General features: G+C 59.4%; 11 protein-coding genes across 19 annotated transcripts; 7 read left to right on the top strand and 4 right to left on the bottom strand.

Annotated features, from left to right (window-relative positions):
• The first annotated feature begins 9,728 nt into the window (after positions 1-9,728).
• On the top strand, positions 9,729-17,977 carry NTN5 (netrin 5). Its single transcript, XM_043534889.1, has 6 exons — positions 9,729-10,665; positions 11,098-11,286; positions 11,391-11,540; positions 13,101-13,154; positions 14,401-14,481; positions 17,642-17,977. The coding sequence occupies exons 1-6, from the start codon at positions 9,729-9,731 to the stop codon at positions 17,968-17,970; spliced, it is 1,740 nt and encodes a 579-aa protein (XP_043390824.1). The 3' UTR covers positions 17,971-17,977.
• A 5,747-nt stretch (positions 17,978-23,724) lies between these two features.
• Positions 23,725-29,349, top strand: LOC102945897 (sulfotransferase 2B1). Of its 3 annotated transcripts, XM_037888662.2 has the most exons (7): positions 23,725-23,808; positions 24,299-24,455; positions 25,457-25,665; positions 25,784-25,910; positions 26,179-26,273; positions 27,173-27,353; positions 27,461-29,346. In XM_037888662.2, exons 2-7 carry the CDS (start codon positions 24,311-24,313, stop codon positions 27,574-27,576), a joined length of 873 nt encoding a protein of 290 aa, XP_037744590.1. In that variant the 5' UTR covers positions 23,725-23,808; positions 24,299-24,310; the 3' UTR covers positions 27,577-29,346. The 3 variants fall into 3 exon arrangements, with proteins under 3 accessions (XP_037744590.1, XP_043390612.1, XP_027685252.1); XM_043534677.1 differs by lacking the exon at positions 27,173-27,353 and having other exon boundaries at positions 27,461-29,349; XM_027829451.3 differs by lacking the exon at positions 23,725-23,808 and having other exon boundaries at positions 24,315-24,514.
• A 2,017-nt stretch (positions 29,350-31,366) lies between these two features.
• LOC102947699 (D-box binding PAR bZIP transcription factor) lies at positions 31,367-42,400 on the top strand. Of its 2 annotated transcripts, XR_006287216.1 has the most exons (5): positions 31,367-32,245; positions 36,403-36,732; positions 38,947-39,167; positions 40,330-40,941; positions 41,940-42,400. XR_006287216.1 is itself a non-coding variant. In XM_037888618.2 (4 exons), the coding sequence occupies exons 1-4, from the start codon at positions 32,083-32,085 to the stop codon at positions 40,543-40,545; spliced, it is 930 nt and encodes a 309-aa protein (XP_037744546.1). In that variant the 5' UTR covers positions 31,367-32,082; the 3' UTR covers positions 40,546-41,439. The 2 variants fall into 2 exon arrangements, 1 of the variants encoding a protein (XP_037744546.1); XM_037888618.2 differs by lacking the exon at positions 41,940-42,400 and having other exon boundaries at positions 40,330-41,439.
• A 1,118-nt stretch (positions 42,401-43,518) lies between these two features.
• Positions 43,519-53,533, bottom strand: SPHK2 (sphingosine kinase 2). 2 transcript variants are annotated; one of them, XM_037888491.2, is made up of 5 exons: positions 52,078-53,533; positions 47,584-47,733; positions 47,115-47,209; positions 46,276-46,391; positions 43,519-45,895 (listed from the first exon to the last, which is right to left on the bottom strand). In XM_037888491.2, exons 1-5 carry the CDS (start codon positions 52,499-52,501, stop codon positions 44,920-44,922), a joined length of 1,761 nt encoding a protein of 586 aa, XP_037744419.1. In that variant the 5' UTR covers positions 52,502-53,533; the 3' UTR covers positions 43,519-44,919. The 2 variants fall into 2 exon arrangements, with proteins under 2 accessions (XP_037744419.1, XP_037744418.1); XM_037888490.2 differs by having other exon boundaries at positions 43,519-45,898; positions 52,078-53,394.
• Positions 53,534-54,828: 1,295 nt separating this feature from the next.
• Positions 54,829-59,759, top strand: RPL18 (ribosomal protein L18). 2 transcript variants are annotated; one of them, XM_037888493.2, is made up of 7 exons: positions 54,835-54,999; positions 56,161-56,247; positions 56,563-56,670; positions 57,035-57,133; positions 57,274-57,397; positions 59,077-59,146; positions 59,635-59,759. In XM_037888493.2, exons 1-7 carry the CDS (start codon positions 54,997-54,999, stop codon positions 59,708-59,710), a joined length of 567 nt encoding a protein of 188 aa, XP_037744421.1. In that variant the 5' UTR covers positions 54,835-54,996; the 3' UTR covers positions 59,711-59,759. The 2 variants fall into 2 exon arrangements, with proteins under 2 accessions (XP_043390611.1, XP_037744421.1); XM_043534676.1 differs by having other exon boundaries at positions 54,829-54,999; positions 56,161-56,670.
• Positions 59,760-60,501: 742 nt separating this feature from the next.
• On the bottom strand, positions 60,502-67,280 carry LOC114021181. Of its 3 annotated transcripts, XM_037888492.2 has the most exons (5): positions 67,166-67,280; positions 63,398-63,563; positions 62,990-63,255; positions 62,073-62,582; positions 60,502-61,703 (listed from the first exon to the last, which is right to left on the bottom strand). In XM_037888492.2, the coding sequence occupies exons 1-5, from the start codon at positions 67,196-67,198 to the stop codon at positions 61,383-61,385; spliced, it is 1,296 nt and encodes a 431-aa protein (XP_037744420.1). In that variant the 5' UTR covers positions 67,199-67,280; the 3' UTR covers positions 60,502-61,382. The 3 variants fall into 3 exon arrangements, with proteins under 3 accessions (XP_037744420.1, XP_043390586.1, XP_043390587.1); XM_043534651.1 differs by having other exon boundaries at positions 60,502-62,582; XM_043534652.1 differs by lacking the exons at positions 62,990-63,255; positions 67,166-67,280 and having other exon boundaries at positions 60,502-62,582; positions 63,398-64,439.
• A 1,381-nt stretch (positions 67,281-68,661) lies between these two features.
• LOC102948381 (sulfotransferase 2B1) lies at positions 68,662-77,915 on the top strand. 2 transcript variants are annotated; one of them, XM_007067204.4, is made up of 7 exons: positions 68,662-68,993; positions 74,338-74,480; positions 74,681-74,889; positions 75,363-75,489; positions 75,569-75,663; positions 76,661-76,841; positions 77,253-77,915. In XM_007067204.4, the coding sequence occupies exons 2-7, from the start codon at positions 74,345-74,347 to the stop codon at positions 77,423-77,425; spliced, it is 921 nt and encodes a 306-aa protein (XP_007067266.1). In that variant the 5' UTR covers positions 68,662-68,993; positions 74,338-74,344; the 3' UTR covers positions 77,426-77,915. The 2 variants fall into 2 exon arrangements, with proteins under 2 accessions (XP_007067266.1, XP_037744541.1); XM_037888613.2 differs by lacking the exon at positions 68,662-68,993 and adding an exon at positions 73,488-73,876.
• A 1,368-nt stretch (positions 77,916-79,283) lies between these two features.
• Positions 79,284-82,333, bottom strand: LOC119564911 (zinc finger protein 771). The gene is made up of 2 exons (XM_037888463.2): positions 82,198-82,333; positions 79,284-80,791 (listed from the first exon to the last, which is right to left on the bottom strand). The coding sequence occupies exon 2, from the start codon at positions 80,778-80,780 to the stop codon at positions 79,449-79,451; it is 1,332 nt and encodes a 443-aa protein (XP_037744391.1). The 5' UTR covers positions 80,781-80,791; positions 82,198-82,333; the 3' UTR covers positions 79,284-79,448.
• An 8,962-nt stretch (positions 82,334-91,295) lies between these two features.
• Positions 91,296-93,853, bottom strand: FIZ1 (FLT3 interacting zinc finger 1). Its single transcript, XM_037888634.2, has 2 exons — positions 93,696-93,853; positions 91,296-92,914 (listed from the first exon to the last, which is right to left on the bottom strand). Exon 2 carries the CDS (start codon positions 92,888-92,890, stop codon positions 91,472-91,474), a length of 1,419 nt encoding a protein of 472 aa, XP_037744562.1. The 5' UTR covers positions 92,891-92,914; positions 93,696-93,853; the 3' UTR covers positions 91,296-91,471.
• A 4,549-nt stretch (positions 93,854-98,402) lies between these two features.
• LOC119564918 (zinc finger protein 696) lies at positions 98,403-102,963 on the top strand. Its single transcript, XM_037888486.2, has 2 exons — positions 98,403-98,618; positions 101,485-102,963. Exons 1-2 carry the CDS (start codon positions 98,418-98,420, stop codon positions 102,487-102,489), a joined length of 1,206 nt encoding a protein of 401 aa, XP_037744414.1. The 5' UTR covers positions 98,403-98,417; the 3' UTR covers positions 102,490-102,963.
• A 6,614-nt stretch (positions 102,964-109,577) lies between these two features.
• On the top strand, positions 109,578-116,940 carry ZNF865 (zinc finger protein 865). Its single transcript, XM_037888570.2, is given in 4 exon segments — positions 109,578-109,718; positions 110,684-111,405; positions 111,407-113,900; positions 114,002-116,940. Coding segments are annotated over 2 exon segments (2,727 nt in total). The 5' UTR covers positions 109,578-109,718; positions 110,684-110,701; the 3' UTR covers positions 113,430-113,900; positions 114,002-116,940.
• The last annotated feature ends 9,408 nt before the right edge of the window (positions 116,941-126,348 follow it).

Raw genomic sequence — 126,348 nt, 5'->3', positions numbered from 1 at the left:
GGTGAAGGTTACGGGAGGAGTGGAAAATCGAATTTGGAAAGTTCCAATCATTAGGGAGGAATCAGAGGGAAAGAGAGCGGGTTTTTTGGGGGAGGGGTTACTTTTATTTTTTTAAGGAGGAGGGTTTTAAGAGAGAAGAAGACAAGACGAATGAAAGATGAAGGGGGAAATCCTAACTGAATGAAGAAAAGTTTAAATAAACTGAAAGAGGTCTTTTCAGGTTGTAAAAGAAACTTCACCAGGGCCTGGTTCTCAGCGAGTGGGAATCCAAGGAAGCGACGTTGGTTAATCCGATGACACCTTCATCAGGCGGTGCAGTTCTGGTTGAGTCCCAGTGGATTTTTTAGAAAGATAGCAGGGCAATATTTTCAAAAGCACTTCAGTTCATTTGGAGCCTTCGATCCCGCCAAAAGTCAGAGGGACCAATTTTCAAAGGTGTTTAGGTGACTTTGGAAAACTTGAATCCCAACTTTGATTTTAAACTCCCCTCACGCGTGTTTTGACATGGTTGTTTCTAGTCTATGCTGGTGTTTGAGTGAGAAGAGTCAGATCTCCCCTCCCTCTGCATCTTTGACGCTCTCTGTTTGGCCCCTACCTCTCTGGACAGTGAAAATAATTGAGTCGGTTTCACCTGGGCATCTTGTCAATTTCACACACACACACACACACACATACACCCCCTTTGTTCTGGTCAGTTTCCCTCTGTGGGTTTTTCTAGGCTAGTTCTCCCCTGGTCTACAGCCCGAGACGGTTTCTGATTTCAGGGAAATAATCTGCCTTGGTTTATTAGTCACTCTGATGGCTCCGTGGCCGCGGATCCTGATGGGGCTAACTCAGAGCTCAGCATGGGAGTTCGTGGGAGTGGGCCTCTGCCCGGGGCCTGATCAGCTGTGCCTGTTTCTCGGCCTTCATCTGAAGCAGTGACGGGCTCACCCTGCATCTCGCGAGCTGGAAGCGCTCTTTAATATGTCTCCTGTGGCTCTCTGCAGCCCACCGTATTAAAACACTCTCTGATTTCATTATTAACCAATCTCAGTTATGTACCCAGCTGGATGCTTTTACTGTGTCCTTAACCAGTGAAGTTACCAACTTGCACTAAGTTATTAACTCATTTGCGGCGAGAATTATAGCTCTCGTTGTATAAACTTACATATTTCCTCCTGTTTAAATATGAATAGTGCTGCAGTAAATGAAACAGTGAGTTCACACTGCTACGGCTCTTTCAGGTAATGCTGATCACTGATTCGGCTCCTGAATCCCTGAGGTCTGAGTGTCACTGACAAGAAGCATCAGCTCTGGCCATGGTCAGGGATGGGACACTGGGCTAGACAGGCCTCGTTTGTGATCCAGACTCAGTTCTGACTCACGCTGCCTATTCCTAGGGTTCCCTTTTGACTCATCCTGTCGTAGACTGTCTGGGGATCGGGTCCCATTGACTCCAGTGGAGCTGTGGCTGATTGACGCTGGCTGGGAATCTCGCCCAGAAGTAGCTGGCTGCTGATCTAGCGGGTCACAGGGTCGGGCCCCTCGTCCCCACCTGCCTCCCGGCTGCAGAGCTGACAGCGCTGGCGAGGAGCGTGCAGAGCGGAGACGTTAGCAGCAGAGACAGGACGCTGAGCAGCTGATCTCAAGGGGAGTCCAGATTTTGCTGTATGTGTCTGTCTGTTTCCTCCTAGGCTTACCTCTTTGTCTGCACCCTGGGAGGGGCGGAATCTGATCACGAGCTGTGGTAATATCCGTCGGTTACTTAGCTGTGTTACCGCAGGGTCCACAAGGCGTGGCCGAGATCGGGGAAGCCTGGGTCCCTGGGCACCTGGCACAAGCATCTCACAGGGCCGCGGCGTGGCATTTCTGCCCTCGCTTGGCCAGCGCTGGCTCTGAGCCACATGGTGTCGGGGGGGGGGAAGTTTCAGGATAGGCAGGTGCTTCAGGTGTTTGGCTCAGGTGGGTGGGTTTCCTCTTTGTTTAAAAGAAAGAGCCCTCCAAAAAAGTTTTTTTTCTTGGGGGGGGGGGGTTGTTTTGTTTTGCTTGGGTGTTGTTGTTGGTGTGCTGGGCGGTTGTTGTGTGTAGGTTTGTGTGTGAGTGTGTTTTTGCTTGGATGTAGGGGTTTTTTTGGGAGGGGGGTGTTGGTTTTAGCTGTCTGTTTGCTTTTTTTTGTGAGGGATGTTTGTCCTGTGTAGGTTTGTGTGTGCGGTATGTGTGGCGTGTTTTGTGTGTACTTTTTTTGGGGGGGAGGGTTGTTTTTTGCTGTCTAGTTGCTTGGGGAGGGTTGTCATGTGTAGGTTTGCAGGGGGCTGTATGGTTCTTTTTGCTTGTGTGTATTTTTTGGTGGGTGGGTGTGTCTGTGTCTTGTTTTTTGCATCTGTGCGTGTGTGCTGATTTGCGTCCTTCCGGAGTAGTGAGATGCCACAACCTCACCAGTGTCTCTGGGCCCGTCCTTTTCTTCCACCTCTCGGGAAGGACAGTGCGGACTGGAAAGATTTATTGAGCAGCTAATCTAACGAGGGCAGCTCCCCTGCGCGGTTCATTAGTGCAGACAACACGCTGCTGGTCATTTATTGGCCAGTCGGCGAACATGGGGGCGCGGATTGAAATGGGGGGCTGGGGGTTGGAGAAAATGCCACCGCTGAACGGAAGAGCAAAAACCCCGTGAGTTCCTGATCCGGAGCCCTCAATGTTCCCTGGCCTCGTTCCGGCACGCTGGATTCAGAGATTCAGACAAAAGTGTTTCAGTGGATAGTTTATAGAGCAGTATAAACAAGTCATTGTATGAAATGTTAGTTTGTACTCACTTTGCTGGTGCTTTTTCTGTCACCTGTTGCAAAACTAGGCAAATATCTGGATGAGTTGATGTTAATGTACCCCCTGGAAGACCTCCGCATGACCCCAGGGATACATGTATCCCCGGTTGAGAACCACTGCTTCATCAGATCCCCCAACCATCTGTATAACCCAGATGATTCAGTGTCACCCACTTCCCCCCTGTGTCTCTCTCTCCCCCACGGTCCCTCGGCGCCACGTTGCAATCTGTAACATTATTATGAAGGGGTTATTAGGCACGCAGGAACAGCTTTTAAAGATTTGTAAGTAAAGAAGAGCAAGGCTAGATTTTCCTAGCGATCCATAATGGCTTCTCTGCACAAAGGATTGCTAAGATGAATAGCGTTTAAAAGTTAGTTATGAGTAAAGATCAGGGCTAACTGACTAATAAAAATAATCGCAGACATGATTACAGATCCTAATAGATTTCAGATATTAGTTATTAACAAACTGCAACGCTAGGTTTTAATAATGAGTCACAATTATTGCTCTACACAAATGATTGCAAATAGGAATAGAATGCACAGATTAGTTAGTAATAAAGATCAGGGATCAATTTGAATAATACTTAATAATTACACACATGATTACAAATCTGAATAGATTTTCAATAGTAGTAATTAATAGAAGGCAAGGATAGGTTCTGATAAGGATTAATAACGGCTGTCACACATGAACAGTTGCTGGCCTCATGAATATCTTTTCAGTATTCACAGTAAAGAGCAATGATAGGTTCTAATAATAAATAATGGCTACTCATTACACACTGATTACTACTGTCAGTAATAGAGTTTGAATATTAGTAAGGTAGATTTTAATAATGATTTTGACATCGGTTATACACAATTATTAATAATATGAATTGCTTTTAAATATTACTAACAGAAGTTAGTAGTTACTAAAAGCAACACCAGGTTTTAATAGCAATTAATAATTACTGTCACTTGTACATTCATTACTGTCAGTAATAGGTGTCACATTTAATAATGACTACTGAATGTGACATTGTTAATAATGTCCGTTTTATGGTGTTAATATTAATTTCCATTATTTTTTGTTTTGTCATTCATAATAATTAGGGCATATGTATTAACAATGGCTAATAGCACCACTTTATTGATATTTGATCATTGACATTTGATGATTTATTTGCTGTCATTCAGTTTATTAATTAATATTATTATAGCTAATCGTAGACAATCAGTAATTGTCTTCAATTATTTGTTAATATTCGTTATTAATCAAAGATTGGTTACTTATAGCTCATTTATAGCATCACAATTTACCATGTGCTATTCATTATTTGTGAATATTTAGTAATAGGACTAATATAACTTCATGTAACTTATAATAAGTAAGTATTATTATATAATTAATTCCCAGTAATTGTGATAGGTTCTTTATTAATAACAATAATTGATTGTTCATTAAACGTCAATATTTATTAACTGTTATTAATTGCAAATTATTTGTTATCAAGTAGCAATTGTCATGAAATATTCATTAGTCATGATAGATTATTGCTAGTAATTATTGATTGCTAATTATTAGACATTAGTTGTCATTATTTATTGGTAAGTATTGTCATTAACTATTAGCAATTGTCTATTGCTAGTTAATTGTAAGTAATTATTAATTATTGCTAATTATTTGTTAGCAAGTATTGTCACATTCATTAGCAATTATGAATTATTACCAGTAATTATTACTGATTGTTTAATTTTTTGTTAGCAGTTAGTTGTAATTATTTATTAGAAAGTATTAATTGCCACTAATTCAATATTTGGCAATTGTCTATTGCTAATTAAGTGTTAGTAATTATTACTGATTGCTAGGTATTGGTGATTATTAATTTTTTTATTTGTTAGCAATTACTACTTGTCACTAAATATTAATTGCCAATTACACATAATTATTAAGTATTAATTAACCATGTTAGTATATATGTCATTATGGATGGCCATGAGTTATCAACACTGATGCATAATTATCAATAAATATGTGTTGGCTGGTAGTATCACTCATGCTTTTAACCATTAACAACTGATGCTAATAATCAATTCATTTTTAATAATCATTAATGATTAGATAGCCATTATTAACTACAGCCTTTTACCCCCCAGGACTAATGAGTGACTTTCCATCCCGACCCGCTTGTTGAATTCAGTAACTTCCCAACCAGGGCTAATGCTGGACCCCAGATCCACCCTCCACCCCCCCCAACAGCTTCCCAAAAAACCAATGCCGACAGCTTCCCCCACACCCGATCTCCCCCAGCCCAGTATAAGCTGCTCGCTGCTGGTGGCCTCCTGCACTTCTCCACTGGCCTCCTCGTCTTTCCCTCCTTCCGTCGGTTTATTCTTCCCTCTTTTCTTCATTTCCTCCCATCTTTCTTTGATTCTTTCAGCTTTATGTCTTTTGTCATTTATTCCTCAGCTCTTACCTCATCCATCCATCCATCCATCCATCCCTTCTTTGTGTCTCCTTCATTCTTCCTTCTCCCGTCAGTTCCCATTTGTTCACCCTCTCTTTAATTCTTTCCTTCCTTCCTTCTTTTCTTTGTTTCTTCCGTTCGTCCGTTCATTCTTTCCTATATGTTTCCCTCACTCTTTTTCCTTCATTCATTCTTTCCTTCAGTCGTCTGCCACGCTTTCGGATGCAGTTTCTTTCCTTCATCCATTGGTTCTGTCCTTTATTTCTTTCCTTCATTCTTGCATTTATTCTTTCACTCACACTTTCCTACATCCAAATCTTTCTTTCTTTCTTTCTTTCTTTGAACCTGAAATCAAATACAGGCAAAAAACTGCAAAAGTTCCAGGACCGCTCCCACCAAGAGGGAGCTGAGAGACCTGTTAAACCCTTTGCTTAGCTCATCCCTCACCCGCTGGGTGCCTCTGTTGGCCACCTGTCACAGCCCATCCGATGCCTAGGTCCACTCGAGTGACGGTGTCTAGGCAGCACCCGGCATCACGGGCGCTGATCTTAGCAACTCTGTGTCTGGGCAGCGTCTGGCGGAACTCAGCCCCGATCTCAGCGACTTTGTGTCTGGGAAGCACCCAGCCCGACGGGGCCCCGATCTCGGTGACTCCATGTCTGGGCAGCGCCCGGCCCGACGGGGCCCCGATCTCGGTGACTCTGTGTCTGAGTAGCGCACGGCCCGATGGGGCCGTGATCTCGGTGACTCTGTGTCTGGGTAGCGCCCAGCCCGACGGGGCCCTGATCTCAGTGACTCTGTGTCTGGGCAGCGCCCGGCACGACGGGGCCCCGATCTCAGTGACTCTGTGTCTGGGCAGCGCCCGGCACGACGGGGCCCCGATCTCAGTGACTCTGTGTCCGGGCAGCGCCCGGCGCGAAGGGGCCCCGATCTCGGTGACTGTGTCTGGGCAGCTCGTAATAATCGTTATCAGTGTGCGGCCAGCATGTCCTAAACTGAGAAACGATTGGGTGATGTTTGTGTTCAGGGTGGTCACTGGGATTTTAGGAGGAAGGTTCAGGGACATGAGGGTGAGTTTAGGGGGAAGGTTCGGGGGGAGGCTGAGAGCGAGTTTCAGCGGGCCAGGGGAGATAGGGTGCTTAGAAAGGGTCCCATCCTTCCCCCTCTGCCCTCCCATGCTCCTGCGCCATGTCCCATTATTATTGTAGGTCCTACCCAATGACAGTATCCACTCCCTGGCAGCCCAGGTGCTCCCGGACCTGGCCTGGCTGAGGCCTCTGATCCAGGGCCAGTAACCCCCAACCCAGAGGGGCTGCGGTCTGGTGCTCGGGGTGGGATGGGCCCAGGGAGAGTGAAGACAGGGACCTCCCAGCCCTGCAGGAATGTTAACAATTAGAGCTGGCCTCAGCAATTAGCAATCAGGGAAATCAGAGCTGGGCACAGACTCACGGCTCCCAGCACGTCTGCCCCACCCGGGGGCCTTCTCAATAGCTCCCACTGCCCTCCCAGTGCAAAGGGAGAGAACCCAGGCGTCCTGACTCCCCACCCCCACATCCTCGCTCTAACCATTGGCCCCCATTCCCCTCCCAGCACTGGGGCTAGAACCCAGGAGTCCTGGCTGTGAACTGACACCTCCCGCTCCAGACGTGGGGGAAGGTGTGGCTGGGAGGTTTTTCCCACACTCCCCCGGTTTGATAAATAGCTGGAAGAAGCAGTGGGATGGGCCCGAGTGTAAAATCCCAGCTGCCATGAATCAAACAGAAGAGCCTGCCAGACATGAGAGGGGCTGTGCTGGGGGGCACGGGGAGCTGGGCCCAGCGCTGGAGGATGCTGGCAGCCGCAAGATCTTGAGAGAGAGAGAGGATCGGACAGGAGGATGTGCAGGGCACTGCTGCGGGGAAGCTCACAGCACTGGAGTCCCTGGCTGGGGCAGTGCTGCGGGGAAGCTCGCAGCTCAGAGAAGAGCGCTCTCGGTTGGGAGCGGTTCCTGGCAGTTTGTATATTTTCTTGCCCTGGAGGGGCGGGAGCTGAGTTGGGGGGTGGGGGGCCCAGATGGGGGTGAAGGTGTTTACTTAACATGGCGCGCAGGAACGCAGCGAAAATCAAGAATTTGCGACGACCTAATCCCAGACTTAGCACCCCTGAGTCATCGATCAGTGTCCAAGAGACACAGGGAGGCAGAGACAGGTGTCTGGCCGGGCTAACGCAGAATAAGAGAATTTCCTTCTGGTCACAATCAGGCACCCGTCGCGCCGAGACCTGCCCAGACACAGAGGCACTGAGATTGGGGCCTCGTCGCGCCGGGCACAGACACAGAGTCGCTGAGATCGGGGCCCCGTCGCACCGGGTGCTGCCCAGACACAGAGTTGCCGAGATCGGGGCCCCGTTGGGCCGGGTGCTGCCCAGACACAGAGTCGCGGAGATCAGGGCCCCGTCAGAGTTCTACACGTGGACACAGAGGATCCAAGTGGGAAACAGAACCCAGGGGTCCTCACTATTTTATCCCTGCAAAATTGTGGCTGCATCAGAACCAGTTCTCTGTGTGGAGTGAAAGGCCCCGTGCCCCATTCGCCACCCCTGAGCCAGCTGGTGCCCTGCCCTGGGGCCAGATCTCAGCCAGCGCCCCCTAGAGGGGAAAGGCCCTGTGTCCCATCCCTGGTCTCCTGAGCCAGCTGTTCCCACTGGGGATCATTTGGGGCTCTCCGTGCGGTGGCTGGCTGGGTGGGTGTCCTTTACCCCTCCTATCTCAACCCAGAGGCCTCCTTAATCCTGGATTGACTCCAGCTGCCAGCGGACCCTCTCTCAGATCCACCCCTTCCCCATCGGCACCCCCAGGGAAGAGGGAAGGGGGCTTGGGTGGGTTGGAGGGGGAGCGGGAATCAGGACAGAAACAAGCCGATGAGCCCTTAATAACCGTGAGAGTCTGGATTTAAAGGGCCTCTTCTCACAGCAGTCACGCACCCGGATTAGCGCCGAGCTGGGGCTGCCGTGGTGGGGGCCTGTTAACCTTTTCCAGGCTGGCCGCAGCCAGGACCGGGGCAGGTTGGAGCAAGCCTGGGGCGTGCAGATGCCTAGATCCTAGGGGGACCAGTGGCAGGTCAGTTCCACCCGGTCCCTTACCCTCAGGGACGCCTGGAGATTGGCGTGAGATCAAAGCGACCTCCTGGGCCAGGGGCCGAAAACAGGTGTGTCCCAGAGTGGCAGAGGCTGGTTCAGGTGAGACCGCCCCAAATTCCGGCTTCCCCAGGCGGGCGAAAGGACCAGTCGGGAGGAACAGCTGAGATGGGTGGGCAGGATTATCCCTGCTGAGGGGGGAAGGGGGATGGATCCCAGCTCAAGGGGGGCCTAAAGAGGTCAGGGATCAGCTGGGCTCCACGTGGGACAGAGACGTGCTGGGGTCTGTTCCCGGCGAGGGAGATCTAGGGTGGATATTAAGAGGGGGCTCACAGGGGCCGGAGCAGGGCACCGGCATTGGGCATGGGGCCCTATTATGATTGTAGGACCAGGTGGGGCAAACCCTCGTTGGGGAGGGCTCACTCACCATGGGTCTGGTTGAGCGCAGGTGGGGATAGACTGGCCGCGCTCCCCAGACCCCTGCCGGCCTGCCGCTGCAGTGAGCCCAGCTGTGTGACCCTTTCCCCCCCAACCCACAGAATTCCTAGCCAAGCTGAGCTGGGGGAGAAATTCATTCCTGCCCTGCTCACCCCAAATCCGCTGATCATTTAGACCCTGCATGTAACACCCCAAGCAGGAAGCTACAAAGATAATTCTCTGAGCACCAGTCCAAGCCCAGCTCTGGGAGAGGAGTGGGGGCTAGTGGTTAGAACTGGGGGGCTGGGAGCCGGGACTCCTGGGTTTTATCCCTGGCTCTGGGAGGGGAGTGGAGTCTAGTGGTTACGGGGAGGGGCTGGGAGTCAGGACTCCTGGGTTCTATGGGAGGCCGCATGGTGGTGTATGTAACACACTGGCTACGTATGTTCTGTAGCCCTTTTGTGTCTGGTTTAGCTCGACGGTAACAGCCTACTACAGCCGACTGGAGCTGGCAAATGGAGCTACTCCACTAGGTCATTGAGCATAAGCTCTGGCTTTGGTGTCCCAGAAGCAGCATTCTGCCCTGGGTGGGGAAGGTGTTAGTTGGAGCAAGTGGGTCAGAGACAGTCCCCTGGGCCCCACCCGCTTCAGGGCAGAACACGTGGGGCACGACAGCGAAGGAGATCCAGCCTGCTGAGCGGTTAGCCTGTGGAACTCACCGCCACTGGATATGGCTGCGGCAGAGTCCTGCTGAGTGACAGCTGTTTCTGTGATCCACCACAGCTATCCCTAGAGTGGGGAAGGAATGAGAAGCCACCTGCTTTCTGGCAAGCGGGTGGGCCTGGGGCTGGCTCCTGCAGGCCGTCTTCTGCCCACCCTGCCCCTCACCCTCTCCTGTCTTTGTCTCTCCAGGTGATGCCGTCCCGGCACTGACCACCTGGCCATGCCTGGCATCTGGCGGGGCCTGGGAGTGCTGCTCTCGCTCCAGCTGGCCCTGCTGGGCCTGACCTCCGACCCCTGCTACGATGCCTCCCGGCGGCCCCGATACTGCCTCCCGGAGCCGGCCGACCTGGCCGCCGGGCGCCCCGTCCAGGCCTCCGCCACCTGCGGCCGCCCCCCGCAGCGCCTGTGTGCCTTCCGCCACCCGGGCGATGCCTCGTCCCGCCGGTGCCGCCTCTGCGACGGGGCCGACCCTGCCGCCGCCCACCCCGCCGCCTACCTGACCGACACGGGTGGCGAGGCCACCTGCTGGCAGTCGGGGCCAGTGGCCAACGCCAGCCTGACCCTGGCCCTGGGGGGCCGCTTCGAGCTGCTCTACGTGGCCCTCCGCTTCTGCTCCCCCCGCCCCCACTCCCTGGCCCTCTACAAATCCACAGACCACGGCCACTCCTGGACCCCTTTCCAGTTCTTCTCCGCCCGCTGCCCCCAGGCCTACGGGCTGCCCCCGGCCTCCGCCGTCAGCAAGGCCTTGGAGCATGAGGCCATCTGCACCGCCGCCCAGACGGACCCCACGCCGCTGGTGGGGGGGCTGGTAGCCTTCATGCCCCTAGCCGGCCGCCCCTTGGCCCGGGCCTTCGAGTACAGCCCAGTGCTCCAGGACTGGGTGACGGCCACTGACCTGCGGGTGGCCTTGGATCGCAGGCACCGGGGGCTGGGGCTGCGGGGCCGGGAAGCCTCCTATGGGGTGTCGGAGCTGCAGGTCGGGGGCCGGTGCCGGTGCAATGGGCACGCTGCCCGGTGCGGGGCCACTGGGCCCAGCGGCGCCCCCCAGTGCCAGTGCCGCCACCACACGGCCGGCCCTGAGTGCGAGACGTGCAGGGCCTTCTACTGCGACCGGCCCTGGCAGCGCGCCACACCCAGCGATGCTCACGAGTGCGTGGGTGAGTGACGGGGGGTGCCTGGCTGCTGAGGGGTGGGCACTAGGGCAGCTCAAGGGTCCTTCTCAGCACAGAGACCCCTAGCGGGGATGGCGGGTAGCACAGGCCGGGGCAGCCCCAGGGTCCCGCTGAGCCCAGAGACCCCACAGGCTGGGATAGCCGGGGAGGGAGGGCATTGCAGGTCAGGACTGAGGGGCACTGGCAGAGTTGGGGGCGAGGTGGAGCGCCCGGGTCTGGGCTGGCAGGAGGCTGTGGCTCAGGACTGAGGGGCCCTGACAGAGGTTGCGGGGTGCCCAGGGCTGGGAGAGCAGTGTCGGGGGAGGCTGCGGGTCGGGATTGGGGGGCACCGAGTAAAGGATGGGCTGGGTTTGCTGGTGTCCGAGGCGCCCCCTGCTGGGTATCCCTGGAATAACGACTCCCCCACTGTCTCCACAGCCTGCGAATGCAACCGCCACTCGCACCGGTGCCGCTTTAACATGGAGCTGTACAAGCTTTCGGGGCGCAAGAGCGGGGGCGTCTGCCTGAGCTGCCGGCACCACACGGCTGGGCGGCACTGCCACTACTGCCAGCCGGGTTTCAAACGCGACCTGGGCCGGCCCATCACCAGCCGCAGGGCCTGCAAGGGTGAGCCACACAGGGCACTGCTGCGGGGAAGCTTGCAGCACGTCCCCACCCCTGGTGAGGCCTGCTGCTGGGATAGACATTAACCCTGCCTGTTTCCTTCCCAGCCTGCCAGTGCCACCCCATCGGAGCAGTTGGCACCATGTGCAACCAGACCACGGGGCAGTGCCAGTGCAAGATGGGTGTCACCGGGCTCACCTGCAACCGCTGCGCCCAGGGCTTTCAGCAGAGCCGCACTGCCCACATCCCCTGCGTCCGTAAGTCGGCCCCTTATACTTACTGGCTGAGTATAATCCCACAGACAGAGCTCATGTAGGCTGCTCAATACGGTAACCAGGCTGGGCCCATATATTCTGCTCAACATGGTAACCAGGCTGGGCCCATATATTCTGCTCAATACGGTAACCAGGCTGGGCCCATATATTCTGCTCAACACGGTAACCAGGCTGGGTCCATATATTCTGCTCAAATACGGTAACCAGGAAGGGCCCATATATTCTGCTCAATACGGTAACCAGTCAGTCCCTTTATACTCTCTTCAGTACAGGGTGACCAGACTGTCCTAATATTAGGGGCTTTGTCTCATATAGGCAACTGAAACACACACAGACACAAAGAAAGTGCCTCTGTTTGTCACACTTGCTATCTGGCCACCCTAGTTAGGTGCAGTAAACAAATTGGGACTTGTATTCTGTTCACTAAAGTAACCAGGAGGGGCTGCATATTCGTTCAATATAGTAATTAGTCAGTGCCCGTATATTCTGTTCAATATGGTAACTAGGCAAGGCTTGGCCACCAGGTGGGTCCTGTATATTGTGTGCTGGACGGTAACCAGTCTGGGCCCATATATTCTGTTCAATTTGGTAACTAAGTTGGGCCCATATATTCCATTCAGTTTGGTAATTGGGTTGGGCCCATATATACTGCTCAGTACGGTAGCCAGGCTGGGCCTGTGTATTCTATTGAATGTGGTAACTGCAAAGCCTTTATTTTCTATTCAATACCGTAAGGAGGTAGGGTCCTTATATTCTGTTCAATAAGGTAACCATTTGTAACATAGAAGCCCCGCCCACCAATTGATCCACGCATCAGATCCTGCCCAGGAAGCCCCGCCTCCTGGGAGTTTTGCTGGGGCGGGGGGGAGAGAGATGCTAATTCAGGAAGTGAGGTCATATCTCTGGATCTGAGCTCTGGTTCAGGGCACTTCAGGAAGTCCCGCCTGTGGGGGAGGAGCTCAGTCAAGAAATGACCTCAGAGCTCTCCAGGGGTGTGGCGTGTGGTGTTATGCACTCCAGGAAGGCCCACCCCGAACTGGGCCTGGGCGGCGGGCATTGTTAATTCTGGAAGTGACATCATGGATCTGGCACTGTGGCCTGGCGTGTGGCACTTTGGGAAGTCTGGCGCTCCAGGATGTCCCACCTCCGACGGTGGAAGGGGGGGAGAGAGAGAGAGAGAGAGAGAGTGTCATTCAGGAAGTGACATCATAACTCTAGAAGTGAGTCATCCATCCATCCAGGAAGTGCAAACACTAATTCAGGAAGTGACATCATAACTCTAGAAGTGAGTCATCCATCCATCCAGGAAGTGCAAACACTAATTCAGGAAGTGATATCATAGCTCATGACTTCAATCTGTCCTGGCAAACAGTCAAGAATCACACCTGGAACACGCTTAGTGGCAGCCTCTCTTGCATGTTGCATGAGCGAACCTTGCTCTCTACACGCATGAGACAGGGAGGGGGTAGCAGGATCATGCTTATTAAATCCACACATCTCTCTCTTTCTCCCTCCCTTCTTCCCTCCATCCCTTTCTCCCAGGCGTTCAAGAAGTGATGACCACCACGGCTGCCTACCCCTTGGAGTGGAACACAGGTGCCTGGGGCAGGATGAGAGGGATCAAAGGTTGGGCATCGTAATCCCCACTCCCATTTCCCAGCCTCAGGATGGAGCAGTCACCCCCACCGGTGTCCTTCCACCCGGTGCAAGGCTCTGTAGGGCGGTGCCAGCTAGGGAAAGCCGCACCTTTAGCGTGACTAACAGAGAGCCATGGCTTTAGGTTGAGGGTTCAAATCTTGCTGGTAAGACACAGTGGAGGCTGTGCTGCAATGCAGTGTGGGTCGCAGAGCCGGCGGGTTCATGGCATGAACCAACCCAATGTGCCGGCTCTGGTGGAGGGGAAGTTGGGAGGGTGCCGAGGAAGGGGGGCACCTGGCAGATGGGGATGGAAGCGGGGCAGGCAGGAGAGGTCAGAAGAAGGAAATGGGGGGAAGAGGACAATGGGAAGAGGAGGAGAATATTAGGAGGGGGCATATGGCTGATCGCATTTGTTGGGATACCTATAAAGAAGACCCTCCCCCAATGGAGTTTCAAGGTTCCAGGGGCTGTAGGCGGGAAGTGATGTTATAGCTAGTGCACCATGATGTACGGCACGCCAGGAAGTGGGAAATGTAATTCATAGACCTGGAACTGTGACACAGTGTAGGACAATCCAGGCAGTCCCGCCTCCAAAGTGGGGGAAATGCTTATTGAGGAAGTGACATCGTAGCCCTGGAGCTGTGCTGTAGGGTAAGACTTTCCAGGGAATCCTTCTCAAATGTGGATGGTGAGCACAAATTCAGGAAGTGACATCATAAGCCCAGAATTATGTCCTCTACCTTGCATTCCAGGAAGTCCTACCTCCAAGGAGGGAGGCATGCTAGTTCAGGAAGTGACATCATAGCTCCAGAACTGTGCAGTACTAGGAAGTGCTGCCTCTGGGGAGGAGGGGGAAACGTTATTTCGGGAAGTGACATCATGCCTCTGGAGCTGTGTTATAGGTCCTGCCTCCAGGGGGGAGGGACACGTAAATTCGGGAAGTGATGTGATAGCCTAACAACTGTACCATGGATTTTGGCACTGCAGGAAATCCCACCTCCAAGGAAGCAGGAATGATCATTCAGGAAGTGACTTCATAACTCCGGAGCTGGAGGTCCCGCCTCCAGGACTGGAGTCGCAGTTGTGGGGATCAAAGGCATGATTTGGGACAGATCCCGGTTCATGAGAAGCAGGAAGGGGTGGGGAGCCAGGGACAGGTTAACCCCACTGTACCCATGTCCCCCCATCTGTGCTTTCCCCTCAGGCACTGAATGCCAGACTCACTGCAACCCCTCACACGGCCGCATCCACATGAACCTGCGAAAATACTGCAAGAAGGATTACGGTAACATTGACCTGACATCATTATCATCTATCTATCTATCCATCTCCATACACTCCCTCTATCTATTCATCTATCTACTGCAGCCACCTATCTGTCTCTCTCTCTGTCTCTCTCTCCCCATACATGTCCATCCTGAAGCTGGGAAATTTTATATTGTTAGTAGAAAGAAAAAGAAAGAAAGAAAGAAAGAAGTGCTATGGGGACAGATAGCTAGATAGATGTGTACGGAGAAGGATGAATATGATTTATTCCCAAGCAATGCTCTGTTCGGGATCTGGTCCCTGCTCATCGCCCTCACTGTGGCAATTGGCCAGCAGGAAATTCTCCCGCACTGCGGGGTTGACCCTGAGCCGGAGGCCGGGGCTCAAGGCACAAAGGGCATTAGGAGTCTACGTGGTTTTTCTCCCAGGGATTAGGAGGGGATTATCAGGATGGGCCGCCCACTGCCCCTTGCCCCAGCTCCTGTGAGCAGCTAAAGGGCACTCTGCACAAAGGACAGTGAGAGACCAGCCTGCCCCACTCTCTGCTTCCACCCCCGACCTATGTGTCCACCCCCCCACAACCACCTCTGTGTCCATTCCCCCTCCTCCACCACCCTTCTTCGCTGGCTGTCTCAGTATCAGGCCCTGAGTGCCAGAGCCAAAATACCTGGGCGAGTCCGGGCGGCCAAGTCCCTGGGCATGATCAGGCACCATTCCTGGGAGAGTGGGGCTTTCTCTGGGGTGGTTACAATTTCTGGGCATGGCAGGGTCTGATTGCTGTCCCTGGGTAGGAGCTGGGGCCACTTGAGGGTTTTATGCCATATATCACTGGGTATTAATCAGCATCAGTTGGTATCTGTGGACATCACTGGGTGTTATTGGGTATCAATAGATATCACCGGCTAGCACTGCATATTGTTTGGGTATCAGTGAGTATTGTTGGGTATCACTGGTTATCATGGTTTGTTGGGTTTCAGTGGGTATCGATGGATATCACTGGGTATTATTGGTTTCAGTGAGTATTGCTGGATATCACTGGGTATTGTTGGGGTTCAATGGGTATTGTCGGGTATCACTGGATATCACTGGGTATTGTTGGTTTCAGTGCGTATTGCTGGATATCACGGGATATCACTGGGTATTATTGGTTTCAGTGAGTATTGCCAGGTACCACTGGATATCACTGGGTATTGTTGGGGTTCAGTGGGTATTGCTGGGTATCACTGGATATTGCTGAGTATTGTTGGTGTTCAATGGCTGTTGTAGGGTATCACTAGATATTGCTGAGTATTGTTGGTGTTCAATGGCTATTGTAGGGTATCACTGGATATTGGGGTCAATGGATATTGTAGGGTATCACTGGATATTGGGGTTCAATGGCTATTATTGGGTATCACTGGGTATTGTTGTTTTCAGTGGATATTGCTAGTTATCACTGGATACAGTTGGGTTTCAGTGGGTATTGCTGGCAGAGTTGGATATTGGTGGGTATCACTGGATATTGGTAGGCACTCTTTGGTATCAGTAGGCATCTTCAGTATCGGTGGGCATTGCTGGGTACTGCTGGATATTGGTGAGCATTGGGCATGATAGGCACTGTTGCGTATTGGTGGGTAAGTTTCACTGGGTACTGAAGTGCACTTCAGTTCATCGATGAGTAACGTTGGGTATTGGTGAGTATCGTTGGTTGTTGGTAGACACTGTTGGGCACCATTTGGGGTCACTGAGTTTTGATGGGTATCACTAAGTATTGGTGGGCATCAATGAGTATTGATGGGCATTGGCATTATTTGGTAATGTTGGGTGTTGATAAGTATCATTGGATATGGGTGAGTGTTGGTATCATTGGGGAACATTTTACATCAATGAATAATGTTGCATATTGGGTCTCATTGGATATTGGTGGGCACTGTTGGGCATCATTGGGTATCGGTGGATATTGGTATCAGCATCATTGCCTAATGTTGGGTAACACTGAGTATTGTAGGGTATTGGTATCATTGTCTATGGTTGAGTATCATTGCGCATCATTAGGTATTGTAGGGTATTAGTATCATTGTCTATTGTTGAATATCATTGGGTATTGTTGGGTATTGATATCATTATCTACTGTTGAGTATCACTGGGTATTCTTGAGTACTGGTATGGTCTAATGCTGAGTATCACTGATTATGGTTGAGTGTTGGTATCATTGGCTAATGGTGAATATTGCTGAGTATCGTTGAGTATTATTGGGAATTGGTATCATTGGCTGAGTATTGTTGAATAACATTGAGTATTGCTGGGTGTTGGTATCATTGGCTAATGTTGATTATCATTGAGTATCAATGGGGAAAGGTGAGGTTTCGTATCACTGGATAATGTTGAGTATTACTGTGTATTGTTGGGTATTGTTATCTATGGCTAATGTCAATTATCATTGAGTATCATTGCGTAATGGTGAGGTTTGGTATCGTTGGCTAACGTTGAGTATCATTACATGTTGTTGGGTATTGCTATAATTGACTAATGTTGAGCATCGTTGAGTATCATTAGGGAATGGTGAGGACTGGTATCGACTAATGCATATTCTTGAATATCATTGGGTATTGTTGGGTATTGGTATCATCGACTAATGGGTATTGTTGAATATCATTGGGTATTGGTATAATTGATTAATGGGTGTTGTTAAATATCATTGGGTATTGTTATCATCGACTAATGGGTATTGTTGAATATCATTGGGTATTGTTGGGTATTGGTATCATCGACTAATGGGTATTGTTGAATATCATTGGGTATTGTTGGGTATTGGTATCATCGACTAATGGGTATTGTTGAATATCATTGGGTATTGTTGGGTATTGGTATAATTGATTAATGGGTGTTGTTGAATATCATTGGGTATTGTTATCATCGACTAATAGGTATTGTTGAATATCATTGGGTATTGTTGGGTATTGGTATCATCGACTAATGGGTATTGTTGAATATCATTGGGTATTGTTGGGTATTGTTATCATCGACTAATGGGTATTGTTGAATATCAGTGGGGATTGGTATCACTGGCTAACGCTGAGCATCGTTGTATATCATTGGCTGATGAGCATTACTGGCTACCATTGGGGACTGGCATCACTGGCTAATGTTGGGGATTGGGGAGTATCCTGCCCCTCCTGACCTCTGACCTCCTCCTGCAGTGCTGCATGCCCAGCTGCTGGCCATGGTGGAGTCGGGCGAGTGGTGGCAATTCACGACCTCGGTGCTGGCAGTCTATCGGCAGCGCCAGGTGCCCATCCGCCGGGGTGAGCAACCGCTCTGGGTGCCCCGGCAGGACCTGGCCTGCGGCTGCCTGCGCCTCCAAATTGGCAAGGCCTACCTGGTGATCGGGAACGACGCGGAGTCGCCCGACCCGGCGCGCCTGGTGCTGGACAGGAACAGCCTGGCGCTGCCCTGGCGCCATGTCTGGGCCCACAAGCTCCGTCGCTTCCAGCAGCAGAACCGGCGGGGCAACTGCCGGAGCCCCTGAAACCCAAGGAGGTGGGATGGAAATGCCGGGGACACTAAGGCCAGGGGAGGGGGTGCGCCAGGCACCCCAAGACCCGGGGCAGGATCTGTAACGCCTGGCGCCACTCCTCCAGGGGCTGAGATCCCCCATTGGCCCCTGAAACTGGGCCCAATCCCCTCCTCAATCCCCTGGATTCCCCCATATTGAGACCCTACCCCCCCCATGCAGGGCCCAATCCTACCTCCCCTCATCCAGCCCTGAGGGAGGGCCCGTCCCCACCCAGCTTCCCACTCCCCCCTCACCCCACATTTTTGCAATCAGGTTGGGGGGGGGGGGACAGAGGAAAGACCAAAGATGACCTTTGACCCCTGACTTATGGCCTGCTCTGCTCTTGCACTTGTAAAAAAAGATAAACGGAATAAAATGAGAAATTATTTTACTCTCAGGAGAGTCTGTTTATTGGGAGGGGAGTGGGGTCCTGGTTACAGTATGCGGCGGGAAGGGAATGGTGGCTAGGGCCTCTCCCCTCTAGGGGGCGCTGGCTCCCATCCAGCCCCCGGGCCAGGACTGGCTGGCTCAGGGGGCAGGAAATGGGGCGCGGGGCCTTTGATGTGCTGGTTCCCAGCTGCCCTTGTCAGCACTGGGAGGGTGTAGGGGGGAACACACGTCCTGCTTGAACCCAGCCTTGTTGCCATTGACCGGAACCAATCGTTGGGCGCGGGCGTGAAATCGGCATCTGTGCCAGAGGGTCCTGTTACTGCGGGGGCGGGCGGGGAGGGGCTGTGCATATCCACCCCCCACCTCCTGCCACTTCACACCTTCCTGCCCATTCACTCCGCCTGCCAGCCCCGCTCAGCCTCTGAGTCTGTGGGGCCCTGCCCCGTGTCCAATTCCCCAGCCCCCTCTCCCCAGAGCCCTGAGCACCCTGGCTCCAGAGGGACCCCCAGGACCCAAAACCCCCACCCCCCCAATCTGAACACCAGAGATGGACACTCACAGCCCCATCTGGCCAGCTGTCTGGGACTGTCTGACCCACTGGGTCTGGTGCAAACACCCTCCTCCAACCCCTCTACCTGTCTGTCCCTCCATCCCCCTCACCCCTGTCTCTCCATCCATCCCCCCACACCTCCCATCTACCCATCCCTCCATCGCCCTCACCCCATCTATCCATCCATCCCCCCACACCTCCCATCTACCCATCCCTCCATCCCCCTCACCCTATCTATCCATCCACCACCCCACAACCTCCATCTATCCATCCCCCTCACACATCCATCCTGCCATCCACCCCAACTATATCTATCCCCATCCACCCCATCTATCTATCTCTCTATCTATCCCCATACAGTCTCTCTCGCTCTATCTTCCCATATATACTGCTCTATCTTTATCCATGCGATTGGCGGTGGGGTACCAGGGTAGATGGGCCCCAGGGGCTGATCCTGGGGTAGGGGCACTAGGATACTATGGTCGGTGGGCCCGGGGCATGATCCGGGGGGCAGGCAGGAGGTGGGATACTGAGGTAGGTGGGCCCGGGGGCTGAAACGGGGGAGGCAGGAGGTGGGATACTGGGGTAGGTGGGCCCGGGGGCTGAAACGGGGGAGGCAGGAGGTGGGATACTGGGGTAGGTGGGCCCGGGGGCTGAAACGGGGGAGGCAGGAGGCGGGATACTGGGGTAGATGGGCCTGGGGCAGGGCCGGACTGCCGCCTCTGGAATTGTGCCACCCCTGGGTGCACGTGCTTCCTTTGCTGGTGCCTAGAGCTGGTGCTGGCCTGCGGGGGCTGAAACAGGGGGAGGCAGGAGGCAGGGTACTAGGGTAGATGGGCCCCGGGGGGCTGATCAGGGGGACAGGCAGGGGGTGGGATACCAGTGTAGATGGGCCCCAGGGGCTAATCCAGAGGCAGGGAGGTAGGAAGGACGTTGGGTTAGTCACCCCCAGCCCCAGCTAATCCCCCCCAACCCCTTACAGCACTGGGAGGGGGAGGGGTGCGGGCAGCTGCTGGGGGCTCAGGCAGGTGGGGAGGGGGGCAGGGCTCTGACCCCAGATGGGGGAGGCAGGAATCGGGGAGGGGGGCTGAGTGGGATGCTCTGTGGGTACCTGGGGGGCACCATGGGGCTGGGGAAGGGGTGCCCCTGGTGAAGCCTGGCACAAACCCTCTGTATGCGGCATAGCGCCCCCGAGGGGCCTCAGAGGCAGCCCGCCCCCCTCCAGCCCCCTAAGCGAGGCCCATCGCCAGGCAGAGCCTGCCCCCGCCCCTTCCATTTCTGGAGCCGCTTCTCCCCCTGGTGGCCGTTCCCCGCACAGCAGCCGCAGGCTCCGGCGCTGGGTTATTTGCTAGTGACAGGCCGCGACTCTGCAGGCGATACGGGGTTAATCCAGGGGAGGGGGGCTGGGCCTGGTTCCACAGAGAGGGAAACTGAGGCACCGACGCTGGTGAACCAAATGGCTGGAGCATGACAGAGGCCAGTAAGGACTCCTGGGTTCTCTCCCCAGCTCTGGGAGGGGAGTGGGGTCCAGTGGTTAGGGCGGAGGGGTGGGGGCTGGGAGCCAGGACTCCTGGGTTCTCTCCCCAGCTTGGGGAGGTCGGTGGGGATCAGGGGACTGGACTGGAACTGGTGCCCCTCACTGCCAACCTGCAGCCCCCTGCTAGCTCAGCTCGGTGTCTGTGCCCCAGCCCCTTAACCTTTGGGTGGTGTCTTTCCAGGGCATCTGTGTTGTCCCTGACCCACGGCCCCGCCCCCCCCCCCCATGTGGGAACCTACCTGCCAGCCACTGGTACAAGGGGTGTGAACCTGGCCGGGACCACAAGGAAAGTCCAAAGCAGACTGAGGCGTTACAAAGGGATCCCACAACACTGGGCGACTGGGCCACAAAATGGCAAATGAAATGCAATGCGGAGAAATGCAAAGCAACGCCCATTGGGAAAACATAATCCCGACTATTCATACCGAATTAGCTGGTACCCCGAGAGAGAGAGATCTTGGCGTCATTGTGGAGAGTTCTCTGAAAACATTCACTCAATGTGCAGCGGCCGTCAAAGAAGCGAACAGAATATTGGGACTCATTAGGAAAGGGATGGATAATAAGACAGAAAATATCCTAATGCCACTACATAAATCCATGGTGCGCCCACATCTTGAATACTGCGTCCAGATCTGGTCACCCCAGCTCCCAAAAGATACAGTGGAATTGGAAAAGCTGCAGAGAAGGGCAACAAAAATGATCAGGGGGCTGGAACAGCTGCTGTACGAGGAGAGATTAATAAAACTGGGACTTTTCAGCTTGGAAAAGAGACGACCAAGAGGGGATATGATGAAGGTCTAATAAATCCTGACTGGTGTGGAGGAACATGAGAACTAGTAGTCACTCAATGAAATTACTAGGCAGCAGGTTTAAAACAAACAGAAGGAAGTATTTCTTCACCCAACGCCCCATCAATCTGTGGAACTCCTTGCCAGGGGATGTTGTAAGGCAAAAAGTATAACAGGGGTCCAAAAAGAACGAGATAAGTTCCTGAAGGACAGGTCCATCAATGGCTCCTAGCCAAGCTGGTCAGGGACGCAACCCCATGCTCTGGGTGTCCCTAAGCCTCTGACTGCCAGGAGCTGGGACTGGACAACAGGGGATGGATCACTCGTTAATTGCCCTGTTCTGTTCATTCCCTCTGAAGCCCCTGGCCCCAGCCACTGTCAGACGACAGGACACTGGGCTAGATGGACCATTGGTGTGACCCAGTGCCGCCATTCTGTACATTCAAGTCATTGCTCACTGTGAGGCAGGAGCGGGAGAGGCCAAGGGGCTGGGTGTGTGGATCCCCCCTCTACCCCACAGTGCAGCCCCAGAACCCTTCGGCCGAGAGTAGACCCCAGGGCTGGGCAGAGCCCTCTCTAGAGGGGATTCTGCATGGAGGCTGCCCCGGCCTGCACCACCCGACGTCCCCACTAGGGGTCTCTGACAAGGGTGTGCAGAGCCAGGGCGCGTGGGGCCATTCAAACACCGCTAGTAGCTCACACAAGAACAGCACCGAGCATCTGCCAATGTTCATTCCAGCCCCTCCATGTGCCCCTGCTGGGCTCGTCCACACCCGACGCAGGGGCTGCTCCCATCCACCTCGCCAAGGGCAGGGATAATTCCCGTTGGCTGAGTGCTGGCTACACGGGCACTGAGGTTGGCTTAACCGTGCCGCTCGGGGCTGGACTTTTCCCACCCTGAGCGAGGTAATTTTCTAGCGTAGCCCCAGGCAAATCCTCTGCTTGGAAGGATTCCATTTTTATTGGGAAAGGTGGTTTCCCTGCACGCCTCTGAGCCCAGGGAGGAAGATTCCCCTGCATAATAATCGACACCTGCTCAAGAAGCTGTTAGGGGCTGATTTATGGCTATTTCCCTGGGGCGGCGGGAGTTTGATCTGCTGACAATTTGTGTTTTAACTTACCTGTTGGAGAGAGACCTTGGAGTCATTGGCCACACCTTGAATACTGGGTGGAGGTGTGGTCCCCCCCATCTCGAAAAAGATACATTGGAATTGGAAAAGGTTCCGAAAAGGGCAACAAAAATTATTAGGGGTCTGGAACGGCTTCTGTATGAGGAGAGATTAATAAGGCGGGGACTTTTCAACTTGGAAAAGAGACAACTAAGGCGGGATACAATAGATGGCTAAAAACTCATGACTGATGCGGAGAAAATAAATAGATAGATAGATAGATAGATAATCTGGGGATGGATACATGGAAATTTAAAAGAACTTCCCATACTCCTATGCAGGCTTGGAAGGTTTAAGTTTTTATGGGTCAATGTCAGTAAATGTCAATTTCACACGGACACAAGGGAAAATTATTTCCATTGATATAAAACCATGACTGGTGTGGAGAAAGTAAATCAGGAAGTGTTGTTTACTCCTTTTCATAATACAAGAACTAAGGGTCACCCAATGAAATGAATAGTCAGCAGGTTTAAACCAAACAAGAGGAAGTATTTCTTCACCCAACGCACAGTCAACCTGGGGAACTCCTTGCCAGAGGATGTTGTGAAGGCCAAGACTATAACAGGGTTCAAAAAAGAACTTGATAAATTCATGGAGGATAGGTCCATCGATGGCTGTTAGCCAGGATGGGCAGGGATGGTGTCCCAAGCCTGTTTGCTGGGAGGACGACAGGGAATGGATCATTCGCTGATTCCCTGGTCTGTCCATTCCCGCTGGGGCACCTGGCACTGGCCACTGTGGGCAGACAGGAGACTGGGCGAGATGGACATTTGGTCCGACCCAGTCTGGCCGTTCTTATGTTCTTAACCTCCTGCATCTCCCCATCTGCTGGCCTCTCATAATTATCATCTGACCCCCCCCCCCCCCCACATTCTGCACATCTCTCAATATTTCAGTGGATAAAAATAGAGAAAAATGCTTAACCCGGGTCATGTTGTGCCCTTCTGGACCTTTCCCTCAACACACCTCTCCTCCCGGGCCTGGAGCCCCTGAGCTGGCCCCTCTCCAGCAGCGCGCCGGGGACAGGCCCCAGATCAACCCAGCTGCGCCCTGGGGGGGTCTGGGGCACGAAGCCAGGCGCTGCCGGCGCCCTGGAAAGGCCCGGCTGGCCACTGAGCGGGCTCCCGGCGGGAGGCACCCGCTGTTCCCACCGGACCCCCGAGTGGGGCAGCCCCTCCGCGGGACCCCCCCGCCACGGCACTGCGCAGCGCGGGGCCCGGCTCCGGCTGCTGGGGGCGGGGATCCCCCCAGCAGTGACCCGGATTCACACAAAGCACTATTGTGCGAGGCTGGCTGTGGGACCCACGTGGATCCTGTGGGGTGGGGCCGTGGGAACCCGGGACACAGACAGAGCCCTAGAGAGACCCCGGCCGGAGGGTAAGGGGGGTGGGGTGCAGCCCTCCAGCCCTGCCGGTGCCCCTCACTCCCGACCCGCGGCCCCCTGCCAGCCCCCCTCACTCCCGACCCGCAGCCCCCTGCCAGCCCAGCCCCCCACCCCCAGCCCTGCCGGTGCCCCTCACTCCCGACCTGCAGCCCCCCGCCAGCCCTGCCCCCGCCCCCCAGCCTTGCCGGTGCCCCTCACTCCCGACCTGCAGCCCCCTGCTAGCCCAGCCCTGCCGATGCCCCTCTCTTCTCCTTAACTTCAACTCTACAACTCCAGACTGTCCAGCCCCTCCCGCGTCCTGCACTGCCCCGTGGGTCCCTAGAGGGCGATCCCTGCCCGGGGTGGCGGTTGGGAATTGGGGGGCTGGAGGGGGAGGGGCTCAGATGTGGGGATGGCGACACAGCAGGGGGGTTAATGGGGGGGGGACCCAATAACACAGGGCTGGTGCTGCCCATTGCTGAAGGTCCCCCCGTGTCCCCGCAGCCCCCCAGCTCCATGGCCGTCCCCGGCCCGCGCTCGCTGCTGTACGAGGGGATGATGCTCCCGGCCCTGGCGCACAGCCCGGAGAGCCTGAGGTACGCTCAGCTCGGCTTCCAGGTGCGAGACAGAGACATCTTCAGTGTCACATACCCCAAATCGGGTGAGAGACCCCCCAGTACCTACTGCTGTACCCCTGCCCCTACGCCTCCCCCACACCAGGTGAGAGACCCCCCATGCCCCTCTCCACCCCATATCCTCCTTACCTGCCCTGCACCCCCGAGCCCCACATGCCCAATATCTCCCCTGTACCCCTTTATATCCCCTGACAGTCTCTGAGCCCCACCCCAGTGCGCCCCTACCCTAAATCACAGGAGAGGCCCCCAGAACCCCCCTCTGCCTGCCATACCTCCCCTGCACCCCCACGCCTACCCACAAAATTATGTTAGATCCCCCTAGACCCCCTGAATACCCTCACCCCCCACTGCACCCTCACACCTAACCCAAAGCAGATGAGACCCCCCCCCAATTCCTGGGATCCTCCTATTCCTCCCCATCCCCTGGTGCCCCCCCCACATTTTCCCCCCATCTTTCCCCCCACATGCCTCCATGTACTGCCGTCCCATCCCTAGCTCCGGCTACTAACCCTCCTCCTGAGTCTGCAGGACCGCCTCCTCCACCCCCAGCCCCTGGGATCCCCCATAGCCTCCCCCAGGATCCCCACTGCACCCCCTGAACCCCAACATCTGCATCTCCCTAAACTCCACTTGCCTCCTCTGAACCCTGGCACAGCCTTTGAGCGCCCGGCCATCCCCCATAACCCCTGGGTCTCCCCACCTCCTCCACCCCCTAACTCCCCCTCCTTTTCCCCTCCCTCCCCTGACCCTCAGGATCCTAGCTTCCTACCCTATCCCCCAGGGCATCCCTCCTTCATACCCCATTCCTCTGACACTCCAGAAGCCACCCTGAACTCCAGGATCCCCCTGCACCCTGACTTCCCCTGACCCCTGTGAACTCTCCTCCACCTCCCTCCCGCAGCCCCATCTTCTCCCCAAATTCCCCCCCATGCTTCCCCCCCCACACCTGGCTCTAACCACCTCCTGGGGCCCGCTCCCCCGATATCTACCCAGCCCCCCAGCTCCATCATTCTCCCCGCACCCCCAGGCACCACCTGGATGCAGGAGCTGCTGACCCTCATCCACAGCGACGGAGACCCCCAGCTGGCGCGGTCGGTGCCCTCCTGGGAGCGGGTGCCCTGGGTTGAGCAGACCACGGGAGCTGGGTTCCTGGAGAACCGGCCCTGTCCGCGGCTCATCTCATCCCATCTGCCCTGCGGCCTCTTTCCGACCTCCCTCCACGGCTCCAACGCCAAGGTGAGGGGCTGCGGGTCGGGAGTGTGGGGCACCGGCAGGGCTGGGGAGAGTCTGGGGCTAGCAGGGGGCCGAGGGTCGGGAGTGAGGGGCACCGTCTCAGTCCCTGTCCCTGTCCCAGGTGATCTATACTGTGAGGAACCCCAAGGACGTCTGTGTCTCTCTCTATTATTGCTCTAAAATGGCCTCGTTCCTGGAGTTCCCGGAAGATTTTGGGGAATTTGTGGAGCTCTTCAGCGCAGGCAAAGGTACCAGGCAGCGCGGTGCAGTGGTTAGAGGGGGGGGGCTGACAGCCAGGACTCCTGGGTTCTCTCCCTGGCTCCGGGAGAGGAGTGGGGGCTAGTGGTTAGAGCAGGGGGGGCAGAGGGGGTGGGAGCCAGGACTCTGGGCTGGGGAGCTGCGTGTGGCCCGGCTTTTATACCAAAAGGATCTTCAAGCCCAGCCTCTGGGTCCCTCTGTTCGTTTGATGCATGAGTTGGCATTTTACCTCCCTCCCTAATCCCGCCTTGCTTCCAGGGCTGTTCGGCTCCTGGTTCCAGCACGTCAAGGGCTGGCTGGGCCTTAGGGACCGGCTCAACTTCCTCCTCCTGACCTATGAGGAAATGCATCAGGTGAGAGACTAGCACCAGACAGAGAAAGGGAAAGACCCCGACCCCACATCCTGGGTCACACCCCTGGGCCCATCTACCCCAGTATCCTGGCCCCTCCCCGCCCCCTGAGTCACAGCCCAGCCGGGCCCATCTACCCCGGTATCCCACCCCCTCCCTGCCCCCAGATCAGCCCCCTGGGCCCATCCACCCCGGTATCCCACCCCCTCCCTGCCCCCAGATCAGCCCCCTGGGCCCATCTACCCCAGTGTCCCGCCCCCTCCCTGCCCCCAGATCAGCCCCCCGGGCCCATCCACCCCGGTATCCCACCCCCCTCCCTGCCCCCAGATCAGCCCCCCGGGCCCATCCACCCCGGTATCCCACCCCCTCCCTGCCCCCAGACCAGCCCCCCGGGCCCATCCACCCTGGTATCCCACCCCCTCCCTGCCCCCAGATCAGCCCCCCGGGCCCATCCACCCTGGTATCCCACCCCCTCCCTGCCCCCAGACCAGCCCCCCGGGCCCATCCACCCTGGTATCCCACCCCCTCCCTGCCCCCAGACCAGCCCCCCGGGCCCATCCACCCTGGTATCCCACCCCCTCCCTGCCCCCAGACCAGCCCCCCGGGCCCATCCACCCTGGTATCCCACCCCCTCCCTGCCCCCAGACCAGCCCCCCGGGCCCATCCACCCTGGTATCCCACCCCCTCCCTGCCCCCAGACCAGCCCCCCGGGCCCATCCACCCTGGTATCCCACCCCCTCCCTGCCCCCAGATCAGCCCCCCGGGCCCATCCACCCTGGTATCCCACCCCCTCCCTGCCCCCAGATCAGCCCCCCGGGCCCATCCACCCTGGTATCCCACCCCCTCCCTGCCCCCAGATCAGGCCCCCGGTCCATCCAGCCCACTGTCCCGCCCTGTGACAGGACCTGCGGGGCAGCGTGGAGCGGATCTGCCAGTTCCTGGGCAAGCCCCTGGCGGCGCGGGCGCTGGACGGGGTGGTGGAGAACGCCTCCTTCCAGGCCATGAAGCAGAACAAGATGTGCAACTACAGCCTGGTGCCGGAGAACATCATGGACCAACGGATCAGCCCCTTCCTGAGGAAAGGTGGGAGAGGGGCTGGGCGGGGGCTCCCAGCTACCCCGGCCTGGCCTCTCCCAGCAGGGGGCCTTGGGGAAGACTCCCTGAACCCCTCCATTCTCTGCTTCCCACAGGGGTCCCGGGCGACTGGAAGGGGCATTTCACGGTGGCACAGAGCCAGGCATTTGACCAGCTCTACCAGGAGCAAATGCAGGACGTGGACGTCCGATTCCCATGGGAAGAGGCCTGAGGGGTCACCGCCCCCCTCCTCCGGACAGCTACAGTCTGTGGGGACCCCTAGATCCATGTGTGTGGGCACTTGAAGAGTGCATCTCCCACCCCCACCCTGCTCTAACCACTAGACCCCATCCCCTCTCCCAGAGCCGGGGATAGAACCCAGGAGTCCTGGATTCTGTTCCTGGCCTCTGTCACTCTACAGCCATTTGGGCTTATCAGCGTCCGTGCCTCAGTTTCCCTCTCTGTGGGACGGGGCTGAACCCCCCTCCCCTGGATTAACCCCATATTGCCTGCAGAGCCATGGCGTGTCACTAACAAACAACCTCAGCAACAGAGGGGTGCGGCCACCGTGCCGGGAACCGGCCACCAGGGGGAGAAGCGGCTCCAGAAATGGAGGGGGCGGGACAAGCCTTCCCTGATACTGAGCCCTGCTTAGGGGACTGGAGTGTGTGGGGGGGGGGGGGGGGGGGGCTGCCTCTGAGGCCCCTTGTGGGTATTGTGCCCCATACAGAGGGTTTGTGCCAGGACTTGCCAGCAGCTCTCCTCCCCCAGCCCCATGGCGCCCCCCCAGGTACCCACAGAGCATCCCACTCAGCCCCCTCCCCCCCCCCCGATTCCTGCCTCCCACATCCGGGATCAGAGCCCTGCCCCCCTCCCGAACTGCCTGAGCCCCCAGCACCTGCCCACACCCCTCCCCCTCCCAGTGCTGTAAGGGGTTGGGGGGTTAGCTGGGGCTTGGGGTGACTAACCCAACGTCCTTCCATCTCCAGCAGGGGCTGCAGCCTGGAGTCCCCTTCCCCCATCCCTGCCCCTGGATCAGCCCCCAGGGCCCATCTACCCAGTATCCCACCTCCTGCCTACCCTGCGGATCAGCCACCCAGGCCCATCTACCCCGGTATCCCACCTCCTGCCCTCCCCCCAGATCAGGCCCAGGGGCCCATCTACCCCGGCATCCCGTCCCTTCCTGCCTGCCTCCCGGATCAGCCCCTGGGGCCCATCTACCCCAGTATCCCCCCTCCTGCCTACCCTGTGGATCAGCCCCCCCAGCCCATCTACCCCAGTATCCCACCCCCTCCCTGTCCCCCAGCTCAGCCCCCACAGCCCATCTATCCCGATACCCCACTGTCACCCTTTCAGGGTTCTCCGGGGGTACAGGGTGAATCAGCAGCACCAGGCCACCTTGTCTGTCCTCACCAGGGAAAACGGGCAAACATTCTGGCTGGTGGCTATGCGAGCGCCCCACTCTGGGCCCCACCAGCCTGTCCCAGCCTGGGGCGTTGGGGTTTGCCTATGCTGGCCCTTAGGGTCCTGGAGCGGGTCCTTGGGGCAGAGCTAATTTGAGGCTAAATCTATGGAGATAATTACCCACCCCCCAACCGCCCTGAGGTCTGCTCTGTCCCTGGGGCACCACCCCCTCCAGCCTGTCTGTGCCCAGCCCCTCAACTGCTGGGGACCCGCTTTGCACTCGGATCGGCTGCCTCCGTGGGAGCCTCCCCTGCCCCCCTTAACCGCTGTCCCCTCAGTCCAGCCCTCTGCTAAGCACCCGGCCCGAGGTCATGTCTGCAGCAAAACCTAGAATCAAACAGGAGCAAGTTTAAGGTTTGGAAACAGATACAAGAAGAATATCAACCATGGGGTAGGGTCTGCGCTTATTCCTAGTTAAACTGGCTAGAACCCATAGATATTACCAGTTAATAACCAGTCGGGAACCTGTAGTAATTATCAGTTAATAAACTGGCTAGAGTCATAAACACAGTCTAGAGCCTGAATTTATTCCCAGTTTCCTTTCCTGGTCCTTTCTCCCCCGTTGGTCCACCCATCCAGCATTTGTCCCATGGGAAAGCCAGGATCCACTTCTCACAAGAGGCTTACCCTGGCAGGCTGTTTTCTCCATAAGAGAGCCCAACTTGGGGCCCACACCACCCCAGGCGGGCCCACACACGGGCCCACACATGGTTCCCCCCCTTTTCTCTCTGGTTGCACAGAGGCGTTTTGTTAATTCACTTTGCCCCAATGGGCCCCCCACTCAAAGCCTTTCTCTCAGGCATCTTGTCTAGGGCGTCCGCACGTGGCTGGGCCGGGCCCCAGGTGTCCTCTCTCCTGGGTGATTTAGCACCCAGAGCCACCGGCCCAGGGCCACATTTCCCCTCCCAGAGCCTGGAGAGAACCCAGGAGTCCTGGCTCCCAGCACCCCCCATCACTAGACCCCACTCCCCTGCCAGAGCCAAGAAAGAACCCAGGAGTCCTGGCTGGAGGGTGGGGGTCCCCAAATGTGTCCAGTGTCTGAATCCCAGCACCAACTCCCCTCCGTCTCCGGCGGGGAGCAGCCCAAGAGGGTTCTGTTACATTGGGGGAGGGTCTTTTCATAACCCGCCCCCTCATTTTCCTCCTCCTCTTACAGTGACTGGCACCTAGGGCCCCCCGGACACCAGTCAGCAGTCCCACAGCTCCAGCCTCCCCACGGACCAAGCTCCAGGACCCCCACCCATGGGGGGCAGGGCTGGGGGCATTACCCCCTCATTCAGGGGAATCCCTCTTCACAGGAAAGTTGCAGCATTCCACATTTCCCATGGATGGATCACTTGGGGTGGGAGTGGAGATAGTTTGGGGTATGCCCTGCAGGCCCCCTCAATCTATCCTCTGAGGGGCTGTACCCCAAGATTCCTGCAGCCCTGCACAGACAGCCCCTCTCTCCAGATTGCTGCACCCCAAGATTGGGGAGAGAGATCCATACCCCAAGAATTCCATCTAGATGGATTTGGGGGACCCCTTAGCTGTCTGCTCCGCACATCCCAAATCCTCCCCTACCTCCTGGAAGAGGGAGCCCCCTTAGTTGGTCCCAGGCCAAAGGATGGGACCCCAAATTTCATTTGGGGATTAGACACAGGGCCTCTAGCCCAAGATCTGTAAATGGGGAGGATGCTGGGAACCCCTAAACTGTACCCAGAGGCCAGTTAATGCCATTAGGAGGTGCCCTGTGCTGCGGATGTAGTGGGGGGGGCTTGGGGTGACAGCAGCCCTACCCCAGTCCAGGATCTGGGCTCCCGCAAACAAGTACCCAGCCCCCTCATTTGTAAATAGCCCCAGCAGAGGTGGGAAGTCCCTGGGGGGGCTGCTGGAATGAGACCCCTGGAGCCCCTGCTCAGAACAGAGCCACAGAGAGGATCAAAAACCCTGAGTTGGTCTCCGTGCTGGGTGAAGGGTCCCCACGCCCCCAGCCCCCTTGCCCACCCCAAAGGGGTCGCATCCCAGAGCAGGGCGAGGGGTCCCCGTATACCCAGCCCCCGCGCCCCACCCCAGAGGCAGCTGGGTAAATAATCCCGGGAGGGGAGGGGGGGCAGAGCAACAGCTGCAAAAACCTACATCCCTGTCTGTGCGGGCGCGCAGGGCCAAAGCCCCGGGGGGCGCTGCGCCCCGCTCTGAGGGAAATCCCCGCACCCTGCAGTCACGGCGCTGGGGCCCGGGAGGGGAAGGGGGCTCCAGTGGTGGGGGTGGGGCTGGGAGTCAGGACTCCTGGGTTCTCTCCCCGGCTCTCGGAGGGGAGCCGGGACTCCTGGGATCAGCAGCGGGCCCTGACGGAGCAGTGAGGTGATAGCGAGTGTCCCGTGGCCAGGTGGGGGGGGGTCCTGCCCCACACACTCTAGTACCCCCCAGCGGGGGCAGAACCCTGCTTCCCCCTCCCGGCGCGGCGCCTTTAAGAACTCAGCCGACCCGCTCTGCCTTCCCCCCCCCCAGCCGACACGTGCCGCCCCATGTGCTGCCAGCCCCCCAGGCCTCTCCCCCTGCCGTCTCCCCGATTGGCTAAAAGTGGGTCAGGCTCCTCCCACCCTCCGGCTTCCTATTGGCCAAATCTAGGTCAGTGCTCCCCTCCCCCCGCCCATCGCCTCCCCCCCCCATGGCCCGGACACATGACCGGGCCGGGCGCACGAGTCTGGGCCTTGGCAAACATTCCCAGCCCGCCGATTGGCTCGGCCGGAGGCAGCTCGGGTTCAGGCCCCGCCCACTTCTGCAAGCCCCGCCCCGTTTTCCCAAAGCGGGGAGTCGGGCAAAAAAAGAGATTAAAAAAAAAAAACCACCCAGCAGCTACCGACAGCTGCGAGGCGCTGGCGGAGATCGGGGGGCCGCTGAGCTGGGATCGGGGGGGCCAAACTTCCCAGCAACGCTGCACCCCAAAACCTTGGGGGTGCCCCCACCAGGAGAGGCCGGGGTGCTGGGGGGAGGAAGGAATCTCTGGCTCCTGCCCTGCGGACCCCCCGCCCCCCGGGCCACTGTGACACTGGCAGGCGTGAGAAGTTTTTTTGCTGCGGCAGAGAAGTGGGTGCCGGGGAGCTGCCTGGCTAAGGGGAGAGCCGGCTGTTTTGGGGAGCTGGGATTTTTTTTCTCAGGGTCTCCACAGCAGGGATCTTCTGGAGCCTGTTGCCAGACCAGATCCTTTCAGCTGCGAGGGATCAGCCGGGAAGCTCTCCTCGCCCTTGGGATCCCCAGCTCCTGTGGGCACAGCGGGGATCCCTGACGGGCCATGGCCAGGCCAGCGGCCCAGCTGGGCGCCACGGAGCGGCTGCCGAACCCTTTGCTCTCCTCCCCGCCGCTGGGGGTGCCCGGGGCCGGCATGGTCAGCCTGAAGAGCCTCCTGCAGGGGCCCATCAAGAGCCCGGAGCGCAGGCCCAAGGACCTGACCACCTGTAAGTGCCCTGGCGGTCGTGCGTCTGTCCGGTCCTGCGCGGGTCCGTCAGGCTGGTGATCGCCATCCCTACGCCACCGGCCAGCCAGCCCTATGTGCACCCCGCCATCTGTCTGTCCCCCCTTCCCCATAGGAACCCCACCATCCATCCAGCTGTCCATTCATCCATCCATCCATCCATCCCCATAGGAACCCTGCCATCCATTCATCCATCTGTCCATCCCCATAGGAACCCTACAATCCATCCATCCCCATAGGAACCCATCCATCCATCCATCCATCCCTCCCCATAGGAACCCTACCAGCCACCCAGCCAGCCACCCATCTATCCCCATAGGAACCCCCCATCCATCCATCCATCCGTCCACCCGTTTGTCCATCCATCTGTCCATCTCCATAGGAACCCCCCATCCATCCATTCAGTTGTCATCCATCCATCATTCTCATAGGAACCCCACCATCGACCCATCCATCCACCTGTTTGTCCATCCATCTGTCCATCCCCATGCAAACCTTGTCATCTCTCCAACCATGAACCGCGCCATCCATCGCTTCCCCTAGCCCCCCTATCTAATCTTGGCAGTCTCTCTCCATACTGCCCTCCCATCCGTCCTGCCCTCCCTGTCGGCAAACTGCCCAGCACGGTCATATTGGTATGGAAATACACCCCGGAAAGGGCCCTTGGTCCCCCTCGGCAGCCCGCCTAGCACGTTCCTTGGCTGCTTTCAGCCCTTATCTGTCTGTCCAGTGGTGCCCACCCTCTCCCCCAGCCGGCTGTCATCTGGGGCAGGATTTGCACTCTGGGCTGGAAAGGGGCAGCCGAGAGGGAGGGAAAAGTGTGAGGAATTGTACCGGGACCCAAGCTCAGGGGGCCCCCAAAAGGTCTGTGTAAATGCAGTGAAATGGGAGGGGTCCCAGCGATAACGAGGTGCCCAGACCCCAAATTCCTCTGGGCTGGCCTGGCCATGGGGACCCCACTGGGCAGCAGCCCTGGCTGCAGCTGCGCCCAGGCATGGACTCCTGGGCCACCAGAAGCACTGACTTGTGAGTGGGAGAGAGACAGAGGCAGAGTGTGTGTGTGTGTGTATTTATGTGGTTTTGTGTACAAGACAGACAGACAGAAGTGGAGCAAGTGTGTGTGTGTATTAATGTGTGTTTGTGACAGACAGAGAGCATACATATTTGTGTGAGAGGACAGACAGAGGCAGTGTGGGTCTATTAGTGTGTATTTGTGTGTGTTTTTCTGTGTGAAAGAGATGGACAGACAGAAGCCGTGTGTGTGTGTATTAATGTGTGGTTGTAAGACAAGCAGAGTGTGTGTGTGTGAGAGAGAGAGAGAGAGAGACAGACTGATAGAGGCAGAGTGTGTGTGTACTGGTGTGGTTTTGTGAGAGAGAGAGACAGATGGACAGAACCCGAGTGTGTGTGTGTATCTGTGTGTTTGTGACAGGCCCGGACCGAGGCAGAGCATGTGTGTGCGTCCTCCTGTATATTTGTGTTTGTGTGTTTGCAGGAATGGCCCTGGTCTTCCACCGGCCCCATCTGCTCCCACTGGGAAGTTCAGAAAAGTCCCGAGGCGCTGGGGAAGGTCTGGGGGGCAGGGTCTGTGCAGGTTCACTGTCTAATTGCGTGACACACACACACACAGAGCTCTAAATCCCCACAGCCAGCACACAGCCGGGACACGGGATGTGACAGGAGGCAGAGAAACGTGCACTGAGGGATGTTTTTTATTTTTTTTATTTTTTGCCTAAGGAAATGTTGGTAAAAAGCTGCCAAGCGCCTGCGCCCATGTGGACCCAGGGCAGGGGGTGGGTTCGGTTTTGACAGATGGGTGAGTCCCACATCAGGCCAGGCTGTGGCCTCCGGGGTCAAGCCAGGGCACCCCCCGGTGGGGAAGCTCTGACAAGGATCTCACTAGCCACGGGGTAGCCCCCTCCCATCCCATCCCGAACTCAGCCCCCCTGGCACATACTCCCTGAAGAAGGCCCCGAGTTGCTCCAGGTCAGGAGTGAGGGGCATTGGCAGAGCTGGGGGGGAGCCCAGGGCTGGGCTAGCAGGGGCTGCGGGTCGGGAGTGAGGGGCACCTGCAGCAGTGGGGATGTGGGGGCTGCGGGCCGAGATTGAGGGGCACTAGCAGGCTTGTGCAGGGGAAGCGCCCCCCCCCCAGGGATGAGCAGCCCCTCCCCCCACATGTGCCGGGGGAGGGGGCCCCTTGGGCAGTGACTCAGCCCTGCTCTCGGGGCGCTGCCCCGCTGGGCATGGGAGAAACTCAGCGCAGGGCGTGACCCGGGGCTGTCACCTGGCTTCCTCCACACATGGGCTGGGGAGTCAGGCCCCAGGAATGGGGTGTTGCCCGGGCATCCCGCCTGCTCCACCTGCTCCAGCCCCGTGCCAGCCAGCAGGCAGGGGGAGGGGCAGCCTGGAGTCGAGGCTGGGCGGGGCTGGGAGATGTGGGGTGCCCACCCGGCCCATAGCCGCTTGTCAGCGCTGTCTTCACAGGGCGTCCCAGCAGCCTTTGCTCCATTCCCCGCTCGTTTCTTCCCAGAACCCTTTGCGCCATTCCTCAGTCTCCTTGGGGCATCCCAGAATCCTTTGCACTGCTCCCCACTCTTCTTGGGGCATCCCAGAATGCTTTGCTCCCTGATCCCTTCCCGCCTTGACACCAGGCGTTGGGGGGACGGAGGTTGCTTTTGAAGCCAGAGGCTAAAGCCAGACACACTGAACCCCAGGTGTTTTGGGGGGACAGGGGAGTCGGGGATCACAGGAGGACTTGTGATGCAGTCAGCTGACCATGAGAAACCAGGACTCCGGGGTTCTCTCCCTGGCTCTGGGAGGGGAGTGGGGTCTAGTGGTTAGAGCCGGAGGGCTAGGAGCCAGGACTCCTGGGTTCTCTCCCTGGCTCTCCCTGGGTGACTTTGAGGCGCTGGTGCAGCAGTGCTGCGTGTGGGAGGCAGGAGAAGAAGGGGGCTCTCCTCCCCTGGGGGACAGGCCACTCCCCCCACCAGGCTGGAACCCGCAGCCGCTGGGCCACGCACCGGGGGGCGGGGGGAGAGCCTGAGCTGCGCACGCTGCAGTGAGCCGAGCCGGGGTCGCCCGAGGTGAGCCAGGCCTCACGTGTGCAGGGAGCGGGCGGGCGGCACGTGCGGGGAGCCAGCCCGGCTGCGGCTGAGGCTGGGGAGCAGCTGGGGCCTGGGGACGGGGCAGTGTCTGGCTGGCGCCGTGCAGGCCCTGACTGTCCATCCACCCCACACATCTGTCCCCACATCCCCACTCTGTCTATCTCAGTCTCACTCGGCTTTCTCTCTCTTCACCATGATATCTCGCTCCTTGAGTTCAATACACCCCCCGCCCGCAGGGTCTCGGTGCTCTGGGGGGCTCTGCCATGCTCAGGGCGGGGGGCCCGGCTGGGCTCCAGTCAGTTTCTCCTCCTGGGTCTCTGGCGAATGCGCCCAGCTGGGGACTCGTGCCCCCTGCCCCCATTTGTGCTCGCAAATCCACGCACTTGTGCACTTCCTGGGGCACGCACCCCCACCCCCGTGTGCACACACTCACTCATGCAGGCCCAACGACAGGCCCGCACTCGTGGACTCCGTTCCCTGGTGCTCCCCTGCGCTCGCTAGGGCATCCTCGCCACGCCCGGCCGCTTGCTCCCGCATTCCTGGGTGTGGTGCCACACCGTGCCTACCGCTCACACCCCCAGCCCACCCCCCACACGTGCGCCTGCTTGTGCTCTCCCCCGTGCGTGCAGCCAGCGAGCTGTGCAGGATTGCACTTCCAGCGCCCCACGTGAGCACAGGCCGGCTGCCACTGGGAGCCGACACTCGGTCGCTTGGGAACGCGCCCGCGAAATCCCGCAGCTCCCACACTCACGCACCACTCACACGGATTTGAACACCCTGTGGACTCTCACAGCAGGGCCTTCGGCAGACACACAAAGTGCAGGACTCATCTCTGCCAGCAGGGGCACACTCCCAGCCCCCCTTCACCCCACCCCCTAGCTCTAACCACTAGACCCCACTCCCCTCTCAGAGCTAGGGAGAGAACCCAGGAGTCCTGGATCCCCCCCTGCCCCGAGCTCTGACCACTAGCCCCCACTCCTCAACCAGAGCCAGGGATGGAACCCAGGCGTCCTGACCCCCCTCTCTCCCCCTCCAGGCCTGGCCAAGGAGAAGGAGCGGAAGATGGAGGAAGAGCTGGGGGGCGCACGGGCGGGACAGTGTGCCTACCTAGGCTCCCTGCTGTGGGAGCGCACCCTGCCCTACAGCGAGATCGAGTATGTGGACCTGGACGAGTTCCTGCTGGAGAACGGGCTCCCCCCCAGCCCGGCCCAGCCACCCTTCTCCCCGGCCAGCCAGGCCACCAGCTCGCCCTCCAGTGGCATCGCCGTCGACCTCAGCCGCCCGGCCTCCTGCACCTCCTCCGCCTGCTCCTCGCCCGCCGAGTGCCCGGGCAGCAGCGACGGGGACCAGTGCTGTGCCCCTGCAGGTAGCCGGGGGGCAGTGGGGCCAGGGGGCACTAGTAGGGAGCAGGGCTGGGAGGGTGGCAAGGAGCACGGGGGGGGGGGCAGCAGGGAGGTGGAGCTGCGGGGGGCAGTGCCCAGGGGAACTAGGGGGCCCAGCAGCCTAGGGGGGCTGTGTCCAGGCGTGGGGTCTCTGCTGAGTCACGGCCTCTCTGTCCCTGACACGTGGAGGGGGCAGACCCCTGGGCCTGCCCCACTTACAGCCCCACAAGCCTCCCAGGGAGCCTGCACATGGCCCCATGCCAGGGAATTGCTCCCATACCAGGGAATCCCCAGCCCCCCTACCCATAACGGGGAATCCCCCCACCACTGAGTTATCCCCCAACCCCCCCATAACGGGGAATCCCCCCACCACTGAGTGATCCCCCAACCCCCCCCCCATAACAGGGAATCCCGCCACCACGGGGTTACCCCCCCCTTGGACTCTGGATGCCGCCGGCCCCTCCCACCCCGCCATGTTCTCCTCTGGGCCCCCCCAGCTGGATCCCCCCTCTCGCCCCCCCTTCACACTCCGGCCCACGTGCGCCCGCCCGGCCCCTCACACGCGGGGGCGGAGGCTGCGGAACGTGACGCGGAGCGGGGGGGTTCCTGCGGGGACACGAGACCGCGGATTAGACACGGGATTCCCCCGCGCGGCGCCCTGCGCCCCCCCCCTCGCCGGGCCTGCAACCTTGCCAGCCCCAGTGCCCCCCCCCCGACCTGCAACCTTCCCCCACCGCGCGGCGCCCCGCGCCCCCCCCCCCCCAGGCCTGCCGCCCGCCGCCCGCGCGCTCCCTCCCCCCCCCCTTGCCTGCAACGTCCCCCCGCCCTGCTCGCTCCTGCCCTGCAACCTCCTCCCCCCCGCCCGCGGCCCTGCTCGCGCTCTACCCCCCTGCCCCGCCCCTCCCCCAGCCTTGCAACCTGCCCCCCCTCGCTCCCTGCTTCCCCCTCCCTCCAGCGTCCTCCCGGCGCTCGCTCCCTGCTCCCCCCGGCCCTGCAATTTCCTACCCCGCGCGGCGCCCCCCCCCCCGCTCTGCGACCACCCCAGTCTTGCAACGCCCCCACAAGCTCCCTGCCCCCACCTGCAATCCCCTTCTCCTCCCCCCCACTCACTCCCTGCTGCTCTGGCCCTGCAACCTCCCACCTGCCCAGGCTGCAACCTGCTCCCCCCGCCCTACACTCCTGCCCCCGAGCCCTGCCCCCCCCGACCTCCTGCCGTGCAACCCTCCTTGCTCACTTCAGGACCCCTCCCTGGTCCTGCAACCCCGACCCCTTGCTCCCTGTCCCCGCCAGCCCCGCAACTCTCCTGCCACATGCTTCCTGCCCCCGTCCCTCTGCCCTCCAAACCACTGTGACCCCGTGCTCTGTCCTCCCCTGCCCAGAGTCCCCACCCTCTGCCCAGCAACCGCCTCTCTGCCCCCTGCTCCCACCTTCATCCCTGACCCCCACACCCTGTCCTGCACCCACTCCCTGCATCTCCCTGCCCCCCCCCCACCTGGCACCGTGCCTCCTGCCTGCTTTCCTTCCCCCGCTTCCCAGCCTGCACCCTGCCTGCAGCCCCCACCCCGTATGCACCCTACACCTGCTGTGCACAAACCCCCCCCCCCCCGATTTGGAAAGGAATACCAGCCCCCTCCCCCCACACACAAGCACACACAGATACAGGGACCGGTCTGGGAGCCAGGACTCCTGGGTTCTATTTCCTGTTTTGTGACTTTGTCCAAGTCCCTTCCCCGCACCTTGCGTGCGGCAGTTTCCTCCCAGGGGAACTGCCCCGGCAGGTGTTTATGGGTCCCGGGCGGTGCTGGGATCTCTCCCAGCCAGGCTGCCCAGTACCTGGCTGATCCCCGCGAGCAGCAAGGTCCTGCTGGCCGTAAACCCGCCTCTAATCCCCTCCTGGCACCACAGCTCCCCGAAGGGTGGCGGTGCCCCCACAGCTGCCCCACACCTGATCCCTGCAGAGCTCCTGCTAAGCAGGGTCACAGCAGGTCAGGGCTTGCATGAGGCACCCGCCTAGGAAATGCCAGCTGCTGGGGGGGGCTCAGCAGGGGGCGCTCTCCCCTGGCTGTCAGCGCTGGCCCCATTACACCAGGGTGGTGCTGTGCTGGGGGGGACAGCTGGATGGCTTGGTGCTGCCATCTGATGGTGTGAAGTGGGAATGCCCCTTGCTCTGACCTTTTCCTGTCCGGTCCCGTCCCCAGGTCCGGTGACCCCCGCCTCCCGGAACACGCCCAGCCCGGTGGACCCCGAGGCAGTGGAGGTGCTGATGAACTTTGACCCTGACCCCGCGGATCTGGCACTATCCAGCGTCCCGGGGCATGAGACCTTCGACCCCCGGAAGCACCGGTTCTCAGATGAGGAGCTCAAACCGCAGCCGATCATGAAAAAGGCGCGGAAAATCCAAGTGCCGGACGAGCAAAAGGTGAGTCCCAGCTCTGGGGGGGGTCATGGGGCAGGGGGCCTGTCCCCTCTAGGGGGCGCCGGCTCCCATCTGCCCCCAGGGCGGGGTCTGGCTGGCTCAGGGGGGCAGGGAATGGGACACGGGGCCTGTCCCCTCTAGGGGGCGCCGGCTCCCATCTGCCCCCAGGGTGGGGTCTGGCTGGCTCAGGGGGGCAGGGAATGGGACATGGGGCCTTTCCCCTCTAGGGGGCGCCGGCTCCCATCTGCCCCCAGGGCGGGGTCTGGCTGGCTCAGGGGGGTGGGGAATGGGACACGGGGCCTTTCCCCTCTAGGGGGCGCCGGCTCCCATCTGCCCCCAGGGCGGGGTCTGGCTGGCTCAGGGGGGTGGGGAATGGGACACGGGGCCTTTCCCCTCTAGGAGGCGCCGGCTCCCATCTGCCCCCAGGGTGGGGTCTGGCTGGCTCAGGGGGGCAGGTAATGGGACACGGGGCCTTTCCCCTCTAGGAGGCGCTGGCTCCCATCTGCCCCCAGGGCAGGGATTGGCTGGCTCAGGGGGGCAGGGAATGGGACATGGGGCCTTTCCCCTCTAGGGGGCGCCGGCTCCCATCTGCCCCCAGGGCGGGGTCTGGCTGGCTCGGGGGGCAGGGAATGGGACATGGGGCCTTTCCCCTCTAGGGGGCGCTGGCTCCCATCTGCCCCCAGGGTGGGGTCTGGCTGGCTCAGGGGGTCAGGGAATGGGACATGGGGCCTTTCCCCTCTAGGGGGCACTGGCTCCCATCTGCCCCCAGGGCGGGGCTGGCTGGCTCAGGGGGGCAGGGAATGGGACATGGGGCCTTTCCCCTCTAGGAGGCGCCGGCTCCCATCTGCCCCCAGGGCGGGGTCTGGCTGGCTCAGGGGGGCAGGGAATGGGACACGGGGCCTTTCCCCTCTAGGGGGCGCCGGCTCCCATCTGCCCCCAAGGCGGGGTCTGGCTGGCTCAGAGGGGCAGGGAATGGGACATGGGGCCTTTCCCCTCTAGGGGGCGCCGGCTCCCATCTGCCCCCAGGGCATGGATTGGCTGGCTCAGGGGGGCAGGGAATGGGACACGGGGCCTGTCCCCTCTGGGGGTGCCGGCTCTTCTCAAGTCTCTTTCTCATTCGTTTTCCCTCTCTCTGCCCCATGGTCCCCCCCCCCGCCCCCCGCAGGATGAGAAGTACTGGAACCGGCGCTACAAGAACAACGAGGCGGCCAAGCGCTCGCGGGACGCCCGGCGCCTCAAGGAGAACCAGATCACGGTGCGGGCCGCCTTCCTGGAGAAGGAGAACGCCGTCCTGCGGCAGGAGGTGGCCAGCATCCGCCAGGAGCTCTCCCGCTACCGCACCATCCTCACCAAGTACGAGTCTCAGCACGGCACCTTGTAGGACGCCGGCCGCCTGCACCGCCACACACCCTGGCCCCCCCGCGGACGGCGGGGGGGGCTGCTTCCCCGCAGCAAGGGGGCGCCCTCTTTCCCCCTTCCCCCGCTCCTGGGCTCTCCCCGTGCGGGGGCGTTTGGGCTCCAGCCAGCTCCAGCGGATGGAGGTGACTATCCAGGACCAGGAGCAAGGAGAGACATTGGCTCGGAACCGGACCCCGCTCCCCGTTCCCGGGCGGAAGTGGGGAGCCCGGCTGACTCTTTCCCGGGGAGCGGGCCGGAGTCGGGGGGGGTCTGAACTGGTGACGTGCCCCCCCCCCCCCCCCCCAGCCCTGCAGCAGGATGAAGCAGGGGTTTGGGCGGGCATGCGCACACACGCGCCCCGCCCCACCGAATGGAAGAGGTGGGTGGGAGGCACAGAGCCAGTCGGTGGCAGGGTTATCTGATGAGGGGGCTGGGAGCCAGGACTCCTGGGTTCTATCCCCCACTCTGGGAGGGGAGTGGGGTCTAGTGGGTTAGAGTGGGGGGGTTGGCAGCCAGGACTCCTGGGTTCTATCGCTGGCTCTGGGAGGGGAGCGGGGGCTAGTGGTTAGAGGAGGGGGCTCTGGCCTCCCAGAGCTGAGGGTAGAACCGAGGAATCCTGACTCCCAACTCTTTACCCCCCCCCCCGCCCCCCCGTGCTGGAAAAGAGACCAAGGGCTGTTACTTTGCCAGCTCTTGTGCGTCACCTAGTGGCGGCGAGTAGTAATAGGAACCTGTGGCTTCTATCAGTCACAGCCAGGGACGGAGTAGGGGGGTGGGCTGGGGCTGGGACAGTCCTCTGGGGCCTGGGGGTCCTTTACCCTAGTGTCCCCCACCCCCGCTCTCCCTTCTTGCTTCAAACTGCTTCTCAACAGTCAGATTTCAGAGCAAGCAAGGCCAGTAACTTCGCTGGGGGGTTGGAATCCCAGGACTCCTGGGTTCTCTCCCCAACTGTGGGAGGGGAGTGGGGTTAAGTGGTGGGGGGGCAGGGGGAAACCTCTGACCTCTCAGGACAGGGATAGAACCCAGGAGTCCTGACTCCCAGCTCTCCACTGTTCCAACTACCGGAGCTCCAGCCCCCGCCGATCCTGGGGATCGAACCCAGGAGCCCTGGCTCCTGAGCTAACCACCAAACCCCACTCCCTGCCCAGAGCCAGGGATGGAACCCAGGAGTCCTGGCTCCCAGCCCTGATCCTTTAACCCTTTGCACTCTGAGCACTTTTGAGGCGCCGGTGTTGCTGGCAGGGGGGACGCGCGGCGCGTCCCCCCTGGAACACTCCACGGGTTTGCACAGGGGCTCAGGGCAGGGTGGGGGGAGGGGAGAGTTCTTCTTAACTATTGTTATTATTATTCTAACGATTCGCTCTATATTTTGTTAAGCGCGGCCAGCCTGTCTGGGCCCTGCGCCTCGTGGCTCCCGCCCGGTCTCCACCCCAGCCCCTTCCGCTCCCTCTCGCCGGCTAGCATTTTCCAGGGAGTTTGTCTTTCCGGGTGTTTTTATGAAGCCGGGGCCCCAGGCGCTGCCCCACGGACCCTGGGCGTTTACCGGCGCGCCAGATCCTCGCCCGCGGGCTGCTTTTCTCGGGGAGCGGGCGAGGCAGCGCGACAGAGCCCCCACGGACGCTAGGCCATTTGGGGGAGAAGACCGCCACCCGGCCCAGCCAGCGCCGCCCGTGGGAGAGCTCCACTTTCAGAGCAGGGCTAGACGGCCGGCCAGAGGCGGCACTTCCAAAGCGGCACGTGGATCTATTTTTCTGGGGAGGGGGGGAGACAGACAGACAGACACAGCTACTGCAGCTCAGCAGAAGAGAGAACTTTTCTGGGGGGGAAGAACTATTCCAGACCAGCGTGGGATCTGCGTGGGGGGGGGCAGCCGGCCGGCCGCAGCGATCCCAGGCCGGCGCACGACACTGTTTTATATTTTTATGGAGGGGAAGGAAACTTATTTCATACAGAAAGAAAAAAAATATATAAGGGGCGGGTCTGAGATGCAGGGCTCCGTTTCAACGCCTGGTCGGGGGGAGGTTCTGGAGGGTTTATTTTTTCCCTTGCCGAATGCTCGAGGAGGAACGCAGAAGGGCAGCCGGCTGTGGCCGCCAGCTGGTGGCGATTGTACCAGGGCAATAAAAGAGCCGAGAAAGCGATGAACAGAGAGCTTGGGGGTGGGAGTGTTTTTTGAATAGAGGGTGGGAGGGTGCACCCCTGCGGGGGCAGGGGGCTACACCCTGCTTCGTGGGGGGAGGATGTATAATGCAGGGCTATGTTGGGGGAGGGTCAGCCCCTGGGTTTAACGCCCCACCCCTGCCTCGTGGGCATGGGTCACCAGCAGGTTTTATTACCGCAGGCCCTAATATATATCAGCACAGTTGCACGTGTCACGGCAGCACGCAGGCACCCCAGCTGGCTCGGGGGCCGGGTCAGAGCCCCCCACAGAGGCCAGCGCCCCCTAGAGGGGAAGACCCCGGACCCCGTTCCCCACCCCCAAGCCAGCCAGACCCCATGCCCCCTAGAGGGGAAAGGTCCTGGGCCCCATTCCCGAGCCAGCCAGTCCCCGCCCTAGGGCCAGCGGCCCCTGGAGGGGAAATGCCCCATTCCCTAGTAGGTGATGGGGCCTTGTTTATTTTCAGCTGACACTTGTGGTGTGCTGCCCCCTAGTGGTCAAACCCAGCACTGCACCTTCATTTCACCTCCAGCTTTGCAACGCATAAGGGTCCCTCCCCCCTTTAACTAATGGGGGATCCAGAGCACTGGGCTCCCCCCTGCCCAGTGCTCCTCATTCCTGACCCACAGCCCCGGCTAACCCGACCCTGGGCTCTCCCCTGCTCCCGCCCCTCACTCCTGACCCACAGCCCCCTCCTAGCCTGGCCCTGGGCTCCCCCCAGCTCCGCCGGTGCCCCTCACTCCCGACCCACAGCCCCCTGCTGGCCCGGCCCAGTGGCTGAATGAAGGGCACGGCCCAGAGGCCTCATGCTCTTGCTTTATTGCATAGGTCTAAATCACTTCAACACAGGGACGAGACGTGGGAACAGCGAGGGCAGCTGCAGCGCACACGGGATTAACAGAGGGCCTGACACCAGCTGCCCCCCCCCTTAGCAAGGCACCCGGGGGGGAGTCAGAGCTGCCCCCACCACACACACACCACTGCTTTGCTGGACAGCAGGGTAAATGAGTTAATGGAGCTGATAGGGAAAAAGGTCAGATACTGGGGTAGATGGGCCCATGGGCATGGGGCAGATAAACAGAGGGTCAGATACTCAGGTAGATGGGCCCACAAGGCTGATCTGGGACAGGGCAGGGGGGATACCAGGGTAGATGGGCCCAAGGATCTGCTCACTTTCAGCTCATTCTAGTTTCCTGCTCACATCAAAGTTATGTGGGGGGTGGAGGGGGAGAGGAGCTGTTAGAAGGACACACAGGACAGACAGACATTGGGCTCCCCCCCAGCGGCACAGGAGGCCTGGCCGTCCCCATTCACAGAACACAGAGGTTTTAGTGCAAAGAAATCTCCAGGCTGCGTCTTGGCAGGGCCCTGCCGGGCTCCAGTGCGCCTGGCCCACCACTGCCCTCACCCTCTAGACTTCACTCCCCTCCCAGCATCAGGGAAAGAACCCAGGAGTCTTGACTCCCCCCACATCCCAAAGTTTTAACTACTGCTCGGGTAGGGGAGTGGGGTCTAGTGGTCAGCTGGGGGGGGGGGGGAAGGGGCTGGGAGCCACAACTCCTGGGTTCTATCCTGGTTTTGCAGCAACTAGTCTGCAAAGCCACTTCCCCCCACTGCCCTGGCTGTAATGGGAGTTTCTTGCCTGCAGCCCCACCTCCAGCCCCCAGGGGGAGACATGGGGTACTGCACACGCTCAGACACCTGCCAGCCCATCCCACTCCCCCCTGGTGGCTGGAAGCACCAGCCCCATGGCTCTCCCCCACAGGCACTGCCTCCCCCCAGTGGCAGGCGGTGGGAACGCACCCCGGTTCTGACTCCCTAGCGCCCCCTGGCTACGTGATGGGATGGGAGTGAAAAAGGACCATGCTCAGCACCTCCCATCCCCCTTCCTTTCTCTCCTGTGACCCCCACACGGTGGGAAACACCCCTGCCCCTGCCACGGGGGGGGGGGGGGGGGGAAGAGGAGGGGAGGGTTACGCCTCTGCGTTACATTCATTCAGTGGGTGATGCCAGGATCAAAGGAATAAATAGGCAGCTTTAGACAGGAGCCAGGAAGGGGCAACACAGCTTGGCCCCCACTGCACCCTCTGGCCCCAGGAGGGAGAGCAGCAACCCCCGCCAGCCATCTCCTGCTACCTCCTGAAACAAGCCGGCCGGAGAGGAGGCTGGGGCCCCTCTCTCCGTGCCCAGCCGGGGGCATTAGCCGCTGGCAATCTTGAGGCGATTGACGCCGGTGATGAGTCTGGCGAGGCCCTGGTGCACTTGGCCCTGGATGGGGCCATACTCCACCCGCTCGCCGTCCACGGTCAGGATGCCCTTGTGGGTGAGGGGCTCCAGGCGGAAGGCCCGGACGGGCACGTGGACGAGGTGGGGACACTCCTGCTCAAAGTGGCTGCCCTTCTCCATGGCCAGGAAGAGGCGGATCAGGGCGGCGCGGGAGATGCCGGCTTTGATGAAGCAGAGGTGGATGAGCCCGTCGTCGAAGCGGGCAAAGGGGGCGGTGAAGAGGTCAGCCCCCAGGTGGCTCTGGTAAATGGCCAGCACCAGCACAAAGTTGTCCTCCACTGTCATCCAGGAGCCGGGCACCGGCTGCCCCAGCGGCACCAGCAGCTCGTCTGGGGGGCCGCCCACCCGGGCCTCGCCTGCCCCGCTGGCCAGCAGTTCCCCTGGCCCGGGCTCGAAGGAGAAGCTGGGCGGGGGCAGGACGGAGGCGGAGGAGGGGGGCGGGGAGCCGGGCGAGGGGCAGGGCACAGGGGCTGGCTCGACCCCCCGGAAGGCGTGGCGCTCCTCGCACAACCCCATGTCGGACAGGGCGCGATGCAGGGGCAGGCGCTGCAGGGGCAGGCGGCCGTTGGGGGCCACGGTGATGCTGCGGGAGATGGGCCGGTGGGCGGTGGCATCGGTGGCAGGCAGGTAGGAGAGGCGCCCGCGGTAGGTGTGCATGGAGGCCAGGCGCACCAGGGTGCCCAGCGTGAACCGGGCGGCACCCATGTGCCGGTACTTCTCGCTCTCGATGTCCACGTCCGAGACGAAGCCCCAGGCCACGCTGAGGCAGGAGAAGCAGCGGGCCCCCGAGGCCATGGTGATGGCCACCAGGTCCAGTGGGGCCACGGCTGCATGGCACAGCAGCAGGGTGCAGTTCAGCAGCAGCTCCAGGCCCAGCACCTGCTCCAGCCTGCTGGGGGGCAGGGTTGGGGGTGAGCCACCCGGCTAGGGGGTGCAGTCCTCCAGCAAAGCACCCCCACACCGCCCCTTGCTAGGGGAGGGAGCCACTCACCCCCAGCCCCCATGGCGAGAGCAGGTTGGGCAGGAAGTGCAGGATAGGAGTCTCCCCCCCACTCTCCACAACCCGCATCTGCTCCCCATGCACCCCCCCATCCCACCCACATACACACACCCCGGCCCCCACTCCCTTTCCTGACCTGGGTATAGAACCCAGGAGTCCTGGCTCTCACCCCCCGACCACTAGACCCCCCCCTCCCAACCCAGAGCCAGGGAGAGAACCCAGGCATCCTGGCTCCCAGTCCCCGTCCCCCCAGCTAGCACTGCCCGTACCCTGCGTTACAGTTGATGGCTCCGGCTAAGGCGTTCCCCGAACCACTCGGTAAAATCCCAACCGGCATCTTGATCGCCTCCTCCCAGTCATGGCGCTCCATCAGCCCGTTGAGAACCTGCCCGGCACAGAGGTGAACTGCTGTGGAGACTAGTGGTGAGAGCAGGGCAGGCTGGGAGCCAGGACTCCTGAGTTCTCCCCCTGGCTCTGGGAGGGGAGCAGGGTCTAGTACAGAGGTGGGCAAACTACGGACTGCGGGCAACATCTGGCCCGTGGGACCGTCCTGCCCAGCCCCTGAGCTCCTGGCCCGGGAGGTTCGCCCCCAGCCCCTCCGCTGCTGTGCCCCCTCCCGTGCGGGCAGCGCTCTGGACGGCTGGGCTGCGCGCTCATGCAGGGTAGTGCATTTGGCTCCAGCCGGGAGGCGCAGCTCTCAGACATGCTGCTCTGACCGGCATGGTAAGGGGGCCAGGGCTGGGGATCTGGATAAGGAGCAGGGGGTCCTGCGGGACAGTCAGGGGATGGGGAGCAAGGGGGGGTTGGATAGGGGGTGGAGGTCCCAGGAGGGGGCGGTCAGGGGGCAGGAATGGGAGGAGGCGGATAGGGGGTGGGGGCCAGGCCATTTCTGGAGGCACGGCCTTCCCTACCCGGCCCTCCATACAGTTTCGCACCCCAATGTGGCCCTCAGGCCAAAAAGTTTGCCCACCCCGGTCTAATAGTTAGAGCAGGGTCCTGGGAGCCAGGACTCCTGGGTTTTCTCCTTGGCTCTGGGAGGGGAGTGGGGTCAGATCTGCGGGAGGGGAGGGTGCCAGGAATGTTGGGGGGGGGGGGGGTGTTGTGTTACCTCATATAGGAGCCCATCCCCCGAGATGGCGACGATCCCATCCCATTCTGCCAGGTTGATGCCCTTCACCAGCTCCCGGGCGTGGTTAGGCCTCTCTGGGAGCAGGGGAGAGACGGGGCACCAGACATGCAGCCCTCCCCCGCCAACCCGTCTCCCTGCCCCTTCCCCCTCCCCCCAGGCCCTTCGCTCTCCTCCCTCCCCCCCATCCCATTGCCCTGCCCCCCCAGGCCCTTCCCCTCCCCCACCCCCATACCATCTCCCTTCCCCCATACCGTCTCCCCTCCCCCCCCCAGCCCTTCCCCTCCCCCCTCCAACTCATCTCCCCTACCCCCCAGGCCACAGGCCCTTCCCCTCCCCCCACCCCAACTCGTCTCCCCTGCCCCCCAGACCGCAGGCCCTTCCCCAACTCGTTGCCCCTGCCCCCCCAGGCTGCAGGCCCTTCTCTCTCCTGCCCCTGGTCTCCCCTCACCTGTCTGGATCAAGTTAAAGCTGATGTCCGCCTCCGTGATCATGGGCAGCACGTGGGTCTGGCACCACTGGAGGGCCAGGCCCCTGCCCCCGAATGGGTTCAGCAGCAGGAGCAGCCGGCGCGGGCGCGGCAGGAGGCTGGGAGCGATCTCTGAAAGGAGAGAGCGGGGACAGCAGGTCAGGGGAACCCTGCCTGGCACTGCCATGCGACTGCCTCTGGGGTGGGGCGCGGGAGCTGGGTATGTCTTATGGACTCCCAGGTCGTGCCCACTCTTGGCCCCATGCAGTCCCTGGGGGGAACCCCCTTCAGTGCGACAGCCCTTCTCAGGGGTCCACTCTCTCGGGGGTTAGGCCCCTCCACCTCCTGGAACCGCACCTCTCCGAGCCTTAGCACGCCTGTCTGACCCCCGGGGCCTCCACTCCCAGAGGGAATAATGCCCCCCGTTCCCTAGCCCGGAGCAACTCTCAGCCAGAGTAACAAGAGGGTTTATTGAGCTTCTGAACCCAGCATAGGAAACTCTCATAGGGGGAGTCCTCACCCGGCGCTGAGATGCGGCTGCCTCTGGGGTGGGGCGCGGGGGCTGGGATTACAGGGCTGGTAATGGAATGCTGAACTGCTGAGCCACCAGATGCCCACGGGCATCACACACCTCGCCGGAACTAACCTCCCCCCCGGCAGCACGTTAAAGGCTGACAGAAGATCCAGCCGGGCGAGGGAAGCCCTGTACTCCGTCCAGATCTGATACGGACGCCTGCCGTGCTAGCAGCCCCGCCGCTTCCTGCACACAGGGTACACGCGCCGGGCTGCCAAGAGCGAGCCAGAGGGGGGACATGGAAACAAAGTAATAAATGCTGCAGCCAGGAAGCGTTTAAAAAAAAAAAAAAAACCACACATACACACAGAGGCCACAGGCTCCAACCACCCGGTCTCGCCTCAAAGCCCCTGAATCTCTCAGCTTCGCTAGCCCACCCATTGGCAAAGCTCCCCAAGGAGAGGGGCAATCTGCAGGGCGCTCCTTCCGTTCCGAGCCAATCAGTACATGCTTTGACTTCCCTGAAGCCTCTTGCTAGGCTGACGAGACAAGGGTGCTGCTGATTTTTGGTTCCTACTTTATGCCGTGGAGAACCGGGCCTTATGGAACAGCAGGGGTCCAGCAGAGAGCTCAGGGAGCAGGGGGAAAGGCTGCCGGCTTCAGAAGAGCTCTGCATGCATAGGCTGGCAGCATGAAAACACCAGAGCCAGACTGGGCGTTGGGTGCATGGCAGTTACAATTAAAGCCAGACTTAACTTTGTTCAAACAGCAAACCCCAGCGATGGGGAGGGTAGCTGGCCAAACCTGAAAAACCAGAAACCAGCTTAGCAGCTGTTTGGACATGGCAGGACAAATCGTTGCCATGAAACCTTGGAGGCAAGGAGAGAAATCTTCCAGGCAAAAAGGTCAAACTCCAAACGCCAAAGCCTGACAGCCTAAACGCACAAGTTGCGGAAAATTCATATCCCAAGAGACGACACACTTCCAGCCCAAGGCACATGCTTTAATAAATGCATAAAATATGGACATTTTGCAGCAGTTTGCCGCACCCACGTGGTCTGAGCGGGGACTCGTATTATAGACGGTCCAGATGAGACATCGTTCTGGGATTGATCACGTGTGATGCCAAAGAGCCTGCCTGGAGAGCAAAACTGAACATTCGTGGCAAGACTTACAATCGCCTTTGACCCCAACCAGAGCCTAAGTCACCTCACGCAGCCATGACTTGCCCTGGAGGGCAGCCCGGGCCGGCTCATCGCAGAACCGACTTACGGAGACGACAGCTTTGCGTTCAGAGCGCACGGGATCAAAGACCAACGACCTTCTCGGTCGCAGCCAAAACAGGAAGAACTTGGAGGATTTGATATTAGATGTTGGAAAGGAGATCCAGTAGAAAACAACAGGCCACAATTCACCGCAGCGGGATTTCAGTCATTTTGATCACATCACCAGTAGCCCACCTTACTTGCAAGCAAATGGAGAGGCTGAGGAAATCAGAGAGCCAAGAAAAATCCCACAGCAGGGAAGACCCATCCTTCGCTCTTCTGAGTTACAGATCAACACCGATAGTGGCTCCCGGCCACAGTCCTGCACAGCTCCGGATGGCACGACAACTCAGAGCTCCGGATCCGGCTCTGGAAAAGAATCTATGAAGGGAGTCGCCAAGTCGGACACAAAGGCTCAAAGAACCTATGGACACTTCTAGGCCAGAAGTCACTCAGTCAGAGAGCCGCCAAGTCTAGAACCGGGCAATCACATTCACAACGGAGAAAAAGGATGGCGAACTCCAGCTGTCGAGCGCCCCGACCACACGCGATCAACATGTCTCCAGTGCGTTCATCGGGAGGAACGAGCCACAGAGCAAACCCCCACAGGTGGTGGACACAAAGTGAGGCACCAACCGCTGAAGGACGCCAGGCCGACCACAGCCAGGCGGTGCGGCAAACGGCCAGCCAGGCAGCCGAGCTGCAACACGGTCGGGTCATGTAATGAGAAACCCAGGACGATTCAGAGACACTTAGACTGATCCGCCCTGAGCTTCCGAGCCAGCGTGACAGTGGCAGGAGGGTGGAATGTGGCAGCTCATTATACAGGGACCCATTGCGCAGCACTGGGATGCGACCCCTCTGGGGTGGGACACAGGGGCTGGTTATACATGGACCCCTCGCCTGGCACAGAGATGCAGCCCCTCTGGCATGGGGCACAGGAAGAGTGCCCTCTACTGAGCCCTCGACCCCACTCCAGGCTGCATAGCTGGGGCCAGCACAGACTACCAAGGGAGAGTGCCCAGCCCTATTCCATGCAGCCAGGGCACCCCTTCCCTTACCACAGGGCCCGGCAGGGTGAGGGAAGTAGATAATGAAGCCCAGAGGATGTGCAGGGAGGAAAGATTAACCCAGAACCACCACCACACATACTGCAGAAGGAATGCTGGAGCATGCAAACACTCATCTATTTCCTAGCATCTGCCAACTGGGGGCTGGGAGCCAGGACTCCTGGGTTCTCTCCCTGGCTCTGGGAGGGGAGTGTGATCTAGTGGTTGGAAGCAGGTGGATGCTTCTCACTCCAAGTCAAAAGTTCCCCGGACAGAGACGGCTGCACTTTACACCCAGGGCTGATAGTGGGGCAGGTTCTGCAAGGTCCCTGGCCCAGAGAGGCAGCGCTGATATCCCCACATACACCCAATGCCCGCATGCCCCACAACCAACCAGCCCCACTCACACACCTCCCCCCTCCGCTGCACCCATGCACACCCCAGGCACACCCATGCCCCAGCCCCCCCACTCCGTCCCTAGGCACCCCCTGGAGCCAACCGCCATGCCAGCAAGCCCCCATCCATGGCATCTGCTCCCCCCAGCCCAGATCTGCCTTCAGGCCTCCCCAATCCCTCAGCAGGTGCAGAGAGGTGGGGAGCCACTGCCCAAGGCAACCCTGAGCCCCCGCAGGAGGGATCCTGACCCCCGGGGTTCGGGAGGCTTCTTGAGGGCCCCTGATGTGGTAGGGGTTTGACCAAAGGGGGGTGGGGAAGAGATTGGGGCCCCAAGGGGAGCCTGTAGGGGGCGGAGAACAAAGAATCCGACAGCTCCACCTTCAAGACAATCCATTGACCTTTGGCCAGGCTGCCGGAGACAAATAAGCCCAGCCTGGCCCTGCCCCTGGATCCTGGCCCAGGACAAGGAAAGGACGGGGCCGCGCCCAGCCTTAGATCCCTGAACCTAGGCATCACAATCCGGGCCCCAAGCACTGGGTCCCCAGCCCCACCTGCGGGCACACACAATCCAGATAGCCTGTCTCCCAGCTGCCCCATACTCTAGGGGCTGGACCCTTCTCCCAGGGCCGGGGAGAGAACCCAGGCATCCTGCTGCCCAGCTCCCCGCCTCTCCCCGCTCTAACCACCAGACCCTCCCTTCCCTCCCAGGGCCAGGGAGAGAACCCAGACGTCTGGGCCCCCATCCTGGTGCCTGTAACACCCCCCCCCCCCCCACGGGCTGTTCCGCAGGCAAAGCCAGAAGGGGCTGGCAGGGCAGGGGGCCCCTCTTCACTGGGTCTGGTTTCAGGGATCTCCAGCAGCTGAGATTACGGAGCCATCGCTTACTGCAGCCTCCTGTCCCGGGCACACATTCAGGGCCGGGGCAGTGAAATATCTAAGGGGGGGCTGACGTCCCATCTCTGGGTCTCCGCAACAGCATCTGTTTTGTTATTGTTACGGCGGGTCAAACTGGAGAGAACTTAGTCTCAGGTTCCGGGACGCCTGGGTTCTCTCCCCAGCTCTGGGAGGGGAGTGGGGTGTAGTGGTTAGAGCAGGGGGGCTGGGAGCCAGGACTCCTGGGTTCTATTTCTAGCTCTGGGAGTGCGGTCTAGTGGGTTAGGGCAACAGGGGTGGGGACTGGGAGCCAGGACGCCTGGGTTCTCACCCCAGCTCTGGGAGAGAAGCAGGGCAGACAGCATAGGGGCAGCCTTACCTGTTTCGCTGGAGACAGGGATGCCCAGCACCAGGCACTTGATGGCAGCCGCCCACTTCTCTGCCACCGCTTGGTTCTTCTCGTAGTCGTCAGCCCCATCCACCTGGAAGGTCCGTGCCGCCCTCTGCCGCCCGCGCCCCAACCCCACTGCCACCTTCCTCTTCTTCAGCGGGTAGGCATAGACCGAGAAGTATGCCGCCCGGTCGGTCGGTGCCCGACTGCGCAGCGTGTGGCAGCCCACCACCTCGGCCAGGGGCACCACGGTGCGCTGGTCCGTCTCTGGCTTGGGCACCAGCCGCTGGATGTGCAGCGCCATCTGGGTCAGGCTGAGGGCGTAGCGGGAGCCCTTGGAGGGGTAAGCCCCAAACTCCCCGTGCAGCAGCGTCTCCGCGCCCTCGCCATACGGGCCCAGGGTGAGGTTCATCTTCCCGGCGGTGTCGTGGCCCACCCGGCCTAACCTGCACCTCAGGTGGGTCCTTCCAGCACCATCAACTCTCCCCTAGGTCCCTACCCCACCCCGTCCCGCCCAAACCCAGACCAAACAGCCACTACGATATGGGTGGGGTGGATTGGCACCAGGCCAGGGAACAACTAACCCACCAGGAGAAATTTCCAGACCCAAACCCCAGTCCGTTCTGCTGCCTCTGGCCCACCTGGACTCCAGCGGGATCTTCACGCCCTGTGACGCCCCATCCCCGAGGGGAGCACCCCGGGGCAGGAATCTTGGGGAATCTCAAGCAGCCAAGGAATGAGAGCCAGCCTGACTAAGCAGCTCAGCAGGGGGAAGGGCCCGCAGGGATCCAGAAGCCGGCTTTAGCCTTTCGCCTCCCCAGGGGCCAAGCGGGGAGGGGGGAGCTGAGTTGGGTCCAGCCCTCTCCCCCCTCCCCGATGTCTGCGTTCACCTGGGGGTGGGGGGCCCGGCTAGGCAGGAGGAAGCTAGGAGTCACCGGGATTTTCAAAGACACTTCAAAAGTTTCTTGCCACCCCCGCCAGGAATGGGGCCTGGGGAAATGGGGGGGTTGGAACCGATCCAGACCCTGCTCGGACCCCCCCGCAAGCTAGGGACGCAGGCAGGGAGCAGCCTGGCCCCGCACCATAGGGCAGGGGGACTGGGAAATGGGCCCCCCGGCAAGGCTGCCACCTGCCACCATCCCCCTGCCCCCGTCAGCAGGTGCTTCCCCTCGCCCTCCTTCCCTCTGTGCGCCCGGACCCTGCTTCCCTCCCTCTCTCCAGGAAGTGCTTCCAGCAGGCGCTAGCCGGCCCCATAAATGGAGGGAGGGGCTGGATCCAGCCAATCACAGAACTGTCCCCTTCCCGTCCCACCAATCAGGGCGTTCGACCCCCACCCCCCACCCCCGGGCCAGGCGGCGGCCACCTTTGTGGTGGGCAGCAACAGCCCCGCAGGTTTCGCCTTCCCTCCGAAAGCTCTTGTGACGGCCATCTTCGTTGTGGGCGGAAAGAACTCGCTCCACCCTCCTCCCTGCGATTCAATGGGATGTGACGGCCATTTTGAGTGTGGGCAAGGAAGAGAGCGTCCCTCTCTGTGTGAACGGACGGAGTGGGGCTGCCATCTTTGTTCTGGGAACTAGGCCCTGCCTTTATTCGCAGCCCTCCCATAGAAATCAGACGGGCATGACGGCCATCTTGAATGTGGGCAAAGGAAATTGCTTCACCCTTCATAACAGCTAACGCATAAGGCGGCCATATTTAGTAGGGGAAATGCAGAGCGGGGCTCCCATTGTGCTAGGCGCTGTACATTATTTATTAGGGGTATTATGGTAACACCTAGGACCCTCTTGCGCGAGGCACAGTACATTATTATTTCTACCAGGTGTTAATAGAGTGCCGCCCAAGAGCTCACAATCTAAGCACCCACAGCGGTTTAAGTTTATTATAAGTAACAAATTAATAATAATTCTATTCTTATTGATTATTTGCATTTGCTAATACTTAAATGCTTCAGTCAGACTCTATTTATTATTTTTAATAATGAGACACACACTCTTCTTCTAGGTTTCAGAGTAGCAGCTGTGTTAGTCTGTATTCTTCCCGTATTGGTAGATAGATTTTTTGTCCCACCTGTGTGGTAACCAATTCCTCCCCTCCTCCTACCCCCCCAGATTCAAATGTACAAGTAACTGCGTATTAATGGCAACTAGAGAGACTTGAAAATGAACAGACGGAAGAAGGTTTCCATTGGAAAATGCTGATCTGGTAACATCAAAACGCAGGCACGTGTCAATGTCTTCAGCAGCAAGCGTTTCCTTTCAATATGGGCCAAAGATTTCCTTTCGGCCGCTTCCTTTGGACTTTGATGCTCTCCGTGATAAGGCAACACAATAGAAAGGTTTAAAGGTGTCCATGAGGCCGAAAGGAAGCAACTTGGGAGGACGAATTATTTCGCCCAAACAGGTGAGATTTCCACTTGAGGGAGGAAACGAAATTGCAACACATCAGAATTCCCCGTGTATCTGAGACGCAGTCACTCTGGTCTAGCCTAGTGTCCAAACTAGTCTAGTCCGGCTAGTCTAGTCTGTCCAGTCACCAAATTCGGATCCGTTCTGCTCTATTCCAGTCCAGTGACCATGTTATATTGTGCTCCAGTTAACTCCAGTAGCCAATTCTGTTCTGCTCCAGTCTCCCCTGCCTAGTCTAGCCCCCATCTCTGTGAGAACTCCTCCTCCTCCCTCACCCCACCCGACCCGACCCGCGGGCTGGGCTCCATAAACTCTATCAGCTGCTCTCTCATAGCTCGGAGTCCTCCAGCACCATCGAGCCCGCCGGCTGGAGCGTCGCACGTCTGGCCGCAGCGAGGCTCTGCCTGCCGCCGCGCTGCCATAGAGTGGAGCGCCCGCTCCCATCAGCCCCCGCGCGGCCCCGCCTCCTTCCTTCCCGGGCCGAGCCGCCGCTGACGCCGTCATGGTAAGACCGGGGGGCGCGGGGGAATCCGCTGCCATCCGCCGGGAGGGGGGCGCCGAGCCCGGGCCTGGGGCTGCGGGGGGCCGAGGCGGGGCCCCAGGGGGGCCGGATCGCCCTGAATGGACGGGGGGGGGGCCTCCGTCGGCGGGGCCTCCCTGCGCACATGCCGGGGGGCAGAGAGCTGGGGGGGCTCCTGGCCGGGGGCAGCTGGGGGGGGGCATGTGAGATGGGGGGGTACCCTGTGCGGGGAGGGAGACGGGGGGCACTCATTGCGGGGAGGGGGAGGGGTAGCTCAGTGGTTTGAGCATTAGCCTGCTAAACCCAGGGTTGTGAGTTCAATCCTTGAGGGGGCTATTTAGGGATCTGGGGAAAAAATTGGGGCTTGGTCCTGCTCTGAGCAGGGGGTTGGACTAGACACCTCCCGAGGTCCCTTCCAAGCCTGATATTCTGTTCTATGATTGGGGGGTGGAGGAGGGTATGTGGGGCACCCAGCACGGGTGGGGGGCTCCCAGTGGGGGGGGGTGGAGGAGGGTATGCGGGGCACCTAGCAGGGGTGGGGGCTACCCTGTGCAGAGGCTGGGAAGGGAGGCACCCTGTAAGGGGAGGTGAGGGACATGGGGCACCAAGTGGGGGTTGGGGGACCTGTGGAGCAGAAAGCATGGGGGTTACTGGGTGTGGGGGGGAGCCCCCAGCCCGGGGGGCACCCAGTGTGGGAGCAGGGCACCCAGTGGGGAAGGATACAGAGGGCACCCAGGGATCGAGGGCAGGGGTGACATGTAATGGTGAGGGCACGCTGGTGTCAGGGCCACCCCGTGTGGGGGGTACTGTGGGGTATGTGGTCTGAGAAGGGGGTGGCACAGGTGGGTGGGCTGTTTGAGGATAACCCCGTAAGGGGCAGGGTGAGGAGGGGAGGACCTGGGGATTGGGGGGGCATGAGGAGCTTGGGGAGATAGGCCATGGGAGGGCTGCTGTGCGCACCCTGGGTGCGGGGGGTTCTAATTTGCCTGGGAGCAGTAGCCGTTGGGGTAGCGGCAGCAGGCGATGGGGTGACTTACGGGGTACTGGGTGTGTGGGAGAGTCGGGGCACGCCTCAGACCCATAGCTTGGGGCGTCCGGCGGGGAGGACACCGAGGCGGGGGCCCTGACAGCGTCTGACCCCCGCAGGGTGTCGATATCCGACACAACAAGGACCGCAAGGTTCGCCGCACGGAGCCCAAGAGTCAGGATATCTACCTGCGCCTGCTGGTCAAGGTAACGCCCCCCTGGGGGTCTGCAGGGGGCCAGGACGCCTGGGTTCTCTCCACAGCTCAGGGAGGGGAGTGGGGGCTAGTGGGGGGAGGAGCTGGGAGCGAGGACTCCTGGGTTCTATCCCCAGTTCTGCAGGGGAGGGGGCTGGGAATGAGGACTCCTGGGAGGCAGGACACCTGGGTTCTAGGACTGGCTCTGCTGCTGTCTAATGTGACCTGTGTAAGCACAGCCAGGAGAGCCTGTCACTGCCTCAGTTTCCCCATGGTGCCCACGGGGGGGGGGCGGCAAGGGCTCCCCCTGATGGCTGTGTCCCCCCAGCTGTACCGCTTCCTGGCGCGCCGCACCAGCTCCCGCTTCAACAAGGTCGTCCTGAAACGCCTCTTCATGAGCCGCACCAACCGCCCGCCGCTCGCCCTCTCCCGCATGGTAAGTGGGGACGGGGGGACCCACGGCCCCCTGCTCGCCCAGCCCTACTTGTGCCCCTCAACCCTACCCACAGCCCCCGCTAGACCAGCCCTACCTGTGCCCCACGGCCACCTGCTCGCCCAGCCCTGGGCTCTCCCCGTGCCCCTCATCCCAGCCCTGGGGCCACACCCCAGCTCTGCCCGACCCGCAGTGCCCCTGTGCTGTTCCATTTGACTTGACATCTGGACTCCTGGGTTCTCCTCCTGCCTGCGTCCCTGTACCCTGGAGATACTGACAGCATGTCCTGGGAGGGCCATGTCCCAGGGGTGCTGCGCTGCCCAGAGTCGGGGGGTCTCACTGATCCTCTGTCCCCTTCCTCCCCCAGATCCGCAAGATGAAGCTCCCAGGGCGGGATAACAAGACGGCCGTGGTGGTGGGAACCATCACCGACGACATCCGCATCCACAACATCCCTAAGCTGAAGGTGAAGCCGGGTGCTGCGGGGTCCCCACCCCAACGGGTTGGGAGCCAGGACTCCTGGGTTCTCTCCTGGCTCTGGAGGGGAATGGGGGCTAGTGGGGGGGGGCAGCACCGGGGCTGTCACTGACCCATCTCTCCTGGCAGGTCTGTGCCCTGCGGGTGACCCAAGGAGCCCGCAGTCGCATCCTGAAGGCGGGGGGTCAGATCATGACCTTTGACCAGCTGGCCATGGCAGCCCCCAAGGGCCAGGGCACTGTGCTGCTCTCAGGTGAGTCCTCCCATGCCCTCTGCTGGGCCGGGCACTGGCCCTGCCCCACACAACCTGCAACAGGCAGCTGGGGCCAGCTGGGCTGCAGGGATGGGGCTCAGCAGGGGGCGCTGTCCCCAGGCAGCCAGTTTGAACAAGAGGGGGCATTGGGGCCAGTGCTGTTAGTGCTGTTGAAATTGACCTGCCCCACCCCAGGGGGGCTGTGTCCCAGCACTGGGCGAGGGGTCCCTGTATACCCAGCACGCGTGTCCCACCCCAGAGGGGCCACGTCCCAGCACTGGGGGAGAGGTCCCTCTATGACCAGCACCCACGCCCCACCCCAGCCAAAGGGCTCTACACAGAATTATAGAACTGGAAGGGACCTCGAGAGGGCGTCTAGTCCAGTCTCCTACATGCATGGCAGGACTAAGGATTAGCTAGACCATCCCTGACAGGGGTTTGTCCGACCTGCTCTTAAAAATCCCCAGTGATAGAGATTCCACAACCTCCTTGGGCAACTTATTCCGGTGCTTAACCACTGACAGGAAGTTTTCCCTACTGTCCAACCTAAACCGCCCCTGCTTCAATTTAAGCCCATTGCTTCTGGTCCTGTCCTCCGAGGTTAACGAGACAATTTCTCTCCCTCTTCCTTGTAACCACCTTTTATGAACTTGAAAACTGTTATCACGTCCCCTCTGTCTTCTCTTCTCCAGACTAAACCCAATTTCTTCAATCTTCCCTCGCAGCTCATGTTTTCTAGACCTTTATTTTTGTTGCTCTTCTCCGGACTTTCTCCAGTTTCTCCACATCTTGCCTGGAATGTGGTGCCCAGAACTGGACACCATGCTCCAGCTGAGACCTAATCAGCGCGGAGCAGAGCGGAAGAATCACTTTTCGTGTCTTGCTCACAACACTCCTGCTAATACAGCCCAGAAAGACGTTCGCTGTTTTTGCAACAGCGTTCGTGTTGACTCATATTTAGCTTGTGATCCACTCTGACTCCCAGATCCCTTTCCGCGGTACTCCTTCCGAGGCCGTCCTTTCCCATTCTGTATGCGTGCCACTGATTGGTCCTTCCTAAGTGGAGCGCTTTGCATTTGTCGTGATTGAATTTCATCCTGTTTACTTCAGACCATTTCTCCCGTTTGTCCAGATCATTTTGAATTTTAATCCTATCCTCCAAAGCAGCTTGGTATTGTCCACAAACTTTAGAAGTTTCCGCTCTAGGCTATTATCTAAATTCTTGATGAAGATAACTGAACAGAACCGGACCCAGAACTGATCCCTGCAGGACCCCACTCGTTAGGCCCTTCCAGCCTGACTGAACCACTGATAACTACTCCCTGGGGAGGGTTTTCCAACCAGTTAGGCCCCCACCTCACAGTAGCTCCATCTAGGTTGGATTTCCCTAGTTTGTTGATGAGAAGGTCTGCGAGACAGTATCAAAAGCCTCACTAAAGTCGAGGTATACCCTGCCCAGCCTCAGGCACAGCTGTGTGGGGGATCCTGGCGCAGAACAGGGCCCTGACCACCTGGCACGTGGAGTTGCTGGCCCTGGAGCTCTGCAAAGGGCCCATGCTGCCCCTGTGGGCTGGTGCCTGGAGAAGCCCTCCCTGCACTGTCTCTGAGCCGGGGTGGGGGGGGGTGTCTGCACCCCTATGCGAGGTTGTCACTGTTGATGTAACACTGTCTCCCCCCAGGGCCCAGGAAGGGACGCGAGGTGTACCGGCACTTTGGCAAGGCCCCCGGCACCCCCCACAGTCACACCAAGTGAGTGCAAACCCCCTCCCACTCCACTGAGCCCCTGCCCTGGGGGTGCCTGGCCCAGCTAGGCTGAGCATGAGCCCTGGGTGGGGAGAAGTTCAGGTAATAGAGGGATATCCCCAGAGTGGATCATGTTCCTGTGTCTTGTGGGGGTCAGGCCTCCTGGGTTCTCTCCCTGGCTATGTGGGTGGGGGTCTGGTGGTTGGGGGCCAGGACTCCCAGAAACACTAGAGCCCTGTGACCAGCCCCACCTAATGTGTTGGGTCGTGTCTCAAAACAACCTGCCCCTGGAGCCGTCACCGGCCGTGTGCCCAGCTCCTGCGGGCACCTCGCTGTGGGGTGCTCCCTGGGCCTTCCGCCCCTGGAGAGCAGGTGGGGGTCAGCCTGTGAACTGGGCCTGAGCAGAGGGGGGGAATCCCTGGCATGGGAGGAAGCTGGGTTGGGGGAGCAGCACCTGTGGGCATCCCGCTAACCCCTCTCTCCCCTCCCCGCAGGCCCTACGTGCGCTCCAAGGGGCGGAAGTTCGAGCGGGCCCGAGGCCGCCGCGCCAGCCGGGGCTACAAGAACTAACTGCGCCGGCCTGCAGCTGCCTGTGTCCAATAAAGGGGTCAGAACCATGGGCTGGCGTCTGCTCTGTTCGCTTCCGGGGCGGTGCCCTTCCCCCCGACTACCCAGAGGGGCCCCCGAATACTCAGTCCCCACGCCCTACCCCACAGGGGCTGCATCTCAGCACCAGGCGAGGGGTCCCTGGGTATGTAGCCCCTGAGCCGCCCCAGGTTGTAATGGGGTCTGTATTAGCTCCTGTCCCTCTCCCACAGACAGCAGCTGTGATGGGGGCAGGGGTAGGTTTTGGGGGCACCTGCCCTTCCAGTGGGGCTCAGGCTCCCTCCAAGGGCTGCCCCCTGACCTGGCTCCTCCTTGGGGCTGTGTAGAGTGGGCCCCATTATCCACATGGAGCAGTAGTGTGCCCCCCCCCCCCCCCCCCGCTGAATAGGGTCTCCCTGAGTCAGTGGGGCAGAGGGGAGCCCAGCAGTTGGGTCACTTATGCTGGGAGTGGCCAGTGCCCTGCCCCTTCAGCCAACCTCCCATCCCAGGGAAGAGCTGGGGACAGGTCATGGAAAGCCTGCCCCACCCCTGCTCTCATCCCCTAGAGCCCACTCCCAGGAGTCCCGTCCCTCCCCGCTAAACCAACAATCCCAGAGTGAGGGGCCCAGGGCTTTCTCCACTGCAGCCTGTGGCTGTGGGGCAGGGCTATGCCCACTGGGAGAGGGGGAGGGCTCACCTTGGGTTGCAATACCCTCTGTCCATGCCCCAGACGGGTTTTGGAGGGTGCCGTGCTCACGGATCTCTCCTCACAGCCGTTACCAGGAACAAAGGGTTTATTTCCAACCAAAAGGGGGGGATTACAAATAATCCAGGAACCCACCCGCATTGAGAACAACAGGGGCCAGGAGCAGCTGGGCAGAAGGGGGAGAAAACAAAGCCGGAAACTGAGGCAGAAAAGGTGATGCTAGAACCCAGCAGTCCTGGCTCCCAGTTTCTCATTCTCCCCAAGCCCCCCCTCCCCCTGACTGGGAGGGGAGTGTGGACTACTGGTTGGGGGCGGGCTGGGAGCCAGGACTCCTGGGTTCTGTCCTTGGCGGAGCATGGTCTTTCTGTGCCTCAGTTTACCCTCACCTGTGTGGAAGGGGGAATGATACAGCTCCAGCTGCTTCCAGCACCCAGTTACCATCCCATCGTCCTGCCTTCAGGGGCTGGAATCAATGGGGGGCTTGGCCCCTCCCAGGGCTCAGGACCACAGAGGCCAAATGTGACCAGTCTCCTTCCTCCTAGGAGCAGGATTTGTCCCTCCCCCAACCATAGCCCCCTTCCTGTGCAGAGGCACCCCCAGGAGGGGGCGCTGTGGGGCCAAATGCTCTATCCAGGCTGCCACACAGATCAGCTACAGCTGTGAGCAGGACCCCCTGCCCATCCCCAATGAGCCTCCTCAGGTGCTGCACCCCCAGATCTCCCCACCAGCCACTGGGTTAGGGGGGAGAATCCAGGCCCCTATCCCAGCCCTACACCTGCCAGCCACTGGGGAAGGGGGGAATCCCCAAAGCCCCACCTCCTCACCTATGCCAGCCCCATGGGCTCATGTAGCAGGCAGGCCAGGTAGCAGCAGATGGCCCAGGCCCGCCCCACCTGGCCCTCCATGGTGGGGGGCTGGACGCCGTGCAGGAAGCGGAAGCGCAGGGCCTTGTCAGCCAGGCTGGCCAGGCTGAGCACCTGCAGGCAGGCCTCCCCCTGCTGGGCGCTGAGGGCCACGGGGCCGTCCCGCAGGAAGGGGGGCAGCCCCGGCCCTGCCCCCCCCCTCCCCGCCCGGTAGGGCAGCACTGCAGCAGAAGGCCAGGAAGCCACTGGGGGCGGCCAGGGCACAGCCCTGCAGGGCATAGAGCTGCCGGCCCCGGCCCTCGAAGCAGAGCTGGGCGCAGTCCAGCACCACCAGCGGGACGCCCCCGACCCGGGACGCCCGCTGCGGCTCGAAGCGCTCCACGTAGCGCGGGCTGCACCGCACCGGCACCTGGGGAGAGGGGGATGGGAGTGTCAGGCCCTGCCCTGCGGGGCGGGGGGCCCTCCGTGCCACCCCCATTCTCATGTGTGGGGACCAGCCCCTCCAGGCCACACCCCCTTCCCAGGTGGGGGGGACCACACCTCCCCCCCATTTGGGCGGCCTACCTATCCCTCCAGGCAACCCCTGTCCCTTGGGGGGGCGGGGCCATGCCTCCTCCCCATGTGAGGGGTGGACCAGTCCCTCCACTATTCCCCTGCTCCCCTCTAGGGGGCGCCAGCTCCCATCCCGTCCCAGGGCAGGGACTGACTGGCTCGGGGGCCGGGAATGAGGTACGGGGCCTTTTCCCTCTGGGGGTGCTGGCCCCGCGGGGGGGCTCACCTGGGCCAGCCGGGTCTCCATGAGCTGGGTCCAGCTGAGCCAGTAGCGGGAGGCGGTGGCCTCGGAGAGCTGGAAGCGAAAGGCCAGATCCTGCAGGAGCAGCCCCAGCCGCAGCCGCACCAGCACCAGGAAGAGCTGGTCCTCGGGGCTCAGGGCGCTGGGGGGGCCCGCTTCGGCCCCCCGCCGCGGCTCCCCCTCAGTCAGGAAGGCCAGGAACGCGGCCAGGCGCTGGGCGCTGCCGAAGCCAGTGTAGAACCGCAGCCACTTGCCGTTGTCCCGGATGCTGGCCAGGCAGAACCGGCCCGGCCTGGCCCGGCCCCCCTGCTCCTTCAGCTTCTGGCCGACGTGCAGCATCGAGCTGCGGCTCCGCTCCAGCTCCTCCCGCAGCCCCCGCGTCCGGCTCTCCAGCTGGTCCCGCTCGCACCGCAGGTTCCGGTTCTCCGCCTCCAGCGCCGCGATCCGCTGGCCCAGCTCCGACGCCAGCGCCCAGCACTCGCTCTCCGACCTCTCCTGCGGCACGCAGAGCCGGAGATGCGGCTGACTCTGGGGAGGGGCTGGGTATCCGGGAACTCCTCGCCCAGCGCTGGGATGCGGCTGACTCTGGGGTGGGGCTGGGTATCCGGGGACACGGCGCTGGGACGCAGCCCATCTTGGGTGGGGCACAAGGACTGGGTATCCAGGGGCCCAGCGCTGGGATGCAGCTGACTCTGGGGTGGGGCACAGGGGCTGGGTATGGGGGACCCCTTGCCCAGTGCTGGGATGCAGCTGACTCTGGGGTGGGGCTGGGTATACGGGGACCTGTCGCCCAGCACTGGGATGCAGCTGACTCTGGGATGGGGTATGGGAAGGGTGCTCCCCGCAATGATCCCCCCGCCCCCTCCTTGCAGCACAGTGCCCCCTAGTGCCTCACCCCTCACCTGCAGCTCCTGGCAGCGCTCCTGGCTGGCAGCCAGGGCCTCCTGCGAGCTCTGCAGCAGCTGGCTCTGCCAGTGCACCATCTCCTGCAGCTCCCGCACCATGCGGCCCAGTGCGGCCGGCTCCTGTGGGATGCCGTAGGCCCCATGGTCGTGCTGCACGGCCGGCTGGGTCCCGCCCCGGTGCTGGGCATAGCAGGGGGATGCCCCCGCCATCTCCATCAGCTCGGCTGCCAGAACCAGGTCCCCAATGCCAGACGGGGCTTCCACTGCAGGGACAGGGCGTGGGGTCACTGGGGGAGAGAACGCAGGAGGCCTGGCTCCCAGCTCCCTGCTCTAACCACCAGACCCCACTCCTCTCGCAGAGCCAGGGAGAGAACCCAGGAGGCCTGCCCCTCTGCGGGATGGTACCTTTGTCCTCAGGTGCCTCTCCTGGCAGCCGGCAGCCCGGACGGATTCTCCTTCTTTGGGGCTCCAGCAGGTTCCTCCGGGCGCCTCGCTGAGCTCTGCCGGGCGCCTCATCCCGCACTTCGTGTTCCGGCCCGTAGTGGGCGCCGGAGAGGCTGTACGGGGAGATCTTGGCAAACCAGTAAAGTGCCTGAATCACTAACGTTTGCTGCTAACAGCAGCCTCGTCAGCCGCCCATAGAGCGGCCACGCAGCGGCCTTCGCTTAACCAAGGCAGGAGGGGAGCGGGTTCCAGGGTCCTGCTACGAACGTGGAAATCGCTGATACGTGTATTTTAGATAAATAGGAATGGATCTATCAGGGCATCGAGGCACGTTCACGCTAAAAACACGTTTGGTTAAATTAATGATCAGAAGGAAACCTCTTGCCTGACCTTTAAAAATTGCTCGCTTAGCAAGTGTTCTTTAAGTGACATGTCATCGTATTACTAACGTGTAAATAAGGGGGGAAAGTCTGAGTTTGTTTGTCATCGTATTACTAACGTGTAAATAAGGGGGGAAAGTTTGTTCGGGGGAGTTTCTTCAGGGACACTCCCTCTGGACGCATCTCAGGGTCCAGACAGAAGTTTGGCCGGCGGAAGCCAGTCACAGTGCCACTCGAGGGCCACACTCAGCTTTGGTAATTATCGAGGGTTGGGGGTGTTTCACTAACCTGTTGTGTAAGTGCCTGAGACTAAGTAAAGTTTAGCTTTAAGTGAAAGCCCTCTTGTGTTGTCCTGTTTGTGCCAGCCATCGATCGGCCGCGTCTCCCCTGACACCACCTTGCACAGAGGAAAAGTTACCAAGAACTTTGGGTTGAAAGAACCCCGGGGACAACGTGGCTGGGTTCATGATACTCCTGGAGAAATTGGGGGCAATGGGGCATAGATTCACCAAGGGCAAGTCATGCCTGACCAACCTGATTGCCTTCTATGCTGAGATAACTGGCTCTGTGGATATGGGAAAGTGGTGGATGTGATACATCTTGACTTTAACAAAGCTTTTGACACGGTCTCCCACAGTATTCTTGCCAGCAAGTTAAAGAAGTATGGGCTGGATGAATGGACGATAAGGTGGATAGAAACCTGGCTGGATCGTCGGGCTCAACAGGTAGTAATCAACGGCTCAATGTCTAGTTGGCAGCCGGTGTCAAGTGGAGTGCCCCAGGGGGTCAGTTTTGCGGCCGGTTTTGTTCAACATCTTTATTAATGATCTGGATGATGGGATGAATTGCAACCTCAGCAAGTTCGCGGGTAATACTGAGGGGAGAGGTAGATACGCTGGAGGGCAGGGATAGGATACAGAGGGACCTAGACAAATTAGAGGATTGGGCCAAAAGAAATCTGATGAGGTTCAGCGAGGACAAGTGCAGATTCCTACACTTAGGACAGAAGAATCCCATCCACCGCTACAGACTAGGGACCGAATGGCTCGGCAGCCGTTCTGCAGAAAAGGACCTAGGGGTTATAGCGGACGAGAAGCTGGATCTGAGTCAGCAGCATGCCCTTGTTGCCAAGAAGGCCAACGGCATATTGGGCTGTATTAGTAGGAGCATTGCCAGCAGATCGAGGGACGTGATTATTCCCCCTATTCAGCATTGGTGAGGCCACGTCCAGTTTTGGGCCCCCCACTACAGAAGGGATGTGGACAAATTGGAGAGAGTCCAGTGGAGGGCAACGAAAATGATCGGGGGTCTGGGGCATATGACTTATGAGGAGAGGCTGAGGGAACTGGGGTTATTTAGTCTGCAGCAGAGAAGAGCGAGGGGGGATTTGCTTGCAGCCTTCAATTCCCTGAAGGGGGGCTCCAAAGAGGATGGAGCTCGGCTGTTCTCAGTGGTGGCAGATGACAGAACAAGGAGCGATGGTCTCAGGTTGCAGTGGGGGAGGTTTAGGTTGGATATTAGGGAAACCTATTTCACTAGGAGGGTGGTGAAGCACTGGAATGGGTTTCCGAGGGAGGTGGTGGAATCTCCTTCCTTCGAGGTTTTTAAGGCCCGGCTTGACAAAGCCCTGGCTGGGATGATTTAGTTGGGGTTGGTCGTGCTTTGAGCAGGGGGTTGGACTAGAACCTCCTGAGGCCTCTTACAACCCTGATCTTCTGTGATTCAATAGACCAGAGATCCCTGTCCCCGGCTGAGGGCGCTGCTATTCCCCATTCCTCCAGCCCTGAATTTACCCACAATCCCTCCTACCTCTCCCCACCTTCCCATTGCAGCCATCCCAGCTGGAGCAGGATAACAACCTACTACTGCTGCCAGCTCACGGAGCCAATTCTTCAGGGGCTCCGGGTGGGTGTTAGTGGGCTCTGGTCCAGGGCCTGAGGAACCCAACTTCTGTTGCCTGCCCTGGAACAGGCCTTGGAAAAGGAGCATCCGCTGGGTTTCTGTGCCTCTGGTTCCCTCTCTGTAGGAGGGGACAATGCGCCCCGGCCTCTCCGCCAGGGGGCGTCGGGAGGGTACAATCACGATGAGACGCTCAGGGGCGAGACAGACCAGGACTCCTGGGTTCCACTCCCAGGTCCATTTTCCTGCCCAGTGTGGAGAGGCGACTGTGGGTCGGGAGTGAGGGGCACCGGCCGGGGGGGCTGCGGGTCGGGAGTGAGGGGCGCCGGTGGAGCCGGGGGGGGCTGCGGGTCGGGAGTGGGGTCGCTGTGGGGGGGGGCTGCGGGTCGGGAGTGAGGGGCGCCAGGGGGGCTGCGGGTCAGGACTGAAGGGCGCCAGCGGAGCCGGGGGGGGGCTGCGGGTCGGGGGGGGTCGGGAGTGGGGTCGCCGGGGGGGGGGGGCTGCAGGTCGGGAGTGAGGGGCACCAGCGGAACCGGGGGGGGCTGCGGGTTTGGAGTGAGGGGCGCCAGCCGGGCGGGCTGTGGGTCGGGAGTGGGGGGGCGCCAGGGGGGCTGCAGGTCGGGAGTGGGGGGCACCAGCAGAGCCGGGGTGGGGGCTGCAGGTCGGGAGTGAGGGGCACCAGCAGAGCCGTGGGGAGGCTGCAGGTCGGGAGTGGGGGGCACCAGCAGAGCCGGGGGGGGCGGCTGCAGGTCGGGAGTGAGGGGCACCAGCAGAGCCGGGGGGGGGGCTGCAGGCGAGCCGGGGGGGGGCTGCAGGTCGGGAGTGGGGGGCACCAGCAGAGCCGGGGGGGGCAGCTGCAGGTCGGGAGTGAGGGGCATCAGCAGAGCCGGGGGGGGGGGGGGGGGGCTGCAGGTCGGGAGTGAGGGGCACCAGCAGAGCCGGGGGGGGGGGGCTGCAGGTCGGGAGTGGGGGGGCGCCAGCAGAGCCGGGGGGGGGGGCTGCAGGTCGGGAGTGAGGGGCACCAGCAGAGCCGGGGGGGGGGGGGCTGCAGGTCGGGAGTGAGGGGCACCAGCAGAGCCGGGGGGGGGGGGGGGGGGCTGCAGGTCGGGAGTGAGGGGCACCAGCAGAGCCGGGGGGGGGGCTGCAGGTCGGGAGTGGGGGGCGCCAGCAGAGCCGGGGGGGGGCAGCTGCAGGTCGGGAGTGAGGGGCACCAGCAGAGCCGGGGGAGGGGCTGCAGCCGAGCCGTGGGGGGGCTGCAGGTCGGGAGTGGGGGGGCGCCAGCAGAGCCGGGGGGGGGGGCTGCAGGTCGGGAGTGGGGGGGCGCCAGCAGAGCCGGGGGGGGCGGCTGCAGGTCGGGAGTGAGGGGCACCAGCAGAGCCGGGGGAGGGGCTGCAGCCGAGCCGTGGGGGGGCTGCAGGTCGGGAGTGAGGGGCACCGCCAAGGCTGGTACCTGCAGCGCTGGAGGGGGGCTGGGCTGCAACATTCTGACCCCTCAGCCTCGCTCTGGATCGAAGATGGCGGCTGATCTGAGCCTGCCCTATTCGGGCCCAGCCGGGGGCGGGCGCATCTGCCAGGGACAAAGATGGCGGAGGCCATGTGTGAAGCCTGGGGCGGAGCTTGGCTTCCGCCAGAAGCTGGATCTTACCGCAGGGAGGGGCGAGAGATGGGACAAAGGGAGCAGGGCTCTTCCCCTGCCAGAGCTGGGGAGAGAACCCAGGAGTCCTGGCTCGCTGCCCCTCCCCCCGCTCTAAGCACTAGCCCCCACTCCCCTCCCAGTCAGGAGAGAACCCAGGAGTCCTGGCTCCCAGCTCTCACTCGCCTGCTCTAACCACTAGACACCACTCCCCTTTGAGACACGGGGCTGGAACCCAGGAGTCCTGGCTGCCCACCCCTCCCCAGCTCTGCCCCTACAGCTGTCAGGAATGCTGCCCTGGGCGATTCATGCCCTGCGGAGCTCAGGCCCGTGTGGGGCAGAGGCCAGGCATCTGCCAGGGAATCGGGAGCTGCTCGCAGTGTCTGGGGCTTTGTCATTAGCCTCTGTGCAGGGAGTATCCTGACATTGCCTGGCTGGGGGCTGGGAGCCGGGACTCCTGGGTTCTCTTCCCAGCTCTGGGAGGGGAGTGGGGTCTGATGGTTAGAGCAGGGAGGCTGGGAGTTATCCAGGCAGCTGTGTCAATGACTCTCTCTGATCCACTCACGCTGTTTACACCACCCTTAGCTTTTTGTGCCTTTGTGGCCAGAATTTGGCGCCGGGCCCCACGAAAGTCCCGGCGGGTTCAACGGGAGCCGACTTTCTCCTGAGTTTTCCCAGAACTGCAGCCGCTCAGGGCTCTATGCAAAACACCCCAAACCCTGCCAATTAGCAAAGCCGCGGATTTGGCTCTAACAGGTGCGCTGGTGGCAGCTTCTCTTCCAAATGGGAACCCAGGCATCCCGGTGGGAGATGCCGCTCGCCCACTTATTACTCTAATCACAGGGCTGCCAGCAGCTGAGCAAGTTCGTTAAGGAGGTGTGTTTTCCTCCCAGCTTTCCTGGCTCTGGGCCAGGCGGCCAGGCCTGGCAGCAGGTGACAGGCGCGGGAGGACAGGAATTGTTAGCAAAGCCAGCGATCTTGAGACGGGCTTGGAGCTCAGCAGCATCGCTCGTTTGGATCTTTATGGGGAGTGAGATTGACCCCAGGGAGCTGAGATCAGAAGCCAGCCCTCCCTACCCCCAGTGCAGTCAGGGGTGACTCCGGATTGACCCCGGGGGAGCTGAGATCAGGGGTGACTCCAGATTGACCCCGGGGAAGCTGAGATCAGGGGTGACTCTGGATTGATCCCGGGGAGCCAAGATCAGAACCCGGCTCTCCCTGCCCCCAGTGCATCAGGGGTGACTCCAGATTGACCCCGGGGGAGCTGAGATCAGGGGTGACTCTGGATTGACCAGGGGGAGCTGAGATCAGGGGTGACGCCGGATTGACCCCGGGGGAGCTGAGATCAGGGGTGACTCTGGACTGATCCCGGGGAGCTGAGATCAGAACCTGGCCCTCTCTGCCCCCAGTGCAGTGAGAGGTGACTCCGGATCCAGCCCAGGGGTGGGTGGCTCTGTCCCATGGTGGAGGGTGTTTCTCATTCATGTGCCATGGGGTGCTCTGAGCCAACCTCCCGCAATTGCTGTGTAGGCGGTTCCCAGCCCCAGGGCTCAGGGCGCTGGCGCGATGGCTTAGACCCAGGGGATCCCTGCATCACTGCGACAGCTGCTGAGCCAGCCAGGTGCTGCCTCCCGCCCTAGGGCAGGTAAGAGAGGGGGCTCCCTCTGCGGGGGGTTCTCCCTGCACACACAGCCCAGCTGGGGATGGAGGGCTGGGGGCCTGGCCTGGGGTGCCCCCGACAGCTCTGTGCTGGCTCCCTCCTTCACTCCGAGCAGCTCGTGTCTGGTTCTTCCTTTGCCCACAGGCCCCTTGCCTGGGGCAGCCCCGGTGCCAGCCAGCAGCGGCACGGCAGAGCCAGCCAGGGGGAGTGCGGCCGGGGGATGACAAAATGTACACAGGTGGGGATGGAGAGAAGTTGTGTGGGAGGGTGGAGAGGGTGTGGGGTTGGAGAGGTTCCCATGGGGCTGGGTAGAGGAATGGGAGGGTGGAGGGGGTGTGGAGTTGGAGGGCTTCCTGTGGGGCTGGGTAGAGGAGTGCGGGGGATGGAGGAGGTGTGGGGGTGGAGGGGTTCCCGTGGGGCTGAGTAGAGGAGTCGGGGGGTTGGGTGGAGGGGTTTCCGTGGGGCTGGGTAGAGGAGTGGGGGGTGTGGTGGAGGGGTTCCCGTGGGACTGGGTAGAGGAGTGGGGGGTGTGATGGAGGGGTTCCTGTGGGGCTGGGTAGAGGAGTGGGGGGTGGGGTGGAGGGGTTCCCGTGGGGCTGGGTAGAGGAGTGGGGGGTTGGGTGGAGGGGTTCCCGTGGGGCTGGGTAGAGGAGTGGGGGGTGTGGTGGAGGGGTTCCCGTGGGGCTGGGTAAAGGAGTGGGGGGTGTGGTGGAGGGGTTCCCGTGGGGCTGGGTAGAGGAGTAGGGGGTGTGATGGAGGGGTTCCCGTGGGGCTGGGTAGAGGAGTGGGGGGTGTGATGGAGGGGTTCCCGTGGAGCTGGGTAGAGGAGTGGGGGCTGGGGTGGAGGGGTTTCCGTGGGGCTGGGTAGAGGAGTAGGGGGGTTGGGTAGAGGAGGGGGGATGGAAGGGGTGTGGGGGTGGAGGGGTTCCCCTGGGGGCCGCCCCACACATCAGGCTCAGGCTGCAGCTGAGGACACGTGGCTCCTGGCTCTGCTTGTGGCCAGCTGCGTGACTCTGGCCACGTCCGTGATCTCACGGGGCCTCAGTTTCCCCATCTTTACAATCTTTCAGCCTGCGAGCTGCACAGGGCAGCACGGTTTCCCTGCATGTGGGCAGCGCCTGGCCCAATGTGGCCTCGCTCTTGGCCCCTGGGCAGCCGTGGGGTCCCACCCTCCATTAGGGTACTGCCAAGAGCCTCTAAGACGCATAAGAATAACGTGAACAATCGGAGGCGAAGAAACGAACCCAGACACTGTGATTTCTCCTGGCGTTTCCCCATCTCTCAGACACAGCTCACTGGGGATACCACGTTTTCAACTACCCCCGGGGCTAGAACAGCAGTAAATAGACTCAGCTTGTTTACTTTGATAGCTGCAGTTGCATTCAAATTGCGTAAGACTTTTCACAAGCTGGGACCAGGGAGCTCTGCCCGGCGTCTCCAACGTTACAATAACACTGATAATCATTCAGAACATCTGTCTGTTTATATTGCAGCATTAAAATACACGCACAGGTGCACATGCGATGTTATGAGGGAGGGCCTTGATGGTTACCATGAATCATGATAAAGCTGAAGGGTGTAATCTGTTGGGTTACCTAGAAGGAGCAATTAAGCTGATGGTATGTAATGAGAGTGGGAAATGACAGAAGCCACCACCCAAGGCATGGAGCCAAAAGGCAAGGCCTGTGCAAAAACAACAAAAAGCTAACCCAGGGAGATGAAGAGGGGTTTTCCCAGGATGCTGGAACTAGTGTAAAGGACATTTGGTTTCTACTCCTGCCTCTGCACCTAGGCAGCTCCAAGTCACATTGATCGCTCTAGGCCTCCTCTTCAACATGAGGATAACGTTCCTGACCCCATCTGTTTACACGTCATGGGGGTGGCTTAGCCAGAGACACAGTGGCCTTGGAAGAAATCAGCGAGACAAAGCTGTTTGGGGCACAGGACTGTCTAAATGCAGGCCTGGATTTCTGAACAAGGAACCACCCTGCTGCTGCTTGATCCTAGTGCATTGAGGGAACTAGGCCTTTGCATCCATTCTTGGTCACCCCAGATCACACAGGACTCCTACCAGCCATTTCTCCTCCAAGCGATCGGACATTGACGGACTGCGCCAGCTGAATTGGGCAGCAACATTATGCATCAGTCAGTAGCTTTGGGCGGTGGAAGAGGATGAGCCACCATCAGTTATTCATCCCACTGTCCCTCCGTGGCTGGATTCCAGCCTTGCCACAGACCTGGGCATGAAACAGCAGCTGGGCAAAACTTTCCAGACGAAAGTTTTCATTTGCTGGGTGTGGCTCCAGGCGTTGGGTGACCGAGACCTTGCACGAACTTGTGGCGATTTTGACACATTTTTTTGGGTCGGGGGAAAAGCGATTTGCGAAAAGTCCAACGGTTTGATTTTTAGGGGCAGGGGATTCATGCTGCTCTGCCGCTAGGAACTTCCACCCATTTTATTTGATCTTTTTAAAGGCAAAAGTGTATTTAAAACCCTGCTTGCCACTGGCCCGAAACGAAAATGTCTGATTTGCCAAAAACTCTAAAACAGAATAAAAAAAATCCATGTTTTGCCCCATGTGTAGGTTCATCAATTCTAAAGCCAGAGGGGACCCTAGTCTGCCCACCTGTCTAGCACTGGCCAGAGAACGGCCCTGCAATAACTGAGCAGATCTTCATTTAAAAATGGGTGAATTGTCCCCCTGGTTTGTTACTCTGACTGTTCCAAATGTAGTCCTCGTTTCCAGGCTGAATGCGTCTTGCTTCGACTTCCCACCATCAGATGGTGTTTAACCTTCTTTTACTAGACTGAAGAGCCCGTTATGAAATCGTTGTTCCCCATGGATAGACTGGGATCAAGTCACCCCGAGCCTCCTCATCAAGCTAAATAGACTGAGTCCCAGAGTCGCTCACTCTCAGGTGGGTTTTCTCACTCTTGAACCATTCTCCTGGCTCTTCTCTGGCCCCTCTCTGATTGATCGCTGTCCTTCCTGAACGGCGCACACCAGAGCTAGACACAGGCTCCCAGCAGTGGTCGCACCAAATCTAGAGGTCAAACAGCCTCTGCTCCATCTTAAGATTCCCCTGTTGACATGCCCCAGGCTCGCACAGGGAGCTCACATTCAGCCGTATACCCGCCACGTCCTCCCAGGTTTCTGCAGGGTCCCGGCTTCCCACGAGAGAGTCCCCCGGCCTGGAAGCACGGCCAGCGTCCTTTATTCCCAGGTGGCTACGGTGATGTTTAGCCGTGGATTTGTGACCTTTCTCTATCGGAAACCTCCTGCACATCCGAGGTTCGTACGTCTCCCCGACAAGCAACTAAGGCCGTCCTCCTCCCCTCGACTTCACACAGAACCGTGGGTCAAGTTCGGGCGCTTTGCCCTTGTCTCCCTGGCCAGGTCAGAGTGGCTCTAAAAGAATCTGTAGCTGCACGCCAGGCCCAGGTGGGACGCTCTATACTAAAGACACCACATCTATACTAAAGACAAGACATCGGCAGGACAGGACTTCATCTGGGGCTGGGTCCCCCAAGCCCCGACCTTCCAGCCTCCCCTCCTCCAGGTGAGTTTCACCATCAACACAGAGCGACCTGCGTGTTCCACATCAGTCCTACAAGAACAAGCCACTCCACCCCTGGGCGAGGCGGAGGGAACAAGCAATTCATGACAGTCTTCATGTTGGGGGCGGCAGACAGGAAGAGCTCGGGGCACCACAGTGAGAGGCGTGGGAATGTCCTAGATTATGGCTGCTGCAAATTGAAAAACCATCGACACCTGGCCACGTGAGGCTGGAAGGGGCCTTGAGGGGGCGTCCGGCCCAGCCCCCTGCGCCGAGGCAGGACCAAATCCACCTAGATCGTCCCTGGCAAGGGTTCGTCCGATGTGGTCTTGCAAATGCCCATGGACAGGGAGCCCACAGCTGTTCTGGGGAGCCAGGTCCATAGTTGAATTCTCCTCCCCATTCGAACATTTCCCCTGATCGCTCACCGGGATCTCCGTCACCAGAAACTCAGCGATCGATCCCCAGCCTCCTTAGACCAGCCTGGTACGCCTCTCTAGGCCGCTATCAGCCCCCCTCAGCCAGCTCGTCTCTGGCTGGACCAGGCCCGGTTCTTCCGCCTTTTCCGCATTGGCTGGGTTTTCTAATCCTCCCACTCATTTGGCTCCTCTCCTCTAGACTCTTTCCAAATGTGGCCAAATCTCTCTGAAAGTGCAGCACCCCAGAATGGAGCTTCCCCCCTACCCGGACAAGCAAGCCCCTCCTGTGGCTCACACTCGACCCTCCTGGATCACAGGGCACAAGTGATCCGGTTTGTGATCCACTAGACACCCCTCCGTGTGCTGTTTTGCGGCACCCCTGCCTAGCCAGCTATTCCCACCCCACTGGGCCACTGATTTTCCATTCCCAGCGCCGTTCTCTGCGCTGGTCTGTTGCGAAGGCCCCATTCGCCAGAAATTCTTGCTGATTTCAGCCCCATTCGCCGATTTCTCAGACCCCTCCCAGTGTGGGCCCATCTGCAGGTATCCCAGGCAGGGCGGGAAGGAGTAGGGTTTGAAGTGCTCAGGGTCGATTTCTCAACCAACCACAGACTATGGCCGTAACCCTGGAAACTCAGTGAGAGGCCGAGTCAGGAAACCGCTGCTCGCGCACAATCAGACTTTCGCTGGGTCTCTTCCTGCGGGCACTGGGGCCCGTTCGGGTTTTAAGGAGGAGCGAGCGTTAACTCTCGGACTCCTGGTGTCTGTCCTCACTGGATAATTAGTGACTAATTGACCAATTTCCCCCTCCCCTCTTCCGCCACCCTAGTTCTGCACCGCTGTGAACATGGAAATCGGCAAATCTCAAGAAAGTGTTAAAGTGAAGGCCAGGTTTGCCATCCGAATCCGCTGGCACGGGGCCTGGCGCTGAGCATTGGCTCCAGTCCGGCAGCCAGTGCAGGCAGCCCCGGGGGGACGGGCGGCCGCGGGGAACAGAGCCAGGATCCCTACACAGGAGAGTCAACCCGGCTCGTGGCCTGAGGCTGGAGCAGCCTCATGAATCGCTGGGTGGCCTGGCCACCACTGTGGGGGAGGGTGTCCTGTGACGCACGCCATGGGCATGACTCAAATGCACACACAGAGCAGAGCCCAGCCCCTCCAGCAGGGGGCAACACACACACACACACACACAGCAGGGCCCAGCCCCTCCAGCAGGGGGCAACACACACACACACACACAGCAGGGCCCAGCCCCTCCAGCAGGGGGCAACACACACACAGAGCAGGGGCTGAGGGGTAACTCTGAGGGCTCCTGCCGTGTCTAATGACCCTCATGCCTCCCCCATTGCCAGCCCCAGGATGTTCAAGGAATATTTCCAGTACAAGGGGATCAGCTTCCCCAGGCTGATCTACTCGGAGCAGGGGCTGCGGGAGGTGGAGAACGAATTCCAAGTCCGGGATGATGACGTCTTTAACGTCACCTACCAGAAATCAGGTACCGTGGGGCCCTGGAGCCAGGGCTAGAGCTCTGGGAGTGGGGTCGAGTGGTTAGAGCAGGGGGGCTGGGAGCCAGGACTCCTGGGTTCTCTCCTCGCTCTGGGTGGGGGCTAGGGATTCTGAGGACCGCACAGCACTGGGGGGAGGGGGTGGTTCCCCGTTGTCCATAGCAACGCTCACCACAGGCTGTCGCCATAGGGACCGTCTGGATGCTGGAGATCCTAAGCCTCATCCACAGCAATGGGGACCCCAGCTGGTGCCGCACGGTCCCTAACTGGGACCGGGGGCCCTGGTATGAGACTGTCGTGGGCCTCCAGAAGGCACGGAGCAACCAGGCACCCCGGCTCATCAGCTCCCACCTGCCCGTCCAGCTCTTCGCCAAGTCCTTCTTCCAGTCCAAGGCCAAGGTGCTGGAGCTGGCTCTGGGGCCGGGGCGGGGTGGTGGTGGGAGGGATGTAAGGCAGAGTCTTGGCTCTGGGGTAAAATAAAATTCAGTTTCTAGCTCCTGTGGGTGGGGAGAAAAGCCCCCAAAATACAACTCTGCCAGAGTCTGCAGAGAGCCTGAGCCCATTGATCTCCCCCAGCACCTTTCCCAGCATGCACCCAGGGGCCCAGTCCCCCAGCCCCTCCTGCAGCATGTACCCCAGGGGCCCAGTCCTCCACTGCAGCCTCTCTTCCAGCATGCACTCCTGGGGCCCAGCCCCTCCCCCAGTATGCACCCCAGGGACCCAAGCCCCCCAGCCCCTTTCCCAGCATGCACCCAGGGGCCCAGTCCCTCAGCCCCTCCTGCAGCATGTACCCCGGGGCCCAGCCCCAGCCCTTCCCCCAGCATGCACCCAGGGGCCCAGTCCCGCCCCCACTCACCCCGTGTCCCCCCCAGGTGCTGTACACATTGCGGAACCCCAAGGACGTCTTCGTCTCCCTCTACCACTTCGCCCAGATCTTCCGCCCCTACAAGGAGCCGGGGCAGCTGGACCAGTTCCTGGAGCAGTTCCTGGAGGGAGACGGTGAGTGCCATGCGGTGGGCGGGAGGCTGCCCCCCCCCACCCGAGATGCCCCCCATGACCGCCTCCTTTGCATTTTCAGTGCCCTTCGGCTCCTGGTTCGACCACGTCAAGGGCTGGATGGGCCTGCGGGACCACGAGAACTTCTTCTGGATCACCTATGAGGAGCTGCAGCAGGTGGGGGAGGGGGCCCTGGGATGGGGGGAGGCGCGGATCCCAGCAGAGGGGAGGGGAGATGGGGGAGGCACGGGGTTGGGGCTGGAGTAGCTCCAGGTGGAGAGGATCTGAGGGGGGATCCCTGAGGGCAGAGGGTTGGGGGCTGGGCTCGCCCAGGCAGGGGGAGATAGAGCTCACTGTTACCCATCCTGCAGTTACCCCACCCCACAAGCTGGGGGCGCTGTCGCCCCCTTCCCCCCCACCCTGTAACCATGGACATGGGGGGCCTGTGGGTCAGCTCCCCCGGAGCAGAAATCAGGGGCTCTAGGTCGGGCCTTAGCTAAGCCACGGTGCCCCCAGCCCCGGACGCAAGGCGACAGGACAGACGCCTCCTTGGCCAGGCAGCGGGCTGAGCCATGCCCCCCGACTGAGCCTGGTGGGGCTGGGAGACGGGGGAGGGACCTGGGAGCTGGTGCCGGCAGAAGGGTCACAAAATGCAGCAGTGACACAGGACCCCGCCCCCCGCAAGAGTGCGAGGGACCAAACCCAGGCACTGCCCCACGTGGGGTCCTGCTTCCTTGCGCCGCCCAGACACGGAGTCACCGAGATCGGGGCCCCGTCGCGCCAGGCACTGTCTCGGAGAACTCCAAGTGTAAACAGACAGAGGGTGAGAGGGTAAACTGAGGCACAGCAGAAGGCCCATGACTTGTCCAGGGTCACCCAGCGGTTCAGTGACAGAGCCGAGCCGAGAGCCCAAGAGTCCCCCAGTCCATCTCCAGCCTCCTCCATCCCAGCCAGGACTCCAGGGACCCATCTCTGAACCGTGCCAGGGGCTCCTGTCCCCACTTCTGTCTCCCCCAGGGCCGACCCGAGGCAGGGTGGGGAGTCCCCCTGAGTTAGATCCGCCCCGTTCTGAGGTTCTCCAGCGCGGCCCGAGGCCTCCCTGCCTCGGTTTCCCCAAGCCCAGTGCGCCCCTGAGGGAGGCCTTGACACTGACCCCCTCCCCTCCTGCCTGCAGGACCTGCGGGGCAGCGTGGAGCGGATCTGCCAGTTCCTGGGCAAGCCCCTGGAGGCGCGGGCGCTGGACGGGGTGGTGGAGAACGCCTCCTTCCAGGCCATGAAGCAGAACAAGATGTGCAACTTCAGCCTGGCCCCCGGGTTCCTCCTGGACCAGACCCAGAGCTCGTTCCTGCGGAAAGGTGGGGCTGGGCGGGGGGGCTATGGGAGGCGAACGAGGCCCCATAAGCTGAGTCCTGGATGAGAAGAGACGTAGACCCTGGCTCAGCTCAGAATGACGGGGCTGCGGGTCAGGATTGAGGGGCACCAGCAGAGCTGGGGGGAGCCCAGGTCCAGGCTAGTAGGGGGCTGTGGGTCGGGAGTGAGGGGCACCGGCAGAGCTTGGGGGGAGCCCAGAGCCGGGCTAGCAGGGGCTGTGGGTCGGGAGTGAGGGGCACCAGCAGAGCTTGGGGGGGAGCCCAGGGCTGGGGTAGCAGGGGCTGCAGGTTGGGAGTGAGGGGCACCGGCAGAGCTGGGGGAGCTCAGGGCTGGGGTAGTTGGGGGGTGATGTGGTGGCCACTCCCATAATGCTCTCTGCTCTCTCTCTGTCACAGGGATTGCCGGGGACTGGAAGAACCAACTCACCAAGGCCCAGAGCGAGAATTTCGACCGGATTTACCAGGAGCAGATGCAGGGGCTGGATCTGAGCTTCCCCTGGGACGAGCCAAGCCCCCAGCCCTCCCCACCCTCCACCAACTGCTCAGGCCCCTCACCGGGTGGCAGCTGAGACAGCAGGGAGTGCGGTGCACTGATTACAGCAGCGGGGCTGGGAGCCAGGACTCCTGGGTTTCGGGTTTAACAATTGAAAACAGGACTCCCAAGGGCAGGGATGGGGGTGTCCTTGAGCAGTGGGGTGCAGGTTGGGTGCTGGGGGTCAGGTGTCCAGGAGGGGTAGGATGGGCCCAGGACTCTGTGTTCCCAGTGGCTCCCCGTGGGGCGGGTGGATCTCAGCAGCTGCGCTAACCACTAGACCCCACTCCCTGCACCCTGTGAGGCCATGTTAGTGGCCCCTCTGGGAGGTCTCTTGGGAGAGGATGGAGCTCCCCCCGCCCCCGGCAGGATCCCTGCCCCATTCAGCCCCCACAAGGTGCAGAGGGAGTGGGAGGGGGGCTAGTTCAGTGTGTGTGTGTGTGTGGGGGTGTCAAGGGTCCCCCAGGATCTGGCCTCCTCTTAACCTGAGATCTGTAGTAAACACAGAACAATAAAACTCATTTCTCGCTGGGTACCTAATGTGGCCACTCGGGGAGGAGGGGGGTTGGTTGTCTGGGGATCCCTCACCCAGTGCTGGGCCAGGGCCCTCTGGGGTGGGGGGTGGGTATACAGGGACGCCTTGCAGCCCCTCGGGGGTGGGGCACGGGACTGATTATCTGAGGACCCCTCGCTTGATCACACTCAGGGCAGGTCCGGCCCCCTCTTGGCGATGGGCTCAGGCTCTCAGCACGCTCAGGCAGGGTCTGTCTCCCTCCAGTCACATTTCCAGACTTTTCTTTGCAGCGTGAGGCCTAGAAACGCCCTGTTCCTTCTGCCTGGCACCAGGCACCATGCCCAGGCTGGCTTTTGCTCCCCCCGCTCCAGCAGCTGAAAGCAGAACTCGAGTCGTGGCCCCAACACTTTTATTGTCGCGGGTCGCTGGACAGAACTGTCAACAGCCAGTCCTAGCACGTCTCCATCCGTGCACAGGGGGCGCGACTGTATCCCCCCCGCCAGCAACCCCCCCCCCCCCGTGCCATACAGTGCCCCTGTCTGACACCTCCCCCCGCCCCCAGACTGCGCCACCCTGACCCGGAGGGTCCCGACCACAGAAACCCAGCGGCTCTGAGTCCAGTATGAACCCCAGGGTCCTTGCAGGAAGCCAGCTGCATGCTGGGGGGTCCTGGCACCCCAATACCCCTGGGAGCTGAGATGCAGAGCACCCCTCCCCCTGTCTCAATGGGAACCAATTTCCCATCCCTCAGGGATCACAGCAGGGTCAGGCAGTGGGGCAGGGATGGGTGGGGCTCTTAGACCCACAGTTCTACATCCTGACATCCCCCCCCCCCCAAAAAAAATGGCATGATCCAGCTAGGGAAACCCCTTCCCCCTGTCCCAGAACATGTCATGACCCATCTAGGGACACCCCTTCCCCCCCATCCCAGAACATGGCATGACCCATCTGGGGTACCCCCTCCCCCCATCCCAGAACGTGGCATGACCCATCTAGGGGTACCCCTTTCCCTCATCCCAGAACATGGTGTGATTCCCCCCCCGCCCCCGCCGCATCAGACCCATAGGCCCATCTAGCCCAGCATCTAACCGTAGAGGGGACGGGCCTCATGCCCTGTCCCGCCCCCACCCAAGGCCAGCGTGTCCCTGCCCTGGGGCCAGCGCCCCCTAGAGGGGAGGGGCCCCGGGTGCCATTCCCCACTTTGTCCTTCCACCTCCAGTGCAGGCTGGACTGCTCCTCAGTTCACCCTTCCCTGGGCCGCTATTCACGAGCCCCCCCCTCCACTGCCCCTCCTCCTCGTCTCACCCTCTCCCAGGATCTGTTCCCTTTGACCCCCCCAGCCCTCTCCTCTGCCCCCCCGCCCCCCCCAATATATCTCCATGCACCCCCCCCTCCAAACTCCCAGGTGTATATTTCAAGGACTGGTTCAGGAGGTTGGTGGGGGGCCTTGGACCCCTTCCCTGCAACTCTGATCCAGGGGTCCCCCCCCACCAGGCCCCAGGGAATTCCCCTCTCTGACCCCCCCAAATCCAGCCTCTTGGGCGGGTCATGAGCCCTCCCCAGAGCCGCCGGCCCCGCCCCCTTCCTCCTCCTCCTCCTCCTCCTCCGGGGGGCAGAAGGCCGAGTGGTCCTGGCTGTCGAAGCAGGAGCTGCTGAGGAAGGCCGCGGGCAGGGTGCTGGCCAGGGGCTCGGGCCGGTGCCCGCGCTGGTGCCGCAGGAGGCTGTAGGCGCGGGAGAAGAACTTGTGGCAGACCCCGCACTGGTGGGGCTTGTCCCCCTGGTGGACCTGCCGGTGGCGGGCCAGGTCGGCCAGCCGCTTGAACTCCTTCTGGCAGAGCACGCACTGGAAGGGCCGGGCGCCCGTGTGGGTGACCTGGTGCTGCTTGAGGTGGGAGAGGCGCCGGAAGCGTTTGCCACACTGGCCGCAGGGGTAGGGCAGCTCGCCCGTGTGGATCAGGAAGTGGGTGGCCAGGTCGTACTTGCTCTTGAAGGCTTTCCCGCAGACGCTGCACTCGGAGCCCTTGGGGGGCTGCTCCGGCCCCGGGGCGGCTGCCCCGTGCGCCCGCCGGTGGCTGGCCAGCTCGCCCGCCTTGCGGAAGCGCTGGCGGCAGAGCGGGCAGGCGAAGGGCAGCCCCGCCCCGGGGCCGTGGCTCCGGCTGTGCTGCTTGAGGTAGGAGGAGAGGCGGAAGGCCATGCCGCAGTCGGGGCAGGCAAAGGGCTTCTCGCCCGTGTGCACCCGGCGGTGGCGCGACAGGGACCAGGGCCGGGCGAAGAATTTGTGGCACACGCTGCACTGGTGCCGCTGGGCGCCGCCCGGCCCGGCCTGGCCCCGGGTCTTGAAGCACTTGTGCGCCTTCAGCTCGCCCTTGGTCTCGAAGGCCTCCTGGCAGGCCAGGCAGAGCAACGTCCAGTCCTCCTGCAGCAGCACCTGCTTCTCCTCGGCTGCCTCGCCCGGGGGCCCGGCCTGCGGGCGCACGGCCGGCTCCGGGAGGCGCTGGCGGGCGTGGGTGCGCTGGTGGCGGGCCAGGTGGGCCGGGCGGCGGAAGGCCTTGCGGCACACCGGGCACTGGAACGGCCTCTGCCCGCCGTGGGTCAGGCCGTGCCGCGCCAGGTAGTAGGGGAATTTGAACTGCTTCCCGCACACCCGGCACTGGTGCCCATGCTTGGCGCCAGAGCGGCACCGGTGGGATTCGCCGCCGGCCGGGCTCTGGGCGGGCGGGTTGCGGGGACGGCACCGGTGCTGCCGGAGGCCGTGGGCCTGGGCGAAGCGGCGCTGGCACGAGCCGCACTGGTGGGGCAGCCGGCGTGGGGGCCTGCCAGGCGGCTCCTCCTGGGGGGAGTCAGGGGTGGGAGAGGACTCGGGCAGCTCAGTCTCCATTGTGGGGAGCCCTGGATGGGAAGGAAAACATGGGGGGTGGGTCAGGCAGGGAACGGGAATGATGGGAAATGTCCCCCAACCTGGCACTGCTGGGGCATCGGGGCTGGCACTGACGCCAGGGAGCACCCCCTACTGACCCCACAGCACTGCCCCCCACAGCACGGTGCCCCCTGGTGACCCCCGAATCACCCTCCGCAGCCCAGCGCCCCCTACTGACCCCCTGCACTGCCCCCCGCAGCACAGCGCCCCCATCTGACCCCCCCACCCAGCTCCCCACAGCCCAGCGCCCCCTACTGACCCCCTGCACTGACCCCCACAGCACAGCGCCCTCGCTGACCTCCCCGCCCAGCTCCCCACAGCCCAGCGCCCCCTACTGACCCCCTGCACTGCCCCCCGCAGCACAGCGCCCCCATCTGACCCCCCCACCCAGCTCCCCACAGCCCAGCGCCCCCTACTGACCCCCTGCACTGACCCCCACAGCACAGTGCCCCCTACTCACCCCCTGCACTGACCCCCACAGCACAGTGCCCCCTACTCACCCCCTGCACTGACTCCCACAGCACAGCGCCTCCTACTGACCCCCTGCACTGACCCCCACAGCACAGTGCCCCCATCTGACCCCCCCACCCAGCTCCCCACAGCCCAGCGCCTCCTACTGACCCCCTGCACTGACCCCCACATCACAGCGCCCTCGCTGACCTCCCCACCCAGCTCCCCACAGCACAGCGCCCCCGCTGACCCCCTACACTGACACCCGCAGCACAGTGCCCCCACTGACCCCCCCACCCAGCTCCCCACAGCCCAGCGCCCTCTACTCACCCCCTGCACTGACTCCCACAGCACAGTGCCCCCACTGACCCCCCCACCCAGCTCCCCGCAGCACAGCGCCCCCGCTGACCCCCTACACTGCCCCCCACAGCACAGTGCCCCCACTGACCCCCCCACCCAGCTCCCCACAGCACAGCGCCCCCGCTGGCCCCCTGCACTGACACCCGCAGCACGGTGCCCCCTGCTGACCCCCTGAATCACCCCCCGCAGCTGCCCCCTACTGACCCCCTGCACTGACACCCCCCCCAGCTCCCCGCAGCACAGCGCCCCCGCTGTCCCCCTGCCCCCGCCTGGCAGCCCAGCGCCCCCTAGCGGCGCCCTGGATCGGGAATGGGGGGGGGCAGACTGGCCCCTAGCCCCGCCCCGTCAGTGTCACTAGTACCCGGCTCACTCCCTACCCACCTCTGTAAGGGTTAACCTGCCCCCCACCCCAAGCTCTCTTCAAACCGGCTGCCCCTCCCATGCGGGGAGGGGGGGGGCTGCACTTCCAGTCCCTCCCCCCCATGCAGCACTGGCTGCCTGCATCGTCCCCCCCATGCAGCATCCCCGGGCCAGGCCCCCACCCCGCTAGGGCTCGCCCGGGTGTTACCTCTGCTGCCAGCTGCAGGCTCCGTGCGGGGGGGGGGGGGGGGCGGGGCGGGCGCAGGGGGGCGATGAGTGTCTGTGTCGCAGCCAATCTCGTCCCCCTCAGAAACGCACACTGGTGCTCGCACCCTTTAGTGCCAATGCAGAGCCAGCAGCCAGAGACCAGGACGCCTGGGTTCTATTCCCGGCTCTGGGAGGGGAGTGGGGGCTAGTGCGTAGAGCAGGGGGGCCGGGAGCCAGGACGCCTGGGTTCTATCCCCAGCTCTGGGAGGGGAGTGGGGGCTAGTGGGTAGAGCAGGGGGGCTGGGAGCCAGGACGCCTGGGTTCTATCCCCAGCTCTGGGAGGGGAGTGGGGGCTAGTGCGTAGAGCAGGGGGACTGGGAGCCAGGACGCCTGGGTTCTATCCCCAGCTCTGGGAGGGGAGTGGGGGCTAGTGGGTAGAGCAGGGGGGGCTGGGAGCCAGGACACCTGGGTCTGTCCCCAGCTCTGGGAGGGGAGTGGGGGTCTGGTAACTTGCAAGAGAAATACGAAAGGCGGGGGGCTTGAAGACATTGTGTTGAAAAAGGGCCCTTGGGCTCGGTGATTTTGTGTCTGGGCAGCGCCTGGCGCGACGGGGTCCCAATCTCAGCTTGATCCTCTATGCGCCACTACAAACCACCTAATGAACAGTAGCTGGTTTCCAAAGGCAGCCTGGGGAATTTAAATCCAACTGCAAAATCTGTCGCTGTGAATTAAGCCCTAGAAACGTTTCAGTTACTAACAGCTTCCTGATCCTATTGACAATGAAGCCACCCGGTCCTGAGCTCGGTTGGTTCAGTGATTCAGTCTCCACCCTGTTAATATTCTGCACCTTATTTCTAGCCTATTTCTAGTATCTCCCTTCGCCACCCGGCCACTCTGTCTTTTGCTGCTCAGTGAAAGCCACCTACACCCAGAAATCTCTTCCCCCACGGAGCCTGTGATCCCATCGCCTCATGGAGAAACTAGGTGGAGGTCATTCGGGGCTGTCTCCCAGCCTGCGTCAGACCTTGGCTTGGAAGTATTTGGGTAAATGCCATCCCGATAAAGGTCAATGTCACCGCCCACGCACAAACCGCTGACAAAAGCTTTTCATCCATAATGATCAAACTGTACAGCCAAGCAAAGGAGGCAAAATGCGTTGGGCCCCGCCAAATTCACCGTCCACTTTGGCCAAAGTCACGGTCATAGGATTTAAAAAATCGTAAATTTCATGATTACAGCTCTTTAAATCTGAAATGTCACGGTGTTGGAACTGCGGGGGTCCAGACCCAAAAAGGAGGGGGGGGAGGTCAAAGTTTATGGGGGGGTATCACCACCCCTACTTCTGCGCCGCTGCTGGCAGGGGGCGCCTCAGAGCTGGGTACCCAGCCAACAACCGCTGCTCTCCGGCCACCAGCCGCTGCTCTCCAGCTGCCCAGCTCTGAAGGCAGCACAGAAGTAAGGGTGGCAATCCTGCGACCCCCTACAATAACCTTGTGACCCCCCTGCAACTCCCATGTGGATCAGGACCCCCAATTTGAGAAACACTGGTTTCCCCCATGAAATCTGTACAGTACAGGGTAAAAGCACACAAAAGACCAGATTTCACAGGACAGAGACCAGATTGCATGGTCCGTGATGCGTGTTTCATGGCCGTGAATTTGGTAGGGCCCTAAATACACGGCTTGATTTAAAGGCTGTTTGGTTTGTATATTTTCTCAGGTGCAGTTGACCATTTGTGTTTTAACGGTTCTAAAGTTTTAACGTGATGACTCTCAACGTCGTCTGGCATTAAGTAATTAGAGCCTGACCCGCCCCCATAAGTTCCTGCAACTGTGAACATGTAGAAATCAGTAAAAATAAAATAAAAACGGCTTCAAAATAGACAGTGATGCTTTCCACCAAAATTATAAAAAAAATAAAAATCAAATTCCACCCAGGCTCATTCTACCAGCAGTCGGACCAGCCCCTCGGTCCTTAGTACCTTTGAATCTAAATAGATTGAGCTCTGTAGGTCATTCTTTCGAAGGCAGGTTTCCCAGACCTTCAATCCTTCTTGAAGCTCATTTCTGAACCCTGTCCAACCCGGGCAGCGTTTGCAGCCTTGTTCAAGCTGGCTGGGTCCCAGGATATTGAGGAGAGAAGGTGGGTGAGTTCAGATCTTGCATTGGACCAACTTCTGTTGGCGAGAGAGACGAGCTTCCGAGCTCTCAGAGCTCGTCTTCTTTGAGATCTATCAGTTAACCAGTTTTTAACCCATTTGGTGTTGATTTCAGACCGCGCCCACTGGTTGTTAAGCAGCGCGGCAGATAGTATTAAACCGGACAGCTGCCTAAGTGTATTATGTCCGCACTGCTACTTTACCAACCAAACCTATATTATTTTGGAATACCTGGGCCTACAGATTTCCCCTCATTGAGAGCTCAGCTGTGAAAAGTCTGTGACGGTTCACTAGATGCCACAATAACCTCTACTAACGAAGGCAGATGGGGAAAGGTAGGAAAGGGAAGGGAAAGACAGAATTAGTTCAAACCAAAAGGCCACCTGCTATAACTCAGGGACTGTGTTAACATCATGCTTGGCAAACGGAAGTGTGGGATGAGAAATCAGTGGTGTGTCAGGAACAAGGCCTAACTGGTGGACAAAATACTATGGGGATGGGCTGTTCCAGCCATCACTCCCATTTGGGGTCCTTATAGAAAGAAATTGGGGATGGGGAAGAAAAATTGGCAACTGGAGCAAGCTTCACCATTATGACTGACCCCACTCAACCCCCCGGACTCCTGGGACCCCAGACCTTCTTCGTCTTGATCCTGAGTGCTGTCCCGACCGAACCAGGCCAGAGAGAGAGAAATCCAGCCGACACCTCCACCAGTTCCAGCTGAACCCCCAACCCCGCCTGGGATGAAACAGGGTTGGACTTTAGCAAGCCCAGCTGAGCTCACTTCTCTTTCCCCGCAAAAGGCCGTTACCACAGTCAGACGAGGCGGCTTCTCCTTCTCCAGGCTCTGTCTGGCCACAAGGAACGAAGGAGGTTGTGCAGATGGAAGCCTCGTTTAACGCTTGACATTTCAATCTGTCTCTTCTTCGTTCCTGGTGCTTTCAATCAAAGGGTAAAAGGATTTTGAACGGGGTGTTGGCCAGGGCTGAGGGCTCTGGCTACCAAACCTCGTTTAACACTTGTGGCTGGGACATGTCAACCCCCATGTAGACAGCGCTACCGCTTCTCGGGGAACTGGATTCACGACTTCCCTAAACCCACTGTGGCTGACATCAGTTAGGGCAGGCAGTGTGGCCTAGCGGACGAGACGCTGGATTGGGACTCAGCAGATCTCGGCTCTGCCACTGGCCGGCTGGGTGACCTTGGCCAGGTCACGATCCCCCTCACTCTGCCTCAGTTTCCCCATCTGTAAAATGGAGATGATAATGCTGACCTCCTTGGTTAAGTGCTTTGAGATCTGCTGATTGGAAAGTGCTCTCCAAGAGCTAGGCTCTTAGCGTCACTCTGCTGACCATGTCCCATATTGGCCTCCCCATGATTTTGCCCAGGATCAATATCAAGCTAACCAGCCTACAAGTACCCGGTTCATTCCATTCACTCCATTTCAAACATTGGCACAACATTTGCTTGTTCCCAGTCCTTAGGGACTTCCGCAGGTTTGTTAATGGTTCAGAGAGCACCTTGGCCAATTCTTTGCACACTCTTGGGTGCAAGTTGTCTGGGCCTGCTAATTGCAAATGGGTTGACTTTACTAGTTGTCATTTAACATCCTAGTTACTGAGGGAATAGCAAACATTTCCCTAGCACGGTCACATGTGAATTTGTCATCCAGCTTCTTTCCAAATGCAGAACAGGAATATGTATAGACAGATGAAGGCAGATAAGAGATTCATAGTTTAAAGCAAGAAGGGACCATCCGTCACACCTCCTGTATAGCACAAAGCATTAAATATCACCCAGCTGGCTTTTGAGACCAATAACTTATGTGTTCTTCCCCAAAACACGCCCCCAGCTCTCTCTGGTTCTTGCAATAATTTCCTCCCTGGCTTGAGAACTGAGAACAAGATCCTCATTTACTGGGTCTTTTACAGAGCTCAAAACTCTTCTTTAGCCCCTCAGTTCTAGCCCTCCTAATGGGGTGTCTTTGGGGTTTTCTGGACTGAGATCAGGAGCCCCCCCCCCCCCCCCCCCCCGGCCTCCTTTTGACACTGCTTCCTTTCCCCCTGTCCTAGACCCTTGCCTATATTGTTACTGTGAGACGGAGAAAGTTGAGATCTCTGGGCAGGTCAATCCCGCTGCAAAATGTTCCCAAGAGACACTGAGCCAAATGGTAGCGTGCGGCACCCCTGTGCCACCTCTCCACAGTGCATTGCACTAGGCTTGGGCTCCTGGTGCACACCCTCAGCATTGACGCCAGCAGCCGAGCGCCCGAGCAGTATTCAACCATTGGCTGTACGCCGCTGGACCGGGAGCGTTGGCCAAAGCCTGTAGCGTAGACGTGGCCACGGACCCTGACAACAGAGAGGCTTTGGAGGCGGAAAAGCGAGACAGCCAAGCAGCTGCCCTTGAGCACGGCGCAGGACGTGGGAAAAGCTAGAGAGCGTGCTGTGGGCTCTGTTGGCGTGGGGCCGCACGCTTAGAAACCACTCTTGTTCGTGGTCCTCCCTGGGTTCAGAGAAGCAGGACTTTGTAAATAAACAAGACGGCAGCAAACTCCATCAATTTCTACTTCCACAAGAATGTGCCCTACGCCCTGAACTTTGACCAGCAGCTCAGGTCCAAAAGGGGTAAGGAATCAAAATTTCTTCAGCCATGCCATGGAACAGGGGTTGGCTGAGCCCCAGATCCCTTTAAAGGGCACACACCACCCCGTTACACGAGTATTTTTTCCTCTCAGAAAGTAACCGTAACCAAATCACCACTCGATCTTCTTTTCGGTAAGCTAACCAGCAAGATGGCTGGTGGACCCACAACTCGATCATAATCAAGGGTAAAAAAACCCGTATATCAAATGTTGTATCTAACCGCTGCGATTTCAGCTGAGGAGCTGCTGTTCCAACTGAAGTTGGGTTTGTTCGGAAAACCCACAAGCTGATCGGGCGACAGGAGAGCTGATCTTAGCAGCAGAGACTGAAAGAGCTCGGCGTGTTTAGCCTAAACTGCTGGACTTCGCCACCGGGCAGGGAGAAGAGCATGCGAAGCTGCAGGACAGCATAGACCCAAAGCAAATGGGCTGTGGGTAAATTTCAAAGACAGTTTTTAACCAGGAACTGAGTGAGGTTCTGGAGCAGCCTTCCCATGGGAGAAGCAGGGGGCAAACAGCCTCTCTGGTTTGAAGATGGGTTTTGATCAGTTTCTGAAGGGTGTGATCTGACAAGGGGTGAGCTGACTGGATTTGCTGACCCGAAGAACAAGGAGCAGACGCCCCAGGGAGTCCTGCCCAATCTCGGGGCCTGTACGTGTCCCCCACACCCTCCCACCCAGTTTTTGGCGTCCGGAAGAAATAAAAGCCAGGACTTTGTCAGGAGGGGGAAAGAGGTTTTTTTATTTCCTGGTTTTTCAGCGTCGAGCTTCTCAGCGGGGAAGTCCGGGGGATTTTTTACAAACAAAGGGAGAGAATAAAACAACGCTAAACTATTTTAAACCAAAAAAAGATTCTTTAAAACGGGGATCTGGCTCTTGGGAACTAGAGTTGGCGCCACGGCAGGATATCACATGCAGGGATTCCCTGTTCATCCACGGGATAGGGGAGGCCCAGTCAATCCAAAATCTGAGATTCACCTCTTCCCACCTCTGGCTCTGGCGTCTGTCTCCCCTCCCCTCAAAACCAGCGCCGTGTTCCTTCTGCAGCTGAGGAAAGCGTCCACAGATCTCCATTCCTGGGAGACCCCATAATAACAAGCTGATGTGTGTGGCCCAGTGTTGAGGAGACCTTACAATAACAAGCCCTAGCGGCTGCAGCCTAGTGTCCAGCAGAGATCTCACAACTGCAAACCAGTGTGGGTAACCATGTGTTTTTGAGAGCCCCTACAATAACAAAGGGGTGTGTGCAGCCCCAGCACTCCTGAGACAATCTATAATAACAAGCGTGACCTTGGGAATTTCTTAGAGACCTTACAATAACCGAAGGGTGTGGAGCACACAACCGAGAGACCCTACAATAACACACCAGCGTGCAATGGGAGAGAAGCATCTTTTCGAGGATGTAGCTGGGTGAGAGGGCATGTGGAAAGTTGGGGGAGGGGTGCCTGAGTGACACCCTCACATCCTGCAGTGGCTTCTGGTTCCATTTCAATTACTAGCGCATCCGCGCTCAAGGCTTAGAAGAGACGAGCAGGGCTAGAGCCAAGCTCACAGGCTTGCTGGTTCTCCAGTCGCCAGCGTGGACCAGGATGTGCATGCATGTGAAGGGATCTTGGCCATCACTCAGGATTTGGGATTAGAGGTGGGATCCAAGCCGATGCCTCCACACAGGCTGGATGGCAGCGTGGCAGCTCAGGCTGCCTGGGTCAGTGTCGCACGGACTGCGGTGCAGGGAAGAATCTGGAGGTTCCTTCTGGTCCAACTGGGTCTGAGTCTGTATTGTAAAGGCCCAGCCTAGTCTCTGGGGCAGCCTTCAGCCACGGCCCTAAAATTCCCCAATATTCTGCTCTCCCTAGACGATAGATTCATAAACTGGAATAAATTGGACGTAGCTCCATTGAGTCAATGGGGCCAGACCCCCAGCTGGGGTCAGTGGGGCATAACTCCATTGAGTCCATGGGGCCAGACCCCCAGCTGGTGTGAACTGATGAGAGATGGTCCCTGACAGAGGGTCACAGGGGAAAGATGGGGGCACACGGGACAAAACCACTGAGCAGAGCAATGCAGGAAGGGATAGTGTCCAGGAGACACTATGGCCCTGGATGTACAGAGACCCCTAGTGGGGATGCCGGGCGGCGCAGGCTGGGGCAGTGCCAGGGTCCCTCTGGGCCTAGAGACCCCTAGTGGGGATGCCAGGCAGTGCAGGCCGGGGGAGTCAGTAGTCTCAGTGCAGAATCCCTAGGTATATTCAGTCTAAGAGACGGCTGGGTCTTCTGTCCCTTGGAGGCGAGGGCAGGGCTGAAGCCAACCCCCTGATAACTAGCCTAGGGCGCACAGCTGGCTGAGCACTTTCAAAAGACCCCGCAATAACAGACTGGCCCGCACAGTCCCAGCACCCTCTAATAGCAATTCTCTGCGCAGTGCCAAGCTTATGAGGGACCGGACAATGACGAGCCGGCATATGTAGTGAGACCCTACAACAACAAACCAGCGTGTACAATGAGACCCTAAAATAACAAACCACTGTGTACAACCCAGCACTAATGAGTGATCCTGCAGTAACAAACTGGCTTGCGCTCATGAGTAACTCTACAGCAATAAGAAAAGGAGGACTTGTGGCACCTTAGAGACTAACAAATTTATCTGAGCATAAGCTTTCGTGAGCTACAGCTCACTTCATCGGATGCATTCAGTGGAAAATACAGTGGGGAGATTTATATCCATAGAGAACATGAAACAATGGGTGTTACCATACACACTGTATGGTCACGCGATTACAGACATGAAAGTTGCGATATTACAACAGAAAAACTTCAAATCCAGACTCCAGCGAGAGACTGCTGAATTGGAATTCATTTGCAAATTGGATACAATTAACTTAGGCTTGAATAGAGACTGGAAGTGGCTAAGTCATTATGCAAGGTAACCTATTTCCCCTTGTTTTCCTAACCCCCTCCCCCCCTTCCTCAGACGTTCTTGTTAAACCCTGGATTTGTGCTGGAAATGGCCCACCTTGATTATCATACACATTGTAAGGAGAGTGATCACTTTAGATAAGCTATTACCAACAGGAGAGTGGGTTTGTTTGGGGGGCGGGGTGTGTGCAAGGGGGGGGAAACCTGGATTTGTGCTGGAAATGGCCCACCTTGATTATCATACACATTGTAAGGAGAGGTTTCAGAGTAACAGCCATGTTAGTCTGTATTCGCAAAAAGAAAAGGAGTACTTTTGGCACCTTAGAGACTAACCAATTTATTTGAGCATAAGCTTTCGTGAGCTACAGCTGTTCTTATTGTAAGGAGAGTGATCACTTTTCTTATTGTAAGGAGAGTGATCACTTTACATAAGCTATTACCAGCAGGAGAGTGGGGTGGGGGGAGAGAAGAACTTTTGTAATGATAAACACCCATTTTTTCATGATTTGTGTGTATAAAAACAAACATCTTCTGTATTTTCCACAGTATGCAGCCGATGAAGTGAGCTGTAGCTCACGAAAGCTTATGCTCAAATAAATTGGTTAGTCTCTAAGGAGCCACAAGTACTCCTTTTCTTTTTGCGAATACAGACTAACATGGCTGTTACTCTGAAAACTGTAATGAGAGTGATCACTTAAGGTGAGCTATTACCAGCAGGAGGGGGGGGGAATCTTTTGTAGTGATAATCAAGGTGGGCCATTTCCAGCAGTTGACAAGAACTTCTGAGGAGCAGTGGGGAGTGGAAGGGGGGAATAAACATGGGGAAATAGTTTACTTCCCCATGTTTGCAAACTGGATACAATTAACTTAGTCTTGAATAGAGACTGGCCGTGGATGGGTCATTACACAAAGTAAACTATTTCCCCATGTTTATTCCCCCCCTCCACCCCCCACTGTTCCTCAGACGTTCTTGTCAACTGCTGGAAATGGCCCACCTTGATTATCACTACAAAAGGTTCCCCCCCCTCCTGCTGGTAATAGCTCACCTTAAGTGATCACTCTCCTTACAGTGTGTATGGTAACACCCATTGTTTCATGTTCTCTATGGATATAAATCTCCCCACTGTATTTTCCACTGAATGCATCCGATGAAGTGAGCTGTAGCTCACAAAAGCTTATGCTCAAATAAATTGGTTAGTCTCTAAGGTGCCACATGTACTCCTTTTCTTTTTACGAATACAGACTAACACGGCTGCTACTCTGAAACCTGTCTACAGCAATAGATTGCCATTTGTAATTAGACCCTACAAAAACAAACTGGCACGTGCTGAGAGACCCTGCAATAACAGACCGATCTGTGCAGCCCAGCGCTCATGAGTGACTCTAAACAACAAACCGACACATTCCAGAGACCCTACAAAAACAAACCGGTGTGCAGAGCCCAGCACCAAGAGGGCACACGAGCAGAACACGCCGGCCCATGGCCAAGCCAGCAGGGAGAGCCGGAGGTGGGAGGCAGGACGCGCAGGCCGGCTGGGGCTGCCAGGGGTCCCACCCGGCTAGTCAATACCGCGGTGCAGTTTGAGGTGGCGGGAGAGGTTGCTGAAGGTGATGAAACCCTTGTGGCAGACGCTGCACTGGAAGGGGCGCTCCCCGCTGTGGAGCAGCCGGTGCCGTTTCAGGTAGCACTCGTGCCGGAAGAACTTGCCACACTCGGTGCACTGGTAGGGTTTCTCGCCCGTGTGCACCAGCACGTGCCGGTCCAGGTCCCGCGGGCTGCGGAAGAACTTCTCGCACTCCGTGCACTTGTAGAGCTTCTTGCCGGGCCGGGCGGGGAAAGCCCGCAGCTCCAGCCGCGGCAGCAGGTGGCGCTCCAGCTCCCCGCCTGTTGGTGGCACAGGCCCTGCCGCCACCGGCTGGGGGGCGCCCTCCGGGGGCAGCAGCATGGCGTGGCTCAGTTGGTGGGCCTCCAGGGGCGGCAGGGCCCCAAAGCTCATGCCACAGATGCCGCAGGCGAAGGAGGCCTCGCCCGTGTGGGCCGCCAGGTGGGCGGCCAGGGCGCCAGCGTTGGCAAAGAAGGTGCCACACTCGCACTGGTACAGGCTGTCCAGGGGGCGGGTGTCCTGGGGCTTGCAGGCCGGGCAGCCCAGCCCCTGCGTCTCCTGCTGCCCCGGGACCCCCTTGCCCGCACAGCCTTGGCATGGCAGGAGCAGCGGCCGGTCCTTGGCATGGGTGAGTTTGTGGCGCTCCAGCAGGGAGGGGGCATTAAAGTCCCGCTCGCAGTCGGGGCACTTGAAGGGCTTGATGTCGGTGTGAGCCAGCCAGTGCTTCCCCAGCTCGGGCGCCAGCCGGAAGCGACGCCCACAGGCCCCGCAGCCATAGGGGGCCGCCCGCCCCTGGCCGCACAGGCGCTCCAGGCAGCGGGTGGTGCCGGGTGGCTCAGGGGCGCCCCCTCCGGGGGGCGGGCGGTGCTGGCGCTTGAGGTGGCGGCCCAGACTGCTGCGGGAGGAGAAGCGGAGCTCGCAGACGTGGCAGCAGTATGGTTTCTCGCCCGTGTGCACCACCTGGTGGTGGAGCAGGCCGGTGGAGTCGCGGAAGCCCTTGGGGCAGACGGTGCAGCGGTAGGGGCGTTCGCCGGTGTGGCTGCGGATGTGGTTGACCAGGTTGAAGGAATGCTTGAAGCTCTTGCTGCAGTGCGGACACTGGAAGGGTTTGAGCTCCGTGTGCCGGGCAAAGTGGCGCCGCAGGTCCGAGCGGTACCGGAAGCTCTTGTCGCACTCGGAGCAGTGGAAGGGCACCCGGGCGCCCGCCCCGTTGTCTGTCAGCGGGGTTGGTGCTGGCCCGTCGGGGCCGTCCTCTGGGTCCGAGCATGGCACCATGCGCTCGATGGTGCCAGGCGCCCGGCCAGGGAGCTGCCCGGGCTCCTCTGCCCAGCCGGTGCCCAGTCCCTCAGGCAGATCAGTGCCATAGCACTCCATCACCGCCGGGTCCCACGGACGCCTCTGGGAATCGCAAACAGGAGCCGAGTCAGTGATACTCCCTCTAGGGGACGCTGGCCCTGATCCAGCCCCAGAGTGAGGACTGGCTGGCTCAAGGGAGCAGGGAATGGGGCACGGGGCTTGTCCCCTCTAGGGGGCGCCGGCTCCCATCCGGCCCAAGGGTGGGGACAGCCTGGCCCAGGGGACTGGTAATTACCCGCAGACCGTTATACACCCACCGGCCTTGTTAATCTCCTGATCCCTGTTGCCCGGTTCTCAGCGCCCTGGGTGGAGGAAGCAGATTAATTCCAAAGCCCTGGCTCTGCCGCTCTATTTATAACCGCTCGGGCCACCAGCCAGTGGAAACCTCCTGTGACTGCCGGGGGCAGGGCAGGACTCCTGGGTTCTCTCCCCAGCTCTGGGAGGGGAGTGGGGGCAAGTGGTTAGAGCAGGGGGCAGGGCAGGACTCCTGGGTTCTCTCCCCAGCTCTGGCAGGGGAGTGGGGGCGAGTGGTTAGAGCAGGGGGCAGGGCAGGACTCCTGGGTTCTCTCCCCAGCTCTGGCAGGGGAGTAGGGGCGAGTGGTTAGAGCAGGGGGCAGGGCAGGACTCCTGGGTTCTCTCCCCAGCTCTGGCAGGGGAGTGGGGGCGAGTGGTTAGAGCAGGGGGCTGGGAGCCACGAGACCCCACACCCCTGCCAGAGGCGGGGGTTTCCCTCCCTCCAGCCCCACTCCTGGTCCTTTGGGCTCCCCCAGTCCTCGGTGGGGGGGGCGCCCCCCAGCGGGGGTCCCCGCCCCCCAGTACTTACAGCTCCCTCTGGGCGCCGACATTTTGGCAGCCGGGGCTCGTCACTTCCGCCCCGGGCGGGGGGTCGCGGCTGCCGGCCCCACGGGAAGATGGGGGCGTAGGCTGTGCCCCTCCTCGTCCCGTCCCCCCAATGCCCGCCCCCAGCTCCCTGATTGGATACAGACGGACCCAATGGGACCCTCGCACTCCCCGACATCTCCACTTCCTGCCGAGGCCCAGCCCCCTACCCCCATCTTGGCTGTGGGCAAAGGGGTGGGTACTGGGACAGACGCCATCTTGACTGTGGGCAGGGAGGAGAACACAGTCAGAGAGGCGCCATCTTGTCTGTGGGCAAGGAGAGGAACACAGTCAGAGAGGCGCCATCTTGTCTGTGGGCAAGGAGGGTTGTAGTCAGAGAGGCGCTATCTTGATTGTGGGCAAGGAGAGGTGTAGTCAGAGAAGAGCCATACTGACTGTGGGCAGGGAAGGGAACACAGTCAGAGAGGCGCCATATTGACTGTGGGCAGGGAGAGGCGTAATCAGAGAGGTGCCATCTTGAGTGTGGGCAACGGGGGGTCGTGGAGGGCAAGGAACCATCTTTACTGTGGGCAAAAGGGGGCAGAGGGGAGGCAACATCTTTACTGCGGGCAGGGAAGTAAAACATTCCAAGAGGCTCCCTCTGGTGGACCACAGAAGGGACAGACAGAGAGAAGCCATCTTGACTGTGGGCAAAGAGGGGCAAGGCCACATGCCCCAGTCTCCGCCCCCCCTGAGCCAGCCAGTCCCTGCCCTGGGGCTGGATGGGAGCCTGAATCCCCTAGAGGGGAAAGGCCCTGATCCCCATTCCCCACCCCCTGAGCCCCATCGTATGAAGAAGACAGGCACAGACATTGTATTCTCATCTCGTTTATCTGGCGAGGGGCTGGGGTGTTTGGGGAGGGGCGGGTCCCCGTCCGTACACAGGCAAGCCACTAAGTTCTGTGCAAAAAGAAAAGGAGTACTTGTGGCACCTTAGAAATTTACAGCTACAGCTCACTTCATCGGATGCATGTAGTGGAAAATACAGCGGGGAGATTTTATATACACAGAGAACATGAAACAATGGGTGTTACCGCCCGACAGGGGCCACCTGGGGTAACCTTTTCAAAATGCAAAAGTGGGACACATGCGGGAACCCCACCCCCTCTGTGGCCTCGCCCCCTGGCCAGGCCGGAAGCCAGAGCCGGGCAGTAGTAAGAGCTGCTTATGGAGCCCAGGCCACCGTGGGGAGCTCCAGACCCTCCACCTGCCCAGGATGAGGAGCCTGGGTGCCCAAGAGCAGCTGCCAGCTTGTGTCCCAGCCCCCCACCCGGGGCGCGCTGCCCTAGGGGTCAGAGGCCACCTCCACCAGGGGCCACAGATAGCCTTCCCCTAGGGGTCAGAGGTCACTCTGGGGGTCAGAGGCCACCTCCCCTTGGGGGCTCGTGGAGTCCGTCCCTCAGGTCTCCCTGGGAGTCTGTGGGGCAGGCAGGGGCCCGGCTTGGGCCCCTGGGTGTGGGGAAGCTGGTGGCTCTGCAGGCAGCACAGCTGGGCGTAGGCCTTGTGGCAGAGCGGGCAGCTGTGCACCTGCGGGAGGCGCAGCGGGTCACTGGGCTGGCAGAAAGTCTTCCCACAGGCCGCGCGGCAGGGGTCCCGCTCCCCGGTGCGGATCCGCTGGTGCCACTCCAGGCGCGCCAGCTGCCAGAAGCTCTTGCTGCACAGGTGGCAGCCGAAGGGCCGGTGCCCGGTGCAGATCAGATGGCAGCGCCATAGGCCCGAGACCCGGGAGAAGGGCTTGGCACAGACACTTCGCTCCAGCACCTCCCAGCGCCCAGCTTTCTGTGGCAGTGCCAGGCAGCAGTGCCCTGCCTGAACTGTGACAGTGTGTGGGGGAGGATTCTCTTCAACCTCCCTAAATACCCCCTGTGCTTTCAACTGGATTCTCTGTCACTTCCTCTCCCAAATACTTGGGGTGTTTCTTTGTGCTGTTAAACAGCCCCCGCGCCCCACCCCAGAGGGACCGTGTCTCAGCGCCAGCCAAGGGGTCCCAGACAGTGACGCTCTGAGCTGGCCACTAATAATCAAAGATCAATAGATAATACAGTGCTATTAATCATTTTTATAATCGACCAGTAAAGGTGTTGATTAGTCACCAAACTGATGAATTGCTAATAATAAACCACTGATAAATATATAGATATTAAACATAATTAATAAACAAAACATTGCTACTGATAAGGACAATAAATGATACATTGCTATTAGTCAATATTATTATTGATTAATAAAGGTATTGATTAGTTGCTAATTACTTACCATCAATTCTATCTTTATTAACCATTATTATAACTTATAGCAAACTGATTAGTTACTAATAATTAACAATTAAGATAGCTTTATTGTTCCCTATCGTAACCAATCAATGAAGGTATACATTAGTGACCAATAATTAACCATTAATACAACTTTTTCAATCACTGTTGCAACTGATCGATGAAGGTATTTCATTATTACAACTCATGTACAGCTTGTGGGCCATTGTCCTAGCGCTACCGTAATACACCTAATAAATAATGTACAGCACCTAGCACTATGGGGCCACGGCTGGGGCGCCCAGGTGCTACCGTAATACACCTAATAAATAACAACAATAATAGATTTGTGCTGAACTTTAAGCCTGAACAGCCTGATTGAGTTTGGTGACTTCACTCACCAGTTTAAAGCTGGGCATCTAGGGAAGGGAAGACAGTATCCGTGCCTTTGGACTGGGTTTCTTTACGCAATCTGTCTCAACTGAGAAATCGTTTCAGGCTCAGTTATTTTTTTCATGAATCCATCGTATTATTGGGCAACATGCCAGCGAGAGAGGCATGAAACCTGCACTTTCCACCCCATGATACGGAAAGAATTGGCGTGAGCGAGGGTTGGTGACTGATTGTTCTGTTTGGGGCAGTGCCGTGTGCCTGGAGCTCAGCTATGTTGTAGCCCAGGTATGTTTCAGAAAGGTGGAAAAAGTGATCCGGTCAGTTGCAGGCCTGTTAGTCTGATGTCAGTTGGAGCCAAGGCTTTAGAACAAAATTTGAAGCCAAGAATGATCAAATTCCTGGAGGTGGACGGAAGAGGGGATGTAAACCCAAGGGGGATCGCGCCAGACTCGCCAGACTTCCTGCTTTGAGACAATAACTGATGCTTTAGAGAAGAGAAGTGCAGTAGATCGGATATCCTTGGACTTCAGGGCTGCAGTTGACACGATGCCGCATGGGGAAATTGTAGTTAAATGAGAGAAGATGGGGAACTGGGAGCCGGGTGAGGAACTGGGGCATGGGGAGATGGCAGCAGGCTGTGCTGGAAGGTGAATTATCAGACTGGAGTTGGCTACAAGTGGAGGTCCTCTTGGGACCAATCTTACTCGAGATCTTCATACCTGGCTTTGGCCCAAAGGCCCCTAGCGGTGTGCTAACAGAATCTACCAGTGAGACAAAGCTGGGAAACATTGGAAGATTAGACAGGAAGATCTGGTTGGCCCTGAAGGCTGGAGTGAGAGAAGAAATGGGATTGCAACCCTGCCCATCCAGGCTAATAGCCATTGGTGGACCGATCCTCCAGGAACTTATCCAGGTCTTTTATGAACCCAGTTATACTTTTGGCCTCCACAACATCCCCTGGCAATGAGTTCCACAGGTTGACTCTGCGGTGGGTGAAGAAATACTTCATTGTGTTTGTTTTAAACCTGATGCCTGTTAATGTCATTGGCTGATCACTAGTTCTTGTGTTATGGGAAGGGGTAAATAACACTTCTCTATTCACTTTATCTGAAACAGTCATGATTTTATAGACCTCGATTATATCCCCCCTCAGTCTGGCTGAGCCCTCACGGTGTACCAGGCTGCTCCCCCATGTCCAAGAAAGATGAATTCAGACAGGACCAGGGGCAGGGAAGAACTCATGGGGATGCCCAGCCAGGGGCACCAGAACAGGGGGGGCAGGGGACCATGGCCCCATCACTTTTTACTGGCCCCGATCTTGGTGACTCTGTGTCTGGGCAGCACCCGGCGCGACGGGGCCCCGATCTCGGTGACTCTGTGTCTGGGCAGTGCCCGGCTCGACGGCCCCGATCTCGGTGACTCTGGGTCTGGGCATCACCCGGCCCGACGGCCCCGATCTCGGTGACTCTGTGTCTGGGCAGCGCCCGGCGCGACGGGGCCCCGATCTCGGTGACTCTGGGTCTGGGCAGCGCCCGGCCCGATGGGGCCCCGATCTCGGTGACTCTGTGTCTGGGCAGCGCCCGGCGCGACGGGGCCCCGATCTCGGTGACTCTGGGTCTGGGCAGCGCCCGGCCCGACGGGGCCCCGATCTCGGTGACTCTGTGTCTGGGCAGCGCCCGGCGCGACGGGGCCCCGATCTCGGTGACTCTGGGTCTGGGCAGCGCCCGGCCCGACGGGGCCCCGATCTCGGTGACTCTGTGTCTGGGCAGCGCCCGGCCCGACGGGGCCCCGATCTCGGTGACTCTGGGTCTGGGCAGCGCCCGGCCCGATGGCCCCGATCTTGGTGACTCTGTGTCTGGGCAGCGCCCGGCGCGACGGGGCCCCGATCTCGGTGACTCTGGGTCTGGGCAGCGCCCGGCTCGACGGCCCCGATCTCGGTGACTCTGTGTCTGGGCAGCGCCCGGCCCGACGGGGCCCCGATCTCGGTGACTCTGTGCCCGGGGCGGGGGACCCTTGGTGCCATGGTCCGGCCGGGCACTGGGACCCAGCAGACTCCGGAGCCGGGGCTGGGCTCCTGCTCTCGGCCGGGGGCTCTGCTGGGTCCCGGTGCCCCGGCCCGGGGCGGCTGTCGGGAGCGGGCCTGGCAGCGCGGTTCCCTGCCGGCCGCAGAGCGCAGCGCGCCCGCCCCTTGCGCCCAGCTGCGGGATGAGAACGAGAAGCAGGTACCGACTCGCCCGCCCCGCGCCGCCGCCCGCGCCCGGGGCAGCAGCCGGCTCCGGCTCCGGCATGGCGAGCCGCACGGGCTAGCGGGCTCCGGGCGCCCCGCACCGCCGGCCGGCACCGCAGCGGCCTGCCCGGGGGGAGGCGAATGTCAGGGGGAGGGTCTGGGGCAGCCTGGGGAGGGGGGTCTGGGCTGTGCCTGAGGACGGAAGGGGGACAGACACCGGGACAGATGGACACAGGGGCGCACACAGAGACAGACGCAGGGCACACAGTCAGACAGACATGACAGGGATGCACAGATAGACACAGGACACACAGACAGACACTGGGATGCACAGACAGATGGACACAGGGACACACAGACAGACAGACACAGGATGCACCGACAGACACCGGGACACACAGACAGACACTGGGATGCACTGACAGACACAGGGACGTACAGACGGACACAGAACACACAGACAGATAGACACAAGGACGCACTGACAGAGAGACACAGGGACGCACAGACAGAGGGACACACAGACAGACGGACACAGGGGCGCGCAGATGGACACAGGGACGCACAGATGGACACAGGGATGCGCAGACGGACAGACACAAGGACGCACAGACAGAGACACAGGCACACACAGACGGACACAGGGATGACACAGACAGACACAGGAACACGCAGACAGACATGGGGACACACAGACAGTCAGACACAGATGCACAGACAGAGGACACAGAGGCAGACAGACACCAAGATGCACAGACAGACACAGGGACGTGCAGATAGACATAGGGACGCACAGGCAGACACAGGGACACTCAGGCAGACACAGGGATGCACAGGCACACGTAGACAGAGGACACACAGGACACACCGACAGACACAGGGATGCACAGACAGACACAGGGACGTGCAGACAGACATAGGGACGCACAGGCAGACACAGGGACACGCAGACAGACACAGGGATGCACAGGCAGACGTAGACAGAGGGCACACAGGACACACCAACAGACACAGGGATGCACAGACAGACACAGGGACACACAGTCAGACACAGGGACGTGCAGACAGACATAGGGACGCACAGGCAGACACAGGGATACGCAGACAGACACAGGGATGCACAGGCAGACACAGGGACACACAGACAGAGGACACAGAGACAGACAGGCACAGGGACGCACAGACAGACACAGGGACTCACAGACAGACATAGAGGGCACACAGGACACACTGACAGACACAGGGATGCACAGGCAGACACAGGGATGCACAGGCAGACGTAGACAGAGGACACACAGGACACACCGACAGACACAGGGACGCACAGACAGACACACCCATGCCCATTCCATCTCCGCCCCCCCCCCCTCTGTCAGGCGGGCAGGGTCCTGGCTCTGATGCCCTACACCCGCTGCTCTCCCTCCGCCTGATACAGCTGTCTCAGAAGCTGCCTGTGTCCAGCCCTGCTGCCAAGGGAGAGGCACCTCTCCTGGCCCCTGGCAGGGTGGCGCGGCATGTCAGGAGGTGCAAGGTGCTGCACATTCCTGATCACCTTCCTAGGCACAGGCAGTGGGCACTGCCTAGGGACAGGGGGCATAGCTGTGCCCTGGAGGGACGGGCACCCAGAGGGAGCAGTCCAGGGAACGGAGAGAGCTGGGGAGTGCAGGTGTGGGGGGCACTGTTAGGGAGAGGGGAGAAGGGGGAATTGGAGGGGGCTGGAGGGGTGAAGGAGGGATTAGAAGGAGGAGAAGGAAGGTGGATTGGGGGACAGGAGCAGGAAGCTGCTGGGAGTGGGACTCAGGACTCCTGGGTTCTCTCCCCTGCTCTGGGAGGGGAGTGGGGTGGGGTCTACTGGTTACAGCAGGGGGGCTGGGAGCCAGGACTCCTGGGTTCTATCTCCAGCTTTGCAAGAGGAGTGGTTGCTAAAGGTAATAATACCAATGTAATATACTTAGAATTCTGCAAGTTATTTGACTTGCCGCACAACATTTTGATTAAGAAACTAGAACGATACCAAATGAACCATATTTGAAAAAGTAGAAAAACACCCACAAATACTTATAATAAATTTCAGTTGGTATTCTATTATTGTTTAACAGTGCGATTAAAACTGCAATTAATTTTTGTAATCGTTTGACAGCCCTACTTTTAATATGGCTAAATGCCAATGTATCCAGCTAGGAATAGAGATGTCGGCTGTGCGTACGGGCTGGGGGACCCTCTCCTGGGGAGCAGCGACTCTGGGGAGCAGCAACTCTGACAAAGATTTGGGGGTGGAGGGGGGATAATCAGCAGAACAGGAGCTCCCGTTGCCACTCTGTGGCCAAAAGACCGAATACGATCATGGAAAATGGGGGAATCTCGAGTAAGCGCAGTGAGGTTATTTTACCCCTGGGATCCCGTGTCCCGTTCTGGTGCCCACCATTCAGGAAGGACAGTGATCAATCGGGGAGGGGTCAGAGAAGAGCCAGGAGAATGGTTGAAGGGTGAGAAAACCCACCTGAGAGGGAGAGACTCCAGGAGCTCGATCTCTTTAGCTTCACAGAGAGAAGGTTCAGGGGTGACTTGTTCCCCGGCTATCAGGACCTCCCTGGGGAACAAATATATAATAACCGTCTCTTCAGTCCAGCACAGGAAGGTCTAACACCATCCAATGGCTGGAAGCTAAAGCTAGACAAATTCCGCCCGGAAACGAGGCATCCCTTTTTAACGGTCAGAGTAATTAACCACTGGTGGAGTCTCCATCACTGACAGTGTCTGTCGGGTGGGGAGTAGATGACAGGATGATCCCGCTCTGGCTCCAGAGTGGATGGGACCCGCTGGGGCGTCTCCGGCTCTCACCCTGTCCCCTTGCCCCGCAGCGATGGCCGGGTAGGCGACCAGAGTGCCGACACAGCCGCCGGATGGAGCCAGCCCAGCGGAGGGAGTGGGACGGCTCACAGCGGGGCAGTCCGCCCTCGAAGACGGCAGAGGGTGGCGAGGGCCATCCGGGCAGCCAGGCCTGGCAGGACCTGGAGGTGACAGGGATCTGGCCAGCCAGCGCCCGCTACGTCCAGCCCATGCCCACGTGGGGTGAGGCTGCAGCCCGGGGCAGGCGGGCAGAGGGCCCGGGGGTGTCGCGGGCCCAGCCGGAGCCCCCCAAGCCAGGCCCGAGGGCAACGTGGGGTCCCAAGCTGCACTCGGCCCTGACGGGGTGGCCCCGGGGTGGGGACCCCCCGCGAACCCCGCCCCCGAAACCACGGGGCCCCTACCGCAGCCGGCTGGCCGGCCCCGGCTGGCTCCTCCCACCGGAAGCGGCGGGAGCGGGCGTCCCACCGTCGCCCCCCGAGGGCTCACTGGAGGACAACCTGCTGCTGATCGATGCCCAGGGCGTGCCCTACACGGTGTCCCGGCGGGACTTGGAGGCGGGGCCGGGCCCAGCCCCCCGGCGGGCGCACTGCTGCCCCGTGTGCCGGCGGGCCTTCCTGTACCTCTCGGACCTGGAGCGGCACCGCATCAGCCACTCGGAGCACAAGCCCCACCTGTGCCGGGCCTGCGGCAAGGCCTTCAAGCGGGCCTCCCACCTGCAGCGGCACCGGCACATCCACACCGGCGAGCGCCCCTTCCGCTGCGCCGTGTGCCAGAAGGGCTTCCGGGAGTCGGGCGAGCTGCTGCGGCACCAGCGGGTGCACACGGGCGAGAAGCCCTACCAGTGCCCGCTCTGCCGCCTGCGCTTCACCGAGCGCAACACCCTCCGGCGGCACGCCAAGCGCAAGCACGCCCGCGAGGCCTGCTGCCAGGGCGCCGGGCTGGGCGCCTGGGCCGGCGGGGGCGAGGGCCGGCCCGGGTGGGCAGGGGAGGGCGGCCAGGAGGTGGGGCCCCCCTGACGGCACCGGCAGCGAGGGGGGATGGAGCGAGGCTGAGGGTCAGCCCCCTCAGCTGCACTGGGAATCCCTGGGGATGGGGGGCATTGGGGACGGAATGAAGCTGGGGGTCTCTGGGAGATGGGGTCACTGGGGATGGAGCGAGACTGGGGGTCAGCCCCCCCGCCCCAGCTGCTCTGGGATCCCAGGGAGACGGGGGCAGGGACCCCTGGATCGTGCCGGGTCCCTGGGGGTGGAGTGAGGCTCGGGGTCAGGGCTGCTGCTGCTACTGACTGCCCTGTGTGATGCCACGACCCCTGGGGATTCAGTGGGTGGGGGAAGGAGCCACCTCCCCCCACCAGGCACTATCCCTCCAGGGATGGGGGGGAGGGAACAGCTGTGTCTGGGGGGAGGCACATGAAGGGAACGATTGTCTGGGGGGGGTGCACACTGTCCAGGCGCTCCCCCAGCAGACTCAATAAAGATGTTGGCTCTGTATGGCTGTCTGCGAACTCCTTGGAGGGGGGGCCCATTTGGCGGGGTGGGCAGGATACCAGGATAGATGGGCCAATGGGTCTGATCCGAGGGGCAGGGAGGGGGCGGGATAACAGGGTAGATGGGCCCATGGGTCTGATCTGAGAGGCAGGGAGGGGGCGGGATACCAGGGTAGATGGGCCCGTGGGTCTGATCAGGGGGGCGGGGAGGGGTAATAAGAGAAGGCAGGAGAATGATGGTTCATTGCGGGGGGGGAGTATGTGGTTGGGGGAGGCGTGCTGTGTGGTTGGGGGTGGTGGGGTGACTCATCCAGCTGTGGCCCCACTTCTGGAAATGCACCGAGGGATCAAGCTGCAGGGAACACAAAGCTGACCATGAAACCGGCCCCCAGTTAGCCCCATTGTGCAATCTGGGGACACTGGGAGCCCCCAGGAAAGACTGGAAGAGACCCTCCCCCTAGGCGGGGCTGAGATCTCACCCAACTCACGGAACATGGTAGATCCCATGGCAAGGACCCAACCCACAGCAAGGCTGAGACCCCTCACCCCAACTCATTACACATGGTACATCCCAGGGAGAGACGCAAGAAGCAAGGAGGGAAATTCTCAAACAAAAAACTTTGTGAAGTTGGATTTGTGGGCATAAACCGTTTAATTAATTAATTAATTAAGGAAATTCCCAGATCAAAAAATACTTCTTTAAGATAGAATTGAGGTTCTAACAAAAGAAAATCTCTTTTAAAACAATGGTTACATCAAAAATAAAATATTTTATAAGTACAGGACAGTAAAATTAAAATTAAAGTAAGATTTAAGATTTAAAATGTTAATATTTTAAAACTAAATTAAACTAGACACAACAAAACATTACAATGAAATATGATTGAAAGTTTAACCTTTTAATAACTGTAAAGTAAATTAAAATTGAATAAAATAAAACCATTAATGTTAAAATAAAATCAGATTTAAAATTTTAATAAATCTAAAGTAAATGATCTAAATTATAAATTAAAATAAGATTTACAGTTTTAATAATTTTAAAAGCAAATGAAAATGAAAAATGGAAATCAAATAAGATTTAAAATTGTAATGTTTAAATTAAAATTAAATAACAAATGAAAATAAAATAAAATTTGAAATTGTAACCATTTTAAATATAACATAAAAGTGAAAATAAAAGATTGAAAATTTAAAATTTTAACATTTTTAAAGTAAATTAAAATAATATGATTTAAAATATTAGTCATTTTAAAATGAATGAAATAAAATTAAAAATATAATTTAAATTGAATATTTTTAATTTAAAAATTGAGATTTAGTTCTCTTTTTTAAAGACAAGGTATTAGAAGCTGGTAGGTCAGACCCCAGAAATCTGAGAATTATTAAACAGAAAAGAAAAGAGAAATAAAGATCTAAGATCCAACCCACAACCCTCATGCTGACCCCTTCAGCTTCATGTCTTACAGTGTACTCTCTTCAGAGCACTCTGGCCTAATGGGTAGAGCACTGGGCAAGGCTGCAGCAAACCTGAGTTCTGTAGTGCCTCAGTTTCTCCCTGTGCCAAATTCTCTTTTGTGAAGTGCTTTGCAATCTACTGGTGCTATACAATAATTATTATTGTTTTCAGCTCGTTGCCACATTATGTTGCTCTGTTGAGTCTCCAAAATGTTCAGATAAATTCTTTTCTGTGTAAAACTGACAATTTTTGCAAATGGAAAAATTGTGGACAAAAAAAAAAAATCTCTTCAGGGCAGGGTTATTTATTCATTTATTCCCTCTCATTGCCAGTTCCGATGGGCCAGTCTGGTCCCAGGGAGGCGCTGGTCCAAAAATGTAAAGATCGTTTTCTAAAAAAAATAAAATAAACATAACATTTTTATTTTCCAAAATTACAACTTTTGGTAAAGAAACATTTTTTTAAAAAAAGAGTTCACAGTGGTTATATTTTCTTCTATTGGCAGTTTGAAGTTGGTCAGTTTAATGTCTCTGTGGCATTTGTTCCATATTTATAATAAAATCACTTGCTATTAGAAAACCCCATTTTGAAAAATTACAATTTTTTGCACTTCCAAAGTTTTTTATTTAAAAGAAATCAGCGCAAGGGTTTTGTTTGTTGTTTTTTGTTGTTTCCTCATTGCCACGTTGGATTGGTCAGTTTTGTCACCTGGTGGCCCATTTCCACCCCCAAAACTCGGTCCAACATTTTTAAATAGCTAATTTTCCAATTTGTGAAATTTACATTTTTGGCAACCACAAGATTTTTGATTTTTAAAAAAATCTCTTCAAGGTTTGTATTGTTTTTTTTCCCCTTTCTTCTCACTGCCACTTTGGATTGCTCAGTTTGGACACATGGGACCTAACTCCATGGATGGCATTTGAATTTGTCCAACATTATAAAAAAAATCATTTTCTACATGAAGATCTCATTTAAAATACAAACAAAAATGTATGTTTGCTTTTTAAAAGAAAATCAGTGGAAAATGGGGGATGTGGGGGGGGCGAATAGGGTCCAGTTCGAAAACCAAAGCAACAAACCGACCTTCTACATTTTTACCATTTACCATTAAACATTTAATTTTCTGTGGGCTCTGGTAATGGGGCCTGCACTCCAGGTTTTTCTGTTAAATCTGGGAGGAGAGCCAACTTCTCTTTCTTTTGACATAGGAAAAGTTTTAAATAAATTTTGTGCTTTATTTTAGATAGTTAGAGGGATGTATCATGTATGGGGATGCATAGATAGATAGATGGATTAGATGGAGTGGATGGGGGGGATAGATAGATAGATAGATAGATAGATAGATAGATAGATAGATAGATAGATGGGGTAGCTGGGAATAGATAGATAGATAGATAGATGGGGTGGATGGGGTGGATGGGGATAGATAGATTAGATGGGGGGGATGTATGGGGATGCATAGGTGGATAGATAAGAACATAAGAACAGCAGCACTGGGTCACACCAATGGTCCACCTAGCCCAGGAGTTCTCAGACTGGGGGTTGGGACCCCTCAGGGGGTGACGAGGTTATTACACGGGGGGTCGTGAGTTATCAGTCTCTACCCCAAACCCCGCTTTGCCTCCAGCATTTAATGGTGTTAAATATATTTTAAAAGTGTTTTAATTGATAAGGCGGGTCACACTCAGAGGCTTGCTATGTGAAAGGGGTCACCAATACAAAACTTTGAGAACCACTGATCTAGCCCAATATCCTGTTGTCTGACAGTGCCTGGGGCCAGGGGCTTCAGAGGGAATGAACAGAACAGGGCAATTAATGAGTGATTCAGCCCCTGACATCCAATCGCAGCTCCTGGCAGTCAGAGATTTAGGGACATCCCGAGCATGGGGTTGCATCGCTGACCGGCTTGGCTAATAGTCACCTGATGAACCTATCCTCCAAGAACTTACCTTGTTCTTTTTGGAACCCTGTTATACTTTTGGCCTCACAACATCCGCTGGCAAGGAGTTCCACAGATTGAAGGGGCGTTGGGTGAAGAAATACTTCCTGTTGTTTGTTTTAAACCTGCTGCCTATTAATTTGATTGGGTGACCCCTAGTTCTTGTGTTATGTGAAGGGGTAAATAACTCTTCCTTATTCAATTATTCAATAATTCAATTATTGTGAGTGGACTACATCCACCCTGATCGAATTGGCTCTGTCAACACTGGTTCTCCACTTGTGAGGTAACTCCCTTCTTCTCTTCATGTGTCAGTATATAATGCCTGCATCTGTAATTTTCATTCCATGCATCTGAAGTGGTTTTTTACCCACAAAAACTTACGCCCAAATAAATCTGTTAGTCTTTAAGGTGGCCTCCTTGTTGTTTTTGTGGATACAGACTAACACGGCCACCCCCTGATACTTGACTTCCTTATTCACTTTCTCCACACCAGTCATGATTTTATAGACCTTCATCATATCCCCCTTTTGTCATTTCTTTTCCAAGCTGAACGGTCCCAGTTTTATTAATTTCTTCTCATATGGAAGCTGTTCTATACCCCTCATCATTTTTGTTGCCCTTCTCTGCAGCTTTCTAATTCTAATGGACCTTTTGGGAGCTGGGGTGACCAGAATTGCACACAATATTCAAGATGTGGATGTACCTTGGATTTATATAGTGGCATTAGGATATTTTCTGTCTTATTATCTGTCCCTTTCTTAATGGTTCCTAACACTCACTTAGCTTTTTTGACTGCCGCTGTACATGGAGTGGTTGTTTTCAGAGAACTCTCCACAGTGACTCCAAGATCTCTTTCAAGTGAGGTAACAGCTAATTTAGACCCCCATTTTGTCTGTAGAGTTGGGATTATGTTTTCCAATGTCCATTACTTTGCATTTATCAACATTGAATTTCATCTGCCATTTTGTTGCCCAGTCACCCAGTTTGGTGAGATCCCTTTGTAGCTCTTTGCAGTCTGCTTTGGACGTAACTGTCTTAAGTAGTTTTGTATTATCAGCACATTTTGCCACCTCACTGTTTACCAGATTATTTATGAATATGCTGAATAGGACTGGGCCCAGTACAGAGCCCTGGGGAACACCACTATTTACCTCTCTCCATTCTGAAAACTGACCATTTATTCCTGACCCTTTATTTCCTGTCTTTTAAGCAGTTACTAATCTATAAGAGGATCTTCCCTCTTATCCCACGACTGCTTAGTTTGCTGAAGAGCCTTTGGTGAGGGACTTTGTTAAAAGCTTTCTGAAAGTCCAACTACTACAGTATATCCATTAGATCCCCCTTGTCCACATGCTTGTTGACCCCTTCAAAGAATTCTAGTAGATTGGTGAGGCACGATTTCCCTTTACAAAACTGTGTTTACTGTTCCCCAACAAATCATGTTTATCTATGTGTCTTGACAATTCTGTTCTTTATTGTAGTTTCAGCTAATTTGCCTAGCACTGAATTTAGGCTTACTGGCCTGCGTTTGCCAAGATCACCTCTGGAGCCTTTTTGGTGTCAAATTAGCTATCCTCCAGTCATCTGGTACAGATGCTGATTTATGTGACAGGTTACGTACCTCAGTTAGTGGTTCTGCAGTTTCCTATTTGAGTTCCTTTAGAACTCTTGGGTGAATACTCTCTGGGTCAGGTGACTTATTACTCTTTAGTTTATCAATTTGTTCCAAAACCGCCTCTGACAACACATCAATCTAGGACAGTTCCTCAGATTTGTCATTTAAAAAGATAGCTAGCTAGCTAGATAGAGGGGGTGGATGGGGATAGAGAGAGGGGGTGGGTGGTTGGGGATAGAGAGAGAGATAGAGGGGGTGGATAGCGATAGATAGAGAGACAGAGATAGATAGAGGGGGTGGATGGGGATGGGGGGTGGATGGGGATAGATAGAGAGATAGATAGAGGGGGTGGATGGGGATAGATAGATAGATAGATAGATGGAGGGGTGTCTGGGTATAGAGGGTGGATGGGGATAGAGAAATATTTAAAAGTCCTTCCCATTCTCTTATGTAGGCTTGGAAGGTTTAGGCTTTTTATGGGTCAGTAAATGTCAGTTTCACCAGGCACACACAGGGAAAATATTTCCATTGATAATAATCGAAATTTACAGCCAGGCAAAGTAGGAAAAACGCTGCTTGAAAACTGCTTAGAGGTTGGCTTAAGGCTCTTTGCTTTGTCTAGTTGGACACGTGATGTTGACAATTTGTGTTTTAGTGGTTATAATACTTTAACTTTTTGCATCTCAGCGGCTGCTGCCGCCAAGTAATTATTGTCTGGCCCTCCCTGTGTCAGAGACCTTCCCCCATCATCCCCCACCGCTGTGAAAGCTGAAATAAATAAAAATGCTTCAAAATAAGTGTCGATATTGCCCGTTGAACAAAATAAAACCCAAATTCTGCCAGGCCTGCACTTCTGCGGGATCTGGGCTGGGTTTGCATTTGGTGTATGGTTTCTAAATGCATTTTGATAGGGTTTTTTTTAATTACTTCAAAAAGTGCGAAATCTCCCTCTCGATTTAAAGTCCTTATTCCTGAGACCCACGCACGATAAAGCAAAGGAGCCATTAAAAAACTCCGATCAAATTTGATTTTTAAAAATTCAATCCCCCCCCCTCAACAAAAAATGGCAAAAAAAACCCCCAACAATCCCAACATGTTTGTCTGGAAAACTTTTGCTGTCAAAAAAGGGCTTTCAATTAAAAAATGGGGGGGGGGCGGTATTAGCCCCCGAAGAACAGACAGCCTGGACCAGGGGCCCCAACTAGCCCAAGATCCCAGCCCCGCAACCCCCCAGGGAGCCTGTTATGGGGGAAGGTGGTGCCTGCAAAGCCCCTTCCATGGGGGGGACCCACAGAACCCCAGGATGGGGGAGGGGAGACTGGGGGTTTTTGGGGGGTGGAAAGAGGGAAATGGGTTCTCCCCCTGGCTCTGGCAGGGGAGTGGGGTCTAGTGGTTAGAGTGGGGGGAGAGCCAGGACTCCTGGGTTCTCTCCCTGGACTGGGGCGGGGAGTGGTGGGTTACACGGGGGGGGGGAGGGGAGTGGGGGAGCCCGGACGCCTGGGTTCTCTCCCCGCTGACGGCGGGGGCGGGAGACGGCCCCCGCTAGGACCCGGCGGTGGCGGAAGTGGGGCGGCCCCAGTGAGGTGGGGCTGGGCCGGGGGGGCCGGTTCCGTCTCCGGTGGGGGCGGCGCTTCCGGCCGGGCCTGTCCGAGCTGGGATCCAGCAGCGGCCCCCCCCCGGCCCGCAGCCCCCCGGCCCCGAGCCCGGCCCCCCCCCGCCCGGAGCCGGTCCCGGGGCCCCCGAGAGGTGAGTGACCCCCCCCGACCCCCCCGTGAGTGCCCCAGAGACCGCCCCTCCCCCACAGCCCCCCTCAGCCCCTCCCCCATAGACCTCCTCCCCCTCCTCCTCCCCCACAGGCACCCCCAAACTCCTCCCCCACAGGCACCCCCAAACTCCTATAGACACCCCCGTGTGTGCCCCAGCCCCCCCAGCCCCTCCCCCACAGGCCCCCTCAGCCCCTCCCCCCATAGACCTCCTCAGCCCCTCCCCTACAGGCACCCCCAAATTCCTATAGACACCCCCGTGTGTGCCCCAGACACCCCCCAGCCCCTCCCCCACAGGCCCCATCAGCCCCTCCCCCATAGGCCTCCTCCCCCTCCCCCCACAGGCACCCCCAAACTCCTATAGACACCCCCGTGTGTGCCCCAGACACCCCCAGCCCCTCCCCCACAGACACCCCCGTGTGTGCCCCAGACACCCCACAGCCCCTCCCCGGAGGTGAGTGATCACCCATAGATACTGGTATCCCCTATACATGCTCCCTGCACCCCATACAGCCCCATACACCCACCCGCACACATCTCCTTCCCCCTCAGCCCCTCCCCACCCCAGTACCCCCTTGTTACCCTTCCCCCCGCCTCAGTCCCTCATAAATCCCCCACTCTTGCGAGAAAGATAAGTGACCCCCCCATGGACCCCAACCTCTATGTACCCGTCTTCCTGGTGGACCCCCAATGCTCCGCCCCTGCTGATAAAATAACAGTGATAAAGCACCGGGCCCTCACTGCGGCGGGCGAGGGGTCCCCGTGTAACCAGTCCCTGCGCCCCACCCCAGAGGGGCTGCATCCCAGTGCCGCGTGAGGGGTCCCCGTATACCCAGCCCCCCCCAGCAGGTTTCACACATTTGGAGTGCACTGCGGGGAGGGGTGCCAGGTGGGGTGGGAGGCTTGACCCTGCTCTAACCCCCCCCCCCCCCGCCCCCCTCCCGGCAGCGTCCCTCCCCGGAGGAGATGGAAGCGAATGCGAGCGACGAGGGCGTCCATTTCCAGAGCTACCCCTTCGACTTCCTGGAGTTCCTGAACCACCAGCGCTTCGAGCCCATGGAGGCCTACAACCAGGAGCACGCCAAGGCCGTGGCCTCGCTGCCCTGCCCCCAGCCCCCCTACGAGTACCCCCCACCGCCCGCCGGCACCCCCCACTTCGACCGCCCTGCCCCTGCCAAGCCCAAGGACTTCAAAGCTGAAGGCCCCGCCCCCTCCGCCTCTGGCGCCGCCCAGCCCAAGAAAGCCGAACCTGGCGCCGGCCCCCCACAGCAGTACAGCGCCGCCGCTGTGCCCGCCACCCCGCCGCTCTTCGATGGGGCGGGGGCTTTCGGCGCCCCCCAGTGGGGCATCGTGGACCTCTCGGGGCACCAGCACCTCTTCGGGAGCCTCAAGCGGGGGGTGGGCGCGGCCCCGGCCCCGGCGGCCCCGGCCGACAGCCCAGCCGGCAAAGACGACAAAAACTATTTCCGGCGGCTGAAGTACTTCATCGACCGGCGCTTCCCCTGTGGCGTGTGCCAGAAATCCTTCAAGCAGTCGTCCCACCTGGTGCAGCACATGCTGGTGCACACCGGCGAGCGGCCGTACGAGTGCTCCACCTGCGGCCGCACCTACAACCACATCTCCAGCCTCATCCGCCACCGGCGCTGCCACAAGGAGCCGCCTGAGGCCGGCGCCACCGCTGCCGCCCCCCCCGCCGCCGCCACCGCCGGCGGCCGCCGCCGGCAGCACCCAGCCAGCCGGGGAAGGCAGCCCCGGCCCGGCCCACCCCGATGGTCCCTTCACCTGTTCCCTGTGCTGGAAGGTCTTCAAGAAGCCAAGCCACCTGCACCAGCACCAGATCATCCACACCGGCGAGCGGCCCTTCAGCTGCTCTGTCTGCGAGAAGAGCTTCAACCGGCGCGAGAGCCTCAAGCGCCACGTCAAGACCCACTCGGCCCTGCTGCGGGTGCCCTGCGGCGTCTGTGGCAAGGAGTTCCGGGACGCCGCCTACCTGCTCAAACACCAGGCCTCCCACGCCGGCCCGCGCCCCGACTACAAGTGCGACGTCTGCGGCAAGGCCTACGCCGCGCCCCAGAGCCTGTTGCGCCATCGCCAGCTCCACGAAGGGGCCGCCGCCCCGCCTAAGGACGCCCCGGCCGCAGACTCGGCCCCGGCTGCCTACCAGGGGCCCTTCCTGCTCCCCAATGAGGCCCCCCACACCGAAGGGGAGGCCAAGGCGGCTTTCGGCAATGCGGCACTGCTGGGGCCCCACCCGCTGCTGCTGGGGGCCGGCAAGAGCTTCTGCTGCGGCATCTGCGGGCGCGGCTTTGGCCGGCGGGAGACGCTGAAGCGGCATGAGCGGATCCACACGGGCGAGAAGCCGCACCAGTGCTCGGTGTGCGGCAAGCGGTTCCGGGAGTCCTTCCACCTCACCAAGCACCACGTGGTGCACACCCGGGAGCGGCCCTACAAGTGCGAGCTGTGCGGCAAGGTCTTCGGCTACCCGCAGAGCCTCACCCGCCACAAGCAGATCCACCGGCTGCAGCTGCCCTGCGCCCTGGGGCCCGCCGGCGCCCTGCCCGCCGAGGGGCTGAGCTACGGCTGCTCCGACTGCGGCGAGCGCTTCCCCGACCTCTTCCACGTCATGAGCCACAAGGAGGCCCACATGGCCGACAAGCCGTACGCCTGCGACGCCTGCGGCAAGTGCTTTGGCTTCATCGAGAACCTCATGTGGCACAAGCTGGTGCACCAGACGGCGCCCGAGCGGCTGCTGCCCGAGGGGGCCTGCGCCGAGGCCGCCCCGCCTCCGGGGCCCGCCGGCTGCCTGGAGAACGGGCTGCCCGGGGAGGCGCCGGCCGGTGCCGCCGGCGCCGGCCTGGCCTCCCTGGTGGCCCCGTCCGAGGAGCACCCCATGATCCCCAGCGGGGAGCGCTTCACCTGCGGCATCTGCGGGCAGAGCTTCAAGCACTTCCTGGCGCTGGTGACCCACAAGTACGTGCACCTGGTGCGGCGCACGCTGGGCTGCGCCGTGTGCGGCCGCAGCTTCGCCGGCGCCTACGACCTGCTGCTCCACCGCCGCACCCACCTGCAGAAGCGCCACTTCAGCTGCTCCGTCTGCGGCAAGCGCTTCTGGGAGGCGGCCCTGCTGATGCGGCACCAGCGCTGCCACACCGAGGAGCGGCCCTACCGCTGCGCCGTCTGCGGGCGCGGCTTCCTGCGCTCCTGGTACCTGCGGCAGCACAAGGTGGTGCACACGGGCGAGCGGGCCTACAAGTGCGCCCTGTGCAACAAGCGCTTCGCCCAGTCCTCCAGCCTGGCCGAGCACCAGCGCCTCCACGTGGTGGCCCGGCCCCAGCGCTGCCCGACCTGCGGCAAGACCTTCCGCTACCGCTCCAACCTGCTGGAGCACCAGCGCGTGCACCTGGGGGAGAAGGTGTACCGCTGCGACCTCTGCGGCAAGAGCTTCTTCTACCTCTCGTCCATCCTGCGGCACCAGCGGGCCCACGGCGCCCGCCGCGACCTGCGCTGCGCCGCCTGCCTCAAGCTCTTCAAGGACCCCAAGTACTTCAGCAAGCACGTGCAGACCCACCAGGGCGGGCACCCCTTCAAGTGCAGCACCTGCGGCGAGGCCTTCGCCAACACCTACGGCCTGAAGAAACACCGGCACCTCCACAAGCTGGAGCGCCTGGCTGCCCTGGGCCACAAGGACCCCTGAGGCGGGAGAGATGGGGGGGGGGGCAGGCTGGGAGGGGAGACCCCTCAGTGCCACGTATCCACCAGGGGTAGGAGGCAGGTGGGGGGCAGGCCCCAAATGCCACATAACCGCCGGGGGAGGGCGGCAGGTTGGGGGGCAGATCCCTTAGTGTCATGTGTCCAGCAGGGGGGCTGGCAGGTTAGGGGGCACGTATCCACTGGGGTGGGGGGCAGGTTGGGAGCAGACCCCTTAGTGCCACGTATCCCCTGGGGTGGGACGAGACCCCCTAGTGCCACGTATCCACCAGGGGTAGGAGGCAGGTAGGGGGCAGACCCCAAATGCCACATAACCACCGGGGGAAGGCGGCAGGTTGGGGGGTAGATCCCTTAGTGTCATGTGTCCAGCAGGGGGGCTGGCAGGTTAGGGGGCACGTATCCACTGGGGTGGGGGGCAGGTTGGGAGCAGACCCCTTAGTGCCACGTATCCCCTGGGGTGGGGGGCAGGTTGGGGGGGGAAGACCCCTTAGTGCCACGTATCCACTGGGGTGGGGGGAGACCCCCTAGTGCCACGTATCCACCAGGGGTAGGAGGCAGGTTGGGGGCAGACCCCTAAGTGCCACATAACCACCGGGGGAGGGCGGCAGGTTGGGGAGCAGATTCCTTAGTGTCATGTGTCCACCAGGCAGGCTGGCAGGTTAGGGGGCAGACCCCTTAGTGCCACGTATCCACCAGGGGTAGGAGGCAGGTTGTGGGCAGACCCTATAGTGCCATGTGTCCACTGGGGTAGGAGGTAGGTTGGGGGCAGACCCCTAAGTGCTACATAACCACTGGGGGAGGGCAGCAGGTTGGGGGGCAGATCCCTTAGTGTCATGTGTCCACCGGGGGGGCTGGCAGGTTAGGGGGCACATATACACTGGGGTGGGGAGCAGGTTGGGGGCAGATCCCTTAGTGCCACATATCCACTGGAGTAGGGGGCAGGTTGGGAGGAGACCTTCTGTCGTGGCCCCCCGTTTCCATGGAGGATCCTAGGACTCGGCGGCCCCTTTGGGTGACTGCGCCCAGCCCCGCTGGAGGACATCTCGGCCCCTCCCGATTTAAGGGAGCTTCCTCCACCTCCACGAACCCAGCCACGGCACCCCCACTGATGGGCCACGGACTCCCCACCGGGCAGAGGCTGCTGGACCTGGTGCTGCCGAGGGGGCGAGACCCTCAGTGCTTTCCTAGACGTGGCCCCTTCCAGCTACCCCCATGGACTGACGGGGGGAGATTGGTGGGTCTCGCCGGCTGACTGTGCCCAGTGGTGCAGACTGGGATCCTGGCGGACTGAGGTGGGTACGGTGTCCACCAAACGGACCCCCCGGTCAGCGTCTGGACAGCAGCACCCAGGCAGGGCTTGACACAGATGGGAGCAAAGGCCGGGGGTGCCCTGGGCTTCTCCCTCCCCACGCAGCCGCCTGGAGCTGGGGCTGGCCAGGACCTGAAATCCCGCTAGAGGGGCCTAAGTCTGCTCTCCCTATCGCTGTCTGAAGGAGACGCTCTCTGCAGGACCCGTCGCTCACGCTGTGGGAACTCCAGCCACCCACGTGCTGCTCCCCGGGGCTGGAGACTAATGCTGGGGGGCTGCTTTACCGCCGGCTGGTGACCCCCCCCCCCAACTCCCCGTTAGCAGGGTGGACGCAGGTCAGGCCCCAAGATGGACCGAGGAGCTGTGCCACGATTTGCTGGCAAAGCCCCCAGGTGGCTCTGCAGTGCCCAGCACAGCTGGATGGGCCCTTGGGTGTCCTGGCCCAGTGTGGAGGTGGTAATCTGGGTGAGGGGGGGAGCTGGCTGTGCAGTGGGGCTGCCTTCCCCCGAGTGGGGCCAGCCCTGGGGCTCAGACTGCCGCGGGGGCGGGGTGTCTGCCACAGCGAACTCTCCAAGGGTCAGACAGGTCCTAGTGGCTGGATCTGGGGGTTAACCCAGCTGGTCGTCAGTGCATGGCCCAGGGTGGGTCTGTTCTAACCTGAACTAGCCAAGTGGAGCAGCCCCATGCGGGCGGGAAGCTCAGAGCCACGGCCAGACGCCAGGAGCTGCAACAAACATCCCCAGTTCTGGCTAGCTAGCTACCCACCCTTCCCTCCCTCCTTCCACCCCCATCCATCCCCATCCATCCCTCTTTCCCTCGCTCCATCCATCCATACCTCCATCCCCATCCATCCATCTGTCCCTCACTCCATCCACCTTCCTCCCCATACCCATCCATCCCCCTGTCCCTCACTCCATCACCATCCATCCATCCCTCTTTCCCTCGCTCCATCCCTCCCTCCCTCCATCCCCATCCATCCCTCCCTCCCCACCCATCCATCTGTCCCTTACTCCATCCATCCATCCCTCTGTCCCTCGCTCCATCCATCCTCATCCCTCCCCATCTATCCATCCTTTCCTCCATCCATCCATCCCTCCTTCCCTCCCTCCCTCCATCCCCATCCATCCATCCCTCCCTCCATCCATCCACCTCCACCCATCTGTCCCTCCATCCATGCATTCCCATCCCTCCCTCCACCTCCTTCCCCATACCCATCCCTCCCTCTGTCCCTTGCTCCATCCATAGCCCCATCCCACCCATCCTCCGTCTGTCTCCGTGGTTTTCTCCCTGGGGCTCCACGGACCATGGCTAGGATTTCCAAAAGGCTCCGCACCTCCAGTCAAAATGTTTAGGGGTCCACAAATGAAGCTGGTCGAGTGTATCCCTCTAACACCCCACTCACTGCTCTTTGTGTCTCTCCCCGTACACACTCCTCTATCTATCTGACTCCTGGGTTCTCGCCCTGGCTCTGGCAGGGGAGTGGGGTCTAGTGGTTGGGGGGGGGACTGGGAGCAGGGACTCCTGGGTTCTATCCTGGCTCTGGGTAGGGAGTGGGGGCAGTGGGAGTCAGGCCTGGCCCAGCGGTGGTGGAGAAGGGCACCCCCAGCTCCTTTGCAGCTCCTTCAATCTCCCCGACACCTCTCCGGGCAGAGACAGCGAACCACCAAGCAGGGCAAACACCCACCCCGGCAGCTGCATCCTGGGAAAAGGGGGGGTCGCGGGGGTCCCTGCGCTTTGGGCCACGGGCCAGGACTCCAGGCAAACCAGGGGATGGCTCCTAACAGAGATTGGCCATGCCCAGCCCCGCCAGCTCCTCCCCTCCCGTTTTATTTTATAACCCCACAGCTCTATAAATAAATATAAATATATAGATATATAATTTTCTAACCCCTGAGAGGCAGAGCCGGGGCTGAGCCACCGCGGTCACACCTGGTGCTGCCCCCCCCCCCCCCCCGCAATGGAATGACTTAAAAATACGTCTCCGTCTCTCTCCCCCATCGGCACAAATTCACCCCTCCCCCGGGCTGGCTATGACCTTGGGGCTGCTCACTCGGGGCTGGCTGGGCCCCGGTTGGAAGGGGAGGGGTGCGTCTGTGTCTGTCAAATTCAACCCCTGTCCCCTGCTGTTGATGTGTAACTTCCCTGGTGTTGTACAGATGAAACTGATATTAAAAACCGTGGATGCGTATTTATTAGGTGTATTATGGTAGCTCTAAGTTCCCAGCCGTGGCCTGGGAGCTCCCTGCGCTAGGCGCTGTACATTAGGTGTATTTCAGTAGTTCTAGGCACCCAGCCATGGCCCAGGAGCCCCCTCCGCTAGGTGCTGTACATTATTAGCTGTATTACGGTAGCTCTGGGCACCCAGCCATGGCCCGGGAGCTGGACAAACCCAAACGAAGAGGAGGTTCTTGCCCCGAAGAGCCGACAGTCTCAATATAAGACGAGACTCCAGCTGGAGACAGACAGGCGGCTGGGGGAGCAGAAGGGAACAATGGGCCAATATTTGTCCCTGTGGACAGGTGCCCCCCCCACGATGCCCCCTTGTGGCCTGAGTGGCACTGCAGGCACCATGCTTCAGTTTCCCTCTGTCTTCCCAGAACATTTCACCCCCAACTAGTCTTTAAAACACCCCTCCGAGGGGCGGGGGGTCTAATTTGTTCTGGTTCATCTGTGCCCCTGTTACATTCAGGGGTGCACAGCTCTCCTTGGGGGGCCATGTGGTCCCACTCCATACCTCCCCAGCTTGTGGGCTCACCCCCAAGGTTCAGGGGCCCACAGCCCTCCTTCCTGCGGGGGCAGTGTCCCGGCTCAGATCTTCCTGCAGGAGCTGTCAGTGAGTGGGGGCACCCCGGGTTGAGCCTAGGACCCTCCCTGGGTAGGTCTGAGATCCCCAAGGCCCTGCCTTGGCAGGCTGGGAGCGGAGGCCACTTGTCCCTGCCCGATCGACAAGGCTTCTGGACCAGGTCCTGCAAGGCTCTGACGCTCCCCTTGCCGGATACTGACTGTCCTGGTTTCCTATCACCCAGGTGCTGGATTTGGTGACCCTGGGCCGGGGTAGCTGATCCCCCCTGCCAAGCCCCGTTACTGGTGGTGCGCTCAGCCTCCCTGCTGCCCGGAGAGGGATGAGGAGGCAGCTTTGGGGCTGTTCGTGGCGGGGCACCGTGCAGTCTGCCCTGAATAGGCTGGGCCTGGTGCGACGAGGCTGGGGAAGGTCGGACAGGTGCCAAAGGGCTGAATCTGCAGCAAGGGGGCGTGAGGTTGGATACCTGGGAACTTTCCGGCTCTGGGGGCAGCTCGGCTCCGGAACAGGCTCCAGGGGGGTCCCCGTCACCGGAGGGGTCGGGCGAGCCCCTGTCCGGGATGGGCTGGGTGCACTTGGGCCTGCCTCTGTGCAGGGTGCGGGAGGGGTGTGATGCCCTCTCGAGGCTCACGCCAAGTGGGGAGACGCAGCAGATGGGCAGTCCCCGTCCCACCAGGAGAGGGAGCCAGCAGTGAAGGGGCTGCGAGCGGATTGCAGGGGAGGCCTGGCTTCCTGCAGCATCTGTCCTGGCTCTGGGTAGGGAGCCCTGGGGTCTGCGCTCTGCTCTTGGCCACCGTGTCTTAGGCGTCCCCCCATTGGAGCCCCCCTGGTGGTTGCGGGGGGGCGGGGGGGCTGCTGCACTGAAGTAGTATTCTTGTATTCTTGTATTCTTGAAGTATACTCCCACAGTATTCTTGTCAGCAAGTTAAGGAAGTATGGGCTGGATGAATGCACTATAAGGTGGGTAGAAAGCTGGCTAGATTGTCAGGCTCAACGGGTAGTGATCAACGGCTCCATGTCTAGTTGGCAGCCAGTGTCAAGTGGAGTGCCCCAGGGGTCGGTCCTGGGGCCGGTTTTGTTCAATATCTTCATAAATGATCTGGAGGATGGTGTGGATTGCACCCTCAGCAAATTTGCGGATGATACTAAACTGGGAGGAGTGGTAGATACGCTGGAGGGTAGGGATAGGATACAGAAGGACCTAGACAAATTGGAGGATTGGGCCAAAAGAAATCTGATGAGGTTCAATAAGGATAAGTGCAGGGTCCTGCACTTAGGATGGAAGAATCCAATGCACCGCTACAGACTAGGGACCGAATGGCTCGGCAGCAGTTCTGCAGAAAAGGACCTAGGGGTTACAGTGGACGAGAAGCTGGATATGAGTCAGCAGTGTGCCCTTGTTGCCAAGAAGGCCAATGGCATTTTGGGATGTATAAGTAGGGGCATAGCGAGCAGATCGAGGGACGTGATAGTTCCCCTCTATTCGACACTGGTGAGGCCTCATCTGGAGTACTGTGTCCAGTTTTGGGCCCCACACTACAAGAAGGATGTGGATAAATTGGAGAGAGTCCAGCGAAGGGCAACAAAAATGATTAGGGGTCTAGAGCACATGACTTATGAGGAGAGGCTGAGGGAGCTGGGATTGTTTAGTCTGCAGAAGAGAAGAATGAGGGGGGATCTGATAGCTGCTTTCAACTACCTGAAAGGGGGTTCCAAAGAGGATGGCTCTAGACTGTTCTCAATGGTAGCAGATGACAGAACGAGGAGTAATGGTCTCAAGTTGCAATGGGGGAGGTTTAGATTGGATATTAGGGAAAACTTTTTCACTAAGAGGGTGGTGAAACACTGGAATGCGTTACCTAGGGAGGTGGTAGAATCTCCTTCCTTAGAGGTTTTTAAGGTCAGGCTTGACAAAGCCCTGGCTGGGATGATTTAACTGGGAATTGGTCCTGCTTCGAGCAGGGGGTTGGACTAGATGACCTTCTGGGGTCCCTTCCAACCCTGATATTCTATGATTCTATGATAAGTGTTGGCTTGTCCCTGCCTCAGTGCAGGGGGCTGGCGTTGAGCGAGATCCCCTCCGGCCCGAGGTGCCTCTGATTCGGTGTCAGCGCCCAGCGCCTGCTCCCCAAACCCAGCTGCCAAAATGAGTCCAAAGGATCCCAGTCCCCTGGAGACCCAGCCATGCTGTGCCCCAGGCTGAGAACCGGAGGCACCCTGGGGCGGCCAAGGCCCGTACCAGAGTAAGACCTGCCCCAGCCGGTAACCCTGCGCCCGCGTAGGCGAGGGAAGGGGGCAGCCAGGAGGGAGCCAAGGGGCGGACGATGCGGTGGCAGCGATGGGCTAGGAGAACCGGCTTTGTGGCAGCCTCCTGGGGCCAGTTGCCGTCAGGGCTGGCTGGGGAGGTCGTGGCCCTCGAGGCGACAGGCGCTGGGGAGAGAGGACGGGCGACGGGGATGTCAGAGACCTCCCGCAGGGAACTCAGTCGATGCAGCCTGGCTGGGAGGCTCCAGAGAGGGGCCTGAGCCGCAGGTTAAGGGTCCCGGGGCAGGGAGGCTGGGGGTGCTGGCCGCAAGGATGGCAACAGGAGCTGGCAGGAGAGCTTGGGGGAAGACAGGTGAGCTGGGGCTGGGGAACGTGGAAATCACAGCAAGGGCCTGTCTACCCTGGTATCCCAGCTTCCAACGGGCATTGGAGGAAGCTGCAAGGGACCCTGTGGTTCTGGCCCGACGGGCCCCATGCTCTGGGCAGGGATGGGGGAGCTGGAGGGTTACAGCAGTGGGGCTGGGAGCCAGGACTCCTGGGTTCTATCCCCGGCCCTGGGAGGGGAGTGGGGTCTAGTGGTGGGACCTGAGGTGGGGAGGAGCCTGGGAGGCTGGACTCCTGGGTTCCCTTCCCCGTCTCCCTGTGGGGCCAGTCCCCTCCCCTGGAGCAGTGCAGAACACGCCTGTGCCCACGGCAGGTTTCTGAGCTCTGCCCCGAGGCCTTGGTTGCCCCTTGTGGTTGCACGAACTGCAGCGCGGCCCTTGGGCCCTGGGGAGAGGGGCAGCCGCCGCCCCCGGCACCGTGCGGGTGACATGGGCCTGGCCCTGTGCCCTGAGCACCGGCCGCTGGCATTGTGGGGATCAGCAGCCCCCCACCGCCAGGGGCCTCCAATGGGGGGCCCCCCAGAGTAGGGTGGCCGAGAGCAGAGCGCGGCCCCCGGGGCTCAGGCTACACGGGGTTCTGCGAGGATCCGGCTCCTCTCGGGCTCCCAAAGGCTCAGGGGGCCCGGGATGCTGCAGGAAGCCAGGCCTTTCTCCCCGCCCCCCCCATCCACTTGCAGCCCTTCGCCACTCCCAAGTGTTGGCATCGCTGGTGGGCCCGGACGCAGCCCCTCCTTGGCTTGAGCCGGGCAATGTGGAGCTGGACGGGGCCTCGAGGGGGCATCACACCCACCCCCCGCACTGGGGCAGGGCCACGTGCACCCATCCCAGACAGGGGCTCGCCTGACCCGTCTAAACCCCTCTGGTGATGGGGACCCCCAGCCCCCCTGGAGCCTGTTCTGGAGCAGAGCCGCCCCCAGAGCTGGACAGTTCCCAAGTATCCAACCTCATGCCCCCTTGCTGTGGATTCAGCCCTTCGCTGCCTGTCCGAGCTTCGTGGAGAACCATCCGTGCCCGGCCTCCTCGCCGGCTGGTCTCAGGGCCCCGCTCGGGCCTCTCAAGACAAAACCTGCCCAGTGGTTTTTCTTTCCAGGTTTCTAACCCTTCGATCGTTTCGGTCACTCGCCTCTGGCCTCTCTCCAGTTTGGCCTCGTCCTTCCCAAAGGGCGGCGCCCAGAACTGGACCCGGGACTCCCTGTCGAGCGCAGTAGGACAGGGACCCCCGTGTCTGACCTACGGTGCTGCTGTTAACCCAGCCCCGACTGAGAGCAGCCTTTTCCGCAGCCGCCTCGTGTGACCCACTCTGCCCCCCGGCTCCTTCCCAGCCGGGCGCCCCCAGCCAGCTAGTCCCCAGTGCGGAGCTGGGTGTCCGCTTTTGCCTTCCCAAGTGACCCACTTTGTGCTGGGCTCTGTTCAATTTCAGCTGGTCGATTTCAGATCTTTTCTCTCCTTTGTCAGGCCTGGCTCCAGGTTCCAGGCCCCCCCAGCGCAGAGCAGGGACGACCCCCCTGCAGCAGGACTGTATCGGGGGGGGCCCACAAATCACCGGCATATGGGACCTACCATGACTATGGTCTACTAGATCCAAAGCTGGACGGGGCGGGCAAATTTCATCCAGAGATTCCCCAACCTGAGCCCACTGAGAGCAAAGCTGGTGATCACGCCCATCCGTGCTCTCCTTAACATCTTAGTTCACGGGAGGCAACAGGCAAAGAACAGGTGAGACACCAAGCTGCCACCCACGCCCAAGGCACCGGCAGTGGCAAGGAATTGATTAGATGAGAGATGCCCAGATGATGCCAGCAGGTGACACGCAGCCCCATGTTGCAGAGGAAGGCGGACCCTCCCCCCAAAAGTGTTCCTTCCCCGCCCCCAAACCTAGCCATCAGCTGAGTGCTTTGTAGCCACGGCCCTGCACCCAAACCCAGCTAGTCAGGCTCAGTGAGCTCGCGGTGCCACCAGCTCTGGGAGCTTGGAGGTGTAGGAGACTCGGGACACCTCGGATGCTCCAGGGCCCATGGCCCATTTGGCTGGCGTGTTGGGACCCCCCCTCCAGTTAGGTGCAATGAGCCTCTTCCGGCCAGCAAACCACTGCTCCAAAGGCAGCTGCTACCCCCCCCCAACCCCCGAGCATCTCACCGCCGACGTCTTTCCCTTGCGCTGCAGGCCACTCCCCCGGCGAGCAGAAACAGCCACGGCGTCTGATCTGCTATCGGGATTTAATAGACGGGCGGGAAATGAGTTTACCCGGCTCCGGGGATGCGGGAGGGACGGATCCATGGGGCTGAAACTACCCAAGGTGCCTGCTACAAGCAGAGAGATCCCCCCCACTGCCAGTGAATTCAGCCCCTGCCTGCCCACAGCCACCGGTAACTCCCCCGGCGGCGTCGGCCTTCCACGGCCCGAGGGGACACCCCATTGGTTCCAGGCCCATGCGCTGCAACGGGACAAGGCCAGGGGCACGTGGCTGTCGGGCTTTGCAGAACCGGGGAGGGACTTCATGGTGGCATGAACAGCTGGTGACATGGGTGACAAACACGATGCTGAGTTCTGCTAAGCCCGGTGTCTCCCCAAGGGAGCGGGAGATGGTGCCTTCAGAAACTCCCAGCCTAGATGTAGGGGCCACTCGGGTCCTCCCAGGCCAGAGAATTTCCACTCTGAGCTCCCTGCAGCCAGCCCTTATCTGATTGTCGAGCTAGCGCCAAGCTTTTAGAAAAATGCCCCATCTTGATTTAAAGCCTCCTTCTGGTGGAGATGCCACCCTCTCCTCTGATGAGCTGCTGCCATGCTTAATTCCCCCGCCCTGTGAAAAATGTGCCCCTTATTTCTAAGCCTGAATTTCTCTGGCTTCAGCCCTGCTGAACCAGGTCCCTCTGTTGCAGAAATCTCGCCCCTGTGTACATTCTTCCATGGTGGTTCTAAGGAGGAGCAGAAAGCTGGGAAACCCAGCACCGGAGGAAGGGAAGCATGGGGGCACTTGGGCAGATCCTTTAAAACTCTTAGGCCCAAATTTTCAAAAGTGGGAGGCTCCTAGAACCTGAATGAGGCTCTCAAGATCCAGTTTATAGGCAGGGTTAATCCGAATGGCGAGGGAGCCAAGCCGCGTCATTGGACTTGTGGAGCACTGAGAAAACTCAAGCCCTAGCAGCTGAATTAAGGATTTGCGCCCAGAGCCGCCAAGGTATTTCAACTGCTCTCGCCCCCTGGCCTCACTTTATGTGTGATCCAGTTTTGAGAACTGGCCAAAATGTGGCAAGTCATTTAAAGCTTGGCTGATGATTTTTTTCTTTCTTTTTTTTGCGGTGGGGGTTGGGGGTGGAAGAAAACCACAGCCACTCACAATGTTCCCCATCCGCGTCCACTGAAACGAAGGGACATTGGTGAGAATTTTTCACCGGCAGGGCAAACGTTTTCCACGCATGTCGCACTTTTTTGTGATTTCCCCCCCACCCCCGGCCCCCTTTTTCTTGGGGAGGTTCTCATAGATTCCAAGGCCAGAACTGACATCTGTGATCAGCGTATCTGACCCCCCCACCCCCGTATAGCCCCAGGCCAGAGACCTGCCCCGAAAGAATCCCTAGAGCAGATCTATTAGAAAACCAGCCAACCTTGATTTAACAATTGTCGGTGATGGAGAATCCACCATGACCCTTGGGAAATTGTTCCGATGGTTAATTACACTCACCGTTAAAAATTTACACCTTATTTTCCAGTCTGAATTTGTCTAGCTTTAGCTTCCAGGCATTGGACGACATTAGACGTTCCTCTGCTAGATTGAAGAGCTGGTATTATATATTTGTTCCCCAGGGAGGTTGATACCTAGGGAACAAGCCACCCTGGACCTTCTCTCTGTGAAGCTAACGAGATCGAGCTCCTGGAGTCTCTCCCTCTCAGGCGGGTTTTCTCACCCTTTAGACGTTCTCCTGGCTCTTCTCTGACCCCTCCCCGATTGATCACCATCCTTCCTGAATGGTGGGCACCAGAACGGGACATGGGATCCCAGCAGCGGTTGCCGCAGGCCCAGCTCCAGGGGTAAAATAACCTTGCTGCGCTTACTTGAGATTCCCTCGTTTTCGCATCCTATGATTGCATTAGGTCTTTTGGCCCCAGCGTGGCACCGGGAGCTCCTGTTCTGCTGATTATCCCCCCTCCACCCCCAAATCGTTGTCAGAGTCGCTGCTCCCCAGGAGAGGGTCCCCCAGCCCGTACGCACGGCCGACATCTCTGTTCCCAGCTGGATACATTGGCAGTTAGCCCTATTATAATGCAGCTTGTTTGCTTGCACCCAGTTTACCAAGCGATCCAGATCGGTGACCTGGATGAGTGACATGGCCTCTTCAGTACTGGCCACTCCTGCCATTTTTGGGTCACCTGCAAACTTGCTGGACGATGATTTTAGGTTTTCTCCCAGGCTGTTGACAGAAATGGTAAATAACGTTGGACCAAGAACGGGTCCTAGAGGGACCCCGCTGGAAACGCACCCACTCGATGATGCTTCCCCAATGACCGTTACCTTTGGAGCTCTATCAGTTAGCTAGTTTTTAAGCCATTTATTGTGGGCCACATTCATTAGGCATCGTTCTAGTTTCTTAATCAAAATTTCATGCGGTACCAAGTCAAAATATTATATTGACACTATGACCTTTATCAACCAAGCTTGTAATCTCCGGAAAATTGGGGGGAAATTGATTTGTTTTGCGGGTTATTTTCCACCTTGTGGAGGGGAAATGTCCTCACAATGTTTTATATTGGGTGGGGGACATTCCGGTTACTTCTGAGGTTTCGGGCTGGAAAAAATTCATACCACAAAGGTGAAAAACACTGTGGTGAGAACTGGGTGGGTGAGCATTTCCCCCGACAGTGGTCCGTAGCATTCCACAGCAGGACGTACGCGTGTGTGTGATGGGGGAGATCTCTGTCAGCCGAGGATTTGGCTGAGGCATTGTCACTCTCAGCCCAGCGCCCATCGTCCGGCCAGGCCACGGCCTCCCCGGCAGCGCCCACATGCCAATGACTGCTGCCCAGCCTGGGCCCCATCCGCATTCAGTCCAGTGGCGGGTGCACGGGCTGGACGCGGGCCCCACCCCGCACTCACCCCAGCGGCGGGTGCATGGCCCGGAGGTGCCGGACCACCCACCGGCGCTCCCGGAAGCTCTTTCCGCACAAGGCGCAGCGGTGGGGGTGCTCGCCCGTGTGGATGCGCAGGTGGGTGGCCAGGGCCGAGGACTGGGTGAAGTGCTTGGAGCACACAAAGCAGATGTATTGCCGGGCATCAGGCGGGGGGGCGGGCAGCCTGCCATGTGGGGAACGGGCACTGGGGCTCGGGCGCCAGGGAGGGGCGTGGACTGGCTTGCCCTGTCCAGGAGCGGCAGGCCTCAGAGGCCAGGGAGGGGCGTGGACTGGCACACCCAGCTCATGGGCATCAGGGCTCGGGCACAGTTGGGGTGCCCGGTCCAGCTTCTCCAGCAAGAAGCAGCGAGCACGACCACCCTCCTCTTCCTCAGCCCCTCCCCCCCTGTCGTCAGCTTCCCCGCAGCCTGAGTTGCCGGGGGACGGCCAGGCACCCGTGCCAGGGACAGGGGAGCCCTGCTCTAGGTCTCGCTCCACTGCCAGAGGCTGCCATGCCCCAGGGCACCGGCTCACTGCCGGCAGGGACGGGCAGGCACTGTTAGCTGGGAAGTCAGGCCCAGGGCCCCCGGCAGAGGACCCAAGGGGCACCCAAGTTAGCACCGGCCCCTTGGCATAACCGCCGTCATCTCGCGGCAGGTCCTTGGCGCACCCACCAGTGTCCCACCGGCTCGGACGGGTCGGGGGGGAGCCGGTTTCGCTGCCCAGGGGCTGGGTGTGGATGCGCAGGTGGCCGGTCAGCACCGAGGACTGGGGGAAGCGTTTGCCGCACACCTGGCAGCGGTAGGGGCGCTCGCCCGTGGGCACCCGCTCGTGGTCCCTCCGGTCCGAGGCACGCTTGAAACGCTTGGGGCAGAACGAGCAGGCGTAGGGCTTAGCCAGGGGGCTGCCGTCCTGCCCGGGGCCAGGGCGTGGCCGCGGGGGTGCGGCCAGCAGGGAGGGCTGGGCAGGGAACGGGTGCGGCCCCGGGCGAGTGCGGCAGCGGGCGCGGAGGCCACCGGCCCCCTCCCGGCACAGTGGCTCC

The sequence above is a fragment of the Chelonia mydas genome, chromosome 23 (genome assembly GCF_015237465.2).
Source record: "Chelonia mydas isolate rCheMyd1 chromosome 23, rCheMyd1.pri.v2, whole genome shotgun sequence".
Classification (NCBI taxonomy): domain Eukaryota; kingdom Metazoa; phylum Chordata; order Testudines; family Cheloniidae; genus Chelonia; species Chelonia mydas.
The sequence above is the reverse complement of the archived record's forward strand: the minus strand, read 5'-3'. Positions and strand labels throughout refer to the sequence as shown.

Bases quoted from the DNA above. Each gene is read 5' to 3' on its own strand.
- FIZ1 (XM_037888634.2), bottom strand. From the start codon at position 92,890: ATGGAGTGCTATGGCACTGATCTGCCTGAGGGACTGGGCACCGGCTGG.
- LOC102948381 (XM_037888613.2), top strand. From the start codon at position 73,833: ATGGAAATCGGCAAATCTCAAGAAAGTGTTAAAGTGAAGGCCAG. The intron at 73,877-74,337 runs GTTTGCCATCCG...CCCCATTGCCAG, and splicing joins AGTGTTAAAGTGAAGGCCAG to CCCCAGGATGTTCAAGGAAT. The intron at 74,890-75,362 runs GTGCTGGAGCTG...TGTCCCCCCCAG, and splicing joins TCTTCCAGTCCAAGGCCAAG to GTGCTGTACACATTGCGGAA.
- LOC102945897 (XM_037888662.2), top strand. From the start codon at position 24,311: ATGGCCGTCCCCGGCCCGCGCTCGCTGCTGTACGAGGGGATGATGCTC. The intron at 25,666-25,783 runs GTGAGGGGCTGC...TCCCTGTCCCAG, and splicing joins TCCACGGCTCCAACGCCAAG to GTGATCTATACTGTGAGGAA. The intron at 27,354-27,460 runs GTGGGAGAGGGG...TGCTTCCCACAG, and splicing joins CAGCCCCTTCCTGAGGAAAG to GGGTCCCGGGCGACTGGAAG.
- RPL18 (XM_043534676.1), top strand. The intron at 56,671-57,034 runs GTAAGTGGGGAC...TTCCTCCCCCAG, and splicing joins CGCTCGCCCTCTCCCGCATG to ATCCGCAAGATGAAGCTCCC. The intron at 57,134-57,273 runs GTGAAGCCGGGT...CTCTCCTGGCAG, and splicing joins ACAACATCCCTAAGCTGAAG to GTCTGTGCCCTGCGGGTGAC.
- NTN5 (XM_043534889.1), top strand. From the start codon at position 9,729: ATGCCTGGCATCTGGCGGGGCCTGGGAGTGCTGCTCTCGCTCCAGCTG. The intron at 13,155-14,400 runs GTGCCTGGGGCA...CTTTCCCCTCAG, and splicing joins CCCCTTGGAGTGGAACACAG to GCACTGAATGCCAGACTCAC. The intron at 14,482-17,641 runs GTAACATTGACC...CTCCTCCTGCAG, and splicing joins ATACTGCAAGAAGGATTACG to TGCTGCATGCCCAGCTGCTG.
- LOC119564918 (XM_037888486.2), top strand. From the start codon at position 98,418: ATGGTCCGGCCGGGCACTGGGACCCAGCAGACTCCGGAGCCGGGGCTG. The intron at 98,619-101,484 runs GTACCGACTCGC...CTTGCCCCGCAG, and splicing joins GGGATGAGAACGAGAAGCAG to CGATGGCCGGGTAGGCGACC.
- LOC119564911 (XM_037888463.2), bottom strand. From the start codon at position 80,780: ATGGAGACTGAGCTGCCCGAGTCCTCTCCCACCCCTGACTCCCCCCAG.
- LOC114021181 (XM_043534651.1), bottom strand. From the start codon at position 67,198: ATGTTGCAGCCCAGCCCCCCTCCAGCGCTGCAG. The intron at 63,256-63,397 runs GTACCATCCCGC...CTGTCCCTGCAG, and splicing joins AGAGGCACCTGAGGACAAAG to TGGAAGCCCCGTCTGGCATT. The intron at 62,583-62,989 runs GTGAGGGGTGAG...TGCGTGCCGCAG, and splicing joins AGCGCTGCCAGGAGCTGCAG to GAGAGGTCGGAGAGCGAGTG.
- SPHK2 (XM_037888490.2), bottom strand. From the start codon at position 52,501: ATGAACCTCACCCTGGGCCCGTATGGCGAGGGCGCGGAGACGCTGCTG. The intron at 47,734-52,077 runs GTAAGGCTGCCC...CTCTCCTTTCAG, and splicing joins CCCTGTCTCCAGCGAAACAG to AGATCGCTCCCAGCCTCCTG. The intron at 46,392-47,114 runs GTAACACAACAC...TGTGCCGGGCAG, and splicing joins GGGATGGGCTCCTATATGAG to GTTCTCAACGGGCTGATGGA.
- LOC102947699 (XM_037888618.2), top strand. From the start codon at position 32,083: ATGGCCAGGCCAGCGGCCCAGCTGGGCGCCACGGAGCGGCTGCCGAAC. The intron at 32,246-36,402 runs GTAAGTGCCCTG...CTCCCCCTCCAG, and splicing joins GCCCAAGGACCTGACCACCT to GCCTGGCCAAGGAGAAGGAG. The intron at 36,733-38,946 runs GTAGCCGGGGGG...TCCCGTCCCCAG, and splicing joins CCAGTGCTGTGCCCCTGCAG to GTCCGGTGACCCCCGCCTCC.